At 36.6% G+C, this 118,569-nt stretch overlaps 1 protein-coding gene across 1 annotated transcript; it reads left to right on the top strand.

Moving 5' to 3' along the window:
• Positions 1 to 649: 649 nt before the first annotated feature.
• On the top strand, positions 650 to 118,032 carry WDR49 (WD repeat domain 49). Its single transcript, XM_077159374.1, has 17 exons — positions 650 to 801; positions 1,112 to 1,344; positions 22,880 to 23,320; positions 27,440 to 27,616; positions 28,461 to 28,641; positions 42,170 to 42,337; positions 44,038 to 44,186; positions 56,886 to 57,119; positions 68,871 to 69,035; positions 72,366 to 72,481; positions 80,464 to 80,594; positions 88,507 to 88,694; positions 89,406 to 89,603; positions 95,179 to 95,360; positions 103,991 to 104,100; positions 106,385 to 106,531; positions 117,733 to 118,032. Exons 2-17 carry the CDS (start codon positions 1,180 to 1,182, stop codon positions 117,861 to 117,863), a joined length of 2,883 nt encoding a protein of 960 aa, XP_077015489.1. The 5' UTR covers positions 650 to 801; positions 1,112 to 1,179; the 3' UTR covers positions 117,864 to 118,032.
• Positions 118,033 to 118,569: the final 537 nt, after the last annotated feature.

Raw genomic sequence — 118,569 nt, 5'->3', positions numbered from 1 at the left:
ATTGCCATTCTCTTTTCTTTAGCTAACCACATTATTTCATAATATATAACGTACTTCATAGAAAATACATTCATAAAAATTGTCTTGAAATAGTACAAAGATGAAGTTTAATTAAAAAATTAATGGGTTAACTGGTATTTTAGTATTCTTTCATCAACAGTAACAACTTTACTACCACTAATACTATGGATCAACAATGAGGGGGGAATAAGGGGTATGGGAGGATTTGTATTTTATTTTTTATTCTTATCTCTGTTCTGGAGTAATGAAAATGTTCTAAAATGCCCAACTATGTGATGATACTGTAAGCAAGTGATTGTATACTTTGGATAGTTTTGTGATGTGTGAATGTATATATCAATAAAACTGAAAAAAAAATGCTATTAAAAATTAATGGCCTGGGCGGTGCAATGGAGGCTCATTGGCAGAGTTCTCGCCTGACATGCCCGAGACCCGGGTTTGCTTCCCAGTGCCTGCCCATGCCCTCCCCCCGCCCCCCCAAAAAATTAATGGCCTGAATATTTATTTAAACAAAAACAACATTTATATCATCTATTCAAACCTTTAGTTAAGTCATTAGTTGGAGAGGGGGAGGGAAAGGAAAAGTTTTTTCAGTTGGCTTTATGTTGGTTGCCAGGAAACATACAAAGGCATCAGAAGAGATGAAACAAACAACTCTAAGCTGCTGGGAAGTTGCTCTCAGAGGAAAGCACTTTATTAGGAGGGAAGCTTTGTAGCTGTCTCACCTAACATCTCCAGACGAGTAAATGGAGTTTAATGCGACATGTTAACGGAACCAAGGTTAGCCAAAGAGATTCTGAAAAGTTACTTTTCTAATGCATTTAAAATTGAGGAATAGAAGCTGCATTCTGTGTCAGTTACTATAAACAAGGGGGGAGCTTTATGCATTGTAATCAAGCCAGTTTAAACAGAGTATTAGGGTGGGGGTGGGGTGCAGCCTTTATTCAAATGTGGATTTTGAAAATAAACTGAAACTGGGAGGGGTGGGGGGGTGAGGAATTTCCTTCCTCTCAGCTTGACTATTTTGCTTCCTAACTGAATGCTTTGAAATTTTGGAATTCTATTGCTAAATTGGATTTCTTTCCAAAAGCACCTGTTGGGGGAAAAAAATCCCACATTAGATACAGTTGAAGACTGTTGATAAAAGGTGAAGCCATCATGAGTAACCAGAACGCTGCCCTGGAGTTCAATATGGGGTCGGGACCCGGGCCAGAAAGACCTGGGAGAAGGGAAGGTGCAACCGCGGGTGGGGCCGCTGCCCCGGGACTGCTGGAAGAGCACCTCAGCGTGGCGGACTTCGTGAAAATACAGCGCGCCTTCGAGGTAAGCGTTCACCTTACTGAGGGGACAGCTGGAGCTGCTTCTGAGGAAAACTGGTATGAAACAGAACGCCTTTCCTTTTAAACAGCTTTCGTGCATTTAATAGTCAAAGCAGGGAACTGGAAAGCGTTGGTCAGGCCTGGATCTCGTACCATGTACTTGATAACTTTGTTCCTTGGAATAAAGTTGCCAAGCACATGCTAACTTTAAAATGCTGTCCTTGGATATCATTACCGTCAAAGATGGAAGAGATGTTCTTGGACAACATTTTTCTTAGAGATCAGCATATTTTGGGGGAAACCAAAACTTAACGTTTGTGAGTGGGGAAAGCCAGATCTCTAAGGTGACTCTGGTCATAACATCCTCACCTGTAATGGGGAAGCAGAACTCTGGAAGTTCAGGTAGGCACATCCGGTTTGTGGAAATTCCTCCCGCCTCACCCTCAGTGGCACAGCTTCTGCTCCAAAAGGATTTTCCCACGTCATTGTCTCAAGATCCTATGTGGTGGGTTAGTCTCCCACTCTTTTTGTAAATATTGGGGCAATGCCAATAAGGACAAGATTAGTTTTCATTTTGATTCTACATAGAAGATGAAACTTGAGGAATTTAGTGATAAACAGAGATTTTCGGTCTCTCAATTAACTTGGAATTCTGCATCTGTGCATTATGAATAGCATACATCAAAATGATTTTTCATTTCATAGGGGGATAGGAAGAAGTGCTCTTCAGTATCCTGGAATTTAGCTAGACATGAGCCTTCATTCTTTCTATTTCATTATGTTTGCTAAAATATATTCTCAGGGCTTCAGAAGGTCCTTCAGGGGTGCTTAGGAGTATCAGTTTTAATTTGAAAGAGACACACAATATTTTGGAAGACCATCTTGAAATTAATAAAAGCTTATTAGCCTGCAGTTGGCAGAACATTTAATCTCCAACTATCCAAAGTGGAATTGCTAATCACTAAAAAAAAACTGCTATACTTTACTTTGTAAAGCAAGTTAGACTCTTCCTGCATTGATAAATTAATATACTAATAACAGCAATCATTTTGATAATGGCAAAACCATGCTCTGTTCTATACTTTTCTCATTTTAGTAATTATATATTTAGTCTTCATCCAACCTCATTTGTCTAAAAAAAATTAGTGCCACTCATGCCCAATGCCCCAAATGAGTTTGGCATATTTTGATAGACATAGCAAACATTTCGACAGAGCAACATAACAGCAGATTATGACAGCTTTAACTCTGGAATGAACAAAAATGCAGCAGTTTTGTCCTGGTGCTATGAACACGAAACATTTGAATGCTAGGTTCTATCAGGAGAATCAACGTTATAAAGTTAGCGATTAAAACTGATACAGGAGGGTAGCTGCTCTTTTCAAATAAAGTACAGCTTAGTCTTGAGTGAACTCCAGTAAAACTGGATTATTCGGTCTCAAGACTTTTTTTTTTAATCTAAACATTTAAAAAACTATGCCACTCATTTTGAATTCACCAGTTGATCAGGTACTGATAAGCCAAAGGGGTGAAGAGATTTCAGTTCAGATCCTGCATAAACATAGAGAACCTATGACAGTTTTTAAAAAACAATTTGGGCTTTGCACGTTTCCTTTAAAGAAGATGAAGTCCTCAACTTCTGTGTGAGACAAAAGGGAGAGATGATTATTTGGTGCAAAATTTATATTTTGGGTAGTGCATTTCCTAATTTAACTTATATGGTCGGTTTAGTTGAACACCATCAATAAAGGAAATTTTAAATAGGACATAAGATTTTGTTGGTGTGTCCAGGTTAGTGTGATGCCCCAATAAATCCCAGAGGGATTTGGACAATGAATAAAGAAATATTTGCAAAGTCCCCTTAGGGGAACTGGGAGACAGGGGGAAAGATTCATCTTCCTCATTTGGAAAATTTCTGATACTCTCTCAAGCAGTGGGGACAACCAAGTCAATAGGCTGAGCCCTCCTTCTTGGGGTTCATCCCTATGAATCTTATTCCTGCAAAGGATAGGCTAAATCTTCTTAAAATTAGGCCTAAGGGTCACCCCCAGAAGACCTCTTTTGTTGCTTAGATGTGGCCTCTTTCTCTAAGCCAACACAGCAACACGGCAAGTGAACCCACTGCCCTCCCCCCACTACATGGGACATGACTGCCAGGGATGTAAATCTCCCTGACAATGTGGGACAGAAATCCCAGTATGAGCTTGGACCTGGCGTCACAGGCCTGAGAAAACCTTCTTGACCAAAAGGGGGAAGAGAGAAATGAGAAAAAAATAAAGTGCCAGTGGTTGAGAGATTTCAAAGTCAAGAGGCTATCCTGGAGGTTATTCTTATGCTTTATATAGCTATCCCTTTTTAGTTTATGGTGTATTTGAGTGGCTAAAGGGAAATACCTTAAACTATAGAGCTGTATTCCAGTAGCCTTGTTCCTTGAAGATGATTTTATAACTATATAGCTTTTACAATGTGACTATGTGATTGTGAAACCTTTGTCTGATGCTCCCTTTATCTAGGGTATAGATAAAGATGGATGAGTAAAAAATATGGATAAAAATAAATAAATAATAGGGGAAACAAAGGTTAAAATAAATAGGGTAGATGGAAATACTAGTGGTCAATGAGAGAGAGGGGCAAGGGCTATGGTACGTATGAGTTTTTTCCTTTTTATTTCTTTGTCCGGAGTGATGCAAATATTCTAAAAAATGATCATGGTGATGAAGTCACAGCTATGTGATGATTTTGTGAGCCATTGATTGTACACCATGCATGGAAAATTTGTATGTTAACAATGTTTGTGTTTGTATGATGTTTTATCAATAAAAATATCTACAAAGAAAGAAAAGAAAGCGAAGTCCATACATTTTTAACAGACTCAATAGTCACAGCACTGCACAATCCAATGGCAAATGTGCAACCAGTTAAAAATTAGTCTCTTGAGTCAACACAATTTCCGGATATAGCATGGACATCCAGAAAAGAATGGTGTGCTACATGATTCCAGTGGAGTCCAGGCCTTCTGTAATGAGTGTCAACTCACAGGACATAGGTGTAGATTATTTTGAAAGGAAAAATGATCCTCAGCAGGCATCCTGTAACACAGAAATCTAAAGGTAGTGGTTTGTGGTCCAGTCATTAAATATAGGTTCTTGCAAATGCCAATATTCTCACACTAGATCCTTTTCTCTCTTATTTTGGCATTTTACAAAGATTGCTTATTTGGGGCTGAATACTTTCAGCTATTAGGCAAACTCCATCTCCTTAAATAGCTCTCTTGAATAGCAGCAAGTTGGGTCATTGAATTGGATAGTGAATGTTTCACATATATTTCTGAATGAAATTCAGAAAGCTTAGTCATAACATTTAGGAATAAAGCAAGTAATGCTTCCATTCACTGTATGGAATTCATTCACTTATGCTCAGCATAAGTGAGCAAGACTCAATTAGTGTTTGAAAACCAGGACTCAGACTTCCTGGATTTGTGTCTCAGTCTTCTCATTTGCTATGTGAATTTGAGCAAATCAATTAAACATTGTAAGCCTCGGTTTCCTTATTTCTGACAAGGAAATAGTACCTGCCTCATAGGGTTGTTATAATGGTTAAATGAGGTATCATCTGGAAAGCACTTGGAGGAATACCTGCAGAGAGTATTTGCTCAGTTAACATTAGGGATTATATTTATATTCAGTGAGTAGGGGTTGAAACACCATAACGTCTAACATTCTCTTGAATCTAATTCATGCATTTCCTAAAAGAAATTACACTTCCAATGGCATTGCTGTGCTTCTGTATTTTTGTGTGTGTGTGATAGGAAGTGGTAGCAACAAGAGTTGCAAAGGCATAAATTCACATAGAAAAGTAAAAAAACATGATCCTTCCATCTCCTACTTCATTTTATTAATATGAAAAATATCTTAATTGATGTCTTGATCCTCTTCTTTGGAACAAAGGTGTACCTGGTTAGGAGGGCCAGAAAAGAAACTTGTGAATTTCATTTTGTCTCAAGTGCTGGTAAAAAAAAAACAATGAAAAACAGAGAAGCCATATATCAGCTTGAGGGGAGTGGAATTATAGGTGAAACTTGTGTTCTTCATAGCATTGTAAAGTGACTGTTACTCACACTTTCCCCTTTAGCACTTGTAGTATTTACGGAAATGACACCATCTCTGGATAGTTATATTGTTTTGATGACAACTGTATTTTGCATCTTCTTAGAAACTTTATGCATCACCTATTATTTGAAGAAGAGTGGCTCTGGTTTGCTAATTTCATGGGAATGTTGAAAAATAGGAATTATTTTTCATTCCTACTTCCAAGGAAAATGGAATTTTGAGAAACCCCCATTGGAACTGGTGTCGGAGTATTTCCTTCTTGAAATTATCCATTGTTGACTTTTGCATGGTAGGACATCACATCCTTGATCCTGGGATTCCCTTCTGCCTCTTTGGACTGGAACCATAGTTTACCCTGTGCTCAGAATTCATTGGGCTGGGGCCGGAACTGCCTCTGAAAGCAACTGCATTTGTATCTTCTCCTGGAGCATCAGGTCAGGCCAGGTTGGAGATCTGGAGCCATGCAGTCATTTGCCCAAGTCCCAATAAATTGTTAGATTCAACTACAGCTAAAAATGAAATGTCCTGTATAAAACATGAGGCATTAATGCTCAGAGCAGAAGGGCTGAGACAGTTTTAGGATGAGAAAGAAGTAGTAACAATCCTAGCAGGAAGTTCTGGCCTTCAGGAACTGTCCAGTGAGGGTTCCTGTGTCAGGGTCCAGTGACATGGGAGTGGATGGAATCTAAATCCAATGCACTAGTACTAATTTAATTTCAAGAGACTTGAGAAATTCAGGAGGCCATGCATAGGTCCTAAAATTGTGCTAAGAGTAATAAAATAATTGAATCCACAGAATTCATGATAACCTCACATTTGATTATCTTCATAAATCCCCAAAATGCCTGTAGGCAGATTCTATAGCCGGGCCAAGGGGCAATCTTCCTTGCTCTGATGGGACAAAGCTGAGGGTCATCATACCCTGTCAGTCAGGATAGGATTTAGGTGAATCCAGAAAGTCTCATTTGGATCTTTCCTACCTTTCCTTTATTTGTCCTTCTTCCCCAGTTGTCAGGCTTCATCTCTGTTCAGAAGACCCAGTCTCATCTTAGCCTTCTCGTTGCTGATTTTGCCTTCTCCGGTAAGGTACCCAAATGGACAAGCAGATAAAACAAAACAGGCATGCCTCCTGCTCCAGAGCTATTCTTTACTCTTGTTTATTTCCTTTCTACCCCAGTTCCACCATCCCAACCAGTTCAACAAAACCATCCATGTTTTTTTTCAGTCCCTTCTCCCAGAACCTTTAAATGTTGCTTTTCTCTTAAAAAATTTGAGATGGTCCATATAGAGTATTTAAAATTTTTTCTTAGGTAAAACCAACTGTTATTACATTAGAGAAAAATTTTCCAAATTGGAAAATCTCTGTTGTTTATAGGGTAGGCAAACTCTACCATGACTCAATTATGATAGAGATTTATTTCTTGTCCATAAAAGAGAAAATGGGCATTTCTAACTGGCTAACTGTTCCAAGCAGGGATTCAGATAACCAGGGTTCTTCCATCTTTTAACTTTGCAGTGTTGATGTGCATCAAGTAATGGTAGTAGGGGAAAGATGCAGGAGCATTTGGGGAAGGTTTTGTGGGCCAGGCTCACATTTTTTTGGTTAGAACACAGTCACATGGCAAGAACCAACAGCAGGGGCCTCGAAGTGTAGGTCATTTATGTGCCCAGGAAATCAATCTCACCTATGATCCTCTAATAGCTGATGGTAGGAAAACTCCTCTAATGAACCAATGTGCTTCATTTTGTAAATTAGGGCTAGTCATGTACCTAGTTATGTTTTGTGTTTTGCCTCAACTACCAGGAAGTTCAATGCTAATTTAGCTTTAAAGTGATACAGCTAGCTTGATGTTTGCTTTTCTGGAACACTGATCTACAGTTTTCATTATGTGACTCTTGTGCTTTTATCTTGGCTTTAATGGCCCTGCCTTCTGTTGTAACTGAACAAGAACTGTTTCTGGAAATCAGCGGAGGCAAGAACGATGAATAAAAATTTAATACCTTTCAAGTGTGGCAAGATTTGATAAAGCACTTCTGTAGGTCTTGTTTTATTTGATCCTTTCCCTAGCCTGAAACATAGGCAGGCAGACACTTTAATTTCCCACTTACACATAAAGAGAATGAGGTTCAAAATATTTTATTGAATTCCCGATGGGGCAGAGCCAGGGCTCAGGAATAGATTGTCAACTTCCTGGCTTCAAGTGTGGCCTGCCTCCCACAGGCCACAAGGCAACCCCCCTTTAGGGTGTTATGCTAAGGAACAGGAATCCAATAGGATAAAGACTTCTGTAACCAAACAACATGCTATGGTATTAGCACACAGGCTCTGCACCCTGGAAACTGCAAGTTAATACACAATCAGCTGATAATCAACGACTTCTACAATAAAATCAATGTAGAGAATGGGTTGAAGAATAAAAGGAAAAGATAAGAATAACCCGTTGCTTTATTTATTTATTATTTTTTTCCTTTCTAACAACATCTCAGTGGAAGTTTTTGAGTATGTAAAGAGGTCAGTTTAATCTATGACTCTGTTATATAGTAAATGCATTCAGCGGCCTCAGTTCATCACCTGCTGAACAAAGACAGCAGGTTAGTGCATTTCTTGCCCCACCTCCCTTCGTGGAATGAAAAAAAGCCCCTGTTTTTGATGGCAGCAGAAAAATCAGTGAAGCTGTTCATGTCCCCCTCCTCAACCTTAAGGTAATAGCATGAAGACAAACCCAATACTGCTCTATCTGACATAGAGGAATTCTTTGCTGGTTTTTGTCTGACTTGCTTGATTAAGCAAATGATGTAATTACCAGAACACATGCAAGTGAAGTTGTATGTTAACACCAATGAAAATTTTGCGGCTGTGTTTTTGCTGAATTTGTGAATAGTAGTAACAACTTCATATCTTTTCCGATTTCTCTATGTACTTTTGTAAAAGGTGTTTATAAAAATTTGGATCAGAGGGAGTGATGAAGAGTGCTTTTGGTGAACAAACATTTTAACCTTGAGCTCTGGCCAGCAACCCAGAAGAAGCCTATTTATAAGGGTGGGGGGATTTAAGAGAAACAAAGGTGACTATTGCTAGCCACTTGTGGGGCAGCAACTTAGTTAGTCCTGCAAATCAAGGGCACAGACAGCATTTCAAATTTCATGAGACTTCAAAGAGAGAAATGAAAAAAACCGGCAATGCAAGAACGACAATTTTGCCATTTGACTTCATATTTGCCACATTTTTTTAAACAACAGGTATAATGCTCCTAATGATGACAGTAGATCCTAGGAGCTCTGTTGCTAGAAATAGGATGCCCTTTGATTTGGGCATGGGGATTGCCCTGGGGATTTCTGAGCTTATTTCAAGGCTCTGCCTCACACTTTCTCAGGCACAAGGTCCCTTGGGGTCTTTCATCTCCTCATGTCCTATCCCCATTTTATGGATATGACTCTGATGAAATCCTGGTTCCGTGTGCACCTACATTCTCTGCTGAGGATTACCAGGGGCTCTGTTTTCCTCTGTTCTGCCTCCCACATGGGCTCACACTCTTCCCTAATTCTGTCAACACACCTGAGGCAAGATTGTCACCACGTCCGGGCTCTAGACCTGCAGTGTTCAATATGGCCGCCACAAGCCGCATGTGGCTATTTACATGTAAATTATTTTTAAATTTAATACAAAATTCAGTTCCTCACAAACACCAATCACTTTTCCTGTACTCAGTATTCACATTTGGCTAGTGGCTACCGGTCTTTCTAATCCTGAAAATGATTAGAGAACATTTTCATCATGGCAAAAGTTCTACTGGACAGTGCTCCCTTATATCCTTCTCACAGTTTCCATCGACTTGTTCTGTTTCCTCATTTTTGGCCCCATTTTTTTTTTTTTTACCAGGAGCTGGGGCTTTAAGTCAGAATCATATCAAGAGGGGCTTTCAGAGCCACGTTAAAGAGACTGACATTTATTGGGGGTGGGGGGCAGTGAAAAGCCATTGAAATGTTTTAATCATGGAACTGATGTAAAGAGACTGGTATTTTGGAAATGACCATGAAGACTGTAGTTATCGAGAATAGTACGGCGGGGGGAGTTAAGTGGTGGTGGGAGGTGGGAAAAAGGGGGCTGGGAAGCTACTTAGAAGGCTGGTCTGTCAATACATGGACAGCTAGTGGGGAGATTCAAGTGATATTCAGGGACTATACTGCACTAAACTTGTTGACCGATTGGCTGTATGGAATAAGGAAGTAAAATATTGAGCGAGGAAAAATGGGAGAGGAGGAATAAGGTTTATCCTGCTCCCCTAAACATTTTATTTTTTTAAATTTCAAAGTTTCAGAAAAGTTGAATGTGGAAAGAATGGTACAATGAAATATTCAAAGAATATACCATCCACCTAGATTCAAGGATTGTCAATATTTAGCCGTATTAGTTTTACCTTTCTCTCTGCACATATACATGTTGTATCTCAATTACTTTAATTTTTTTTTTTTTTGCATGGGTAGGTATCTCAATTACTTTAAAGTTAGTTGCAAGTTTCATGGTATTTCACCTCTGAATAGCTCAACAAATACCTCCTAGGAACAGGGTATGGTCTTTTATAACCATATTGCCATTGTCACACCAAGAAATTTAACTTTGTCTATGACACAATGTATTATCTAATAAAAAGGTCCATGTTAAAATGTCCCCATTTGTCCCAAAATGTATTTTATAGCTTTTTTCTTTAAAAAAAAAAAAAAGACCCAAACTATGGTCACACATTGTCTTTGATTTGTCTTTCATTTCCTTTAATCAGAAAAATTCCTCCATCTTTTCTTATCTTTCATGGCATGGGCATTATTTAAAAGTCTACGTCAGTTATTTAAAATATTCCACAGTGTGGGTTTTCTGCTTGCTTCTTCTTTCTTAGATTCAGGTTTACCATTTTTGACCAGAGTAAGAGATGCTATGTCCTTCTTGTATGACATCAGAAGGGACATAATGTCATTTTTTGCCCCATTATTGGTGATGCTATAAGTTGGATCCCTTGACAGAATTAGGTTTGCTTGAGTTCTCCACCATTGTAAAGGTACCTGTGGGCTGACACTTTGATACTATTTCATGACTATTGGTCAACAAACTTTCACCCATTGGTTTGAGCATTGATTGATGATCTTTGACTGAAACAATTATTATATCCAAGGGTGGAAAATGATGATCCTTTATTATTGGTGGCCTCTGTAAGAAAGAGGCTTCTTCTTCCTCACTCACACACACCTCTTTATCACTCACCTCTCTCTCTCACTTTCTCTCTGTATCTCTGTCTCTATCTCTATCTCCATCTCAATCTCTATCTCTCTCCCTCTCACACACTTAATTGTTTTCTCTCTCCTCTCAAGTGTTAGTACAGGCTGGGGGATTCATTTATTTTCTTTAATGTATTATTATCTGTTACTGTCATTCTCCTTAACTACATCAATATATTTACTCATATGGCATATTCTAAAATAAATACAAAATAGTTTTATATTTACTACACCAATACAACTCTAAAGAAAAAAGTCAGATGCAAAATTTCTTTGCAGTTTTCTTATCCTTTTATTTTATTTTACTAAGGGTACATGGTCAGAAAGCTGTGTTTAAAAGTTACTGGAATTAATTCCTTTAATTGTGTGGTTTTGTTACCAGCTGGTTAAACAGTTAGGCTAGTATGTATTAAATTTTAGTTACTTTTTAAAGACCCTTATTTAATTTCGTTGTTGACTGTTCAAAAGTCAAAACTGCATGGAAAAGTATACACAGAAAAGGTTTACTCCATCCCTATTCTTTTAACCTCATTCCTTGCTCTACTCCATCCAAATAACCATTTCCATTTTCTGAATTTTCTTTATTGTGGTTTTCTTTTTGAAATACATATTACACATGTGTATTTGTGTGTTTTTTAACTTCCTCATATTTCTCACATAGAAGGTGGCATACTTTTATTCTTTCTTGCACACTACTTTTATTCCCTTATCACTCTATTTCCATGTCAGTTAAGGGAGCATTTCTTCATTCATTTTTATAGCTGATTTATCCTCAGTTGTTTGAATGTACCATAGTATATTCAACCACTGCTCTGTGCATGGACTTATAGGCTTCTGTTTTGCCTCCACATTTTTTTCAAGAAAGATAAATGGAGGTTTAAATATTTTGATTTGAGTTGCCTAGAATAGATTATCTAGGTTGGGATATCTAGTAGGCAATTGGACATAAATGTCTGGTGCGCCAAAGGGAAACTAGATAAAGGCATCCATTGAGCATCTTCAGCAATTAGACTAAGGTAGAGACCTTAAGATAGGTTTATATGAACTGGTAGGGTATGTGAAGTAAGAAGAGAAGAGGTCATGGGGCAGAAAGCTAAGGAAAACCAACTTTTAAGGGACATGCAGAAAAAGCGGTGTCCATAAAGGGGACTGAAAAGTAATGTAAAATAAATGTCAAGGGAAAAACCAAGAAACGCAGCAGTTACAGAAGCCAAGAAAGCAGGCATTCTAAGAAGAATGGTAAATTCTGCAGAGAGGTATATTTAAATAAAAGTAATTTATATCTCATGGGCTGGGGTCTTCAAAACTTGGAGATGTAGAAATATTGGTTCAGATGTCCTGTGCCCTTGTTACTGGATATCCAGAACCCTTCCTAAATTTATGCAAATTTAGTCACCTCTGCATTCCCTCCATGCAGTTGCCATCTCAATCCCTATCACTTTAGCACATGCCATGTTCCGCCTCTCCCCTCTGTTTAATCAAACAATAAACCATATCAATGAAAACAAATACCAAATTCTTCTTCTCTCCTCCAGAGCAACTTGACCCTTGTTCTTTTTTTTCTTAACCAACAAATATTTATTGAACTCTTACCTACTTACCAGGTAAAAATGAAGAGAGATCACTGAGGAGTCAGTTGAAAATTGTTCTTCCTTTGGTTTTAACCCTGTTCTTAAAACTGAGAGCTATAGTCCTTTGTTACCAAAATCACCACCCCTTTTTTGTTTGATTGGGTTTTCTTTACATTGTGAGATATAACATATATACAAGAAAGCAATAAATTTCCAAGTCATTTAAACAAATAGTTATAGAATAGATTTTAAAGTTTGGTATGTATTACAGTTCCACTATTTATTGTTTTTTCTTCTAGGTATTCCAAGACACTGGAGACCAAAAGAAATATCAGTATAAGGATTCAGCAGTCCTACTCATTTGTTCAATCCTATCTTCTCTGTTATACTCTTCCTTCTCTCTTTTTTTTTTTGTGAAAAATATATATATACAAAAAAGCAATAAATTTCAAAGTACACCACAGCAGTTAGTTGTAGAACAGATTTCAGAGTTTCATATGGGTTACAATTCCACAATTTCAGCTTTTGTACTTTAGCTGCTCTAAGGTACTGGAGACTAAAAGAATATCAATATAATGATTGCACAATTATATTCATTTGTTAAACCTTACCTTCTCTGTGTAACTCCACCATCACCTTTGATCTGTCTCCTACTGTTTTTTTCACTGGAAGAACTGGAAAGAATCCATTAAATGTTTAGCCACAAGGTTTTTAGTCTTCTTGGTAAGTGCAGCTTCATTGAAAGAGAAGGGAAAGCAGCTAAATTACAGTAAATTAAGTTGGAGGTAAAAAAAATTGAGGCAATGTGTGAACAAGATTCTTTCAAGTTGGCTACTTGAAAGAGATAGGAAGGATGGGGTGTGTCTTAGTTTTCCAGCTGCAATTACAAATGCCATAAAATGATTTGGCTTAAACAATGGGAATTTATTGGCTTACAGTTTTGAGGTGAGGAGGAGTCTTTTTCCCTGAATATTGTGGTGTTTGTGGATGGCTACCAGCTTTCCTTGGGTCCTTGGCTTTTCTGTCACATGTAATGCACATGATGGTGTCACTGCTTTCTCCTCCAGATTCTGTTGACTTCCGGTTTCATCCCAAAGCTTTCTTTCTCTACGTCTGAATTTCATTCTGCTTATAAAGGACCCCAGCCATCCTTGTTAAAGCCCAATTTGATTTGGTTGACCATACCCTCACTAAAATACCATCTCCAAAAGGTCTTATTTTTAATGGGTTCACACTCACAGGAATGGAATAAGAGAAAGAGCATGTTTTTCTGGGGTATATAATTCAACATAGTACATGAAAGTTGCTAAAAGCAGGTGGTAATATTAAGGGACTATCTCTAACAGTTCATGTGACTTGATTATATTTAAATGCTGCTGAAAAGGTACCAATAGAGAACAAGAGGATGATGATGGAAGACATTCTCTGAGGTGGTGGCAGAAGGACAGATCCAGAATACAGGAGAAATTCTGTGGTCATAGGAAGGGAGAAGATGATGTTGATATATGTCACTCTATAGTGAAGGTGGTGGAAAGTTGAGGAAATTCCCATCTGATTTGTGTCTCCTCCCCCTTGTCCTCTTCCTTCTCCTTTTTTTTTTTTTCTGTGAATTAGTAGTCAGCTTTCTCTATTAGGAACGGACGAGTTAATGATGAGGCAGGAGTTTGAAGAAAGTAAAGAATAAGAATGAACTCACAGCAAGGAAATATGGAAGGGCTCCTGGCAGTATAGAGAGATCTTTGGAGGTTGGGGATCACATATTTTACCGCAGTGGCATGGTTCTGCTGATTTGCTGATTTTGTCCATCAGTATTTAGCTTCCTAGGTATGACATGAAGAAGATCTTTTCCAGTGCAAGTGTTTTGCCAGATACTTGGTATGGTAGATCAAAGGAATGGATAATGGTCAGAGATTAGTCCAAATATTGGATCATTGGTTTGAGATAGATGCAAGAGTAGGAAGGATTTGACAATATGATGAGGGATTTCCCCTAGAATCTGAATTAGCATTGGTCTTTTCTGATTTTTCAATAATTTCTGGTTTACTTTATTCATTCAAAGTTCATTTGTTAAATATTAATATATCATTATAAAGAGTTAAGATTTTAAATAAATAGTTTTTATCATAACATACAAGATCATTTGGGTATCCATATGCCAATCTCATATTTTTTAGGTTTGTTGATGAATGTGTTATCCTAGGGAGAATCAGGCTTGGTTGAAGTAAATGTATTTGTGGTGTGGTAAAAAGAGATTTAAAAATATAAAATCCTTGGTTCCAGGCTTATCTTTACCAAGAGTGAACTATGTGACCTCAGAGAAGGCATTTAACTCTCTGGGCCTCTGTTTCTTTTTTTAAAATAAAGGGTTTTCTTTAAATTCTCTAAACTTCCTTCTAGCTCTAACATGCCATTAATCTGTGACCAATAGATAGATGACATTTTCCTGCTCAATCTTTTGATTTCCAATGAAGAGACAACAGCAATTTTTAAAGTATATTTTTATCTATATTATAATGAGATTTCCAAAGAAAGGCCAATTAAGTTCATCTTGTTGGTCAGTCTTGGGCCCAAATTTCTAGCTTAGGCAAAACTGAAGGCAGTAATAAACATCTTCTTAGGTTTATAGCAGAGAATTGGAGACATGAGGGAAAATGATATGGATAATTACATTCTCGGAGTTTATGATTTTTTATATAAAAGAAGAAGGTTAATATATTTTCTTCTCTCCTACAGCTCCAATTCACTTCTAATTCAACTAGCTGGGTAAGAAATTTAACCGTTGAATTTTTGGTTCGGGAGAGTTTGGCTCCCAACTTAAATTCAGTATAAGGATTTCAGTTCTGTGTCCTGGCTATTCACAAAACTTACCAATTCCATTCAAATTGGTGACCTTTTGAGCAACTGACATCCAATGAAATCCAATGAAGCAGGGAAAAAAAGGAGCGATATGAACCTTGGCTAGCAGACTAGCCTCTTCTGGTGTTCAATCTCTCATGAATGTTCATTGGTAGGTGAAAATTGCAGTGGTGAAATAGACTGAGGCATCTGTTTTGAAATAGCATATCTAATCTTCTGCTCCAGAAGATATTCACAGGGTTTGACAGCAAGCCCTTATACATATTCATAACCAATATACTTTGTAACCAAGGGAAATTGAGGCAAGTACAACAGAATGAAGCATGAGAAAGCAGCATGTTAATTTTAAATTTAATTATAGAGATAGGGGGAAAGGATGAATTTTTATAGTGTATACTCATTCATCTGTCACAGCACATTACCCAAAAATCATGCTGAATATTTGACAGAAGAAGTATTATTTTGGGTGTAGTGCTTGATAAAACTAGCAGGTTCTGGAGAAAACAAGATTCTGAGATCCTTTTAGAAACTATTTTTCAGGTAGGGAAGAAAAAGCACTGAAGAATTCTAATGATCTGAGGTAAAAGCAAATAGAAGGCTTTTCAAAGCAAGAAGCCTGGTCCAACAAAATTTCTGTTCATGACATGTTTAGATATGTCAAAAGACTTGATTCAGTTTAGAATTAGGAAAAATAATTATTAGTGTGATGCTTTTAGTCACCTAGGACTGTGCGTCATTTGTTGTGACCAACACATCTAGTCTCCCCAACAAAGTGTGAGTAATTGAAGAACAAAGATCTCGTCTGTTTTGTTCAAAGGTGATGCTGAGTGCTTACAACTCTATTTGGCATGGAGCAGGCACTTAATAAACATTTATGGAATGGATGAATATATAAACCTAGCACCTGTCTCAGGCCATTTATTAGTGAACAGATAGATAAACAGATGGATGAAAATATTTCTGCATGTGACTTAAATTCACCATTTGACATTAATCTCTAGGACCTGAAGCAAATACTTGCCAATGGATGAGGGCAGTGAACCTGGGCCAGTGGCAGTCTAAACCAATGCCAGGCTTTGACAGGAGACAATTCCTGAATTTCTGATCAGGTCAGATTAGGTTCTCGCCATAGCTTAAAGTAGGGCATGTATTCATGTGAGGGAAAAGGAGTCCTTATTTACAGAATAGGAGAAAAGAAGAAAGCTTTTCTTCCCTTGTTTCATTCTTAAATACAGCTACATGAAAGAGGGGAGAAAACATCATAAACACTTCTAAGGGTTGGCAGATTTTAAAAGAAGGAATTAAATGTCTGCTGTGAGGAATACACTGTCTTTTTTTTTTTTTCCAGGAAAAAATATGTAGATGTCTATGCATGCTAAAATGATTTCTTAGCAAGCAATTGGTAAGTCTTGAGAAGAAAGAGAGTACCCAGCTTGATGAGAGTCTGAGTTATGGGCATTCTCCTACTTTGGCTGATGGGAAATAAATTGGTACAACCTTCCAGAGGATGGAGTTGACAAAATATGTTTTAAAACTTTAAGAGTTTGCAATTCTGCTTCCAGGAAATTTCTCACAGGAAGTAATTGGACAAATGAGCAAAGATGTATGTGAAGGGATATTTGTCACAGGGTTGTTTATATAAAGCAGCAAATCTTTGGGAATCGTTGAAATTTTTAATAATAGGGGATTATGAACAATTGTATATACTCTGCAGAGAATATTGTTTAGCCATTATGTAATGTAATAGGCATATCTTCATGGTATGAAGTGAAATGGAAAAAAACAGCATGCAAAAGATGTATGTTGTGGCAGCATGTAGTAAATAATACAGTTATATTTATTTCTGCCTTGAAAAAAAAGTCTGAAAGGTTGATATTAGGAAGAATTTTAATTTTGACTTATCTGTATTTTGTTTTTCATAATAAATGTGGTTGTTATGTACAAAAATAGATAATTTTTAAAGTGTGTTGGCACACATATTTTGCCAATAGAAAGCCCATTCTACCTCTTCTTAATGACTGAAAAGCTGTCAGCTTTCTTACAGAGGGTATATTTTAGGAATTTTTCAATTTAGCTTTAGTTCTGCATTTTCATATAAATTACAGTGAAATCTGAATATGACAAAGTTGAGAGGCTGAAGGAAATTTTACAGAGCTCATACTTTTTTTTAAAAAAAAGGTGCTCACTAAAACTGTATTGCAGAAAAAGGCTTTCTAGGCAAAAGGAAATGGTTTTTAGAATATTCTTTGTATGGGATTCAGGAACACAAAGATTTTATGAAAGCCTAAAGTTGTGTATGGGATAATCAACCAGACATTCTAAGTATATTAGCTTTCTGATTCTTGCTAAAACAGTTGAAGGCAAGAATTGATTATTTTCTTAACCAACAGTTCAAATAGAAATAACAAAATACATTTACAAACCTTTTTTAAGGAAGGTTCTAACGAGGCTTTGTTTCCTAATGGCCTATGCATTTCTCACCTTTATTATATAAGAGCAGATCTAGGAAAGACAGTGTGACTGATTTTTACTTCAAAAAGTCTAGGCAAAAATCTTGACTAGCAGGAATAAAAGGACACACCTTAAAAAAAAAAACAATATTGGATGGCTTTTATGTGGAAGGCCTATATTCATATTGGGACAGTTTGTCCATTGGGTCAAAGGTTTTATTAAAATAGTAATTAAAATTTCAGTGGAAGTAATTGAGAATTAATTGTTTCATGCTCTATATTTTACAATGAAATCAAACTTCCTGATATTTCCCTATTGACACTAAATATATACTTGTAAATTTAGCTTGATGAGACTGTGTCCTCAACAGGAATTAACTAATATGTGGATAGAGTCATTTAATGTACAGATGGCATTTTATACGAATTCTTTTACTGGGTCTCACATAACCCCTGAGAGAGGTTATAACGAGAATTAAGGTCACACAGATTTTATGTGGCAAAATCAGGCATAAACTTCAGATGCTAACTAAGTTATTATTAACTAAAATATCTGTCTGTCTGTGTGTCTGTCTATCTCTCCAAAGATGGCTCAAACATAAATAATTTGGGAATTTAGTGCTAAATCTAAAATAGACTGAGTTTGTAACAAGTACATCATGGTATATGAAAGTTCACTTTTAGATTGAAGAATTATCTTAACTTCCTTTCTGTGGAGTTACCGTCTACTTAGAAATCCAGCATGGAGACTTCAGGTCCAACTAATATCCCCAAAGTGGGGTCCGAAAGTGGCTCAGGCCAAGACAGAGTTATCATTCCCTTGATGTCATGTGGGCCTTGTCTATATGCAACAGTCTTGGAGTCTGGAAATAGGTCAACTTTCCTTTTAGCAGTCTCCAGACAGTTTTCTGTGTGTGCCTCTGATGAAGAATAGCTGAAATAGTGTTACAGCTACTGTCTCATTTAAGCTGAGGATTTTCTGCCACAATAGCTATGATCATAGAAACTGAGGGGAATCAGATAATCCTGTAGGAAGATTACCCTACACGCATTCTTCTGACTCTCTCTCTGAGAAGTTTCTAAAACACAAAACTATTGAATTAGCAACTAGCCATCCAAGATAGGTAAGATCAATTTACTAAAATTGATAATTATGTATACCTCCAAAGCACGCCCCCTCTCCCCCATGCAACACGTGCAGGTGAATTGGGCTAAGCCCTCAGAAGACAGTCATTGCCTGTTGATTTCTTTACTAGTCCTTCTTGTCTTTAAATCCTTACCCAGGGAATTAGCATTTATGAATAGAAATGTACCATTTACACATTAAATTATCAATGAATTCTGATAACTAGTAGTTAGATATTATTCCCATTTAGAAGTGATTTAACTGAGGCTGAGGCTTAGAGCTCCAGCTGTACACAATCTCCTTACCACTGGGTGTGATGTGTATAGTAGGATGGAACAAATGAACTATTCTTAGTTCCAGAGAGTAAGTGGGAAACATTGATACAAAGAATTAGTTGTGTGGTAAAAGTTTGTATACTAGATCATGTACTTTGTGTGTATAACTAATTTATGCAAGCTGGCATGTAACAGAATTTATAAACATAAGCCACATATTGATCAAGGCACAATACTTCTAGAATTGAGCGAGGATTTTTTAGTAAAGGCAAGACTAGCGTATTTTAATAGATGATATGGCAAAAACAGTGTTTTGTTTTTAAATATAAATCAAGAAAAGGTAATGGATGATCAATATGAAATGGAACTGTCAGGTATCATTGCACTTGTCTGTCAAGTTCTATGAATCGGGTGGATTCTGCTGGTGTATATTGGCATTATTGATATGCTGAAAAAACTCTTTGTAGTTGATTGTTTGTTACTTTGAAGAAAAATTTTTGTTATTTAAGATCTGTTTGCAATCCTGTGTTCTTGGATGTAGAAGAAAAAATACCTTCTTTATATTTGTTAGAAAATTTCTTGTTCTTAAAAATAGAAATATATGGGATGAATCCTGCCCTGGCACCATGGGATCAACAATTCCATCCTGACCAAAAGGAGGAAAAGAAGGGTAACAAATAAGGTATCAGTGGCTGAGAGAGTTCAGAGACAAGAGGCTACTCTGGAGGTCATGCTTACACAAGCTTCAGGTAGACACTGCTACCTATCATAATCTGCCAACCCCCAACCAGGACCATTCCAGCCAATCCTAAAGAACACCTAGGGCAACATATAAGATTCCACAAGGGTTCCATGCACTACAGTAACTTTCCAGAAACCTACAACCTCCAGATGGGTCCCTGATTCAGATAAATCCTAAAACCTGGAGGGGCCAAGCCTCTCTAGAACATCAGATAGTTCCATCTCCCTACTCCATATTAGTGACAGGCCCTTCCAATATGAAAAACGTAGAATTGCCATAGCCCAGACACCCCTAAAGAGAGGGATGGAGAGATCAAAGGTGATGGTGGAGTCATACATTGAAGATAGGATTTAACAAATGAATATGAATGCTGAATCATTAAAATTGATATCTCTTTTAGTCTCTAGTATCTTAGAACAACTAGAAGTAAAAACCTAAAATTATGGAATTGTAACCCATGTCAAAGTCTGAAATATGTTCTACAAATAATTGTGGTGCTGTGCTTTGAAATTTATAGCTTTTTTGATATATGCTATTTTTCATGAAAATGAAGGAAAAAATGTCGATTGTGACCATAAAAATATTTAAGCCTTCCAGCCTCCTATATTTTGGAGTAGCTAGAAGGAAATATCTGAGAGGATCGTATAGTAGCCTGTACTGGTTTGAAAGGATGTATTACCCTAGAAAAGTCATGTTTTAATCAAAATCCCATTTCGTAGAGGCAGAATAATCCCTATTCAATACTGTATGTAATTAGATCATCTCCCTGGAGATGTCTCCCAATCAAGAGTGGTTGTTAACCTGGATTAGGGGAGATGTGTCTCCACCCATTTGGGTGGGTCTTTATTAGTTACTGGAGTCCTATAAAAGAGGAAACATTTAGGAGAATGAGAGATTGAGAGAGAGCAGAGAATGCTGCAGCACCACGAAGCAGGAAGTTCACCAGCCAGCGACCTTTGGAGATGAGGAAGGAAAACACCTCCCAGGGAGCTTCATGAAACAGGAAGCCAGGAGAGGAAGCTAGTAGATGACGCCGTGTTCGCCATGTGCCCTTCCAGATGAGAGAGAAGCCCTGTCTGTGTTCGCCATGTGCCTTCTCACTTAAGAGAGAGAAACCCTGAATGTCATCGGCCTTCTTGAACCAAGGTTCAAGACTGGGCAATTCTACAGATTTGTTTTAATTGGACATTGTCTCAGCCTTAGAACTGTAAACTAGCAACTTATTAAATTCCCCTTTTTAAAAGCCGTTCCGTTTCTGGTATATTGCATTTCGGCAGCTAGCAAACTAGAACATAGCCCATGACAAACTCTGTGATCTGTTCTGTAAGTACTTGTTGAAGAGTGGTTTGAAAGCTATTGCTTTGAGTATGTTATAGTATATAATAAAAAAGTTTAAAAAATATATATGACTATGACATATGAAGAAAATATCCAAGGTTCTACTTTAAAATACTGTCTTATTAATAGGATGATAATATAGATATAAAAAATTGACAGATGTCATATGTATAATAGTTTGAATAATAGATCAATATCAACTTAATTATCAGAAAGACTGCAGTTTTGGTTCAGATGGAATGTTTTTAGGAGGAGATTTCTCTACACTGAAAATATAGGTCAATGAAAAATTTCCACTTATCTAAGCTTTCAGACTGAAAATAATTGAACAAAGATAAGAATAATGAAATTTCTGAGCAAGTCAAAGGGCTAGATGCCAATTACTTCTTATGAAGTTAATCTAATTAGTTAAATGCAGGTATTAACCTCTATTAAATGTCTGGTTACTGAATTCTTGTGTATGTGATAGCTCAATTAATCATTGTAACAATCTTCCTATGAATGATATTAATACACCCATTATACAGATAAGGAAATTGAGCCTCAGAGATGAAGTAACTTGCCAATAGTTCCCACAACCACTGGTGGAACCCAGATTAAATCTACGTTTGATTAAAGACCTTTTATTTCCTCTACAACATGTTGCCTCGGGGTATGTGTACTGTCAACCCTGATTTCCTGAGTCTTTGGCTCTGAAATTCTAGAAAAATTAGATTGTCTCCTCATGAATCTCACCGAACTAAACTGCCTTTCTCCATTAAGTTCTATACTTACTTAAAATATACTGTTTAATATTCTTTGTAATGGTATATTTATAGAAGTGGTGTATGTGAAGAAGTGGACTTCTTGCCCTTGGATTATTGTTTCTTTGTGGTAGAATTTTATCCTCTATGCAAACCATCTTCAGGCTTTCGCCCATTTTCTGTTGATTGTTGTATTAGTTTCCTGTTCCTGCTGTAACATATTATCACAAAACTTGTAGCCTAAAATTGACTGTCTTGCAATTCTGGAGATCAAATATCTGAAATGCGTCTTACAGTGTTAAAATCAAGGTGCTGGCAGGATTGTGCTCTTTTTGGGGGCCCCAAGGAGAAATCTGTTTTCTTGCCTTTTATTTATAGCTTCAAGAGGGTGCCTGCTTGTAAGCCTGCATCACTCAGACCTTCGCTTCCATCATTACATCTTCTCTCTGTCGCTCCTGCTCCCTCTTTTATTTATAAAGACCCTTGTGATAGCATTGGGACTTCTTGATAATCCAGGAGACTCTTCCCCATCTCAAGCTCCTTAATCACATCAGCACAGTCTCTTTTGCCATGTAAGGTAACATGTCCACAGAGTCTGAGAATTAGCATGTGGACATCTCTGAGGAGAAATGATTTTGCCTACCATAAGCACCATGGACATGATGGGATTCTTCGAGTACAATACTCTCTGGGGGACCAGCTGGGGTACCTCTATGGTTTTGAAAGGTTGGGTTTTATGCCCTACTTGGAGAATTATTTTGTTTATGAGTGATAAAAATTGAGGATGTTGCCTTCTAGCCCTGCCAATTTTACTTGCACCCCAGCCCAGATTCATATAAATATACTACTGGTAGGCAGAGTTCTCGCCTGCCATGCCAGAGACCCAGGTTCAATTCCTGGTGCCTGCACATGCAAAAAAAAAAAAAAAAAAAAAAAAAAGAGATTCTGTTCTTTGCCTCTGGATGAATAACTGATTAAAGCCACCTTTGGGAGTAGCACAAGTCTCTTGGGCATGTGATGCTTTCACTGTTGTCTAATTTGTTTTTTATTTTTGTTTGAAGTCCCCAGAGCCAAGGCAAACCATCTCCATGTCCAGAGAAGAGTTTGTACAGAGAATGGCAGACATTGTTGGTTGGGGCACAAAGGAAGAATATCAAGAGCTGTTTGACAAAGTGGATGTGGCCCGAGATGGCTTTATTAATTGGGACAAGCTGACCTCATTTATACTGTTAGCACTCTATGAGAAAGATGGACGAGCTAGGGCAGCTGAGGTTCCCCAGTGGAAGGACCTTGAATTCCTCCCAGCGAAACACAAGGACACCCTTCAAAAAGTAATTTTCTTAAAGAGTTCAAGTCGTTACCTGACTATCAGTAAAGAAGGTTTACTGGGAATCTGGGGAGAGAATTTAAAGCTGCAAGAAACACTTCCCATCACTTCAGATGCCACCAAGCTCAAACACCTGTGGGTCACAAGTCTGGTTTCTCTGGAAAATGTAAACAAGGTACAAGATCTTCACAGATAGAAGGACTGCTTGTAAAATGTGATGAAATGGGGGGAGAGGACTCCTGATCAGTATACAAGTATAACACCAGCAGTAACAGAAAGCTGCATTATTTTTGGTGCCTCTCATTTGGCCTAAAGGAAAAGGAAGTGGAGCAAATTGAGCTAATCGAATCCTCAAGGTGTTCCCTTGGGAGTCTCTAAATGTCAATTTTGATAATGACTCACATATTTGGCTCTGTCCCAAAGGTGACCATGCTGCATTGCTAGCTGATAAGACCTTTACTCCTCTCCAGTTTGCAGCATGATCACGGATCTTATGCAGAGCTAAGAGGATGTTACAGTGCAAGCACAGTTTGATGCAATTAAGGGGAACTGCTTATTTGATTTATTATTAATCAAACTTAACTGCTTATTAAAATAACTGCTTTTATCATATTATTATTATTTATTATTAATAGGAAGCACTCAAGTTAAATATCTTTGTATAACCATACCTATGAGAGAAATAACATACAGAAAGGAAAATAATTTTGTGGGTGAAGGTTGCAACTTAAAGGATCCATATTGTTGACATTTCGTTTTAAGAAAATGGCAAATTTTACTATGAAAAATTTCAAATGCTTATGAAAGCAGAGAGAATAGTATTAAGAACCTGATTTATCCAATATTCACTCTTAACCATTTTCAAGTCATGGCCAATCTTATTTCACCTATACCCTGCCCCCCCATTAAAATACCAAATGTCAAATCATTTCATCAGTAAATATTTCAGTATTTCCAAAAGAAACCTTTGTTATATAACCTCATTATTATCACACTTATTAAGTAGCAATAATTTCTTGATGTTGTCAAATGTCCAACCATTTTCATATTCCCCTGATTGTCTTATAATTTTTACATTTGTTTGAATCAGGATCTGATAAGATCCGAATATTGTGAAGTTAAGTCTCTTGAGCTGCATGTTTTGTCATTTCTTCTTCATTCTTACTTTTGTTGTTGTTGCTGTTGATACTGAAGAAACTGGGTTTTTGTCCTCTAAAGTTTCCCAAGGTCAAGACATTTCATGTACGTGAGGCTAACATGCCTGTTTGTCCCTGCATTTCCTGTCATTTGGTAGTCAAATCTAAAGCCTTGATCAGATTCCAGTTTGATTTTTTTTTTGAAAAATAGGTTTTTCAATAGGTTGTTATGTGTTCTTCAATCAGGATGTTTAAAATGCTTGCTTCTTTCTCTTTTTGAGATGTTGGAGGTTATTGTTCATTATTCCTAAATCCATTAATTTATTAAGGGATACAAGATTATGACATTCTAATTTCCTCATCCTCTCTTCCTTCATCATCTGGAATACCTCTATAAAAAAAACTTCTCCTTGAGTAATTATTTAATTATTTTGAGGCACAAATTATACAAGAAAGGCAATGTAAGTGTTAAAAATCTTTATTTAATGGTCTTCAAAATAATGAGCTGGTGCTCTAATATCATCTAATATCTGAAGATGAACAGTGCACAGAGAGACTATTCTTATCATTATCATCATCATTACAGACCCATGTATTTAAATATGTTTGATTTGTTTTAATCCACTGTGTCATTTTCCCATCCCAAGAATTGTCCTATCTTTAGCTGATGAGAAATTACTCACGTTGGCTTCTGAATCTTTTTGACACCATCCTAACAGTCTTAGAAAGCTTCTTGGAAATTATCTTGTATGACAAGAAGATCCAGAATCATCCTGTATATTTCCTATGCTACTCTGGAATCAGCTATTTTTCCAAAGTAGCAGTTTATTTGTGGGTAGCGGTGGGGGTGGGGATGATATGTTCTACTGCTTGGAGTCATAAAGAATAATATTCATTGCCCTTAGCTTCCTATGTGGCAGGCTCTGATCCTTTCAATATCACCATAAAGTAGATATTATTCCTGCTTTAAGAATGAAGAGATGGCAAGGAGAGATGGCACACTTTTCCCTGGGTCAGAGGGGGTGTAACCAACGGTGCAAAAATCTTGTAAATTGAGGGAGCTTGATGTCTGAAAATGTGCTTCAGAGTTTTGTTGCCTCCACAGTAGCTGCTGACATCACATCCCATTCCTTCTTGCTGGAGATCTGGTGCTAACACATATATTGTGTTATGTTTAAAAGAATGCGTTTTGTATGGGTAATGTTTTTGTTTTTTGTTTGCCCTGTGCTGTAATTATCATGTGATGTTGCATTACTGTTATTATGTGATGTTTTTGTGCTGTATGTTTTTTCTTTCCAGGACAGATACGTAAGTCTTAGCTTTTCCTTTGTACTTACTCAACCTAGAATTTTAAAGAATGTTGCCTTCTTTTTTCTTTTTAAATAGCTTTATTAAGGCATTATTGACACAGAATACATTGTACATATTAAAATAGAGCAATTTGATAGATTTGGGTACATATATAGACCTGTGAAAACCCATCAGCACAATCAAGATAATGGAAATATTCATCACTCTCAAAAAAGTTCACCTGTACCCTTTGGTAATTCCTTCCTCCTGCTGCCATACCTTATCATCCCTTCTCAAACAACCACTGATATGCTCTCTGCCACTACACATGAGTTTGAATTTTATGAAGTTTTCTATAACTGGCATCCTATGGTACATATCCCATTTTCATCTGGCCCTTTCCATTTAGCATAATTGTTTGAGATGTATCCATGTTGGGTAAATCAGTAGTTCGTTTAAAACACTTGCTGTGTAGTTTTCCATTATGTGTATTTAGCACAGCCTCATCAACACGTGGTGTGATCAGTTCTTTCTCTCTTAGCTTTGCCCATTTTAATAGGTGTGTATTGATATCTTATTGTAGTTTTAATTTGCATTTCCCTAGTGACTAAGAATGTTGAGTATCACTTTTAGTATATCTTATATATCTTAACTCTTAAGATATATCTTAGTATATATGTATATCTTCTCTGGTAAAGTGATTTTTCCACTTTTTGCCCATTTCTATTGGGTTTGTTTTCTTATTATTCAGTTTTGAGAATTGTTTGTATATTCTGGGTATATAAATTTATCATATGGCTTCTTTACAAATATATTTTCCCAGTCTGAACTTTGTCTTTTTATTCTCCTAAGAGTGTCTGTTGTATTTTCATTTCATATTGTTCATTGCTATTGTATAGAAATACAATAGGTTATTTTGTATAATGATCTTCTCTCCTGCAACCTAACTGAATACTTTTATTAGTTTTAATAGTTTTGGGGTGTTTATTTTAATATTCTTGAATTCCTTTTTCTTTATATTTGCCTCCATATCTTTATATATGTATATAGATATGTAGTTTATATGTAAATAATATCATACTATATACATATATCTCAGTAACATGTTTTTTCACGTAATACTCTTAGAAATACTGTATATGTGTCAGTTTCATTCTTTTTTACCTTTTACTTTTTTAGCTTTATAAAATTTAATCATAGCAAAGGAATTCTATTGTAAAACTTCTTATGAATTTAATAGTTTTTGATATATGCACATTTTGGTTATTAGCTTTTTTCCTTGCTATTAATAACACTGATGAAATGAGTATCCTTGTCGCATATGTCTTTCCTTTAATTTGCCCATTAGTTGCTTCTGGGATTTGTATCTTACTTAGGAAAACTACTTACAGGATTTTTATTAACTGATGTCTGTGAAAACCTTTGCTTATTTCAGCATGCTTTTAAAAGTTTCTGTTGTGACTGTGTAATTCTGTAGCTCTCTGTGTCTTTACCTTCCTATGTGGTTAGTCTTCCAGTCTCCAAAGGATGGAGGAGGTTAGTGGGTATGTGGAATGGGGATAAGGAGAAAATGTATTCAAATGCCTTGAATAGGATCTTAGAATCAAGTACAGCCGTGCCATCCTGTTGCATTTCTGTAATAATGTGAAGGATGCGTAGGGACCCAAGCTCTAAACAGTGTGTTTAATGCCTTCATGGCCTGCATTATGTGTATTTCCATAACCTGCTCGCCCACCCCCTCCCAGGGAAGAAAGAGCTAAGCCTGAAGCAATGCCCGACTTGGTGATAAGTTTCACATTTCTACTCTGCATTTTGGTTTCACGAAATCCATCAGAAATGCTTTTTAATTTTTTCTTCTGCAACTTTAGATAGCTGTGGCTTTCACCAGCAAAGAGATTTGCTTCTATGAGCTGCTGTCCAAGGAAGAATTTCCTTGTCAATATAAACTCCAAGGTCTGAAAGGAACCCCGTTTTGCATGGATTATTGGTATGACCCTCTTGATGCCAATGAATCGATTCTTTCTTTTGGGGACATAACTGGAAAGGTAAGTGGGGAAAGCATAACATTGATCACTGTGGACAGTAGCTCAAAATAGATATTAAAATGCAATGTGTGCCCTCTTCATTGAACTACATTATAGATTATAAAGTCAAACATTTTTGATGTGGAAGAGATGGATTAGGTCACAGCTCCTCTTATTGCTTATTAAAACCAGTGCTCGCTGTAGTTTTCTCATGTATGTATACTATCATTTTCTTCACTTAGAAACAAGATTTTTGTCAACCTTTTTCACCATAGGGTCCCTAACCAATTGAATTCCAATATTAATAAACTTTAATATGAAATGTTTATATTTCTCTCTTGCAATGCTCTTGTATTAATTGGTCTGATTTTCATTTATAAGGCTGCAGTCTTCTCAAAACCAGTCTCCCAGTGAGTGAGCATGTCCTATACCATGTAACAAAGGGATGAATGAATGAGAGAGGGTAGCTAGGAAATGAAATTGCTGCCTTCCTGTCAAATTCCACCCAGACCTACAGAAAATTATAACTTCCTGAATGAACCAGAATACACCTGTGACCTCTGAAATAGTTTAATTTGAACAATTTCCTTTCGTATTTGTGAAAGCTTTTCATTTTTACCAATTTTAATGACAAATGCATCTTGAAAGAAAACAATAAACTGCTCTTGGTAACTGCTTTACCATCCTCATAGCCTTGTATGTCTTTTAATATGTTCAGTGTTAATATTATTATTCTTTTAATAATGTTGAAAGGAATCCTATTAATTCACTATCTATTCATTATTAATATTAATATTAATTTTAATCTTCCAACAAAAATTACCTTGCCTGTGTTTGTTTTTCTTTCAATGACATTCTGTCGCAGGTTCAAGCAATTTATTTCACAGCAGCCTTGATTTCCCTGTTTGAGCGGCCTGCTAGTGCCTGTGAAGATGGCGCTGCTACCACTACTGTCACCATTAACTGGACAGAACTGCTTTCTGGCCATCACAAATGTTGCCTTATATTAGGGCACAAGCTTCATCACAGAGACTGGGTCAGGCAAGGTACTGAATTTGAACAGTAATGAAAGAAAAAGTTCACTCTTGGCTTCTACAATTATATTCTTTGATGAAAATGTTTTGCACAGAAGGTTTAAGTTGAGAAACCAGTGTTAATTGGTTCCCTGGAAGTTTTGCCCTGGACTCTCTGCTATCCCTTGAACACTGGTAGGAATTCTTTCTTTCTTTCAAAAATGTATTCATTATGCAACTGGTTCAGGTGAAATGTGCATTCACGAAATCCTAAGAGAAGGAAGCAAATTGTCATTAAATCCTTTTAGCCCCAAACAACTGCCCCTAATAATCTCATCAAGTCACAATCAGGGCTACTTAATAAAAGCATCTGAAAAGTTCTTCTCAAGCCACTTCTTTGTTTTCTTTATGTTCTCAGGGGAAATATATTCATTTGAATGACTTTAAAATAGAATTTTTTTTTGACATAATAATTGAGTTTCATTAATTTAGGGTACTTGAAAAGAATTCTCTATGTGATGGGATATGTCATTTAGCAGCATCTACAGAAAGCCAGGACTTTCTCGAAAATCTAGTCACCAATGAATTGCTTTCATTACATCCCTAATTTTTACAAAACGCGTATCTGAGGGTTCAAGATCCAAAGGTGCAATGTCTGCATTGATAATTCCTTTGGTCCAGGCACTAAGGACTCTAGTAATTTTTCTCACTTCTAAATTGCTACATTTAAAAGAGCCCACTGAAGAGGATGGAAATGAATAACGTTTTTGACTCTTAGTAGACTTTGAAGAAGGGACACTCGAAATGGACGTAACTGTTGGTTTTCATGGCAGTGAAACCTCTTTTGGTCTCAATAAGTTGGGAACGATTCTTTAATGTACAATCAACAATAATATTATCATTTTATTATAATATTATAATACATAAGGACCTAAAGGAGCTGCATTTTTTTCTTCAATATAAATCATACCCTGTTTTTGGCACATTCTATCCATCCCTTTCTACTGTCTTAATATCTTAATTGTGCAGGGAAAAAGGATGATATTTTTTGGTCATTCACTATGAGTGACAGACATAAAATCATGTCTTCATAATATTGAAACACGAATCATAGTCCTAGAAACAGACTGAAGGAAGCCATTGCAACTACTTCCTTCATGCTCCAACAGCCTAATATTCTGATACATAAACCAGAAACTGTAGTAATAAAGTAATAGTTCTTCACATGTAGTTGCAGTAAGAAGCAATATTTTAGAGTTTTGTGTATTATTTGAGTTCCATGATCTTAAATTAATATGGATAAATACAGAGAAGTGCCCAATAAAATGCATTTATTGAAAAAGTTGATATAAAAAACTAAAGTTTTAAAATTTAGATTTTTTTTTTCTCAAGATGAGTCAGATCTAAATATACTCTTTGTACTCAGGAAGAGAATAAACAATCTTCACTCTTTTAGAACTTGCTGCAATTTCCTTTAAGTCTCTGAATATCAAGCCCTATTAGTTGAAATAACCTGTTGATGAGCATTTGTCTCTTAATTGGAGATTTTTCTTTAGATCAGTGTGAATTTGCTGCTCATCGTATCTTCACCATAACATTCTGATTTAGGGTCCAACTTCATTCTTTTGCAAGATGCTATATTTTCCCAGCACAATTCGTTGAAGACACTATTGTAACATGTGGCAGATTAAATTGTGTACTCCAGTTTAGACATGTTCTTAATCGTACTCTGCATTTCTTTGTGAATGAACCCGTTATAAATAAGACCTCTTGAAGATGTTATTTTGATTAAGGTGTGGCCCAACTGAATGGGGATGGGTCTTAATCTGAACTACCAGAGGCCTTATAAAGAGCCAGAAGCCCAAAGTCAAAAGCAAAAACAAAATGGAAGAGCAGAACAAAGGGGAGGATATTGTCATATGATGGGAAAGCCAAGGAGCTGGCAGCCAAGCACCAGAATGCTACAGCCTGGGGTGAAAGCAAGCCTTGCCAATGTCTTCATGTTGGACTCTGGCCTCTGAAACTGTTTAAGTCAACCCATTTTGTGTATTTGTGATAGCAGCTTAGGCAAACTAATATAAATGGTCTTGACACCTTTGCCAAAAATCAATTGTCAAGGCTGCATGGTTGGTTCAGTGGTAGAATGTTCACCTTCCTAGTGGGAGGCCTGGGTTTGGTTCCCAGACCATGCACCTCCCCCTGCCAAAAAAAAAATCACTTGCCCATAAATGTATGGGTTTATTTCTGAACTTTCAGTTCTATTCCATTGGTCTCTATATCTGTCCTTATCTGGACAGTTAGAAGGATTTTGATCATGTGAAAATTGAAATGATCAGGAAAGGAGAAAACAAGCAGCCATCTGAAGCAAGAATCTTCAGAACTTAATGACTGAAAACGGGGAATGAATGAATCATTTTAGAATGTCCTACAAAAACTTCAGTTTCCAGATGAGGAAGGTTCTATTTGCAAGTGACACATCCATTCTGAATCTCAATGCTCAGACTCTTCCCAGCTAACCTCAACTCATACTACCTCTGGAGATTCTTTATTCTGAAATACTCTCTAAGAAAAGCTTCTCTTGTCATTGTTCCTGAAATTTCCCTCACCTCTTGCCACTTCACCTCATGTCACAATACTCATGCTTCCTCTTCATTCATCTACTTCAGATGTACCATTTGTTGCATGATTTTCAAGGTTCTCAATTCTAGCTTTGTTTTGGGTTCTTCTTTAAGGTCTTGGTTTCAGATGCTACTCAAACTGTGAACCATCCCTACCAGTTTTTGTAACCACATTAGCATCTAAGTCTTGCCTGTTATTATCCTTCCAATCCGAGAAAGATATTTAGATGCTTCACACCAAATGTAATTGTGTATTACATTTATACATAATCCCCAAATTAAAGCAACCTTCTGGAGGCAGGCAATGTATCTTTATTCTCTCTAGTGTTAAGTATGGTTGAATTGTTTATTTAATTTCCCCTTTATATTTGATTTTAAGCAATTTGATTATGCTGTGTCTTAGTCTGCCTGGTGTGTGTGTGTGTGTGTGTACACTTTAGTTTAGAATTCATTGAGGTTCTTGAATTTGTGAGTCTGTAATTTGAATTGAATTTAGAAATTTTTGTTACTTTTCAAAAGTTTCTGCCCACCTTTTTTCTGGCTCTCTAATTATGCTTATATAGAGCTTTGGTATTGTCCTACCTGTTTTGGATGTTCCATTCATTTTTAATGTCTTCTTTATTTCTAGGCTTCAGTTTACTTTGATTTTTTTGTCTTCCAGTTCCTGCATCTTTTCTTCTGAGCTGCTTATCTGCTGTTATACCAGCCAATGAACTTTTCATTTCGGATATTGCCCTTTTAGTTCCTATAAATTCAGTTTGATTCTTTTTAAATATTCTCTATTTTTCTCCTCACTGTCATGTCTTCCTTTATATACATGAATATAATTTTATAACTACAAAGCTATTTTAACATCTTAATTCCATTTGTTTTTTGTCATTTTTGGGTTTCTATTGACTGATTTTTCTTGATTATGGGTCATATTTTCCTGTTTTTTTTTTTTTGGCGCATCTAGTAATTTTTTATTTGAAGATGGACATTTTGAATGATATGTTGTTGAGTGTCTGGATGTTGCTGTCTAATAGCCTCCTACTAGTGCATGATCCCTCTGCTAGCTACATCAAATGCCCATGTGACCTCCATTAACTCTTCACTCTGGCCCATCATAGCTTTAGTATTTCTCTGCCTTATGAGAGCACTGGGAATTTTTCAGTTTACATCTTCCTCATTGCTCTTTGTCTGGCTTTATGGAGTTTTATTTTTATTTATTTGTTTATTTTTGCATGGACAAGCATTGGGAATCGAACCCACATCTCCAGCATGGCAGGCGAGAACTCTGCCTGCTGAGACACCATGGCCTGCCCTGGAGTTTTATTTTATACCTGCATGGCCAGTACTCAGCAATGACTCAAGAAAACCCATGTGTAGATTTCTGGAGCTCTTTTTCCTCTTTCACAGAGCTCTGCCCTACAATTCTACTTCAATATCCATCTTTTCAGTGCAGCAAGGTTGCCAGTTTTTGTGTTAGTTCCTCTTCACTATATCCGTAGTTTGTTAGTTACCACCAAGAAGACTGCTGGGATGAGTGTAGGGCTCACCACATTTTATTCTCAGAGTTCACAGATTTTCATCACCTACAATAAAATGTCTATTTTATTTAAGAGTAAAACAATATTGGTCCAGTTTTCTAGTTGTTTATAGGGGGAGGTTAAATTCCATCCTTATTACTTCATCATGCATGGAAGCAGAAATCCAGAACATGCTTTTTAAAATGATGAAATATTTTTAAATATTTAAATAAATTATTTAAAACTAATAAAACAAATATTAGTTAATCAGTTAGCCTCTATCCTTTGTTGTTCTTTTAGTCACTTTAACAATCCTCCAGCTAATGTTATTAACTCAGAAGTGTTCAAGCACCTACTATATAATAGGCATGGTACCAAGCACTTATAGAGTTCTATTCTGTTTTCTAGATAAGTCCTTTGAAACTTACCTTCTAATACTCTGACTAAGGACATTTTTTACTATTGCTTCAGTGTTTACTTATTATCATGGTTACCCTGAAGCACTCAAAACACAGCAGCCAAGCAGCAACCTTTGCTGAGTGTCCATCTGCACAGACATTGTGTAGTAGGAATTTTGTGATGATTATTTTTTGGAACAATGAGCAATTAATTTGCCAAAAGATGCTGAAATGAGTGAGTGACCTGTTGAGAATGGTTTAGGGAAGAGAAGAACGAGCAGCTTACCTATTTGTGCTGAACTTCTGAGCTGTGTTTTATCAGTGGGAAGTACTAATATAGTGAATAGCTGAACTTGTATAACAGCGTTAAATATACTTTTCCTTTTTCTTTTAAAATTAACTTTTTATTTTTTTAAAAAAGTTGTATTTGTGTCTGCAATTAATAACTCCCATGAACACCTCTATGAGATTTTAGATTTTGATTGTGAAAAAAAGTTCCAATTAACTTTGAAGGTCTTAGATAGGTTATTGGGTGAATGTTATTGAAAAATATTTCAAAAGAAAAGAAAATACCATGAGAAAGATCGCTAAATATTTGAACAATTCCTTTTTTAAAAAGTAGAGGGATCTTTCTGGTTAAAAAATGATGATTGGAGTAAAGATATTTACAAATAATGTTTAGGGTTCAATGCTGTACAAGTAGATGTTGAAAAATAAGTAGAATAGTAGAACAATAGAAAAGGAAAATATTAAAGAGTTTTGAAATATAAAAAATCTATATGATTGTCTATCATTTTAAGTTTTAATTTTGAAGTTTGAATATATATAAAAAGGAGAGCTACTTCTTCTAAGCAATAAATGTTGCCTTCTCCAAGATTTAGCAATAGAAATTGGAAGCTTAACGACAACTTTGTGTGTGTATGTGCACACACAATATGAGGAAGGTTGAAATTAGGAGGAAGGATTAAAGGGAAGATAGGATGTAGACATAAGTAGGATAGAGGAATTGTAATGCTTTTTTGTCCATAGTCTTTTCACCCTAGCAACATGCACTGGTATTCTTAGAATTCTTCAATAAATATTTTTGCTGGTTTTCTTCTCAGTGTGAGGAGGGGATGTACAATTGAGGAAAGAAAGAAATACATGAATCCATATGGTAAATTTTCACTGAAACTAAGGATGAAATATCTGTATAACTGAAAGGTCAAAGAAAAATTCAGTTTCAGACATAGGAGTATTATCTTACTGCTTTAAGATAACGTTCATACTTCTTTAAACTTTAAAGAAGAAATTATTTTCATCTTGTCTGAGTGGTTTTGTGTCAATTCTTTTTTCTTCTTTTTCTCTCAGTGTGTCAAATTTTAATGGAAAAAATAATTAACTTTTGAAATGCTTATGCAGTAAGTGGGGAGCTTCAAGGTAATGCTGGCAAGATATAAATGCCTTGAATCTCAGAGAATCTTTTAGTTGTGTCCCAAATAATTGCCTCCTCATCTAGACAATATCATTGGCGACCTTGGAAACTGTCAACTGAAAATGCAGTTTTCAAAAACAGTCAGCCCTAAATTGCCAACCATAAAAAAACCATTGTTTTTTTATTATGTTGAAAAGTTTGCTTTTGCCCTCTGTTTGATCGTGGCGAGGAGCAGGTACAAAACAGTTTTGACTGGTACAAAGTCACCAGTTGCCGTGCCAATTAACAAAGAGGTTTCAGAGAATTTAGAATATAGACACCAGGTTCTGTTTCTTTGGGGTGCTTTCATAATTGATAGAGAGAAATTTGGAAGAGCAGCCAGATTTAGTGTCTTGCTTGTGGGTTGCATCTGAATGAGTCCTCCAAACAAATGGTGATGCACCACTGAGTTAGCTCGACCATGCTGCCTTCCTGCCAGTTCTCTCTCTGTGTTTAAAGCAGTTGAAAAAACCAGGAGCCAGCAGCTTAGCTTCAAAGGTGATCTTTTCCTGCAGCTTGTTCCATAGCACTGGGGACTGTGACATTCACCTGTATTATGGATGTTGTACAATAGGTGTTTTGAAAAGTCATTAAATTGCACTGTTATTCTAAAATGTGGTTAACAGTGCTGAATTAAATGCATTTTAGTTTTTTTAAAAATGGAACAGTTCTGGTTATTCTCTCTCATCTTTCATCCTTCTTCTTTGAAATGGTGGCTGCTCAGAATGTAGGGAGCGTGTTGGCCGTCTCAGAGAACGGCACTTCCATTCAGACTAAGAAAAATGCAGTTGAAAATAAACTCCCTCCAACAAGAGACCATAAAAGAAAGTGCAAGGTAGGGTGGTTTTTAAAGTCATGTGACCTTAAAGAAAAAACCTGATAATAAGAATTCCCAGTTTGAAATGGCCCAATTTTCTAGCCTGATAAAGCCTCTATGTGTTGGCAAATATGAGCATGTCCTTATTCTATCCTACTCTAAGTGCACTTAGTAGCATGGCTTACTTAGTTTTGAGGTAGCACTTTTCATTTTCAAATTACTTTTCCCACATTAACTAATTACTGCGATACTGGGTCATTCTGACAGCACATAAAAAGACAGCAATCGATCGCAGGTTCCCTCAATTTCTTTTTTTACAACTTTGTGACAAGACAGTGGAAGGTTGATCATAATAGGCAGAAATGATCAAGTTGGTTTTTCTTTTTAAAGAAAATATTTCCAGCAAAATATTATCCAAACAAGTTAAAATTTATTGTCCTGCACAACCCCCAAACTCACTGAGAATATTAAAAACAAATAATTTCTTTTACCAGCTTCTCCTATTTCCTAGCTTGATAATTTAAAATTTTCTTCCATCATAACCTGTCGTTTCCTTTCCTCTGTTCAAGAAGTGAAGAAAAATTTTCATTTATCAGATAGTTTGATTTTAAGAAAATGGCTTTACTCTCACCTTTTACTTAGGCATTCTCTGCAGCTTTGGCATTCTACAATTTAATCAGAAACAAGTTATATCTTGGCTTAGAAGTAAAGTGTGAATTATTGAGCCTCCAAAATGTGACATTGCAGGAACCCATAGATGTCACTTGGTAACCTGGAGACTCAAATCTTAAAGCAATGCTTTGAAGACCAGAGCAGATGCACTTCTATGTCCTTCTTTATAGTCTCAAAACTAACGGTGATATTTTGATACAATCTGGGAACACATAACAAGGTAATTTTGTGGGCATAAATATTTTATTTTGATTGTACTGCAATTATATTATGGGATGTCCATGGATTTGAAGATATAATTATAGTGCTGTGTTGTATACTTTAGAAGTTTTAATATTGCTTCACTGAGTTGAGCTATAATAACTCTTGTCATTTTCTGTAAACAAAGGGACTATTTTCGGTGAGATTGCTTCCTGAATGAGAACACTTGCCTTCAGCTTTTATGCTGTTGGTACTTCTAGTAAACAACAGTAGCAGCATTAACAGGTAATAAGGAGCCTCTTGGCTGGAAGTTAATTGCTTCCTAATGAAACTCAAAGGAGTCCCCTTTAAAGGAATTGATTAGTGCTTAAATCCCTGCCTTTTTTCTTTTCCTTTTTTAAAAAAATTTTTTGAAAAAAGGAAAAGAAAAGACAGTAGATGAGAGAAAAAAATGGAGAGAAAGCAAAGGAAACATAGGAATACTACCCTATGGGGATAAGTGGCTATAGGAAAGTGAAGATATCAGGAAAGGGAAGACTGAAGAGGAAGTAGGGTACGGGGGACTGAAATGTAATTGGTAATAGAAATGACAAAATCGGACCTGGCATGCATGTAACTGTACTTGCTTAGTGGAAGTACAGTTGTACAAAAATGGAGAGTTCACAGCCAAACAGTATTCCATTAAATCTAATCTCCACCTCTAATTAGCTGCGTGCCCTTAAGCAAGTTGGCTTCTAATTCCTCACCCAGTAAATCTGTGACAATCTATCCCCTGAAGATTATTGTAGCATCCAAGCACCAGTATGATGCCAGACACATGAGTGGGATTAAATAAATATTATAAGTAATCAATAGCTGAGGGTAGATTTGCAAAAGGGTGATGATCAAGAAGCACACCTTCCAGACAAATTCTAGGCAGAGAAAAGAAGTAGACCATTATGGTCTTGGGCAGCACTTCTTTATTGCATGACAGGATTCACTGATCTCTTTCTGGAAGTCTCCTTGGCATCCTAAGCATCCCTTTTTTCCCTCTTGTAAATTTGGTTCTTGCATTGTCTAGAAGAATCTCAACATCAAAGGCCAATTTACATTAAGGACTTAAAAGCTGAAAGGAGAAACCCAAAGTGGGCATGGATTAACACAAAGGGCATATAGTACAAGTAATAGAAATTTTAAGAATCACTTGGGAAAGTAGGACGAGAAGGATGGTAGAAGTGTTTCCCAGTCCCAAATTATTGTGTAACCTGAAGTTCATTCCTCAGATCTGTCATGGGCTTCTTGAGTAGAGGTGGGGCATTCTGAAAATCCTGAGAACTTGTACAAAAATATGTATATATGCAAATCTATAGGTTTCATCGATTCCTTAAGTGGTGTTTGGGCTACCAATTTAAGACTACTGATTAAATCTCTAGAGTATAAAATGATGGCAGCACTGTTTTGAACAATTCTTTATACAGAGAGTTAGAAGCAGCAAGGGAAGATGAACCAGAGATGTATGCAAGAGAACCACAGAGATGCTAGAGTGGTTTGACGATGTGATAAAAATCCCTAATATATGTTTTTCTTATGGAGAGGTGGGTTTGTAAAAAAATCACACACAAAATACAGGTTTCCCATATTCTACCCATATTGTTAACACCTTGCTTTGGTGTGGTACATTTGTTACAATTGATGAGAGCACATTTTTATTGTATTGTTAACAGTAGTCCATGATTTATCTTAGGGTTCACTGTGCTGTATAGCCCAATGAATTTTTTTTTAATTTTATTCTAGTAGCATATAAACAACTTAACATTTCCCCTTTTAACCACATATAAATATATAACTCAGTGCTGTTAATTACATTCACACTGTAGTGCTACCATCACCCCAATCCATTACCAAACTATTCCATCATTACAGATAGAAACTCTGTACATCATAAACATGAACTCCCTATTCCAGACCCCTACTCTATCTTCTGGTAACCTATATTCTATATTCTGACTCTATGAGTTTGCTTATTCTAATTATTTCATGTCAGTGAGATCATTCAACATTTGTATTTTGTGTCTGGCTTATTTTGCTTAAAACAATATCTTCAAGTTCATCCATGCTGTTGCATATATGAGAACTTCATTCTTTTTTATGACTGACTAATATTCCATTAGGTGTATATACCACATTTTGCTTAACCATTTATTGGTTGATGGACACTTGGGCTGCCTTTTTCTTTTGGCAATTGTGAATAATGCAGCTATGACTATGTGTGTGCAAATATCTCTTTAAGACCAAAATTCTTTTCGATATATGTGTAGAAGTGGTATTGCCAGATTTTTTGGTAATTCTATATTTAACTTTGTTAAATACAGAACTGCCAAACTGTCTTCTACAGTGACTGCATCATTTTACATTCCAAATAAAAATGAACGAGCGTTCCTATTTCTCCACATCTTTTCCAACAGATGTAATTTTCTGTTTTTCTAGTAGCAGTATTCTAGTGGGTATGAAATGGTATCTTGTTGTGGTTTTGATTTGTATTTCCTTGATCACTAATGATGTTGAGCATCTTTTCATGAACTTTTTGGCCAGGGCTTGTGCTAGCTAGTGGCCTTAGTAGTTCCTCTATTTATAGGAATTTGAATGCCCCCTCTACTCCTCAGAAAATAGACCTTTTATCTCCTCAGGTTGTTCAGCAGCCAGCACAGTTCATACCCATAAAAAGAACGGTTAAAAGAGAAACAATTAACTGCTTATACTTTCCCCTGAAGCCTCTGTGAGAAATATTTTAATTTTCAAGGGGAAACTGTTTTGTTAGGTGAAGCAAGCTGCCTTGTTCCCACACAGTGTATGGAAAGCTTATTTTGATACTTTCACAGTCAGTGCCCCACAGACTTTGGTCAGTTGTATGACAACAACACCAGCTTTGGCTGTAAAATCCAGGCACATCTACATATGAAAATGGGCCAGCATGATTGTATGATACCTCTTCAAGTTTCCCCTGGCTTCCAGGGAGTTGGAAACAAGTAGATGGCCAAGTGGCTAAAGACTTCTTAGTACACAAGGTGGGATGAGTTGGGGGAAATGGTGGGATGGTCCCCTGGGAAGTCAGCATGCAGGTACTTAGTGGTCAAACTCAGATTCCTTGTTAATATGAATTGCGTTTCTATTCTTACTTGCCCTTGACTAAAGCTGTTAGGTAACTGGCTTGTTTTTATCATGTGACAGGTCAAAATTGTCACGGAGCAGGTGGGTCTAGAGATGTGAATGTCGGCTGCTCTAGTGAGCTGTTCTGCTGGCACACGTGCTGTCGGGGAGAGGGGAAGAGACCATCACTGAGTTCCTCAGGACCAGCCTCATCTTGTGGCTCAGGCTAGTAGCAGTGTTGGTATCTCTAAGTGTGCCTAATCTAGGTAACATGTAGCCATTTATTGTCATGGGAGATTAAAGCTCCTCAATGTAAGATCCTCCCATTGCATGCAAAAAATATTCATGAAATAACAAAAGGGTTGAATTTGATAAATTAGAAAACAGAGGAGAATGTAGATTTTCGTGATGTTTCTTTCACTCCTTTAACCCACAACTAAAAGCAAAGTTAATAGGCAGTGACATATGGGTGGGGTGTTCTAGAACCAACCTTAGCCACAGTCACTGACCCAGTCTTGGTTGAATCCCAATGTGGCTGCTTTGGTGTCCTCACCTATGACTCAGGTAGCCACCAAAAAGTCCTTTTGTGGAAAACCATCTGCTTGCTTAACCTATATTGCCCATATCACAAAATACCCATATCAGCGCTCAAATGGATAAATCCTAGTTGTTTGAGTGCACCTAACCCAATCTAATAGGTCTGAGGAAAAGGCAAATACCTAGCTATCCCTCTATCTTGAAGAATTTCTGTGCCTTTAATACTTATTTGTAATTGTAGAAAAGCAAATCAAGTTATTTGCCAAAGTAGGAAAACTGTATTTGAGTTTGAATTGACTGTATTTGAGGGATACTTTATTTTTCACTGGGTACATTTTCTGCTCTCTTAAAAAAAGAATTTGCAATTCTGTATAGGTGCCTCTTACAAACCATGAGGGGTATGAGATTTTATGCTATTAACAAGTTAGTTTACCATTTCTAGGACAACAACAGTACAAATAATCTAGCGCTGACTTTGAGACAGAAATAGAAAAAGCATCTTAAAGTAACAGAAGATAGGAGACTCCTGTGTCAGAGACAAAGGACTTATTACTCACAGCACAGCAAGCAGTATCAGCATATTCATTTCAGTTCCCTTTTACCCCCAAATTCCATGGGGACAGTGTGGATGGGCCTAGATGGAAGCCTGCTCACCCAGTGGGTTGTGCTATGGGAGAGGGACCTTGAGCTTAGAGAATTCAAATCTTCTTTAGTAGGAAGATGTTATCTTTATAATTTTGAGCAGTAAGCATGTCTGAATTTTGCTTCAGAGAAGACACTAACCATTTCTATAAGATTATTTACTATATGAGCAGTTTACCAGGCTCCTATGAAAAACATCATGCAATGGGTTGGCTTAAAAATGGAAATTTATTGTTTTAAGGTTTTGGAGGTAGAAGGCTTGATTCCTCCTGAGATTGGTAGCATCCCAGTGCTCGCCTGCCACAATCCTTGTACTTTTTTTTGGCTTAAATCACTTTTTCTTGCACATAGTAATGTCCTCTTTTTCTTTTCTGAGGTTCTGCCTACTTCTTGCTTCTGGCTTCTCCCTGTGTCTTTCTCTTACTACCTTCACTCAGTTAGGTCACACCTTCATTAAAAGTAACATCTTCAAGAGGCCCTGTTTACAAAGGGTTCACACCCACAATAAGGCAGATTAAAATTAAGACCCTTTCTAAATTGGTGCACATAATTCAACCTACCACACTATGAAAAGCATTCTTGAAAGATGGTCTGGAGCAAAGGGCATTTAGCTTCATGAGAAGTGAAGACAGACGAGATCCACTGAGAATTGTCTCTCAAGACTGCCACCTTTGAGTTTATATAATAAGCAGGTCAAAAATACTTCTAAGAGCTATTCTCTTAAAACAAATTTCCTTAAGTTGTATGAAGTTACAACATCCTTTTTTGTGTGAAGCAGGAAGCTGGTCTTGAGGTCAAATCAGAACTCTTTCAACTTTGGGGCATAATGCTTGTCTGAGCAAAATGCGAAAGAGAACTTCCACCTAACCATGGAGAACAGAGTTGTTTGAAGTTGGAGAAAACAGCAGCTAGGGCTATTTGCCTTTTGAAGCCTATGAATCTGAGAGCAGTGGAAATTTCCCGCTGAAAAAAATGTAGCAGATGCATTATCTTTGCTTGGGAAGAGGGATTTTGCTCCACAATACCTGGCATTTGGCTATTTGGAATGTAGGAACAGGCATTTCAAGCAGAGCTTTCCAGTGCCTTTATGAAACTTGGCAGGGGTACACATAAACATCCTAGACAAGTCAAGATTTTCATAAATGAAAACTGTGGTTTGGGCATGAACTGGACCTTTGGGGAATAGCATATGGGTATTAAGCTGTTTGCCTCTACCAGGCCCAAGATTTGGCAATTTTGTCAATTACTCATTTTATATACTAGAATCCCATATTATTATTATTATTATTATATTATATTATAATATTATCATGGTTAATATTGTTTCCTGCCATGTGTTCCAATTTAAAAAAATTAACAGTATTCCTATAGTGGAAGAAAAGTCTGAATGCTCAATTTGCTGTAACTTTTCTTTAGAGAGTCTTGGGTGTGTGGTGGGGGAAGAGGTTAGAGAAGTATTTTAAGTGTTGGGTTGTATCATCATAATCTGAGTTTAATTTTTAATTTTAAATATTGAAATGATTCTATTATTCTAATATCTCATGAGAAATCAACTAAAGATTATTTTCCTCTTTTTAATTTTTTATCAGTTACTTACAATGCATCTTTAGATGCTATCATTTCCAGTACAACCAGTAATGTAAAGACTGTGGTGCTGGCTTGGAGAGAGAAATCAAAAAAACATCTTAAAATGACATCCTTCAACATTGCCCAGGGCATTCACGCTTTTGATTACCACTCTCAGCTCAATTTAATTGGTATGTAAAATGAATCATGATAACTATGAGGGCCTCATAAATAGTCTGAAATGCATATTTGTATGCATGAAACCTCTCCACCTTGTTGCTTTATTGCCAGAGAGAGCAACTTGAGCAGCTCACATTTTATCACCTGAGAATGTCTGATAATGGTGCATTATGATGTGTGGTGTAAAGGAACGACACTGGGGTGAAAATATGAGAAAGTGCCCCAATGCTTTAATGAGTCTTTTTATTAGGATTGTTGGGAGGTGTAAAATGATGTAGAGACGGAGGACAGTTTGTGCAGCATCTGTCATTCTGCCATCTTCCTAACACCACCAAATGCTTGACCCAAACAAATACTTCATTTTTATTGCTCATATATATGTATACACACACACACACACACATACATATATATATTTAGAGACATGCGCGTATATACATACACACAGGCACAAATGCACGCACACACATGCTAAGAGAACTGCAAAATGTAGAATGTTTTTTGCTGACCTCTCAGAGTGTATCCTGTAATGCTTTTTGGACAATTTCAGATAACTCTAGCTTTAGTTTACTAAATGAGAATCCTTCCTTTGATGTAAAAGGGCATATTTTAGCTGAAGAAATATAAGGGTTTGTAAGCATTAACTTTGTAAACAAAATATTTAGACATTTTAGAAAACTGATGTCGATATATAGGATATTGTTTTTGAAATATTAATAGAGACATAATTAGCCTACAGAATGGGCCATATTAACAACAATTTGATAATTGTCATTCAAACAGTATCAAATATCAGCTAGAGGTCTGAGTCAATGACATTTCCAACAATGATAGCGGACAATCACGGTAAAAGATGCTTTGAATATGGACTCAGAAATATGCCAACATCAAACTTTTAATGAGTATTGTCGATTTATTAGAGAATGCTGGAGTTTTGTGAAGCAAGTTGGCAAAGACTCAGGTGTCAACCATTTCATCCATTGATTGATTAGTTTCTTCTACCCCTGTATGCTTTGTGCCTGCCACAGTGCTGGAAAAATAAGGCTGAAGAAGCTCAGTTCCACAGTCTGCCCCAAATCAAGGAACACAAACACTATACTGAGTGTCCACAGACCCGAATAACCTCTCTATTATCTGCTCTTGAAGCATTGCTTGGATAAAGCCAATTAGTGTTCCCAAAAGACTTTATTCTGTAAATAAAGCAGGTCAAAAGGGTATTCTTTGCTGCTGGATTGTTAATACTTGGTTATTCACATGGCAGTGAAAATCATTTGTTTCGCCATACGTTTCTATTTATGCAGGAACTTTATTATTTTAGTTCTTTCTCCCTCCTGGGATAACTTTAACACTGTCTACATTCCGAGGCTGTGCTGGTTAGAGAGGGAAAATAGAGGGACTAGGAGGAGGATTGTGTCCCTCCTGGCTGGGCTGCTCATTGGTTCCTGGAAGTGTCTCTGTCCTTCCTTCCACCTCATGCATGCCCCGTCTTCCCTATTCCCTCCATTTCTACTATTCCCAGCGACAGACCCATGCCCTATTATCCTAAGCCAGCTGGGCAATGGCAAGACTTTCTACTGTTCTAGTCAGGGGGTGGTAATGCTCATCAGAATTGATCAATCTACAGCTCCATGATAAACTTATTTCAAAGGGAAAATGCCATGGACCATTCATGTTATTAAAACACATTTCTTTTCTTTCGAATTCTGATTAGCAACTGCTGGCATTAACAATAAAGTTTGCCTTTGGAATCCCTACGTTGTCTCTAAGCCAGTTGGTGTCCTTTGGGGCCATTCTGCTAGTGTAATAGCCGTCCAATTCTTTGCTGACAGAAAACAACTTTTCAGCTTCTCCACAGACAAAGTAAGTAACATTGTGCACTTAATTCATTTAGTTCTGCCCTCAATTCCTTCCCAAATCAACTCTCGGTCCTGAATTTTTGTGAGAGGAGATGTAGGTTTTAAGAATATTCCGGGTCATTGTTATGTATTTGGTAATCTATATTAAGGTGTTGATTGATGGTTGTTTAACAGTAGTCTTGGGCAAATGGACAAAATATTTCATTAAAAACTTTTTTTCAAATCGTGCATTCTTTTTTTTTCATATTGCTGTGCATTTATCATCACAATCGACTTTTTTTTTCTTTTTTTTGTGAAAAATAACATGTGCCAAAAAGTGATAAATTTCAAAGCACATCACAACAATTAGTTGTAGAACAGATTTCAGAGTTCGGTATGGGTTACAATTCCACAATTTTAGGTTTTTACTTCCAGCTGCTCTAAGATAATGGAGACTAAAAGAACTATCAATATAATGATTCAGCAATCACACTCGTTTGTTAAACCCGACCTTCTCTGTGTAACTCCACCATCACCTTTGATCTTTCTCTGCACTCTTTAGGGGTATTTGGGTTATGCCCATTCTAACTTTTTCGTGTTGGAAGGGGCTGTCAATAATATGTTCTGGAGAGGCTGGCCCCTCCTGCTTTCAGGACTTTCCTGGTCCAGGGACCCATCAGGACAAACCATGCATTCTTGAAATTAATCCTTAATATTGGGCATTCAGTAGGTCACATCCCGACAGTTTCTAAAACTCTCACTAATTCAGTAGAAAGAACAGAGATAGAGATGAGGAACTACACACACAGCCAGTTAGCTATTGGTGCTTTGATTTTGAATAGACTCAGTTAATTAGAAATCAAAATTAATCTGAAGAATACCAAATCCATTAAGAACATTGCAAATAAGTATATCAGTCTATTGCTAATTGGAAATATTGATGGGGTATTCCAAATACGGTGGAAAGAACATGGAATTAGAGCCAGATAGACCAGTTTGAACCCTTACCACACTATTTACTACTTATGTCCCCTTAGGCAGAGTTCTTAATTTCTAAGACTCTTGTCCTTTGTAAAATGTAAAATTTCTCCAAAATTTTACAAAAGAACAAGAGTGTTTTAAGGACTGCTGTGAGGACTGATGAGATGATTCATAAATAGTATCTTATATAATGTTGGCTCATATATAATTAGCATAGGAGACTGGATTTTGAGAGGCTTCCTTCTGAAGACAAGAAGGATAGAGAATAAGCGTCTTAGGGACAGTACCTGAGACTCTTTCAGTGAACCTGACAGTTCTATGTATATATGTAAATAGTGAATAGGAATTCATTTTCTCCTTAGCCCTGCCTAGTCATAAGTCCTGACAAATTTGCTCAGTGTACTATACTATATTACATATCACATAAACCTCTTCCTTTTCCCTTAGACTTCATCAGTCAACTGCCAATTCCTGTTGATTATATCATCAAAATATGTTTATCATCCTCACCTCCTATCTCAGCTGCCACTGCCCTTATTAAAAAAAAAAAAAACTCTTCTTTTTTCCCAAAATACTGCAAAGGTTTTCTAACATGTCTCCCAATCTACCCTTCATTCTGCTAATAAAGAGGCTTGTTAGAAAAATTCTCTAATCTCTCGTCTCTGCTCTCGGTTTAAAATATCCTTGAACTTTTATTCAAAGCCCTCCCCCATCTACCAGTCCCTGTTCACTTCCTGCTTTTCTCCTCCATTCATTCAATGCTCCATCTATGCCAAAAGATTGGCATCCTTTTCAGCCATGCCGTCTCATGACTTTGCAACATGCTCTTCCTTCCACCTTCAATTCCCTTTTCTTCATGGGCAGCTGGCCAATGCCTAGTTATCCTTCACGTCTCAGACTTTTGTGACTTCTCATGCAGGCCCATGACAAACACCTGTTTGTCCCTCATGAAAGCAAGTACTGTGTTATACTATCCTAAGTGTCTGTCACAGTGCTTGGTCCTCAGAATGTTTATTCAAGGAATAGTTGTTGACAGCTCAGAGTGAATACGCTTTACTGTGAATCTTCAGCAGGTTTTTGGTAGTCCAGAAAAAAATGGTTTCATAAATGTATGAAATAAGCTCAGAGTAAAACTTATATGGTACCCTATTTAGATCTAGTTGCTTTTTTTTTTTTTTTTTAGCTCTTTTAGCATATTATTCTAACTTCTTTTATTGAATTTATCACAATCTGACTTGTATACTAGAGAATTGTAAATGTACACTGTTTATTTTGTTAGCTGCCTGAATGCAATATAGAAATGGAGTGGCTTTTAAGAAGGGAAATTTAATAAATTGCTAGTGTACAGTTCGAAGGCCATGAAAATGTCCCAATTAAAGCAAGTCTATAGAAATGTCCAATCTAAGGCATCCAGGTATAGATACCTTGATTCAAGAAGGCTAATGAAGTTCAGGGTTTCTCTATGAAGTGGAAAGCACATGGTGAACACAGTCAGGATTTTTTTCTTGGCTGGAAGGGCACATGGCGAGCATGGTGTCATCTGCTAGCTTTCTCTCCAGCTCCCAGGAGGCATTTTCCTTCTTCATTTCCAAAGGTTTCTGGCTGGTGGGCTGCTTTGTGGTGCTGCGGCATTCTCTGCTCTCTCAGATTCTTCCACTTTCTCCAAAATTTCCTCTTTTATAGGATTCCAGTAAAGTTATCATGACCCACCTAGAATGGGTGGAGACACATCTCTGCCTAATCCTGTGACTCACTCTTGATTGAGTTACATCTCCAGGGAGATAATCTAATTAAAGTGTCCAACACACAACACTGAATAGGGATTAGAAGAAACCATTGCCTTTACAAAATGAGATTAGGATTAAAACATGGCTTTTCTATGGTACATACATCCTTGCAGACCAGCACATACATTGCTGCTAGATTGTATGCTTAAAGACAAGGATTATTTGTTTAAAACTTCCCTGAGTCCCCCAGGACTTAGCACATATTAATATATATTAAATGCTTATTGAGTATAATATACAAAGTTGTATAGCTATCAAATAAATGATAGGATTCATGAGGTTAGGTATTATGTCTTTCTTGGGTAGTGCCATGCCCATATTTAAATGAATAGTTAAATTAATGAATATATCAAATATAAACATAGAACAAATATTAAATATTTATCAGAAGAGTTTCCCTGAAAGGTTTAGGTTAAAAGCAAGAGAAAGACCTTAGAGCCAGAGCTGATTGTGTGCAGCTATCATCAATGTTATGATTACCTAACTTCTTCCAAGGGCAGTTTTCTCATTCTATTTTTGCTTTGAATTCTAAAGCATTTCATTATAAGAAGTTTGTCATGCTCTCCTTCACATTAGTCTATTTCACTTTGAATGCATGACTATCTCAGTCTTTATATGTTCACAACAAACAAGTGAATTCTCTGATACCAGGTTAAGCTTCTGGTTTATTGCCATAAAATTCTTTCAGATTTTTTTTTTTTTAGGACTTGTGCTAAGATAGAGAAGAGAAAATAAATAAAAGCATTCCTTCTTCAAAGGGCCTTTGATTGAACCATGTTTGGCAATGAGTTGCTAAGTTAGAATATTTGCCACAGAAGCAATTTACATCTACACAACTTCCTCCAAAAATGATCTGTGACTTCAGTTCTGTTTCCACTGTTCTATTGTCATTTTTCGGTGATGACTAAATAAGAAATTTATACCTATAGAATTTGATACCATACCAGACAATATTCCAATTGCATTTTGCTTTGGACATCTAAAAAAAAGTATTTCTCATAAGATGGCAGTCACTGGTGGCAAAGTCCAACTGAGTCCCAGTGACTTGGTCATTTGGAGGGAGAACTACCAAGGTAAATAAAAAGATTTTCAAAGCCTAGGGAAAATCTTTTTGACATTCCAACCAAGAGGCCTGAATAGGCTTTTCTGTTGCTCCTAACTCTTCTCTCCTGCGTTACTAATTTTGATTTGGCCACCAGCATCAGATTAGTATTTCTAATTTTATTCTTATCTGTTTGAGGTTCTGATTTTTCCCAAGAGCTGGCATCTATATAGTAGATGCAAGATTGGTAAGGAAAATACAAAGTTAATTTTTTTTTAGAGCTAGTTTTTTGTGTTGGGGAATATATATTACCTGTTTGTCTTCCTTCTCTCTTCTCCACACCTACAATCATCAACTTCCATCAGCCACTGTGAAATGCAGTATTTTCATTTTGTTTAAATATACACAAATATGGGTTAATGCGCTCCCATGAAAATTTAAAATGATAGGGAAGCATGTAGAACAAAAAGTATTTCTCTAGTTCACTCCCCATCAAATCACATTCCTCTTCCAAGAAATAACAATTATAAATTTTTTATGTGTTATCATATTAATTAATTATATACTTATATTAATTATATAGTACATTCTTACAACATATTGCTATTATATTATCCTACGTTGATGTACAAATACAGATTGTTATCATTAGTCATTTTATGTAAGTGGAATCACACTCTACATATTTTTAAGCAATTTGTTTTTTCCCTAAACAATATCTCCTAGAGATCTTTCTCTGTGCGTATACATAGACCGGCTTCAAAATAATTCATTGCATGTGGTGTGGATGGTTATAATTTATTTATTCAATCACTTATTGATCAGAAGAGATATTATTTATAGTTTTTTACTATTATAAACCATTAAACACACAAATACACATGCACAATCTTGAATACTCATCAGATCATTTCTTTATAATGATTTCCTAGAAGTGATGATCTTTGGTCAATAGGCATGCTTTTCTTTAAGGATTTTCATAAATAATGCCTATTTCTATCAAAAAATGATGTACTACCTGGTTCACTTATCAGAGATGTATAAATGTATCTATTCCCCCACACTTGTCAATATTGGATACCATCAACGTTTTGTTTTTTTTCCCCCTGAATTTGATGGACAAAAAAATTAGTGTGAACTTCTTTTCCAAATATTTGTTGGCTATTTACATTTCTTGTTTTGTTCACTGTCTGATCATGCCTTACTCTTGTTATTTTTACTGCATTCTGTCTTTTTCTTAATGATTTGTAGTAGTTTGAAAACATTCTGGGTATCGTTTGTTCATTATTTATTTTGTAAATAGTTTACCCTTTTCTAGCATACCTCTTTCAGTTTTAGATTATTTTTCTCATTCAAAAGTTTTTAATGTTTATGAAGCTTGAGTATATAAAATGATTTTCTTTTTGGCCTCTAAATGTTTTGTGCCTAGCTTAGGGAATGTCTTCATACCTCATGTTTTATCAAAATATTCTCATTGTCAGCTAAGATTTTTTTTCTGTTGTTGAATGTTATTTTATTGCATTTAGCTTTGCAATTTATTTTTATGTGAAGTTATTTTCACCTAAAAATGGATGTCCAATTTCCTTTTTTGAATATTTAGTCTCTCCCATTGGTTTGAAGTGCTTTGTCATCATAATCTGAATTACCTTGTAGGCATTATTTTTTTTTCTAGTAGGCTTTATTCTTTGTTACTCTACTTATCTTTTCTACACTAATATACCACTGTTTAACCACCATAGTTTTATTGTATATTTTGACACCTGGTACGGAAAGTCCTACAGATTGTTTTTAGTTTTCAATACATATATATTTTTTTTTACTATTCTTTGGCATTTTTATCCTTCCGAGTTGAATTTGAGAATATTGCGTTCTTTAAAATATTGAAAAATCATCCCCAGTGTTTCCCTATTTACTCAATCTTTCAGTCGTCTTTCAGAAAAACCTTACAGATTTCTTTCACATTCCCTATTCAGATTTCCCCTCCATATTTTAGGAAGCACTCATATTTCTGATGGTGTTTCTAGTGAGGATATGCCTACTTTTTGTATGAGTCATACATTTGAGTTTTTAAGTTTAATGATATTGGTTGTTTTTTTTTTCTTTTTTTAATTTATTTTTAACTGACTGATAATTTTGGATATTCTTTTGTTGCTTACTCATTTTTGGATTCTGTCTTCTAGTTCTTAAATGCTTTCATGCTTAATTACATTACATTTTTTCTCTTTTTTTTCTTTTTCTGTTTTTTAAAGTACATCACATTTTTGTCTGATAATTACAATAGCTGGAGTCCTTGGTGATCTAAATCTGATATTCCCTTTGCTGTCAATTCTCCCTCATGATAACTCATTTTTTTTATGTCTGGTTATCTTTAATTGCTACCTCCTATTTTGTTGCCGACAGTCTGCAGGCATTCTGAGAATCTACTTTGACGATGCTTTCCTCCAGAAAAGATTTGCATTTGTTTTTGCAGGATGGGGATGAGGAAAACTACTGTCCTGAGGCTACCATATTCTCCTCCCATTTGTCTAGTTTAATTTAAGTGTCTCCCATCAGGGCTCAGGCCTTGCTGCTGGATCTCATCTCAGTCTCCTAGTGAGACCTCCTTCATTTGTGCCTACTGTTTACTGTCCTCATTTAAGTTTATGTTTCTTTTTTTTCTCTCTTCCTTCTTTTGGACCTTTGGAGTTTGTTCCCCATCCCTGAAGGCCTAGCAGGGCTCCATAAATTATGTTTCATTCAGAGTTGTGGTTTTTTTTTAACTTGCATGGGCAGGCACCGGGAATTGAACCCGGGTCCCCGGCGTGGCAGGTGAGAACTCTGCCACTGACCCACCATGACCTGCCCCAGAGTTGTGTTTCTTTGAAGCAGGAGGGCCCCCTACAAAAATCTACTCTGCAATGATATTCGAACCACAGTTCCCTCCTTCTATCAGCTTTTAATTTATTTCATTCAAAGCTATGTTGTTAGTGTAAATATTCAGTGAGTAAAAAATTGAAGAAATTTAAGGTGTTTAAATTTACTTTGTAAATTAATAGAGGAAAGTAATTGTTTTTGGTACGTGAAAGTTGGAAAACTTTTTTAAAGACTGGGGAAAATTCTGTTATGATTTTCAATGTTATATGAATAATGGTAATGGCAAAGGATCAATTTAATTGAAATTTAAAAATTCCTAAAAATGAACTTTTGTCAAGAAAAAAGAAAGCACCTGGAATAAAATGTTAACATTAGTTAAAGTTAATGTCACATTTGAACTGGGAAATAGATGAGATTTCTGCAGAACAAATCGTAGTGTTTGGAAATGTTTCAGCTTTTTCAAGGTTAATGACAGAATCCACAAACAGACACTTAGAGATATGAGTCTAAGATATTCCTTCCTCATTTCTGTTGACAAGAACTGAAAAGAAAATGGAGATAATGGTTATAGTAACAATGGAGTGAAGAGTAACACAAAAATGTATTTTAATTTTAGATTAGTATTTTAAGTTTGATTTCAGTCCTGGGGACAAATGGTACAGGTATTTCTTAGAGGAAGAACAGATGTGTGATTCTAAGATAAAAACATTAGCCATGGTATTCAGTGAAATACTCCTCCCAGCATATATCATGTCAAACCACACTGACTCTAAGCATCTACTGATTGTGGATTCTAAAAAGGCTTAAATTCTAAATAAATGTAGAATTTATTTATAATTATCTCCAAATAGAAGATCCGTTTGTTTGTGAATTGCCCATGGGAAGCTCTGTTGCTACACTGCTTTCCTCAAAATGCTCAGGTGATGCCCAAACAGACCCCTGTTTTTTCTTATTGTTATATCTGTCCCCCTACAGGACATCAGGAGGTAATAATTTGATGAAACCAAGCAAGTTTCATTTCAATAATTAGAAATTATGTTTCTGAGTCTGTTTTCTACTTCTTCCTCACATTTATACCATTATTAGGAAATTGTGGATATATTTATTTTCTTCCTGACTACATACTAGTGGACATGTTGCCAATAAGTAAATAACACTGACTGGAGTTTAGCAAGTACATTGAAAACAGATTATCCTTCCATTCATCTATCCATGCACCTCCCTATCCAAAAAGTGACAAATTTATAAACATAGTATTTGTGGTACAAATGAAGAGAATGAATTTGTAGTTTTATTATTTCTATGGAAATAATTCTGTCTGTCTCTAGCAGGAAGAAATTTTCAGCAAAGTGAGAGTGAAAACGTGGTGAATTCCTACCTTTCTATTCAATCCGTGCAATACACCTTCTTGGATTTGTTTGAATTGTTGTTATTTTGTAATATTTAGATAATGGATTGGACAATTTAACTACATTCTAGACAAAACAGACAAAATTTCAGATCCAGCAGGGATTCCTTGTGCAGAAAGAGGAGAAAATGAAGAGAGAAATCACATGCCTAAGCCAAAAAACTGAGTAATAATAAAACTAGAATCTAGGTGTCTGGAATTCTCAATCCACTTTTTTTCTAGTTCTGGTATATAAGGATAATCCAGTGTTTGCTTAAAATTTTGTGTTATTAAAAGATTACCAGTTGAAATAAGATAAAGAATTAAGCAGGAAAAAGTCAACTCTATCATGTGAAAAGCAAAATGTTCTCTTGATATAAAATCATAAGCTTATCTACTTAGTTCTGCTAATATAAAACAGAGATGGGATAGAGAACATCCTTCCCCCACAGTGCTATTTTGAGAACTTGATTTAGTAAGCCTGAGTTTGGACAGATATCACAAGTTTCTCAGATATTGTGATATACATAGGAAACACAATAGTTTGGATGAAGATTAAAATGTGTGGAAAATATAAATAAAAAAGCATTAAATATTCAGTTGTAATTATTAGGTTTAGTTGATTCAATGTATTTATTTTTCTCACTAAGAATAAAGCAACCATCTCTAGCATCTCTGGAATAAAAATTAATATTAAGTACCCCTTTTTGCACAGTGGCCTAATTCTATTCTAGAAGTAAACTTGAAAGGAAAGAAGGGGTAACCCAAGATAGGTCCTTAGGTAATAATTAGATATTTAAGTGGCTGTTTGTTAAAGGACTTGGTTAATAAAACTGAATTAATGTGAGATATTTTTCAAGATTTAAAGGATATAACCTGATTAGGAAAGAAAGAGAGCAGGCTTATCTGGTTTAAAGCCAAGTCATGATATTTTTTGATTAAGCTGAGTGGAAGATTTCTAGTTCAAGGACATTATTGTTGTCTTTAAAACCATGAGAAGTTGAGCAGTTACAGTAAAGTACAAAGGAAATATCTGGGAAAATGAAAAAAATACAACTAATATTACTAATATTCAAGCTCCATTCTGAGAGATTCTGATACATTTGGCCTTGGAAAATGACCCAGGCATAGATAATTTCTGAAAGCACCATAGATATTTCTAATGCAATGTTTAAAACCCTTGGTATAGGATATAGCAGTATAGGGAGAATTGCAAATCTTCTGGCAGGTCATGCACCAGCATATAATTTCTAGAAGCATGCTGGGACACTATTTTAATGCATTGATGGCAGTTATGTCAATGTCATTGCTTTGTTTCCTAACAGAGAAAAATTAGAGAATTAAACCTAGAAGATAGACTTACTGGGGTTATTAATTGTGGGAGTTTAGGGATTTAATCAGAAAGAATTGAAAGTATAACATGAAAATTAATTTTAAGAAAATTAATGAATATACACATTCTGATCATTAAAATATCTAGTTTTACTTATTAATAGCATGAAGTAACCTGTTGGAAACTAGAGAGGTTATGGTTTATCTATTTTTAATTTTTAATTTAATTTATATGACTAAATGCTAGTGAATTAATAAAGCCAACCTAAGTTGCTCGAGCAGTGCAACGGAAAATGATTCTGGTGAGATTATAGTCCATTAATATTGTTGAGTTACTGTTAATTTGAATTCAACTATGCCCTGGATTGTGATTCTGGCACGAAGTTAGTTTCTGCTTCTTAGATGTAGGTCCTTACTGAATAAATTGCGGTTTTGAACAATGAAGGTATGTATAGTTATTATAAATATCACGAGTGTTTGAGAATGATCTAGATGTGTCTAATTTTATGGCTTAAAATTCGGAACAATGAGTTATCAATTCTAGTTACATTTAAAACACATTGAAATATGCTTGCATATCTTGGTTCTTACAGAATTTATATTTCCGAAGATAAACATTTCCTAGAGAACTGGCAGATTTTTAAAATTAAAATAATTTTGTAAACCTTAAGAACAGGAATGAGATGAGTTATTTTAATAAAAATTCTTCCCAAGAAAAGTCAGTTTATTTAATAAATGGGTATTTTTGCAGTTACAGTGATTAGCAATGCTATTTATATGGCAGGGATTAACTAGGTTAGTTCAAGCTAATTTATAAGGGTTGGTAAATGGAGAGGTTACTCTATAGATCAAATGTAATTATTTCTACAAAATGTTTGAAAAAAGTCTCATAAAATATTATTGTGGACTAGGTGAGATATGTAGTTGGGGGAAATAACTATACAGAAGAAGCAAAGCAGTTTCTTTGTTGGGGCGCTGTATCCTTGGGCTGGTCTTATCTAATCTGTTCATTTATGGGCTGGAAAAAGACACAAGTTATTAGGCAGACCAGAACATTCAACAAGTTAAAAAAATGTTTGAGTATCCACAATGTCCCATGGCATGCATGGACAAACCAAGGAAGAATTTTCCATTTATTTGAGTTCTGATTCAATATGAAATTTCCTCATTGGAACTCTGAATCAAAACTAGGGAACACAAAGCAATAGTTTTAAATAAAGATCTTAATCTTAGCTTAAAGCATCAGGTTTTTAAAAGTAGGATGGTAGAGATCTACTTGACCATTTGTTCACGGGAGTAGGATTTAGGGTTTTACTTGATCAGAACCTCAGGATGGGCGAAACCATAATGGACTGGCTTAATAGTCTTTTTCAAATAAATCAGAGGAGTGGGTCAATATATGTACAGTTAATATGTACTGAAATATATAATGATATTATTTAGTGCTATAGAGAAAGCCGTAACCCAGGAAGGAATACAGGCAGCCATCTCCTAGAAGTGGCACTCGGGTTGAGAGAAATGAGTTGGGAAAAAAGCCTTTGGTGCTATTCTATTTTATACCACATCTTCAGACTACTATGATTTTTAAAATGTAAAATGAGGCCTGGATGCTAACTCTCCCCTGGAGAGAAAGTGTAAACCGTGACACAGTGACAGGGTTTCAGGAGGCTGCAGTGTGGACTGTGAACCCTGAGGTCCCAATGGCTGAAGTAAGTGGGATCATTTATCCCGAAGAAGAGAAACTTCAGAGGAGACTTATCTAAATGTGGGAAAGGAGGGTAGGATAAATCAAATGGTAGATGAGGAGGTCTTTGTCTGAACTTAGGAATTCCTGTCCTGTTGATAGACATGGGAGCGGAGAGTGTATTTATGAACCCAAAGAAATGACATGTAAAATTGTTATGTCTTTGTGGGTACTTGTATGTGGTGGGATAGAGCCATCATTTTCAACAATTTTTTTTCCCAAAGGAGTTTACGATTTAAAGTATGTTAAGAATGAGGTTAAGAACTACTCAACTACAGGCCACCTACCTTATGGGGTAATAAGCACTCATTTAAACAGAGACCATCTCTTAGAAACAATTTAGAATAATTCTCACATTGCATTGAGTAGTTTATTAGAAAAGAACCTTTCTGCTTTTAGGTTCTAGTATTTATACAATGAAGAAATAACAAAAGAACATTTATTACATGCTGGTCATCATGCTAAATGTTTGACATCGATTCTCTTACTTAATCCTCACAACATCTGGATGGAGTAGGTACTGCATTAACAACTTGGAGAGTCAAGGAAACTTGCCAGAAGTTACCGTCCTGTTCAGGATTAAAACCCAGGAAGTCTGGCTCTAGAACTTGCCCACTAGCCCCTCTGGAGAGGATTTTTACCGTTTTATTGTAACCCTCTTTTGCCCACTAGCCTGTGTTAATTCTGCACCCAGCAACACTTGTACCTGCCAAACTACTCTTTCTGTTTACTTCCTGGGAATCTTACTGTGGCCCACATTAGAAGGAAGGGAGTGAACAGGGGAAGGAGGACCAAGAAATACAATCTTTTAATGTCTGTTGAACCTGAACCAATCTTTCTATTGAGTAAGGAGTTAATGTTTGTGCTTGTTATCCATGGATAAATGCATGCCCATTTGTGTGTCTTAATTGTCTGTGTTTGAATAAGAATCTATTTTCTTGCAGTCTCTTTGCAGTTGATTATATTTCATACCACTGCTTTTATTTTGTGCACATGTGCACACACACACACACACACACACACACACTACAACTCTTCTACCTTCTAGAATTCCTCATCTGAATTCCTTGGCTGGTGGCCTCCTTCCTGCATCTTCAAAGCCAGCAACAGTGGGTAGAGTTCCTTCACTTTGATTTCCTTTTCTGCCTCCCTCTTCCACTTTGAAAGACCCTTGTGTATTCATTGGACCCATTCAATTAATACAGAATAATCTCTCCCTCTGAAGACCCTTAATTTAATCGCATCTGTGAAACCCCTCTTGCCATGTAACGTGACATAGTCACAACTTCTGAGGATTAGGACGTGGACATCTTTGAGGGGCCAATTTTCTGCTGACTACAATCACCTACTAAATATCAGGCTCTATTCTAGACTCTGTGATAAAATGCAATCCCTTCCCTAGGGGAGTTAATAATTTAAGAGATTTCTAAACAGATCATTGTAGTACCAAATGATATATAAAATAATAGCACTGTGACCGAAGTGTGATCCAAGTATAGCAACTTTCGGATTGGGCTGAAGATAAGCTAGAAATATTTTTGGCTAAAAAATTAGAATTGTTCTTGACTTGATGGATGACTTTATCTCTTTTCACCCAGGTTTTGAGACTCTGGGATATTCAACACCAGCTGTCCGTCCAGAGGATAGCCTGCCCTTTCCCCAAAAGTCAGGACTTCAGATGTCTTTTCCACTTTGATGAAGCCCATGGAAGACTTTTCATCTCATTGAATAACCAGCTAGCAGTGCTGGCCATGAAAAGGGAAGCAGGCAAGAGAGTGAAAAGCCATGAGAAAGCAGTCACTTGTGTTCTTTACAGCTCCACCTTGAAGCAGGTAACGATGCTGTTTTGCCAGTCTCCTAACTCATCTCCAAGCACTTTGTCACCAGAGGCTCATTTCCCTAATTCAATTTAAAGTAAAATTGAAGGCACATATAGAGGCAAACAAATGTGGGAAAGAAATGATTTAATAGCCATGGGCTTTTCTGCACTGATGTATGTTCAGGTGGGTCTGATGAGTGATTTCTTTTCAAGCAGCACTGCCCTTAGCAGCCCTGATAGAGTTTTAAGGAACTACAGTAATTCCAGCTAAAACAAACACAACATGCCGTGGAACTGCACTTTTCTTTGTTGCACCAGCTAGTTTGGGTCTTGATGCCAAATGCAAGTGAACCTGATTGTAAAACTCCCTTTTATGAACACCATCTTCCTGTATCCCCTGTGGAAAGTCCTGAAATATGCATGAGGCGTAATTACCAGAGATCCATTTTGCCAGCATATTTTACACCAGTGGCTCACAGTGGCAGCACAGAATGTGCTCCTAATAAAATGATTCAGTTAAATGCGATGCCACTTGGTATGCAGCACGAGTGTTGTTTGTCTCCCTACCACTTTAATGACGCTCTGCAGCCTTTGCGTATGGGAGTGCTACCTGCATCTCAATGAAGAGCACGGCTGCTCTGGAACAGAGATGCTGCACAAGCCAAGTCTACCTTAGAGGACAGGGAGGTCCAGCAAGGGAAGCAGCAAGAGCGAGGTGTGGGGCAGCCCGTGGGGGGCATGGGGGGAGCAGGTACTGTCACAGTTTACACAGCTGTGCTGATCAGGTCTGATGGTAACAGCCCAGCAGGAACCCAGCAGAAACCAAGTATCCAGCTTGCGGCCAATTAAACAATAATTCCAGCCCATTCTTTCTTTCGCCTTCTGCAGAAGCTCCTGCATTCGTGCAGAAATGAGCAGTTCAGACTTTGTGCAAGGGGTGGGAAGCCCTTTGTTAGTAATGAGTGGTGTGTCATGTCACACTTCAAACACTCTGTGTTCTGGTTATTCTAGGAGATAAAAGTCCCTTACAAAACAATCCATTTTGAGTTCCATCTGCGGAGAAACATTTTCTCGTAAATGTGTTACTGAACTTTATGAAGGCATCCGGTGGATTCGGCTCCCTGGTGGCCACCGAGAGATGTACATGTTTCCAGGAGAACATTTTGCTAGTTGAGATCTGCAGAGTTAAGAAGTTAGGCTTGCACTTAGATGCTAAGAACCCACGTTGCCTAGTCATGAGATAAGGATATTTCCCATGAGGAGTTTAGGGAATGTGACACAAAGAAGATCTGGAATCTTCTATTTGGGATTTGAAGATAAAGTCAAAGGTATTGGAAAACTATGCAAATTTTAAGCAACAATAGAATATATGATGTAGAAAGAATCACTGTACAATTGACTAGGTATTCACATCTCTAATTTTCGTGGTTGTTAGTAGATAAAGTGTTTTATATATTTATGTATCAAAACATAGAGTTTTTCATCCCACACGTAAGTATCCTACGTATTGGCTGCTAAGCTACAGAGAAACATTTTACCATCCTATTATATTTATAATTACAAAAAAATAATGCAGAAAACTACAAAGAAAAATATCTGCAGTCCCATCACCAGAGATAACTTTTATCATTTCAAAGCAATGAGCAAAAGCAAATAAAATAGTTTAGAACAACTATGAGGGGTGAGGAATGAGGCTATCTATAGAAAGTGATTAACTCTGCCTGGGCTGGGCTGAGCATCATTTCAGCAGAAGCCTGAGAACTTGAGTGGGGTTCTCTGAAAGGGAGAAGAAAGTAATTCCAGGCAGAAGACACAACAAGAGTAAAAAGAAGGAGGCCTGAGGCCTCACAGTCATTTAGGGAAAGAGCATTTATTTTGGTGTAGCTAGGTTGGAGAGTATTTAACAAACATTGTAGGACTTGAGTCCATTAATGAAGGTTAAAGCCAGATGGTAAAGGTTATTCACTGAATACACAACAGTCTGGTCTTGGAAAAATAAAGCATAGACTTGGTGTTAAAACAGCAGTTTCATAGTGTGATCTGGGACCCCTCAGGAGATTCAGATCCTATGAGGGGGTCTGTGATATCAAAACTAGTTTCCTTATTATACTAGCCTGTTTGCCTTGTCCCGTTCATTCTCTCACAAGAGTACCAAGGAATTTTCTAGAGGTTACACATGTGTGATGACACTTGTTCTGACTGCAGATGGAAAGTGTGCTTGTGAATTCTTGTATTTTAGTAATTTCTCAGTTTTAATCTCCAGTATGGTATGTGTGTGTGTAACATAAATAAAAGGTCCCTGGATTTCTCAATAATTTTTAAGAGTGTAAAAGGATCCTGAAACCAAAAATTTTGAGAACCACTGGATTAGAGAAATTGGGGTTCAAGTATTGGGCAGATTATTTGACCTCACTGTGCTTCAGTTTACTGAGGCTAAAAATATAAGTGCCTGTGTAGGGGGCTAGTGGGATTATTATATATGAATAATAATAATAACAGGAACCTCTCCAGCATCGCTTGACTAGGACTGGTGCCTGGGAAGCTGTCCTCCTGCCTCTTAGGCTGGAAATCAGCAACCCCATACTTCTTGGGCTGAATGTTGCTGCTTTATGACAGCTACTTTTCCCATCAACTTCTTGGCATTCCTTGTTCTTTATTTTAACCAGGTGTCATGTTGGAACTGATATTAGGAAGAATTCTGGAGAGGAAAGCCTGAATTGGGTTTTATCACTAGACCAGCTCCTCCTAGGGTGTCCCTCGAGGTGGAAAAGATATTCTATCCGCCTCCTTCTCTCCCACACACCTCCTATGTTTTTGGCGTAAGGAAAGGATCCTTGTCTCTTTTTCTTTCTTGGGTGCATGGTCTGGGACTCGAGCCTGGGTCTCCGGCATGTAAGGTAAGCATTCTACCACTGAGCCACCCGTGCACCCATCATCCTTGTCTCTTACTTTGATATCTTCCCACTGCTCCTAACAAATGGCTCTTTAATTGCCAAATTTAGTCCATTACATCATTTCACCATTTTGAATTCAAAAAGTAACCCATGCTTTTTCAGTCGGCTAGTTCTTGCTCTTTAGTTATCTGGTTTGGTATCTTTCTTGTAGGATTTGTCTGAATTTAACTCCTCTTCTGCTGTTGTCATTTCCACATGTAGCCTACAACTTCATTATTCTTTCATTCTGTTTTAACTTCAGTGGAGACTTAACAAATCCCACATAAAAGCAACTGAGCACATTTCTGGCCTTCTTTTCTTTTTAATCTTCCTACTTTTTGATACTGTCACATTCTAATTTAAGAAAGCAATGTTAGGCCACTCAAGGCCTTTGAAAAGGAACCACATGATTTCTTTCACCTGGCAAAGCTTCCCATCACAGCTAGTGGCAGAACAAGTCGGGCCCAGATAAGGGAGGGAATCCCTGGGATGCAAAATTTTGAAAGAATTAAAGTAACTCGAGTATGCTAGAAGCAGTTCAAATGAACTGTCTTTGCACTGAGTTCCTAAATAAGGCTTTTCTTAATAGCCAGTGAATGTTAAAAATGTATTTCTCGGTTGCATATAAACTGGAAGAGATAAAATTTCTGAATTATCATCATGGCCTTCATTCTAATGATATAGGTTTCTGTGTTTTTGTAAGATGGGTAATGTTTCAGTTTGTCTCGCATCTTGGGCACATTTATAGTCTTGCTTGTTATTTAAGAGTCATCAAATTTTGACAGACTAAATGGTATTTACTATTTTATTGTTGAAATAGTTTCATTATTTTAGTAAAATGTTACAGGTGAGCTATTACATGCTTATTGTAAGAAATTAAAACAATGCAGTAAAGCTCAAATAAAGAGCTAAATATTGCTAAAAATATCATATTCTAAACATTTTTCTGTGCATTGACTATTTGACATAAAAATGATTTTCTTACCTACTTTTTTATGCAATAATATATTGTAATATATTTCCTTGTACCAAAATGGAGATCTGCTTCATCATTTTTAAAGGTTGCACAGTATGTTATTGCAGGGTATATCATAATTTACTGATCCATTTCCCTTGATGGCAATTTTGCTATTAGAAATATTTTTGTGCATGAATATATTCATACTCATGACTTTATCTCTTAGAGTAAATTCTAGGGAATGGATTTCTAGGTTAAAGATATGCATATTAGATAATTTAATACACATTTCCAAATTGTCTCCTAGAATCTTTCCATTTTACCCATCTCTAAGAATAAACATGTTGAACACATGTACGGTTACCGTGGGGATTGAATCATGTCCCTCAGAAAAGGCATATGAGTGCAAATCCATTTGTAAATAGGACCTTTGAAGATTATTAGTAAAGGTTGCCCAAACTGAATGGGTGCAGGCTTTAATCCAACATGGCTGAAGTCCTTATAAGCAAAAGAAATTGGACATAGAAAGAGAGAAGCCACAGGGAACAGCCAGAAGCTGGAAATCAGGAGGAAAGGAGAAGACACCACCAAGTACATTGCCATGTGACAGAATAGCCAAGGAAAGCCAATGATGGCTGGCCAGCCAGAAGATATGGACCTCAAAGGAAACAAGCGTTTTAACCTTTGAAACTAAGGCTTCTAGCCTCTGAAACTGGGAGTCAATATATTCTTGTTATTAAGCCAACTCATTTTAAGGCATTTATTTGGGCAGGCAGAAGCTAAAATGGTTTATGTATATTGAGACCTGCCAGAGAGCGGCTGCCTGGTTTTCTCTGGCCAGGCTACAGGGGGCTCGGTGTGGTTGTCATACTCCAGTCAGGGTGGTTAGCTTTGCAGATTTGAGGAGACCTTCTTCAGTTCATCCAGAGCCATGCTGTTTCTTGAAAACCAACTCATGCTCTCATAGGAAACTTAAAGCCAAATCATTCATTAAAAACAGAAGCCTGAGCACAATTTTCTAGTGATAGTATATTGCCTGTCGTCTTTTTTGAGCACCTTTTTTTGTTTGCTTGTTTGCTTGTTAGATTTGATATATTTAAGAATCCAAACAATGCAATTGATAGTTCCCTTTGTAGTTGGAGAGTCTGAGCAAAGAGTAGACAGACTAGAGGGAAATTTCTCTCTTTCTTTTGAACAGAGCTGGATGAATACTATTGAAAACTTTCTCTTTGCTTGTTTTAATGCTCAACTCCAAGTAACCTCCTCTTTTCTGTTAATGTGGCTTTTCTTCACTGGTCAGCCTAAAACTCTAATTGGTTATATGTCAAGCTTGAGGCTCTGTGCTCTGGTCACTTGATGGAAACAGGGGGAATAACCTTTGTAGGCTACAACAATACACACACACATGCTTATTTATTTAAATGTGATTAGTTTGGAAGGAATAACACATTCGTATGTTACAAAATTCAAAAGTACAGAAGGGTATAAAATGAAAATTTTCTCTTATTCCTGTCTAGAATAATTCAGCGTCTTTCCTGGGAGGCAATCATTTTTAGGGGTTCCATAAGTACATTTAATGGCCATTGTATTCATATACAAATGATGTCATATTTATGTTTATATATAATTTTAAATGCTTTTTACACAAATTGTAGCTTATTATATGCATGGACATATTTTTCTGTATGTTGATTTTTTTACCCAACAATACAGCCTAAAGATCATTTAATCCATTACCTAAAGAGTAAAGTCATTACGTCGTCTTCCATTCTATAAGAATACAGCTTTTATGTACCAGCTTCTTATGGGCTTTAGATTGATTCCAATATTTTTCTGTTACAAACAATGTACAATGTAGTGGTTTTTAACTCCGCACACAGGTCTTTCAACTCCAGCGAGAAACTATCCATAGGATAAATTCTAAAACTGGAATTGTTGGGTCGGAGAGTACTTACATCTATAATTCTGATAGACATTGCCAAATGGTCTTCAGAAACACTGTACTGAATCCATCAACAGAATAGGAGAAGGTCCTTTCTCCAGATTCTCTCAGTGTCACAATATCTATTGTTTTTAGGAGCAGATTTTTCATAACTGTTTTATAGGGGGCAAGTGGTGAGGTTCTGGAGGCAAGGAGAGTTCTCAATGTTTTACTTTGAGTGAGTCACTTAATTTCTCTGAGCTTCAGCTTTCTTCTCTGTAAAATGGGAATGATAATACGGTGCCAGTTTGAAAGGATTACGTACCCTAGGAAAGCCATGTTTCAATCCTGATCCGTCTTGTGGAGGCAGATGTTTCTTTTAATCTCTATTCAGCACTGTAGGTTGGAAATTTGATCAGATTATCTCTGTGGAGATACGGCTCGCTCAATTGTGAGACTTTGATTAGAGGGAGATGTGACCCCACCCATTCCAGGTGGGTCTTGATTAGTTTACTGGAATCCTTTAAAAGAGGAAACATTTGGAAAAAGCTTCAAAGCAATGAGAGAACCCAGGCTTCGTGAAATAAGGAGCCTGGAAAGAAAGCTAGCGGACGTCATCATGTTCACCGTGTGCCTTTCCAGCTGAGAGAGAAGCCCTGAACTTCATCGGCCTTTCTTGAGTGACCGTAACCTCTTATTGATGCCTTAATTTGGACATTTTTATAGACTTACTTTAATAGGGACATTTTCACAGACCTAGAACTGTAAACTTGCAACTTATTTTTAAATTCCCTTTTTTAAAAGCCATTCCATTCCATACATTGCAATGTATATTGTATTCCAGCAGCTAGTAAATTAGAACACCTACCTTTGTAGATTTTTTGAAAAGGACGAAAGATGCCATCTTCAAGATGCACAGCATTACACATATGTGTGTGTTTAAACATTTTTTTTTTAACCATTTTTTGCTTATCTGGTTGCATCACTCTGCCCTGCCAAAAGAAGAAAAAATGAGTAAGGACAGAAATTTTTTTCACTGTTGTGTCCCCAGTACCTGTAATGGTAGCTAACTATGTCTAGAATGAATACAAAGTGTGAATTTGAAGGAATTAATTATAAATTAATGTAAGAAGAGGTGGAATGTGATACGCAAATTTATAAATGGAGAATGGCTGCCTTGAAATATTTGAATGCCTTATACTCAGGCTCTAAGATATCATTTTCCTCATCTCCCTACTTACTGAGCTCTAGCTTCTAAGAATTTGATACAAAATGGAAATGAAGGAGGTAACTTGCTTTATATTATGGACTGTAAAGAGCATTGACAATAAATAAATAAACAAAAAAATAAAAACAGTGATTAAATCAAATATCCTGACTTCTTGGACATTGCTGCTGCTACTTTTTATTCCCATTTGTGCCTAGATCTGGAACTAGGGATGCATCCAAACAACAATGAAAATGCCTACCATCATTGGAGTAAGAAGACAATTAAGTGACGTGGATACAGCCTCGCATCTCTTAGAATTGTCTCCTTGGCTGTGACATCTTCAGATGAGCAAAACAAAATGGACCCATTTATCCCTAAACAGTTATTAACTTGGGGCCATAAGGTGGAGCCTGCTCCCTTACAGTGAGCATTTGAACTGGCGGGCAGTTGCTTGGACAGAGCCATTTCTACTCTGCAGCCTGCCATGCTCTGTCTTTGACAGTGAAGGGCTAATAAGAGACAAGCCAGGAATAAACTGCAAATTTACAGGGATTCGGTATCCTCAAAAATGTGGCATATACATGTGAGGTCAAAACATATTCCTGGGCTTTATCACTGATAGAAACAGCTTGCTAAAAATAAAGTTCCACAGACCTGTAGTCCAGCCACTTCCTTCTCCAAATGATGTTAAATGCATTTCTGTCTTATTAAACTCTGAAAAGTCTTTTCACCCGCATATCATTCTTGAATTCCAATTTTTTTCATAGTGAGAATAGATGGTGCTTAATGCTGTTTGCATGCTTATATAGTCAATCCTTGTTGTTTTCCCGAAGACTGTACCTTAAGGCGTATTGTCATAAAATGAAATCAGACTAGCTCTACACTGCTGTCATTATTGATTCACATTACCTGAGAAGTTGTGAAATGAGCAGAGAAAGGTGATGGAAACTGATGAATAGGTATTTTAGGGCACAGTCAGGTGGGCAGAAAAAAAGCAACCACAAGGAACTGTTACTAATTCTTGATCAAATGTGTGCTTTAGATAAAACTGGCGGGCAGATGGCTACCATCCTCTGTAATGCGGGTGAGACCAGACTTTAAACAAATAAGTGTGACTTTTCTTTAACACAGCCTTATGTTATTTTGCTCATTTTGTTTCTATTAGGGAATGACCATCTTTTAGTATAGAAAATGCCCAGCACATAGTGGGTGCTCAATAAATGCTTTTTTGAATTGAAATAGGAAAATTCTTTACATGCTTTAACCTTTTCATCAAGGACCACTGTGAGAATTTTCACACATGCTTACAAAATTATGTTTTTTATGACTTTGTCTTTAATGAATATGACCTAAATTCCTAAGCAATTATATGAGAGAGTCACAATGTACATCTAAAAATCTGGTTTCTAAAATTTCAATTGTCTACAGTCACCATCATGGTTGGATGAAGGCAGGATATTAAACCATTTTCTTAAATTGCTTTGGATATGCAAAGTGATATGAGCCCAAATAAAAAGGTTAGGCAGATGAAGCTTAGGGAGAATAGTAATACCAGCTAACTTTTATGCCTTACTTATCTTATGCCATGGACAGTACCACGGGCTTTACAAATATTAGCTTATGTATACCTCCTAACAACAATTCAAGGCAGTAACTATGATTCTCACTGGTTTACAGGTGAGGAGGCTGAGGCTGAGAGAGTGTTGGGGATTAAATTATAAACCCTACATGGTCAAATCTTAATCCATACTCCTGTGGGAGTGAACCCATTTGTCAACAGGACCCTTGAAGATGTTCTTATTAATTAAGGTGTGGCCAAGTTGGATCAGAGTAGCTCTTGATCTATGTGAATGGATGCCTTGTAAAGAGAGGAAGTTCAGAGGCAATCTGTAAAAGCCAGAAGTCAGAAGAAGTTGGAAGAGGAAAAAACCAGAAGTCAGAAGAAGCCAGAGAGGAGCGAGAAAGAAAGATGAGCACATGGTGGAAGGCTACCATTCCCAGAAGGCAAGTCACTCTGGGAGAAAACACCACCTTGCTCAAATCTTGATTTGGAATGTCCAGCTTTCAAAACTATGTGACAAGCAAGGTTTGTGGTTTGAACCAACCCACATATGGTATTTGTCATGGCAGCACTGATGAGCAAAGACAGAGAAGTGAAGTATTGTGCCCACACAGTCACACAACCAGTATGTGGGCAGCTGACATTCAAACTCAAGCATCCGATTCCAGACCCAAGCGCTTTTAACCGCTTTGCATATTTTCCAAACAAAATAAAATAAAATCGCGAGTCAGGCATGTGGAGTGATAAAGTGCTGGGTCACGTTATTTCAAAGAGGCAGGGTCATTTGTCCTAGAAAATAGAATACAGTTTAACAATGGTAATTGAAGTTTAAGCCACTTTTGATATCACTGCGAGAAAATAAATAACATAAATATAGTTTTACATCATTTAAGAAATTGTCGATTCAGGATTGTGACTTCAGGAAAAGAAGGCTAAAAGAAATCGTAATGCTTACAAGCAAATTTTTGCTGAGATGTAAATGTTGCTGAATGGTGGCCCTTTTTTCAATCCGTGCTCTCCTTTTTACCCCCTTAAGTACTGCCTTAGGCGGGCTTCTCTCACCTGGACTATTACCGCAGCCTCCAAATGGTCTTTCCACAGTTCCTGTTTGTCTGCCACGTTGCTGCCAGGGGTATATTCACAACCAAACAAAACATGCTGTTACTCTCCCGCTTATTAAAAACAGTAAGATTGTTTTTAATCTTATTTGTGATCACAGACCCCACTGATGATCCAGGGAAAGCTACGGTTCTTCTCCTAGAAAATACACTTTATACACATTATTAATCATTCTCTGTCATTGCTTACAAGGGTTTTCAAAAATCTGTTTTCAACTTATCTCCTCATTTGATGTCCCACAACTTAACCCATCAAATACACTGCACCCCAGCTCCATTAAACTTCTTATTGTTTCTCATGCTTGGAATATTCTCTAGATCCTCTTCTCTTCTTAGCAAACTCTTAATCATCGGTTGTATTAGGCTGGGATAGAGGAAACCCATACAATGTGGCTGGTATAGACAGCCAAGGATTCAAACCTAGTAATATAGGCTTCAGAATGCTCTTTAGTTGATAAGAATCTCAGCTTCATCACCACTGAAATGAGGATGTTAACGTTATTTATTTTGCTGCGTTTTTGTAAAGCTCAAACAAGATAATGAGTGCAAAGGGCTTGGCACTCAATAAATACATGTTTTCATTTTCAATCCCAGATCATCTATGACCATTTCTGTGACTCCTGACTTGACCTCCCGCTTCCCATCCACCGCCACCTCCCAGCCCAGGGAGAGAATTTCAGGTTTTCCTCTCTGTTTCCCACGACACCCCGGAACAATACCTGGTGTTTCAATACCTCTCAACTTGTAGTGTTGTTCGGTATTTATCTATTTCTCCGTCTAGATCAGTAGTTCCTAACCCAGGGTGCACGTTTGAATAATCTGTATTGCTTTTAAAAGAAACCTTTCCTTAAAAAAAACAACAAACTCCTGCTTGGCCCAATTTTATCAGCCTCTGTTCTGGTAGACAGTGGTGGTTTTAAAGCTCTCCGGGTGAATTTAATGAACAGGTCCACACTGCAGGCTTTGTGAGCAGGGATTCATCAGTGGAGCCCCTCTGCCACTGTGGATCCCGGCACAGAGTGGATGTGCAATAACTGCCTGAAGAATGAATGAACAGCACCAGCTCTCTAGGACTTTGGAATATTCACTTAATAAACCTCAGCCCTTTGATTATGATAATGTGACATTCAAACTTAGCATTTTCTTATTGATTATGCAATGGTAATCAATAGTTAAGCAGAAATGCTTTCTGTTTTTTAAAAATCTAGGTATTGTTTCAGGTAACCTCCTATCTATACGTTTATGAGTTGAGTTGTTTTTTCCTTTCATTCTTTGGGTCCCGAAGTCATTTTAGTTATGTGGTTTTAAAGTATAAGTCTCTGAAAAGATGCCTAAATAGTTAAAGCTGAAATTATCAGTCTACTTGTCTCTTAAAAATTTCTTGTCGTTGGACTCCTTCCTCTTCTAGTTTTTATTGTATTGCCTACCTCTTGACATTATCTGCACAGAGTTATATTTAACCATCTGGTATTTTCTTTAGTGACCCATCAATAATTGTATTTTACTGTAAAAGGTATACACAGCACCTCAAGAGAAGAGAAACCAAGGAACTAATGGCATGAAAGGAATAGCTCAAGCAAATTGTTGAAATAATTTTTTTCCCGTAACGGCTGATATTGCTTCTTTTTGGAATTCTTAAGGAAGCTTATATATATATATATATATATATATATATATATATACATCAAATGTTTGTTTTCACACAGTAAATAGTGTCAGCGCACCATGATTGATAAAGTCCGCTTTCTCCTCTAAATGAAAATGAGGCATTAGTTTATTTTCAATCAGATTTGATTTCAGGATGGCCTCTAGACATTAAGTTGTGGGGAAGCCGGTTCCTGTTTTCTCTGAGAAAGAGAATCATGGCTTTGTTAGCTTGGTTCTGGTCTAGAGATTGAAATGGTACCAGTTTAACAAAAAGAAAGAAAATACATTACTCAGGTGTCTCATAACTGTTGAGGGACTTCAGGAGTGAAAATACACAGGCCGTGTATTTTTATGGAAATAAAAACGGTTGGTTGTGGGACTCTATTTAATTTCGCTACAATGCTATTTTCTCCTAGGTAATCAGCTCTGATACTGGGTCTACGGTTTCCTTCTGGATGATAGACACTGGGCAGAAAATCAAACAGTTTACTGGTTGCCATGGCAATGCAGAAATCAGCACCATGGCCCTAGATGCAAATGAGACACGGCTTTTGACTGGCAGCGCAGATGGAACCATAAAGGTGCGAACACAGAGAGGCTTTTCTATCCAGAGATGAGGGGACGAAAATATTGTGTTATTTTAGCTTTACTTGTTTTTGCCTTTTTTGGCCTTGCAAAAGAGAGACGAGACAAGATAAGAAATTCGAAATAACCCAAATCATCTAATAGCAAAGCTGTTAGGAAAATAAATGGCTGTGGAAAAGTGAATAAATGATTTCACTGAATAAATTATTTAGACTAAAAGCACAATCTGGCATACTTATTTCAGAAAGCTTTTCCAGTGTGTTGGATAGAGGACTACTTTGGGGAATAAGAACTCAGAATACTTTTCATCTACTTCAGCTAATGTTTCTATTATTACGTTTCACAGTTTATAAAATGAGAAGGCCAGGCGACTACATAAACTTTGAAAAATGTCATAAATACAAGTTTTTCAAAAAAATGAATATTTTATAATCAGCCTATTTTGTGATTTGCAGTTATGCTCTTCGAGGGTAAGGGAGGCAATGAAGAAGGAAAGTAAGACAAACTATAATGATTTTATTTGTTATCCATCCTAAACTAAAACTGTTTTTAAAGTCCACACTTTATTTGGACTTTGCTAGCTTTCCCCTGGTGTCATTTTTTTATTATTAGAGCAGTTGTACATTTACAGAAAAGTGATACAGAAGGTATAGAGTTCCCATCTATACCCCTCTCACACAGAGTTTTCCCTATTAAACTAAAACCATTTTCGGTTTTCTTATTTGGTACTATTAATTTCTTCTTAGAGGAAGGTGTTCTTTTAGTTTACAAAAATGATCAAAATTTCATATCTGAAATCATGCTTACCAGTGAATCTCCTCTGCTACCTTCAACTTTGGTAGTAAAGAGAGTCTTTCATTGGAGATGGCTTGGGATATTTTGAGGCAATATAAGGCAGTTTCCTGAATAAGCTTTGAATAGCTATGGAACTCCTGCTTTATTTCAGGGGTCTGAAAGGTGCTAGATCTGCCTTCCATGATGGGGCATATATTGCATTCAGGTAGGCTGCAGGGGAGAGTAATGGTTAATAGAAAGCTATCTGTTCAGATTGGTGGAAATCCTGGAAGTTGGAAATAAGTAGTCAAGGGGTTCCAGCCTGGCCATGGACAATGTGAGGGAGTGCTCCAGCGGGCCACAGTGCGAGTCTCTGAAAAGCAATAGGATTCCGAGCTCCTTTGAGAAAGTTAACTGCACACATATGAACTGGGATAGGGATAGTGGGTTTAAATTTAGTTCATGGGAGAACTGGCAAGATGTATGAAGGTATTGGCAGTCCTAATCCTAGTAGTCAAGGCAGAATAAAACAGGAATAACTGGAATTGGAGTATTTGAACTTGGTTTAGGCAAACGAACAGCCAGTAGCTACTTATCAGGTCTGGGTTGAGAGACTGAACTGAACAATGAAGCAAGTGGATTAGGTTCCCTTTACTCCATCTTAGAAAATAACTGGTTATTGAGCTCAGGGTAGGGCAGAATCTGTGGGTAGTTGCTAAAATGATCCTAGTTAAGGGAATTAGTAGGATGTGGGGGCAGTCAGACCTTTACAATTATCTATTTGAGGGCACTGTTTTAGGTAGACTTGGTAAAACCCACGTTTGGAAAATAAAGTGACATAGGTGAAGAGGATATGCCTCTCAGCATCCCAGCTTAGGCTTTGACATCTTAGAATTTAATGTGAATTTAGTAGTATAATCACTGATTTGAAGGTGCATTTATCTTTATCACAATAGCCCAAAAGGATTCTGCAATCTGGCAACCTCTGCCTGGAACACATAAATTAGTGTTGAGCTGCTCTGGCCATATTCAATGAAAAAACAAGAATGACATTTTCCAGCTCATTTATAATTTAGAATCCAGGATTAGTACATATGTAATCAAAGATTTAAAATTATTGCCCAATTTTTCATAGTTTTGAAGGATCTGCTTTAAAATTAGTTTTGAATAATTAATGCATACAGTACGATACATGCATCCTATACAAATTTTGAAAGATGAAAGAGACCATGAAAAAAGTCTCTCTACTGACCCTGTTCACAGCTCCTCTGCAGATGCTATCACTGTTACTGTTTCTTGTGGCTTATTCTAGAGTTGTCTAGGAGGACAGTTTCTTTTTTAACGGCAGCCCGTCTTACATGCTATTCTGAATTTTACATTTTCCTGTCATAGACTTTGATTCATGTCAGTGCATCCAGTGATTATAATGGCAGCTAACTTTTATTGCACGCTTACTAGGAACCAGGCACTGTTCTAAGCACTTCAAACACGCACGCACACACATACACACACACACACACACACTTATTATCACAGTTTTACAGATAAGGAAACTGAAGCCCAGTGAAGCAAAGCAACTAGCAACTGGCTCAACATTCCATAACTGGTCCAATTTTCGTAGAGTCTAGAGACATGAAATGCCTTATTTTTTTAGTGGCTCCATTACATTCTGCTTTATAGATATGCCGTATTGGGTTTAATCGGTCCCTTCTAAATGAGCCTTTAGATTTTCAATCATTTAGCTTTTATAAACAATGCTGCAAAAGCATCCTTTAATATCTGTCATTTTATATATATCTGTATCTGTGGAAAAGCTTGCTAGAAATTGAAGTTTTGAGTCAAAGGTTATGTGTGTTTTTGACTTGATGGATAATGCCAATGCATCCTCCACACATGATCCATTAACGGGCTTCATAGTAGGGTTAGTTTAGTTAAGTGACCTAATGATGCTGTCTTGCGAAGTAGACCCACTGGGCTATCTACGCCTCCCACTGCCTGAATAGGAAAACTGCAACTCCTCGTGCCCTCGTGGGACTGGATCTGGCACCCACTACCAACAGGAAGTTTGATAGGGACACGATGAGAAACCTAGTACATGATTTCTGTGTTTGGGCTTTGTATTAGATGCTTAATCCTCTAAGCAGAGGATTGGAGTTGTTAGTGATGAGAAGCAATGATCCTGTGCCAAAATGAGGCATGGAAATTTAGAGAGATTAAGTAAATACTCTAGTGCCACACAGAGAAAGAACTAGGATTTCAACACACTCCAAATGGATTTTATATCGCCTTTCCCTTAAAAATGTACACAAATTTATAGCTGTGAACCAACTATTACTATAACAGATGGACAGAGTTACAAGCAGAGTAATAAATAAATAATGGTAAAACTTAAACAGAAAGGGGACTTTAATTATTATATATGTACATGAATCAACCTTAGCTCAGAATGTAAACACACAAGTTTAATATAATCCTATAGAAGGGTGTTGTGTTACTTATTAAAGAGACTTTTTTTTTCATTTCAAACGTAATTTTAATTTTTTTGCACCAAGGTATGGGACTTCAGTGGATATTGTCACCACACACTGAATGTTGGGCAAGAAGGAGTTGTGGATATTTCACAGATATTAGTTCTTACGAAGACAATACTGGTTACAGGCTGGCAGAGGTATGATATGGTTCGTGTAAAATGTGGAAGGTAAAAGAAGAAATTTTTTATTTGAATCAAAAGCTAGAAGGAAAAAGAACCTAGACATCTGGACTGATTCTGAGCCATTAATCTGCTGGCAAACTAGGTGAATGAAGTTCTAGCTGGAATTGACTGAATAAACGATTGTAAGGTCGCATGTCACAAGGGCCTTTGAGAAGTGTTGTAGTTGCTCCTGGTTCTGGAAATTTGTCACTTTTCCTTTCACCATTCCAAGTAGGGGCAAAATGCCACTTTCTGAGTTTTAATTCCAAAAAAAGATTTCCAAATTTTATAGTTCACAATGTGTGAATTTCATTTCTCCCACTGTAAACTCTTCCCTTCTCTTCTTGTTTCTAATTTTAAATTGCTGCACAAGAGCGAAACAATCCACTGGATTCTGTGTTTGCACTTCCTTCATGTCAGTTCAGAGAAGGGCCTTTCACAGCCCATTTAAGTGTTCTCAAGGGGCAGCTTTTGCAGCTTATTGTAAAGTTACTCTGTCTTCCCTTTTTCCTGAGAGAACCGAGGGATTGTAGACAGGGTCTTTTTTCTATGGCATTGTATAGCACCAGGAAAATTACAGTGTGATATGTTTGGAAAATATGTTGTCAGTAGATTCAACAGTTCACAAAATATTGCTTTAATAGGTAATTGGCCCCATCAAGGGTTCTTACAGATTTTTTTTTTTTTTTGCATGGGCAGGCAACAGAAATCAAACCTGGGTCTCCGTGGCATGGCAGGCGGGAACTCTGCCTGCTGAGCCACTGTGGCCCACCCCGTTCTTACAGAATTTTGATCTTAATGGTTTGAAACTAGGATTAAATTTGATTTTACATCTAGAACACTGGCAGTATATTTGGGGGGATTTTTATCAATCATAAAACAGACTTTTCTTCAAATGCAAATGTGCATATACAGACTAGTAAACATCGTGTCACTCAGCTTAGTTTTCATGGATAGCTTGAGTAAAAGGAAAGAAAAGACAGCCCAAATTATTCTCCTAGATATTAAGAGCTAATTCTATCGCCCATGCCTTTGAAAGACAAGACTTCTTCACATCCCTGGGAGCAACTGTGATTAACACTAATAACCACTTCAATAGTCTATGGCCTAATGATTTCTGTAATTAGGCTGTGGCAATGAATAAGTTTAGTTCTCAAATATCAAGGCAGGTTAGAAATCTAGCATCCAGCTGATCCAATTCAAATTTGGGGCATAACAGAGACAAATTTTGAAAATTATTCAGTGTAAGTCAAAAGGTGGCGATACCATTTTCTTAAGTATTTTTTAGACATCCATGGTTAGAATTTAGCATGAAATACAAACATTTTTTTGCTTATTTAAAAGGGAAAACTTTAAAGACTAGATATATATTCTAAAAATGTTTTGAAGGAACAGCAAACCAGACTTTCTCATCTGTATTGGTGGGTAGTCATTTTCTTAAAGTCTTGGAGAAGCAGCTCTCGGACGACTGGAAGAAGTGTCAGAAAAGTTATTATTTCTTCCATCCTCCCCCACTATTTCCAACTTCCACAAGGTTGTCAGGACACAGATCCCTTAGTTGGGACCAAAAGTTGAATTAACACTTTCTTAGTTATAGAACTAAGAGAATGTATTAATACATTCTCAATTATATTGTTTTACTTTTATAATTGTGAATGCAAAAATTATATTTTCCAAGTCAGAGGTTTAAGTAAGAATGGGTTTGGCAGGATTTAAGTCAGGATTTTTTTTTTTACCAGGTGTCGTTTAACAAAAAGGCAAGAGGGCAGACTAACCTTGGTTATATTTGGGGAAGGAAGAAGCATTAAGCTGACTCCTGAGTAGTTTGGTGATTAGGGAAGAAATAACTGGAAGATTGACAGTCAGTTTATTAAGCTTTCTTTAAAATCCAGCATGAGGCTGCTGCTTTTGCTAACTTAAGCTGTGGCTTTAACTTCAGGCTCCATCTACATGAAGAGATTGGTTTGATAATTTTGCCCAGGATAGCACAGATACTACATTTATTGAGTGGGATACCTCAATATACCCTCTGATTTATATTTATTAGAAAGAGCTGGCATTTGTAGTGCTGTGGACCGTTAAGCACTTTACATACCTTATCTAACTTAATCCTTCCCTTCATCTTGGAAGGTAGGAAGTATTTTACAGCTACGTCAAATCTCTATCTTTGGCTCTTATCTCTCTGCTAAGCTTACTATCCATTTGCCTGCTAGGTGTGTCTGACTGTAATACCAATTCCACATCCTCAAACAGAATTCATTAACTACTCATCCACAAAATCTGCTTCTCTTAGAATCAGATCCTAAAGTAACATCCAGAGATGTGAACATCCGTCTCAGTTCTCCCTTCTCACTCAACTTCACAACCAAGTAGTCACTTAAACCCTATTTATTTTATTTCCTAGATATGATCAAACCTGTTTTAATTGCTACTATAACTGTACTGTTCAGAGCATATATAGTACAAAGTACTGTAACTGTGCTACTACCTGGACCAATGCAATGGCCTCCTAATTTGTCCTTTTGTCTAGTAGTGCCCATCCCTCACCCTTAAAATAGATTCTGTTTACTTTAACTAAAGTGGTTTCTTTCTAATCAGTCTATCTATGTCACTTCCTTGTTTAGAACTTTTCAAGAATATCTACAAAAGAAATCTAAGCTCTCTCTGTTCTGAACCTATAGTCTAGTCTCATTTTCATTCATTTTTTTTCTATAGAATTCTAAATTCTATCATAAGTGACCTGCTGTCAGGATGTTTAAAAACCACACTATTTGACATCTTCTGACTTTCTTCATGCATTCTCTTTAACTCGAAATCCTTCTCCAAACTTTGTTTATCTGGCTAACATTTATTCCAATTTCAAGACTCATTCAGTCTCTCTCTTTTTTTAATTTTTTATCTTTTATTTTTTTAAACATCACAACATACAAACATGAACATTCTTACCATATGATCATTTCATTGTTGGTATATAATCAAAAACTCGCAATATCATCACCATGATCATTTCTTAGAACATTTGCATCAATTCAGAAAAAGAAATAAAAAGAAAACAGAAAAAAACTCATACTACCATACCCCCTACCCCTCCTTCTCATTGATTGCTAGTATTTCCACCTATCCAATGTATTTTAGCCTTTGTTTCCAATATAAAAATATAAAATATATAAAAATATAAAAATATAAAAAAATATAAAATAATATTTTTTTCTATGCCCTTACCACTCCCTTTCACTGATCACTAGCATTTCAGTCTACTGTCATTCAGTCTCTTTTAACACACAGGGTGAAAATATGCCTTTTTTTTTGTCTTTGCTCTGTCCTTGCACCCTGCACTCATATTTGATTTAGCCCTAACTGTATAGCTGGTATCTAATGCTTATTAGATGCTCAGTGATATTTGTTGAATGAATTAGTTAGTATTTGTTGAATAGGCAAGGAAATAGGATTAGAGAGATTAATTATCCATGCCAACATTCCCAGTAGGAAGCAAGCAGAGTAGATATTCATTTTTTTTTTTTATTAGAAAGATAAGTATTAACAGTCTTAATTTACAAGGGAGAAACCAAGGCTTGTAAAGGTTGAGTACTTGGCCAAGGTGCCAAAGTTAGAAAGCAGGTGAGCTAGGAGTGCATGCCAAAGACCATGCTCTTTCCACCACTCCTGAGGTGACTAGTTACAAATGGACTCATTAAATCACGAGAGCACAGTTATACTTTTTACACCAGTAATTTGACTGAATGGGTTTTCATTCCAATCAAAACCTATTGAATCAGTTTTGTGCATATAAAAAAAAACACACAAAAGCTGCATTTTCAAGTTAACAATGCCTCGAAATTTTAGCTTACCATTATTTTTCTCTTTTTCTTCAACAAATATTTTTAAGCTGCAACTATGCGGAAAGCAATGAGTTAGAGACTGTGGCAGGCTGAATGTACATAATCATGATTCTTGCTCTCAAAAGCATCACATTTATAAGGTCAACATAGATAAAGCAGGATATGGTGAAAATCTCTGTAAAATGGTTCTAAGCAATTAGGAATTTGAGAAACTCTGTTGGTTGTTTAGTAATATGGTCATTCTTACTAGAGAATCCTTCTGTCAGTAAAAAAAAGAACACAAATTCAGTACTGTTGGAAGCATGTTTCTTATTATTTTTAAGCAAAATATACTTAGTGGCAATGTGGGGAATTGACATAGGCTCAATTCAAAAATACCTGGTGGAATAGAACTAACATAATTCAACTTTTTTTCCCTTCAAAAATGGGGCAAGTCTTTGGTCATATTTCATGGGTAAAGTTAAGTGCATAGATGATCATTTTTCATTTGTTTAAAGTAGGCATAAATTATGTGTACTTCTGATAAACTAAAAGTAAATATTCACAATGGTTTGTTTGAGATTTTATCCTTCCTTAAAATTCTATGATTCTAGACTAGATTTTCAACTCTATATAAAAATAGACTCAGACTGTTGGTCTCTCCTTCTTAATTTCTCTCTGTTCTGATTCTCATTGGTTTATGAAGTTCTTATCACTCAAAAAAATCTAAACATATACAAAATATGAAAAAATAAACTTTCATATAATTAGAAATAAATCTGAAAATATTTTTGGCAGTATCATTTTCAGGTGCTTTGTATAAAAGGCATTCAATAAATGGTTATTAATATAATTTGACTTTTAAAATTATTTTTTATGAAATCAAAAAGACTTTTGAAATTCAATTTTGGCTAAGAAATAATAGGAGCAATGGAGGACTGACATCTTCCTTACCAGTCCCACTCCACACGCTCCATCCACACAGTATAATCTCTTCAATCAAATTTACCAATGATAAAGAGAAAATTTAAAAATAGATACAGACAAAGCTATCGTGAGATTGAACTGCAATTTCAGAACTGCAAATTGCCATGTTTATATTATTTTACTGGGTCAGCTTCAACTAATAATATTATTAAAATAACTAATATTAAAATTCATGATAAAGTTTTTGGAAATTGAATAATTCACACATTCATTTAGTAAATATATCTTAAATACCTTTTATGTATTGAGTGTTATTTAGCAATGGAGATAAAGGAAGGAAGAAAATAAATTTCCTGCTCTCCTAGAACTTACTTTATGGTAGGAGAGACAGATCAGAAACAAACAAATGATACAGAATACAATGTTATGTAGCAATAAGCATTGTAAATAAAAATAAAGTAGGGTGAGGGATGAGAGATTGAAGAAGACTCTTTTTAAATAAGGTGGTCAGGGAAGACTTACTTGAGGAGGTGGTGTTTGAGTAGAGAATTTCGCATTAATTCAATTGACAAACATTTATTAAGTATTCAATATATGTAGGTCACTGCTTGCTGCTGGAGGGTTACAGAATAAGACAAGATCTTGGTTTCTAAGAACTTACAATGTAGTAGAATAGCAGCGACAATCTTATACTAAAGATTATAAATAAAATTGAACAATGTAAGAGGTCAGAAGAAGGAAACATTTTTTCTACTCCAGTTATTGAAGAAGTCTACCAGAACAAGAAAGACCTGGGAGAATGGGTGTGTGAATGGATAGATCTGGATCTGTGTATGAAACAATATCCGTAGAAGGATAAAAGAGTACACCATGAGTGAAAAGAAAATGGCTAGAAATGTAAGGGGTGCTTAGAGAGGAATATGAATATTTTGGGGTTGGGTGGTGCTTCTGAAATAGACTCTGAATATCCCTACCAGCTCAAAACAGCTCTTGCAAGCAAGAAATTTACTAAACCTTGTATGCTCCATTTAAAATTCAAGTGAATTTTGCATTCTTTGCATTAAGACATCTATCTTTACTTTAATATAACAATATTTCCCACAGACTCTTTGAGCAAAATTCACACTTAAATGCATCATAGATACCCTGCAGCTGCAAGTACTCCCACAAGGATTTGGTTGAACACCTATACCTTGGTTTTAAAAGCAAGGATGGGAGAATAGCAAGAAGTAAATCTGTAAAAGTAGGTTGGACTCATATCTTATTGGTTTTGAATAACAAGCCCAAAGATTTTAATTTTGTCATACAGGAATAGGAAAACTAGTAAATATTATTTTTGGTTTTGTTTTTGCTTTGATAAGGCATGAACCTTATCTTTGGTCAGGCTGTTTCCGCTGCCTGGAGTGCAACTTCTATTCCAAATCCCGCTTCTCTTTTATGGTCCCACTCAAATATCACACTTTCAACTCAGCCCTCTGTGATTTCTACATCTGGACTTCCATGGCAATTGATGGGGAGTTCCTTGGACCTACCACTTTTTACCTTCAGTTTTAGTCATGTTATGTTCATGGCTCCATCCCTTGTAGCACCAGGAACAGGAACTTGAAAATAGACAAGAAATGCTTGTGGAATGAATAACTGTTCAGAACCTCAGGTAGGAGAATTACTTTAGTGGCAGGATGAAGAATGTGCCAGTTGGAGTTCTATTAGAGGCAGCAAAATTGGTTAGGAGACTGTTAAAATTGTTCAACCACAAGATAGAAAGCTCTGAACCAGGAATTTGCAATTGGTTAAGGAAAGAACGGTTGTGCAACGTATTGTAGAAGTAGAATCAAACATTTATGGTTTGACTAAGGAAGAGAAAGCCATGTGGGAGTCTGGAATGCTGTTCTACCAACAAATTAGGGAATTCAGGATGGAGGGCTGTTGTGGAGGGAAGATGATGAATTTGTAATTTGGATATAAGAATTGTTGCTGATGGAAGCATTATTGGGAACCATAAACTAGCCAGTAGAAACTATCTGACACTGGAAATGGTTATGAAAGAAGAAGAAATTCAAGAGCCATTTGAAGGGAAGTGAGAGTGGAACTCATGGTGGTATGTGGGATGTCTGAGTGAGCCCGTTTGAGTAGAGAGAGAGAGGAGTGGAGCACGATAATAAGGACTGTTCATGTTAAAGGGGTGAGAGATAAGGGGGCAGGAAGATAGAGAATAGGGAATGAGAGATCTGGGAAACAGAAGAGAACCAAGACACCCTGGAGACGAAAGAAGAGCTTCAAGGAGGAAAGGACAGCATCTGCATCAGAGACTGAGGAGGAATAACAGTGAGAGGGCACTTAGAATGATCAGGAAAAAAGCAAGACATCAGGGAGGTAAGGAGAGAATGCAAGTGAAAATGTGAAACCTGTGGTTACTAATTGCTCATTTGAGATGGATGTGGCTTTAAAAGGAGGGAGAGGCTTAGCACAGGCTGGCAGCCAGAGCTTGAACATCAAGTGAAAACAGGGTGGCATTGATGCCCACACAATTTCCCTTTAGACTCCTCCCTTCCACACCAGGAACCAGGCATTTCGTTCTCTGTCCTACCTGGCCCATCCCCAAATTCACCAGCAGTGCTCCTAGCATACTGACCTCTTTAAAAGTATTCTTTCTGTTCAAAACATTATCTGTCCTATGTCCCTTTCCTTTGAAGTGACATTTTCCAAGTGTGTTCCAGTAAAAAGTAATTTTGAAAGATGGTGCATGAGAAAGGATTCTGTGGTCAAGTACTGGGAATTTAAATGTTCCGAGAAGCTCTGATGACAAAAAATCTTATTAATTTTGTTTAAATTATCAAACATTATTTGTATCTCAGAACCCCTTTTTAATCATGAAACTCTTAGTGATTCCATGGTACCCCTATGGAGAAACTTTAGGATCTTGGTGATGGATAATTAATCTGATAGATGAATGCATGTTTGGTCTTAATGGTCTTGAAAGGATAATTAACCTTCTGATTAATTAAGTATTCACAATTTACCAAAATTCAAGTTGTGAATCCAAAGGAAATCTCAGTGTGGGAGTTTCAGGTAATATAGATGACACATGGGGATAAAAGTAGGCAGTATGGTCTTTCAGACCTAGCAAACCACACCACCCAAGTGGATGATGGCTACTCAATATATATATATCCCTCTCAGACCCACAGTTATATCCTATATCCTTTTTACTAGGGCTGTTACTGTGTTTCGATCCCAGAACTTCAATCAATTTCTCATCCAGCCTGAGGAATGGAAAGGAGGAGTACAGCATTATGATGACATCTTGTGTGCTGCTTTTTCACCTCCACAAACTCTTGTAACAGGTTAATTGAACATTCACTTGATAATCAGTGTTGAAAAGTTGCATTCTTTGGGGTCATTCACCACACACAATTAAAGAAAAAAAAAACTTTTGTCATCTGCAAAATGTATCAATTTTCTGAAAAACAGTCCTTGCGCTTGAATATACTGTTACTTATTTCTAGGGTAATACCTTAATTGTTATGACCAGTTCTAGAGCCTGTTTACATGGCTTCAGAGCCTGGTTTCATCACCTGCCACTGCATCATTAATTGAGCAAGTTATTTCAACTCTAAGTCATAGCTGGTTAATTCTCTCTGTCAATGTCTTTTTCTGCCTCTCTACCTCTCTATCTTGATTTATACTAAATACTAACAAGGTAATCTGCATAAGAGATTAACGTAATGCCTAACACACAATAAGTTCATCAATAAATATTAACTTAAAAAAAATTTATTGACCATTTCCAGGTACAGCATTAAGGCTGTTAGGTAGGAATCACTCTCTTGTGACACTCAAGAGATCTCCTAAGGGAAACATATCAACATTTTGACACAATTTAGTCCAGTTAATGTTGGTTAAAGATTTGCCTCATAAAATGTCTACAAATCCAAGCTCTTAAAAGGGTTCATGGTTGTGCTCTGTTGTGAGATATTAAAGAGGACCAGAAATTGTATCATTTCCTGCCAAAGAAAGCAATTTATAAAGAGAGTCTGCAATTATATAGACTCAAAAAAAAGTCATCAATTATGAGGAAGAAAAACTTACAGGAAAGAGACAAGATATCTCTGAAGTATTACAATATGAAGTTTACTGACCTACCTACATTTAAAATTTCACTCTCTCCAGGACTTACCTAATTACAGGGCCAACTTTGCAGTTGAATTTGATACAGGTTTATCAAATAATAACAGGAACTTTGCCACAGAAGAATAATTTTAGACCATGATAGCAGTGTAAGACACTCCAGAGAGCCGTTCCCACCCAGAATCTTTTTTTTTTTTTTTTTCCCCACCCAGAATCTTTTAACAACTAGCAAAAGCTGGCAGGATTATCCTACTCAAAAACTATGGAAAACAGTTAAAGGGTTTCAGTAACTGGGCAAGTGCTGAAACAAGAAAATATAAATTTAAAGATGGTAGGAGTGGCTTGTGGTATACTAGATGCCCCTGTGCCATCCCTCCTGGGCATGGTCTGGAGACAAGCCATGTTCCCATTGTGGGTTCTTTGTATTGTTCTGGAGGTAAAAGTTTAATCTCTATGAGCATACTGGTATGCTTGTATGTGGCAGCCTGAAAACTGAACCAAGACATTCATCTTTGGCTTACTCTCCCAGACCTAGCCATGCAGAGAGAAGCAGTTAAAAGACAATTAAAGTAGTATAAGGAACAATTAAGTTAAAGTGGTGTGGGGAAAAGGAGTGCCTACTTTAGGTGATACATTAGAACACCCAGGCAGGGGAGAAAGTCTATTTCATAAGGACTAGACAGAACATTTGAATTCCTATAAACAGGGCAGTTACTAAAGCCATGAGCAAGCCTAGACCCAAGACAAGACTCAGACTCAAAAAAGACAGAAAGGACCCTGCACTTTGCACTTGCCTCAGGCTAATCTTGATAGAAGGGCTAAACTGTGAAGGAGAGCATCAGCCAAAGCAGAGCCAATTTGTAAAGACTGTGAAAGGTGTTTTTTTGCATTGGCTTGTGTGTTTCTGTAAGCTTCTGGCATTTAAGAATCTCTGTCATATCACTATCTGGATACAAACTTAAGGGACCAACTGCTTAGGGACCAAATTCCAGAGTTAACATTTAAAAAAATATTTAAGCATATAGTATGCAACAAAAAAATCACAAGAGAAACAAAGGATCATCATATGATGGCCAATCTAAAGGAACAAGATAAAAATCCAGAAACCAGCAACAAAAAAGACCGGATTTTGGACATATTGGGCAAAGCCTTTTAAAAAAAACCACAATATGCTTAAGGAGATAAGGGAAAGCACATAAAAAGGACTAAAATATGTGAGGAAAACAGTGAATGAACAATATGATAATCTTAAAAAAGAGAAATTTTGAAAAGGAAAGCGAGGAAGATTGCTGGAGGAGAAGACAAAATTAATTGAAATGAAAAATTCATTAGAGGATTTCAGTAGCAAATTGGAGCTGGAATAAGAAATTATAAATGAAGTCGAAGACAGAATACTTTAAATGATTCAGACTGATAAGGAGAAAAAAAAAGAATTTCAAAAAGAGAACAGAGCCTAAGAGTCCTCTGGGACACTTCAAATATACCAATGTATACATTATGGGAGTTCCAGAAGGAGAAGAAAGGGGAGAAAGGAGTACGCAAAGAAATAATGGGAGAATTTTTCCCAAGTTTAATAAAAGCCATGAATAGACACATTTAAGCAGCCCAGTGAACTGCAAACACAACAAATGGGAAAAGAACAATGCTCAGACATAATAATCAAACTGTCAAATGCCAAAGACAAGTAGAGAGCTCTGAGAGCTTTAAGAGAAAAGCAACATGTGATTTAGAAAGGAATCACAATAAAAATTAAGTGCTGATTCCTCATCAGAAATCTTGGAGGCAAAAAAGACAGAAGGATGAAATATTTAAAGTGCTGAAAGAAAGCAGTTGTCAACCAAGAATTTTCTAACCGATGAAGCTGTCTTTTAAAAAGAGGGAGAGTAAAGATACTCTTGGATAAAAAAAAAGCTGAGGGAGTGACAACCACTAGACTCATTCTACAAGCAATGCTGAAGGGAGTTTTTCAGATTGAAAGGAAAGAATAGAAGCGAATTGAAGCAGCATAAAATAATAAAGACCTTTGGTAAAGGTTACCAAATGAGTACTTATAAATGCCAGTATTATTTTAATGTACATTTTGGTATGTAATTCCACATTTTACTTCATATAAGTTCCAAAATACAAATGCATAAAAAGTAATGATAAATCTATGGGTTTGGATATACAGAATAAAGATATAATTTACAGGAAGTACAATAAACAGGTGTAGAGGGATATAGAAAGTGTATATGTATATTATTGAAGGTAAGTTGGTATCAAAATTAAATGTAATCATTAGAGATTTAAGATGTTAAATTTAAGCCCCATAATGGTAACTACACACAAACAATATGAATAATTGATAAAGGACTCAAAATGGCATAATAAAAACTCAAATAAATCTATAGATAGGCATAAGTGGAAGAATTGAGGAACAAATAGGCATTAATTTAAGAACTGATGGACAAAGAAGATGTAAGACTTACAAAGACAAAGAAGAAAATGTAGAAGAAATTTCTAAATTATTAAGAGTTACTTTAAATGTAAATGCCTTAAATTCTCCATTCAAGTGGCAGAGATTGGCAGGATGGATTTAAAAAGCATGACTCAAAACTATGCTCTTTGCAAGAGACTCATATTCAATTCAAAGGCACAAGTATGTTGAAAGTGAAAGGATGGGAAAAATATGCCAGGCAAATGATAACCAAAGGGCTGGGGTAACCATATTAGTATTAGATAAAATAGACTACGTCAAAAACTGTTACAAGGGTCAGAGAGATAACACCATACAGATAAAGGAGTCAATTCAACAAGAAGACATAATTATAAATGTGTATGCACTAACAGCAGAACCTTAAAATATATGAAGTAAATAAGGACAGACTTGAATGGAGAAATACATGGCTCTATATTAAAAGTAGGAGATTTTAATGTGCCATTTTCAATAATGGGCAGATTATCTAGACAGAAGATCTATAAGGAGATAGAAGACTTGAACAATTCTGTAAACCAAATAGACCTACAGTCGTATACCACAAACTTCACATAACAGCAGCAGATCACACATTCTTCTCTAATGCATGTTGATCCTTCTCCCCTTCTCCAGGATAGGCCAGATTTTAGGTCATAAAACAACACTCAATACATTTTAAAACTCATACAATGTGTCTTCTCCGCCACAGTGGAATGAAGCTAGAAACAAATGACAGAGGCAGAAGTGGAAAATTCAACAGGGCACTCTTAAACAGCCAATGGGATAAAGAAATCATAAGAGAAAGAGGAAAACTTTTGAAGCAAATGAAAATGAAAAGACAACAAAGCAAAGAAAAGACATCTGACAAAACTGAGCACCCCTTCTTGATAAAAACACACAGGAATAGATGTAAACTTCCTCCACAAGATAAAGGACATGTAAACAAGTCCACAGCTAACATCCTACTTAATAGTGAAAGAATGAAAGCTTTCCCTCTCAGATCAGAAAGAAGATAAGGATGCTACTATCACCGCTATTATTCAGTATTGTGCTTGAATTTCTAGCCAGATCAATTATACAAGAAAAAGAAATAAAAGGCATCCAAATTGGAAAGGAAGAACTAAAGCATTCTCTATTTGCACATGACATGCTCTTACATAGAGAAAATTCTGAAAACCCACAACCAAGCTACCAGAACTCATACACAAATTCAGCAAAGTGGCAGGGTACAACAGCAACATGCAAAAATCAATTGTGTTTCTATACACTAGTAATAAGCACTTCTGAAGAAGAAATCAAGAGAAAAAACATGTTTACAATAGCAACTAAAAGAATCAAATGCCTAGTAATAAATTTATCCAAGCATGTAAAGGACTTATACATAGAAAACTATAATATATTGCTAAAAGACATAAAAGAAGATCTAAATAAATGAAAGGAAATTCACTGTCCACAGATTGGAAGATTACATAGTTAAGATGTCAGTTCTACCCAAAGCATTCACAGTTTCAACACAATCCCAATAAAAATTCCAACAGTCTTCTTTCAGAAATATAGAAGTCAATCATCAAATTTATATGGGAGTGTAAGGGGGCCTGAAAAGGCAAAATCATCTTGAAAAAGATCAAAGTTGGAGGGCTTATACTTCCTGGTTTTTAAAACTAATTACAAAACAAATTTATAGAAATTATCAGCATGGTACTGGCACAAGGACAGACATGTAGCCAAAGAGTAAAAACGAGAGTTCAGAAATAAACCCTCACATCCAAAGCCAATTGATTTTTGACAAGAGTGTCAAGTCCACTCAATTAGGAAAAAATAATCTCTTCAAAAATGTTGTTGGAGAAACTGGACAGCCATGAGCAAAAGAATGAAAGTGGACCCCCATCTCACACAATATATGAAAATCAACTCAAAATATATCACACACCTAAATATAAGAACTAGAACTATAAAAATCTTAGAAGAAATCTTAAGTCTAACATCAGGACTTTGTGTTAGGCAAAAACATTTTCTTAAGACTTTTTACCAAAAGCAGACGCAACAAAAGAAAAAATGATAAATGTAACTTCATCAAAATGAACATAAACTGCACATCAAAGGACTTCATCATGAAAATCAAAAGAATAACTATGCAATTAGAGAAAATAATCATAAACCACACATCCAGTAAGAGTTTAAGAAATCCTCCAACTCAGCACAAAAAGACAAATGACCCAATTAAGAAACGGGCAAAAGACTTGAATAGACATTTCTCCAGAGAAATACAAATGGCTAAAAAAGATGTATAAAAAGATACTCAACATCATTAACCACTAGGGAAATGCAAATCAAAATCACAATAAATTATCATTTCTCACCCAGTAGAATGGCTACTATTTACAAAAATCAGAAAATAAAAAGTGTTGGAGAGGATGCAGAGAACTAGGAGTACTAGTTCATTGTTGTTTGTGATGTAAAATGATGCAGGGGCTGTGGAAAACAATTTGTTGGTTCCTCAGAAAGATAAGTATAGAATTACCATATAACCAGCAATCCCACTTCCAGGTATATGCCTAATAGAATTGAAAGCAGATATTGGAGTAGCTATTTGTACACTGATGATTGTAGCAACATTATCCCTAATTGCCAAGAGATGGAAGCGACTCAAATGTCTATCAACTAATGAATAAATAAACAAAATATAGTATACACATACAATGGAGTATTATTCAGTCATGAAAAGATATGAAATTCTGACACATGCACAATAATGTATGAATCTTGAAGACACAATGACGAGTGAAATAAACAGGCACACCAGGACAAATACTGTAAGATCTCACTGAAATTAAATAATTAGAATAAGCAGATTCATAGAGTTGGAAGCTAAAATATAGCTTACCAGGGATTTGGGTTAGGGTAGGCAAGTAGTTAATGTTTAATTGGTACAGAATTTCTGTGTTTGGTAATGGGAAAGTTTTGGTACTGGATAGCATGATGGTGGCACGACATTGTGAATGTAGTTAGCACTACTGAATTATATATTTGAAAGTGGTTAAAAGAGGAAATTTTAGGTTTTATATATGTTACTCAAAAAAACCCCACATAAACCCATACAACCTGTGCTGGTTTGAAATGATGTATGGACCCTAGAAAAGCCATGTTTTAATCCTAATCCCATTTTGTAAAGGCAGCCACTTCATCTACTCCCTATTCGGCTTTGTATGTTTGAAACGTAATTAGATCGTCTCCCTGGAGATGTGATTTAATCAAGAGCAGTTGCTAAACTGGATTAGGTAGAGGTGTGTCACCACCCATTTCGGTGGGTTTTGAGTAGTCTCTGGAGTCCTATAAAAAAGGAAACATTTTGGAGAATGACAGAGATTCAGAGAGAGCAGAGCAGAACGACATAGCCACAAAGAGCAGAGAGTCCACAAGCCAGCGACCTTTGGAGATGAAGAAGGAAAACGCCTCCCAGGGAGCTTCATGAAACCAGAAGCCAGGAGAGAAAGCTAGCAGATGATGCTGTGTTCGCCATGTGCCCTTCCAGATGAGAGAGAACCCTGACCATGTTCACCATGTGCCTTCTCACTTGAGAGAGAAACCCTGAACTTCATCGGCCTTCTTGAACCAAGGTATCTTTCCCTGGAAGGATGCCTTTGATTGGACATTTCTATAGACTTGCTTTAATTGGGACAGTTTTATGACCTGAGAACTGTAAACTAGCAACTTACTGAACTCCCCTTTTAAAAAGCCATTCTATTCCTGGTATATTGCGTTCCGGCAGCTAGCAAACTAGAACACAACCCAAACAGTAAACCCTAATGTAAACTATGGACCGTAGTTAATAGGACAATAATAATAATATTATACGATTATTGTTATATATTATAATATATAATATAATATGATATATTCTCTCATCAGTTATAACAAAGGTACCCCGCTAATTCAAAGTTTTAATAAAGGAGAGGTATATGAGAACTGTATTTTCTGCATGCCTTTTCTGTAAACTTACTTCTCTAATAAAAAATGAAGGAAAGAATAATTTAGATAAAGTACTTCCACAATGCATATAAAATTTAAAATGAAAATGTTAATTCTAGGCCTATGAACAGAAACAAGAGTTCCACAAGGGCTTACAATAAATTCTTGATGAAAACTTTTAAAACAACCTCGTGAATACAATTCCAAGCCATCTGCTAAATAGAGAAATCACTATCTATGGTGCTATAACTACATATATGTATCCAAATTTTAGCATGAGGAGATTTATTCCTTCAGTGTATGTTTCCAACAGGTTAAGGAGGATGGGTTTTATGTAACTTGAATATTATCATAATGTCAAAATTAATATTTTTAAAGTTTATTAAAAGTAACAAATCAATTCCATCGAATTTTAAAAGCCCAATGATATCAGAGTAATGAATGAAGGAAAGGGAAAGAAGTTAGGTTTAACAGAACACCTTACATATTCTGTGTCATTTAATTTTCAGCACAACCCAGTAAAGTCATCATAGGGTTATCTCCATTTAACATATGAGAGAATTGAAAGGACTCTGCTAGGTAGTGACCCCAGTTCTTCCCATCTCTCCAATGTCCTTATATTTCTCATAGGGCAAACCTCGGAGGAAGTTGCTTCTGGTATTTGTTCCAACAGTTTTTTAATTAGGTTTTTCCTTACATATTAGGAGGCGCTAACCTGGTATCATGTGGAGGATCTGGTTATGTCAGATTCTGGAATACTGTTAAGAAGGAACTTATGGCTGAATTTTTAGCTCACAGTGGTGTTGGATCCATTATTATGTCTATTGATAAGTTGAGTCGCTACCTTGTCACAGGCGATCTTGATGGATGGTTGAAAATCTGGAATATAGAGGTAAACAGAAAAATGTCTCCCATTGTGTTTATTATTTTTGATTGCATTTTGTTGCAGGGAGCTATGAGTCAGGTCTTGTCTGTTTCCTAGATCAAGGATGAAATGTTCAGTCTAAATATTTTTTTAAAAATATTTAAAAAATTTACATGCAATGAAAAGAAACTCCTTTTAAATAATTTATGGAGAAAAATGCATGGATTTTTCTCAGTATTGAAAATCTTCTGTTAATATATGGTTAAGTCAATCACCCAGGTAAGAAACGCAGCATTATTTGAACATAAGTAATTAAGATATGCCTTATTTGAAATGAAGAATTCAGGATTTTTTGAGTCACTCATTACCAGCCCAAATATCTAATAATATAAAATTGTTCAATACGTAACTGTGTGTACACGGTAAAGTTTATCTCTATGAACTATCTGACTTTGTTGGTTTTTTCTACTTCCCCTCTCTCTTCCCCTTCTCTTTTCACTTCTCAAGTCAGTCAAACCATTTCAAAAACTTTTTTTGACTGTTGAGACTGCTTTTATCTCTGTTATCATGAACTTATCTTCTGCTTTTGGCTCTCAGAATATTGTTTCCAAATTTACCTTTTTCTCATTTCCGTATCAGAACCTTTTTGAAACAAAACAAAACAAAACAAAATAAAAAGCAGTCACTGTGATCTTTTACTTTCTGTGTTTTGGAATTCTGGCATATCTTTCCATCCAGGAGTACTGCCTTCATTCCACCAACAGCCAAGTCACTCAGGCCCCAGCTCTGCTGAGGTCGTTCCGCCCCCACGAGGACCGGGTCAGTTCCCTGGCGCTGTGCGAGCTGGGCGGCCGCTCGCTGGCGGTCTCATCCTCCGCAGACTGCAGCATCGCGCTGGCCGACGTCTGCGGGACTTCGGTTTGGATCTTCGGTCAGGTAGAAACATTGCTTCCTTATTATTGTAGTGTATGCTTGGTATTTCGCACGAATGTTGGCTGATTGTCTATTTGAATGGCTGTTCAATGTGCATCCTCAGGAGAGCGCCGACTGGCATTTCTGAGGCTGTAGCTCCGATCCTCTCTCGGACGGTGGGCTACTGACCACGGCGGTTCCAGCAAGAGCAGGACACTGGTGACACGGAAGGATGGGGGCGCCGCGCAGCCCCAAATATCCCAGGATTTCTGGGAAAGATTCCTCCTCTAAAACAAATGCATTCCTTCCATTTCAAAATGTAGTAAAACTGTGGTATTGATAGAAATTACCACGTTATCATTAAACAGATGAGGATGACTGTAATAATCAAATGTAAAAATATTTCAGAACACAGTGTGCAAGGGTAGTTCAGTGGTAGAATTCTCGCCTGCCATGCGGGAGACCCGGGTTCGGTTACCGGTCCATGCACTTCCCAAAAAACAAAGAAGCAAGCAAACAAACGAAAAACCAACTAAACAAAAGTTCAGCAAGTGAAGCTGCAATAGGGGATACTCACTTGGAAAAAGAATGAAATGTAACCCCGCGCAATACAGCATACAAACAAATTCAGAACAAACAAGCCTTTCTCATTCATCGTCTGGTCCACTCCTACCAAAACAATAGCAAACAATCCCTGACTTTTTCTTGTGGGCATGTAAGGTCTTGATATGAATTACCTCATTTAATCTTCACAATTGCCCCCACAAAAGAGAAGCTCCTATCATTCTCAGAGGCACGGAGAATTAGGGCAAATTGCCTGAGCTACTAGAGGATTTTGACTTTTAACTCAGGCTGGCTGACTTTAGATCTAATGCTTTTAACCTCTTCGTCCCATGAAACTAACCCTGAGTTATGCACTTGTATCATAGAGATATGAAATGGAAGCAACGGGCATTGGAAAAAAGAAATAGTTATTGTCTCACATTTCTATTCTTTTTTTCTTTTGCTTTCATGGGATCTCTGACCCTGCTCTCTTTGTGCTATGGAGACAAAATACATCCCCTCACTTTTAGGACTGTTCCAAGCATGGTATGAGGTGAAGGCTGGAGCCTCAATTTCTGCCTGGCCCACTGACTTGGTTCTACTTAGTAGCCTCAGGTGCCTCTCTCACCTGGTGAAAGTACAACTCCTGCCTGAGCATTGGAAGACAAGGTCCGTTGCTGTATTTGTGAAGTCAGATGATGTTAACCTGAGCTGAAAGAATTCGAGGCAGGCTTTCAGGATATAGAGGGTGCTGGTAAATCAGAAAAAAACCTGGGGAGGTTGGCCCCTGTTTAACTAGTCAACCCACAAATCTCCATATAACATTCAAGAGCTATATCAGTCACGTCTACCCTGTAAATAACTCAGCTGCTAGACTTTTCTCAGTCAGAAAAGCAACAGCTGAGTAGGGACTCAAGTGGATGTGTGGGTAATCGTGGGTGCGTCAGACAGGCTGGGACAGGGCTGGCATTCTCAACGGAAAAAGACTTGAAAAGTCTACATCTGGCAATTGAAGAAGCTGATGCAATGCCAACATTTCTATAAGGGCAGGGAGCTCTGGAGAGATGAAGAGGAGGTTTGGATCACAGGTAAAGAAAGAAAGCATCATCATGCAGGTGATGTCTGGAATAAAAGTCCCTTTGAATAGGTTTGAAGCAAGAAATAAGGCCATTCTAGGTGTGGGTGCCATCTTATCTGTGTCTCCCAAACAAAATCTGTGGTAAAGTTTAAGGAGTTTGTGATAGTGAAATTATTCACTTTTATGTTTTTGTTATTTTGTATTTTTTTAATTCTTCATTTTTTGAAGGACTTCAGCCCCAATAAGTCTGTATGAGAACAGGCATGTATGCATGTGTGTATTTGTGGTTTTTCCTTCTGTTCAAGACAGGAAAACAGTCTCTAGAATTGTGGCAGTTTTGGAAAATAAAAGTTGGGCAAAACTGGAGAGAGCTGAAATTTCTAGTCTGTTTTGGTTGAGCTTTTTTTTTTTTTTAAGTATTTACTTTTATCAAGCTGTCTTGAAATGGGAACTACTAGTCCTAATCGGTATTAGGGAAGAGAAAGAAGGGAGGGAAAGGAAAGGGAAGGGAGGGGAAGGGAGATAAAAAATTAGAAGACACTGGAAAATAGCAGAGAAGTGAATGTGCTTTTCATGGTGTGTGAGGCACCCTTTTACAGAATGAACTGGAAGTTATGGAGAACAGATGGAAATACGCAGATAAGGAGAAAGGTCTCTATGGGTAAATATAACAAGTTTTATTGAACATATTTGAGTTGAACGGGGAAATGACTTGTCCTACATTTCAATGTTATCTTTTAGTTACAATAATACTGCTCTAGCAGTTATAAAAACAGGGTGGGAAAACATTAGAAATAGCATCAATGTATGTTAATTTCGTAAGAAATTGCCTGCAGTCTGTTTAAAATACTTCAAATTTAGTGTAATGTGATTCTATTGGGAAATCACAAACACATGTAGTCCATACATGGTGCTCACGATATCATCACAGTTGTGTATGCATTACCATGACCATTTTAGAGTATTTGTATCACTCCAGAAAAAGAAATAAAAGAAAAAAGAAAAAAACTGATATCCCATACTCCTTATCTCTCCCTTTCATAGACCACTAATATTTCCATCTATCCATTTTTTTACCTTCTATCTCCCCTATTATTTATTTATTTATTATCCTTATGTTTTTATTTATCTGTCCCTACCCTGGAAAAATGGAGCACCCGACACAAGGTTCTCACAATCATATGGTCACATTATAAAAGCTGTATCATTATACAATTGTCTTCAAGAATCAAGGCTACTGGAACACAGCTCAACAGTTTCAGGTACTTCCCTCCAGCCGCTCCAATACACCATAAGCTAAAAAGGGATATCTATACAATGCATAAGAATAACCTCCATGATAGCCTCTTGACTCTGTTTGAAATCTCTCAGCCGCTGCCACTTTATTTTGTCTCGTTTCTCTCTTCTCCCTTTTAGTCAAGAGGGGTTTCTCAATCCCATGATGCTAGGTCCTGGCTTATCCTGGGAGTTCTGTCCCATGTTTCCAAGGAGATTTACACCCGTGGGAGTCATGTCCCACGTAGTGGGGAGGGCAGTGAGTTCCCCTGCCTAGCTGGCTTACAGAGAGGCCACATCTGGGCAACAAAAGAGGTTCTCTGGGGATGACTCTTAGGCATAATTATAAGTAGGCTTAGCTTTTCCTTTGCAGGAATTAAAGGCTCAGCCTATTGATTTGGTTGGCACTACTGCTTACAAGAATGTCAGAAATTCACTGAATGCAGAAGTTGAATATTTCCTCCTTTCTCCCCAGTCTCCCAAGGGGACTTTGCAAATACTTCTTTATTCACTGCTCAGATTACTCTCGGATATATCAGGGCATCACACTAACTTGGACAAACCAACAAGATCTCATGCCCTATTCAAGATTCCATGTACTTTTGGTGTTCAACTAACCTGAACATACAAGTTAAATTAGATAATGTACTACCCAAAATATAAATTTTTCACCAAATAAACATCTCTCCCTTTGGTCTCACACAGAAGTTGAAGTTTTAAAATATGGACCATATCATCCTTTACCCTGTATTCTGATTTACCTTAGCCCTATCCAGATCAGCTTCTTTCATCTCTCTAGTTAAAGTCTGGTCCCTTTTTCACCTTTTTAAACAGTTGCCGTATGGCGTACTGCTGACTTTCATAGCTTCAGAATTCTAACTCTGAGTCTCAGATGTCACCAAAATACTCGAAGTTTCTGGGAATGACCAGGTTATAAACAAACAGCTCAATATCTCAGAATTTAGAAATAACAGTTACAATTCCTGAATATATGTGACTGCTGTAAGAGCTTACAATCTAGAACCCTTACAAGAGGCCCCAAACTGATAACCCATGCTCTCAACTTCAATTCTCCAAGTTTGTACATTATAGTTAACCCATATGAGAGAGGCATGATAATATGTTTTGTTTGTTTGTTTGTTTGTTTCTGGCATTTCATTCAACTTACTGTCCTTAAGTTTCATTCGCATAGTTCAGGTCTCAAACTTTATTCTTGTAGCCGCTCAGAAGTCCGTTGTATGTAATGATTCTATAAATTTCTTGAGAGAAGTTTTGCTTTTTTAAAGAACTGTGAATCACTTTTACAACATAGCTATTGATCTTAGTTGGGTTTCAGCTTAGATTTTTAAAAGGAAGAGGTTTGGTATGTTTATTTCTAGAGCTGGGGAAATAGAGGTGGTTTGGTTATCCATAGATACACATTTATTTCAGGAAACAGTTGTGGGATTAAAAATAAATCAGCTGAAGCCTGTGCTATCTGACCCCTCTTTAAGCACTAATCACCACTGTGCCAAGCAGAGTTTATGTACTGCCACCCCCCTTTATTACGTTGATTTTATAGTTGGTGCTTTTGACTGTGCCTATTCACCCAATTAAAAAAATTTGATTAAGCTTTCCACATTTAAACATCGAGAGAGTTCATTTAAAGATCCAGATTTCTGGCTTCTCTTGAAAAAGAATGTAGACCATCACTTAGAGTAACTATACCTGACTTTATGTAAACTAGGTTCTCTCATTCGCTGCAGTCCTCATCCCTTTCCTTTTTGCCTGGAAATACCTGAGGCTACATTTCATTTGCTTTTTGTCATTTTATATGACTCAGTTCATTCACTTACTACCTGCCTGGTCTTCTTAAGCATTTTACTTTACAAACCCTGATAAAAAACGCTGAATACTGTCATCAAATACTCTTGGGGTACCTGATGTCCCCCTCATATCACACAGGCTGTGTTCTCTGGTACACTTCTCTGTGGGTGGTGTGAATTGATATGAGACAAGGAAATGGGCTCTGTATTTAAAATATAAAATTGGTTGTCATTGGTGAGCTTGTGTTAGATGAATGCATATTGACAATTGTAGCCAAGATCTGTGAAAATAATCATATGACATATATATCTTCTGAGAAAAATAAATTCTCAATATTTGGCCTGGGTTTTAAAGAATGACTTTCTTTTGGAATTTTAGAAGTTAAGATGCAAAGAAAATAGCTGGAGGAGCAATTAATGCTGGCAGTTCTTCAACAAAAGCTTAATTTTTCCTTTTTAGCAATTATAAATCTTGCTATTTAGAATTTTTTATTGGAGAGGGCAGTTTGTTTATTTTTTTCATCATTCTTTATTACTCCTTCAGAGAATTTTTGTGTTTTTCTTATGGCCCTTATCACAAATTGCATGTCAAAGCCTCATCTCCTCTGTAAGGGTTGCAAGCTCCCTGAGGACAGGAACCACGTTATAGTCATTTTTAGTCTTCTTTTTTTTTTTACATGGGCAGGCATCGGGAATCAAACCCGGGTCCTCTGGCATGGCAGGCGAGCATTCTTCCCTGCTGAGCCACCATGGCCCATCCCATTTTTAGTCATTTTTTGAGTTGCCTGGATTTGCTAGTGTGCTGTACATGGTAGACACTCAATATATATTTGACAATGATAATTTTTATAAAATAAAATCTTTTATTTTATAAAAGCTATTTTTTTTTTTTTTTTAGGCAAAGCACTGGCAACTTGAAAGCAGCCTTTTCCTTCCAAAAAGAGATGCTAATTTAATGGAAAATGAGATTCGAGAGGAAGGTACAAGGGTGATACCTATACTTTCTAAGGAAGAATCGTGCTCAGATCCAGCAGAACAATCTCTACTTGATGAGAAAATTAAAGAAGAACTAACAAATAAGTAAGTAATTTTAAGTGTTCCCCAGATGTTAGCAGGAGTCCTTCTGGTCTGTGAGATCTCCACCAGATTGGCGTCAGTGCCCTTCTGTGCTCTGTGGAGTGCCCAGTGACTACAGGGGACATTTCAATCAAATGTTTAAGGATTGGTATTGTGTGTATGTGTGTTGGAGAAGGGGGCCTATTTCTCAGGATCATATCTAGTTCTTATTTCTTGCCTACACTGAATTCTTGATTTCTATTCAATGCCTTCTAGTCTTGAGTTCTGCTCCATTGTTAATCTAATTGTGGAAATTAGCCCCTTTCTTAAAATATGTGAAGATTTCATTCCCGGTTTTGGTAAGGTGAACAAGAGTTTATACATGCAGAATTTCAAATAATTTAGTTTTGAATGTTTGATATCACTCTCCATTAAGGCGCCTAGCTATCCCTCCATGGTGTTCAGCCATTTCTTCTCTATGTAGCTAATCTGCTAGGCCCCTTACGTTCATCTCACCTCCCTAATACTAGGAAGTGTATTTCTTTTGTTTCCTTCACTCCTGCTCTCATAATCTCATAATCTCACCTTTCACCCTAAATAATTTTTCAATGCTTTTAAAAAGATTCGCTCCTCACAAGATATATCCACTATTATAAAGCAGAATTTCTTGTAGACATATTTTAGCCTACTACCTAAAAAAGTAGGAAAAGTATTTTAGTACTTTGATTTTTTGTCTATTCCAAGTAAGTAAAGAAATAGGGCTTACTGAGAACTGACAAGAAAATAGTTTTACGTAATTCCCACCATGCTTAAATTCAATGCTACATTCATCTCTTTTATTGAATAGATGGAACTATATAGAGGACATTCATACCCCAACTTTATTCTTGCTCCATTCTTGATGGCCTTTCACACCCACCCTGAGGGACTGACCTCCACTGCCCTTTTCAAGAAAACTTAGTTCCCATGGCTTTTCTCAACTCCTCACATGACTCTGATGGATGTCATCAAAATTCAAGGGTGGCAAGTGGTGGTGGTGATGGATTTTTAAAAATTTCTCCTCTGACTCCACCTTACTCTTTTTCTTCTTCCTTTTAGCTCACTAGCCCACAGTTTTCTACCCCTTGAAGATTGAATAAGGGATGGAAATGGAGAAGGAAAGGGCTGGCATTTTTCTGCCAGTATGGCAGATGTTCAAACTTACTCTATTTCAGGGGATACAATTGAGGTTCTTTAATGGCCTCTATCAGAGACCTCTGCACTGCGTGTTTCTGGAAACATGCACTCTTTGGCTAATCTCTTTGGCTCAGCCTCCCAATCCCCCCCGCCCCCAGCTCGTGCCTCTGACAATACACCCCACTGTCCTTTTCTGAAACTGGCAGCCCTCCCACCTTGGTCAACTCCCTCTGGGTTAACTTCTGCTTTGCGCATGGGAAACTCACTGGTCCTTGCCACACCAACTGTTCCCCTGTCATGCCCTCTCTCCTGCCCTACTGGGTAGTCCAGCCATAACTTTTGTTTGTAGACCTCTTCAGGTGTTAATGAGAAACTGGTTCACTGTGTCTCTCTAATTGTTACCCCAGGAGAAACATGATTAAGTCTTTGGCGAATCTCTGTAAATCCAGGCTTGAAATGAGAAGAAAGTTTCCTTCTCCTCCCAGGCATTGGGTGGGAGTGGAACTCAATGCACACCTCACCTACTACTCTTTCCAGTACTGGACTCTCTTCTGGTTTTTGCATACTTGTTCTCCTTATACCCTAGAGTGGTGGGTGAACTAAAGATCATGAGGTCAGTTTTGGAGCTGTCATCTTGGCAAAAGCAGACCTGCGAAAGGAGTATAACACTTCACTTTGGAATATGGGAAATGTTTTTACTTTTTAATTAATTCATTTGCTTTTAGACTTTTCAGACCTCTGCTGACAGGGAGACAAAAAGAAATTCCCCTTTAAACATCCTGTTATAGACACAATGCTTTGGTATTTGCTTTTCTGTTTCCTGGAATTATGGCTTGCTGAATGTCAAGTGGCATTTTACTTTCAGGCAGAAGGATCCTTTCGAATTAAGAAATAAAGCATGATCAGTCCCTTGTAATCAGAGAATGCTGGGAATGGAAAGATTTTACATATGATAAAATCCCCCTCCCCCAAGCCCAACTCAGTTTTACAGATGAGGAAATAAAGTCTGCAGTGTTCCTCTCCCTAGGGTAATGTAGATGGATAAGGGATGGTCTTCCTGTCACACTCCTAGAAGAGTGACGACAAGTGTAGAGTCCTGCTTAAGAGTACTTCAGCCAATGTATTGATTCCCTGTTCCTTATGACAACCTTGGTGACCGCCCCCACTTTGTGTTTTTTGTCTTCTTTTTTTTTGTATGCTGTATGGCAGAGGTCACATTTCATTCTTTTCCCCTTGTGAATATCCCCTTATTGTAGCACCATTTGTTGAGTTTTTGTTTTTTATTTGTTTGCTTGTTTTTTGTATTGGGAAGTGCATGGACTGGGAATTGAACCTGGGTCTCCCACATGGCTGACAAGAATTCTACCACTGAACCCCTCTTGCACTGCGCCTCCCACCCCTTGTATTCTTTTATCAGCCTTTCTTTAGACTTAAAAACTTGACCATTTTTACTCAGTTTTACTTCTTTCTTGGCTTCTATCTCATCTTATTTCATTTCCTAATGTTACTTGACAGATTTTATTACTACAATTAGTGCTGATATGGAGGTTCTCTACGTTCAGGTATTTCTCTGAAAACCGGAGCTTGCAGCCTACAAAATTAAGTATAAACACAGCAGAGTGATCTCACCTTGGATATAAGTTTCAGTGGGTCTTGGGCGAGTTCCAGGGGTAAAAATACACATAGTTATCTCTTTTATACAGCATTTTCAATGACAAAATAATACATCAAAAAGTATCTGTGATCTTTAAAATGCCTGCTTTTATCAACTAGAGATGCCTGGATTAAAATAATTTTAAGATTTGTAGAAATGAGATAGTGTAGAATGAATGCCGTTTAAGAACTGTTGAGCTAATTGAAAGAAAATGGCTAAAAATATATCCTCAGAATTGGCTTGTCAGGTACATCTGTCACTTCTCTCAGGAATGTGACCAGGAATCCTCTGTGGAAAACACACAAGCCCAATAAAATTGTCAGCTGTAAAATGTCCTTCATGGCTTCCAACCAATACTGAGGAGGTTAAAAATCATTTTCTCCCTAGAAAATATAGTTCTAAAAAAATGTGCCCCTGTAGTTAATCAGATTAGTAAATCCAAGGAAAGAATCCTACATTTTTTGCCCATATGAAAAATATATAATAAAAGTAAAGGTGTGGAAGAGACTGAAGGTGAAAAGGCAAGTTTTGGTGTGTATATACAGGTGGGATATATTGACATGGAGGGTGAAAACATATTAGGAAAGACAGAAAAGCAGAAAGAAAAGGCAATAGAAAATAGAAGAAGCAGGAATAATGAAGGAACACAAGAAATGATTTAAACACTGTTCTCTTTTTAACTCCAAAAATTCTTTTCTGGATAACAATCTTGGTGAATATTGTCTTCTGATTTATGCATAAAATCCTGGTTTCCATAGTGCTTAAGATATTTTATAATATTACGTGTGAGAAGTAGGAAGGTGGTAAAGAGTTATCTTCACGTTAAGTCCTGAGGAAATGAAGATGAATATAGGATTTAAGAGACTAGTAGGAAATCCAAATGCTAAGTTAACAACAGGTAGAGAGAAATGGATTTTTCTCTTCTTTAGATTCTATAAAAATTATACTACCATTAGAAGATGAAAAAAACCTGAAGCAATAAATGAAAGGACAAGATAAGGAACAAAAACCAGAGCAGACATGCATTTTTCTTAATAGACATCAATATTTGGCCCCTGGATTCCCATAAACTTATTCTAATCTAGAAAAATTAGAGGTAAGAGGAATAATTTGGATAATATAATCCTGAATATTTCTTCATCACAAAAATAATAAATGTTCATTATGGGAAATTTTGGAAGCATAAAGAAGCAAGAAGAAAAGAATGAAAATAAATCAGCTGTAGCACAACCATTACTAACATTTAGACATTTCATTCTCTATGTCTTGTTCTGGAAATACACATATATACATTTTATTCAAATGGGAACTTAGCAGACACAGTTTATAAGTTGTTTTATTCTTATTCAAAAACATACAGTGAGGGCAGGCCATGATGGCTCAGCAGGCAGAGTTCTCGCCTGCCATGTCAGAGACCCGGGTTCGATTCCCAGTGCCTGCCCATGCAAATAAAATAAAAATAAAAATAAAAACAATACAGTAAGCACATTTGCCGCTAAATCAGCATGAGTGTCCAGGAACATCAACATTTATAATAGCTCCCTAGGAATTCACTGTTGCACTCTTCTTTTTGAACATTTAGACTATTTGTAAATTTTAACCTGGAGGATATTTCCTAAAATACCTTTATGTGCACATGTGAGAGTACATGACAGAATGCAGCATTAGAATAAATTCCTTGATGTGCAATTGTTGACTCAAAGGGCTTAAAGGCATTTGGGTTTTCTTACTAATTTGAGGTCCCCAGTGTGTTCTCTCCCACTGTATGAAAATGGCTCTTTCCTGACTCTGAACCAATAGTGTATTTTATCGTTGTCTTAGAAGTATTGCCATTATAAGTTCTCATTGTTTTAAATTGTGTATTTTTATTATTTGTGAGCATATATTTTGTTCATGTTTAGTAATGTTTAATATTTCTAGTGAGCTACGTAATTGCAATAATGAAGTTAAAAGAGATACTAGGGTCTGTTATACAGCTGTATAACATATAAGGTCTGTTATATCTGATTTAAAGTCTGTTATATGCTGTAGAGTTCTCTTCTACAGCAGCCTTAAGAGAAATACATTCTAGTCTGTTCTGTTTTTTATTTTTTTTGCATGGGCAGGCACTGGGAATCGAACCCGGGTCTCTGGCATGGCAGGTGAGAACTCTGCCACTGCCCCACCATCACCTGCCATCTAGCCTGTTCTTGAGTAATTCCTGTGTGACAATACCTTAACACCTTCCATGTAGCTTCTCTCTTGCTGAACCACTCTTTATTACAGATTGGCTCTAACATTAAATCAAAATCTGTCCAGTTTTAAAACTCTCACCATTTGATCTTCATTTTTATTCTAAGACAACAAAGAGCTGACCTAGTCCCCTTATTACCTGACATATTTTCCTTTGGGCTATCATTACAAATAATTGTTTATGGGGGTATTTTATCCTATTCGTTATTAGAAACCAGAATAAAATAATCATATGAGAAATGAAACAGAAGTTTCCATTAATTTTCCAGTAAGTTTATAGAAGGTAGAAAGCGCACTTCAAGTTGATGCTCCTTAAGATATATGAAATAATTACAATGTTCTAAACTCCATATTATTGTTAGAAGAGAACTGACATTATTATTTTTATGCCATCAATTACCTAATGATTTTACCAGCAGATCTCATGAGACGTTAAATTAGAAAATTGATGGACAGCTATGAGAAAAAAACACACAAAACTTTAAAATCCCATTTTAAATCAGAATTTATATGATATAAATTATTTGGAGGATTAACAAAATAATTTCACCAAAAATGTGTGGTAATACCCCATGTATGACAAATTTAAGTACATTTAATTAAAAAAAATTGTCTTAAAATACCAGTGCAGCAAATTATTGTTTTTGAGAGTGCTACATTTCTTTTTTTTTTTTTGTTCCATCATTCTGATAGTTCCCAGTATGAGAACTGGCTCTACTAGGAAGTTGAAACTCCCTGCTTTGAGTGAGAATTTTTTCTTGCTTTAGGTGTTAGTAGCTAACACTTTACTAAGTTTTTACTATATTCCAGGCACTGTTCTTAAAGCTGTCTGTGAATTGACTCATTTACTTCTCATTACAACTCTATGAGTTAGCTACTATTATTACCCCCATTTCACAGCTGAGGAAACTGAGGCAGAGAGAAGTTAAATGACTCACCCAAGGTCAGTCAGACAGCAAGGGGTGAACCTGGGATCCAGGCAGTCTGGCACCAGAGTCAGTATACTTTGTCACCACTCTATGCTGCCTGCCCAGTTAGGAAGTGCCCTGTGAATATATAAAAAGAAGTAATTGGTCTCTGAATCAAGTTATTGAATATTTGTCAAGTATTTGCTATAGGTAAGCACCTTTGACCTTCCTTTTTATTTCTACTAGATAAGAGGACTTATCACAGACACCAGTTCTCCCTTCTATAGCCAGAGCTGAGGGATGGGAGACCACTTAGAGACTTTCCTTCTGATAGAATTTGAGGCTGAGGTTACTGGATGCCATAATAACCCTACTTCCTGCATCATCATGAGACATCCTTGTAAATAGTTGTTAAACACCTTACATTACCTTCTGTCACAACTTAGAAACCAATAGTACATTATTATTCACTAAACTCCATATTACTCAGATTTTACTATTTTTTTCCTAATGTCCTTTTTCTGCCCCAGGATCCACTCAGAATATCGCATTATATTTAGTCACCAGGTCTCCTTAAGCCTCCTCTGGAGTCTGACAATTTCTTGGATTTTTCCTTGTTTTCCGTATCCTTGGTGGCTTTGGGGAGTACTGGTCATGTATTTTGTAGAATTTCCCTCAATTTGGGTTTGTCTGTTGTTTTTCTCATGATTAGCCTGAGGTGATGGGTTATTGGGAGAAAGACAGAAGAGATAAATTGCCATGCTCATTTTACCCCCTCAAAAGTAACTGCTAACAGGTGGGCCACGGTGGCTCAGTGGCAGAGCTCTCGCCTGCCATCCTGGAGACCCAGGTTCAATTCCTGGTGCCTGCCCATGTAAAGGAAATAAAAAAAAAGTAACTGCTACCAAACTGACTTATCACTGTTGATTTTAAACCTCCTCAACTGGCCAAGTTTGTGCCCCCCAAGGTTCTCCACTATAGGTTACTTTCCCGCTCCTTTCTATTCTCTAGTCTCCAGAAGCAAGTAAGAAGAGCCTTCCACACTTAAGTTAAGCTTCACACCCTCCGGGGTGGGAGTACCTACTACACTATTTGGAATTACAGATTGCTCTCTCTGTCTCTCTCTCTCTCTTAGTTAGGGGAGCTTTGCCATCCAAAAGACGTAGGGCAGATGGGTAGTTTTCAAATTAAGTTTGAGTGCTCTCCATCACAATATGCCATTTTAAAGAGCATATTCTTTAGTAACTAATTGCTTTGAAGATAAGAATGAGGTGTCCTGAGAAAGTCCTTTCATGATAATCAGGGAATCTGTAACCATAATAGATTGCTGGTGGGTATTATAAGATTAGGCCTTATAACTATTGGGTTAAAAATACATTTTTTTCCCCAGAGAAAGTACTGTTGCTATACACTGAGGTACAAAACATTGAGAGAGTCCTAGAAGGAAGGTAATGTAAGATGTTAACGATAGGGATAATTGGGTGAGCAATGGGTGGGGACTCTGTACTATGCTCATAACTTTTCTGTAAATCTAAAGAAGTCTAAAATAGAATGTTTCTTTAAACATAAAAAAGCAGCTAGTAAAACACTACTTAAAGCTATGTAAGTAACACCCAATATTAACTTTAAGAGAGATAAATCATGTAATGTCACTTGCATTAATATTTTATATATTTTTTGAGTTTGGACGATTCTGTTAAAAAGAGGCAAAGGAAGGCAATAAATTAACATTTATTGAATAGTATGACTTGTGAGGGGCTTCACTGAACTGTCATCTGTTATGTCCTTTAAAACACCAAGAATCTATTTTATAGAGGGGGAAATTGAGGCTGAGAGTTTAGGAAACATCAACATCCCCCAGTTTCTAAATACATAGCAGAATTGGGGATAAAAATTAGAGGACGGGGAGTGGTAACTGTGGAGAGCTAATGAATGCGAGGAAGAGAGGCAGAATGGGGAGGGCTGCCCAAGAGCCCTGCAACACTCATATTTTGCTAAAAATGGGAGTGTTTTCTGGCATGATGCTCTCAAGAGACTAACAATTAATTTTGGCAGCATGACTTGCAACTAATAATGTTAAGGTCTGTGACAGTGAATGTTGAATGCATCGGAGACCATTCTCTGGTTTCTGACTGGAATTATACTTGGTTACGTAATGATTTCACTCCCTTGGTTTGATTGACACAAGCCTTTTCTGTGGAACCATGTTAACTTGACGTTTTCTCATAGATTTATATGACGCATCTCAAAAGCATGGAACTTTCTTGCATTTTGGATACCATAAGTAAAGATCCAAGGCAATGTCAGGCAATAAGTACATACCCCGATGCCCAATTTCACAGTCACCTATGTAGTTTACACACATGGCAAGGACAGCGTGCACGTGTTTCTGTGCAATTTTTCTTCCATATAGTTTTTCGTTAACCTTCCACTTATAGGAATGGGGTCTTTGCTTAAGCAGCTCTCAGACTCTCACCCTTTTCTATGTTATCAACTGACTATTTGGCATTTTATTCAAAGACATGGCTTGACTATTGTAAAAAAATGTCACTACTGAGGTACACAGAAAAATAAATGTTTGTTTGCTTTGTTTTGTCAAAGTCAGGTGTGCGCTTATAGCCAGAGAATGTCTGTTCATTCTATGTGGTTAATATTTTATTCCATCATGAATTATTTTCTTCCAGTGTCATATCATCAGAAGATATAAATTTGGATATGAAGTACAAAGAAATAACTATCCATAAGAAAAAAACACGTAAACTTTCCAATAGTGACATTATCCAAAAATCAACCAGTAAGTAATCATTGTTGCTGTATTTTTTTATGATGTTATTTTTAAACATACTTTAGTATGAAATATAACATATATATAAAAAAGCAATAAATTTCAAAGCACACTGCAACAATTAGTTGTAGAACAGATTTCAAAGTTTGGTATGGGTTACAGTTCCATAATTTCACGTTTTTCCCTCTAGCTGCTCCAAGACACTGGAGACTGAAATAAATGTCAATATTCAGCAATCATACTCATTTGTTAAATCCTATCTTCTCCTCTGATTCTTCTCCCAATCTTTATGGGTAACTGGGCTATGGTCATTCTAACTTTTTCATATTGGAAAGTAGTGTCAACAATATGGGATAGGAGTATAGAAATGGTTGATGTTCTTGGAACATTCTTGGTGAAACTTTTGTAGAATCTCATATAGAGCCCTGGGTTTTCTTTAAGGTTAATAGGAATGGTTTTGGTTGGGGTTTGGCAAACCAGGGCATATAATGTTTTTTTTATAGGTTGATATAATTAAGACAAATAGTCTATATGCTATGCTATTTTTTTAACAAACTGATGTAAAGGTTCATGATCTCCATTTTACAAAAGCTCAGAGACATTAAGTGATTGGTCCAGGTCTGCACAGCACAAACCTGTCCAAGGCTGCACAGCAAAAGCTGCCATACAGAAATATAAGGTCTAAGCCAGAAAATATATTCGAAGTGCTTACTGTAGTTTCCCCCCAAATATTTGGCACCACAATGTTAATTTTTTCCCCTAACTGTTTAAGAGAAGAGGATGAATAAAAATTGTCTTTGCTCTTAGGAAGCCTAAAACCATTTGGAAAAAATGCATTGGTCTAGTTTTTGGTGGACCAGAAAAGAACCATGAAAAATGTAATTGAAACAAAGGATTCACTATCACAATGAAGTGAATCATTTACAAACTTGTGTGAGAATCATTTTCAAATTTCCATCATATCATGAGACTTTTTTACTCTTTTTCACCTTATATCCAAGGGGAAACTGTGCTCCCATAGAGCAGATATGCTGATTATAGAATTTCTGGAAAAACTTAGCTATCAAAAGGTACATAATTATTTGCTACCAGTCAGTATACATTTATAATCTCATATATTCCATAGTGTTCCTGAGCTATTATATGTATTTTGAACAGTGCCTGCCACATTGTAGACCCTTAATATGATTATCATTATTATTATTATGTACCTTGGTGCACAACCTTTGGAGTTAAACATTTTTGAGGTTAAATCCCTGATCTGCCCTTTACCTTATTATAGACTCAGACAAATCACTGAAGCATTCAGAGCCTCTGCTTCCTTATCTGCCAGGTACATATGATGACATCATACAGGGTGTAGTGATTCCTTCTTTGACCAATATAGCACATTGACTCAAAGCATGGTCCCTGGTCTAGCAGCATCAGCAACACCTGGAACTTGTTAGAAATGTATATTCTGGTGCTCTACTCCAGCCAAACTAAGAAAAAACTGGAATCTAGGTTTCCATAGGCTCTCCATGGGATTCTTTTGCTGATTAAAGTTTGAGAATCACTGACATAGCACATCACTAGTCCTTAGCAGGTGTGGAATATGTATACTTCCTTTTCCTAGGTAATGAGACCATTGCAATGGCAACAGGACAGTTCTTGCCTTCACAAAGCCAACAACCCAACATAGATATTAAACCAAACCTTGAATTAAGCTTTTGTTGATTTCCATTTCCATTTATCACATGAAGCAAAATGAAAACTTTTTTTTTTTCATTTTATCCAGGACTTTGCTCTTAGGAATGTGGTTAAAATAGCTTCCCACCATCTCATTGTGCACAGAAATACAATAACCCAGCTCTGGTTTACATTTTAGCAAGATGAAAAAGCACCTGAAAATTCAAAATTGTAGATGTTTTGTTGAATTAAACATTAGAAACGTAGATTCCGTTTCACAAAGGACACAATTTTCTTGTCGATGGAAGAGAGACTGGAGCTTTTCCAAAACTTCAGAATACTCATTTTCAAGTGAAAATAGCAAAAGAATACAAGATAAAAATAAATAAATAAATAAATGTGAAGCCTAGAATTCTTTTGGTTACTTTGGATAGAAAGGACCATGTGGATTTCTCTTGAGCAGCTGTGTTGATAGCGTTTGCTGATCATTGCAGCTGTACCAGCTGAGTAAGAGGAAGGATAAATTTTAAAACATTAACTTTGCTGAGAAGTGTGCTAGCTTCTTCCGAGGAATTACTGATACTGTATTTTTCTCCCATCCTCCCCTGAAACCTGCTTTGAGAAGGCGCATTTAGGTCATTAAACATCAGAGCCCTGAAGGAACTTCCCGAAGTGAATAAACCTGCTTTTCTTCTTGACCCTGAGAAATACTTTAAGGAAGAGCCAGACGAGGAAAACCCCCAAATTCCAGAGCTTCCATCACTTTCCGAAAGTAAGTCCTCAGCCATCATAAACCTTCATCGTCTCCCCCCATGAAACTCAACTCATTTAAAAATAAAGTAGAAAAGCATGAAAGTAGAAAGCGTTGTGTTGTGAGGTTGCAGGGAAATGAAGTGTGGCATGACTGTTAAGATTTATTGCTCGGTTGCAGATCTGCGCTTTCAGAAAGGATAGCCAATGGGCTGGAACACATGAAAGGTCTTTTTATTTTGTAGCTTTTCTGAAGTCAGAATGTCATGAGCATGTATCATGAATCTGCCGTGGATGAGAAACCCTGCCCCCAAATAACCTTAATTTTTGAAACTGATGCCGGAGAAAGAAACATCATAAGACTGCCTTGGAACAGAATCTCTGACAAACTTAATTTGTTCTTTTCATGTGAAACACTAAAAATAGAGGCTACTTAAAGTGTATTGTCTTGGAGGCTTCCAGCTGCAATGCTAAGTTAATATGATGATAGGACAGAGAAGGAAGTTTAAGTTAGACAATATAAGTGAATGATCTCTGGAGATTTGGAAACAAGATGTGCAGAAGGGATGCTTTATTTTTCAGACCATTATAGGAATCTGAGTTTCTGTGAATTTGGAGAATAATGTCTGGACAAAAATCCTCCCAGCAAATGGGGGCCTTATGGGATTTGCAACTCCTTGTGGGAGCACAAGGCACAACCTGATTCTCAGCGAAGCACTCAGCTCGCATATGGATACTGCAGGGAAACTCATTAAAATAATTAATGAAAAATTCCTGTGACCGTGAAAAGATCAGAAATGCACTTGAGTCATCTCAAATTTATAGTCTCTGAAATTTTCAAATCCTCTGAGAAAGAAGTTCAGTATCATCCCTGAGGAATATTAATTGGTGCAGTAGGGAGGTATTTATTTCCTTATGGAGATGATGGAATTTTGCCTTCCATCCATTGCATGTGTCCCCTGGGGAAAAGGGGTGTGCTGTTTGGAAGCAAAGGTCTGGAGAATGGGAGGGGATCATAACACATTCTGCTTAACATCATATACTCTTTGCCTAGAAGATTCTGAACTAGCGTTTGCCCATTTATGTATTCAGCCTTTCCCTAATTAGATATTGAATGCTCACTCTGGCCAGTGCCTGTGCAGGATGCTGGAGATTCAGAGAGAGTGGATGGGCCCAGTCTTCAGAGATCTCGTAGTATAGTTGGGGAAATAGACAGAGAAGGAAACAAATAATTTTTTGCAATAAGATCTATGATGAAAATAAGCAGTGAGTATTGTAGGGGTACATGGAGATTTAGAAATGGTTTTTTGAGGGCAGCTAAATTATGTCTAAGCTGGATATTAAAAGTCAAGTTGATATTAGCTAGGCAAGAAAAGAGGGGAGTGATGTTTTTGGCAAAGGTGTAACGCATATGCAAGTGTAAGGTGGCATGAGTAACGTGGTATGTGAAGGGTTCTATTGTAGCTCCAGCAGGTTGGGGTCTATTAGAAGCAGGGTGAGAATGAAGGCTAGCCAGGGAGATGGAGGCCAGCTCATGGAGCACTTGCAAACTGCTGAGAAGTTTGGTGAGGTCGTCTCTGTTCAAATCGTGTTCCCTCTGCAGCCTGTTCTCGTGCTGCTTTCTAAAACCAGCCATTTTACAATATTACTCATTTTTATCACTTTCCTTTCAAATTGTTCATCTCCTTTTCAGGAGAATGCTGCTGAATTTTAAAATTGTTATTATAAAAGAGCACTTTTTTTCAGTGCTGTTACTTTGAAGACTTGGTGAAAGATCTTTGTTCTTGCTTTCCTATTTTTCTTCTCCAGGAACCACTGTTGAGCACCATTCATCCTAACTACTGCGCTTTGAGTACTTTTTTTTTTTCCGCAGCTGAGACTCGATATATGTGTATGTTTGCTCTTTATTCATGCTATGGTATATAACACTTACCAGAGTCAGTTGCTGATAAATAAAAAATAATAAAACTAAGTGAATCACACATTTGAATGTGGTTAAAAGGGGGTGAATGTTAGATTGTATATATGGTAGTAAGAATAGAAAAAAAAAATCCATAGAACTGCACACTGCAGTATAACCTAAGTTAACCCATGGTCTAAAGTTAACAGTACAATGATAAAAATGCACTTTCACCAATTTTAACAAATTGTACCATAACAATGCACGGTATTAGTTATAGATTGTATATGGGAATCCTGTATTTTATGCATGATTGTTCTGTAAACCCAAATACCAATATATTACTCAATTACCAATATATTCCCCATCTAAGCAATCATTAGAGAGTCTACCTTAAGTCTGCACTGCCTTTTATACACATTCTTGCAATCTCCATAATTAAGTATGTCAAAGGTCATTGGCAATTGTACGATGAGAGGCAATTTTCCAGACTTACTTTCAAGGTTTTAAAGTATCACTTTGGAATTTGGCACAGTTTTCAAACACTTCATAATCCGTAAGTGACTTTTTAGTCCTACCTACTGGGTTTTTAATGTCCTTTTGTATTCTTTTTCTTTTCCATTTAACTTGAAACTCTCTCTTTGCTTCCAAGTTGTTCCCAATGGGTTCCCAAACAGCTTGAAACTCCTGTTTGATATGCCTTATTAAAAAAACTGAAAATGGCTTAGAACTAGCTCTGGGTCAGGTTTTGCCAATAAATTCCCCAGAATCCATTCACGTTGTATCTATAAAATCTTTAAAACTTCGAGGCTAGAGAATATGCTGCATTAATGATACTATGGCTGAACTGTTGTTGTTGTTGTTGTCGTTTGGCTCTTTCAAAAGCAAAATGCATCATACAATTAAGAAGATTATTTTAGTCTGCTGTTGCGTAGGGAGAGCATCATTAATGAGGAACATCTCAAAGAAAAGGAATGATCCAAACTTTTAAGGGGGCAGGTGCACAAATGTCATCCTCAAGTCTTCTAGACCACCTAAGGAAAAACAGAGAGGGTCTTATCTTAAAATATGTGAGAATAGAGAGGTCCTCTGTGGTTAGCTGCTTCCAGAATCTGAAAGGGTGGGGGGATTTCTTCATTGGCTCAGCTTTCCCAGAGCACAGGGCTCAGGTAAGGTTCAATAGTGTCAGTATCCCCCTTTTTTCAAAACAAATGAATGTCTTTCACCTCTGAACCACTCAGAGTCAATCACATGCCTCCTGGTCTTGAGGAAGCTGGGTCTAAGAAACCATCTTTTGGGGATTCTTATTGGTATTGCAAAATCAGACAAACCTAGGCTGAGAGGTGGTGGCAAGGGTCAGTTGTAGAGTCCACCCAGTTATGGATCTCCACAGTCAGGTTTTAGTTCTTGGTTACAGTGTCCCCAAGTTCTAGGGAGAAAAACTAGAAAAGTTTGTAGGGTTATATCTAGAAATTGAAGGAAACCAAAATAATCGAAAATTTGGTAAGGGTTGACTATTTGTGTAAGGTAACAAGTTTCAGTCCAGTTTGCAGATAGGTATCCCAAATGGTTTCCCTACAAAGGGTGAGAAGTCAATTCACACTCTACCAGACAAGAGAGTGTGCATATTTGTCAGTACACTGCAATTTAAGAAAAGGAACAATGTAGTTCAGAAGCGGTGAACTCAACTAGAATCTGACAATCCAGAAGGATGTGCTAGAGACAATGCATGGTTTTCCATTTTTTCCCCACAGTTCTGAAACTATGGGGTTTTAATAAGATCAGTTTAGTATGTTTTTGCTTTAGAATATAGCCTTAAATTTAGTACTAGTAAAGAAAAAAAATTGCTGATATTATGTAAAAATGCTTAGTTGAACAAATAATTAAAATGCAGGAAGAAAGCATCTATGATGCATTCCTTTCAAGTAAGAAATGAGAGATTGCTCTACATGGCATGCATCAGAAAATTTTAGATAATTAAAGATCTAGAATGATTACCAAACTCAGAGGCATTTTAGGGTAGAAATCCTTCCTTTTATTCCATTTCTTTTTATTTTTTACCAATATATCACCAAGTCATCCTGAAAATCACACATACATACATACACATTCAAAATTTGGGAAGTAGTTAATGTAAGAATAAAATTAAGTTTTGCTTTCACGCAAGATGGTGCAGGAAAGGGGCTACAGGAAAGCTCAAATTGGTCTTATAGGCAAGGAAGGAGAGAACCTCTGATGTAAGTCTAGAACTGGTGCCAAATTGGAAGAAACAAATTTAAATCAGTAAAGGCCAAGGTCACTGAAATGTAAAGCGTAGTCAAAAGTGGGAACCTTCGGTGGGAAATTTGAATTTGACCATCTAGATAGGTTGTAACCTCTGGAGCGTCCAGTCAGCAGATAAACAGGGGAGGGGCCTGCATGCTAGGCGTAGGATATAAAAACCTATGGCATTCAGTTGCTTGGCATGCCAGCCACCATTTTTAGGCTGGGCGCCCATTTGTACAAGACCATGAATAAGTTCTTTTCTTCTCCACAATTGGGTGAATGTTTATTCTCTTTCAGGTTGGCTTTCTAACAGTTAATATATATAAAACACATTTTTAGAAGTTTCAACAGGTCCCAAACCACCATCACTTATGAATCATATGAACACTATTCAAGTATTTTGACCAATCCTCACCCCTTTCTCACCAACTTGCTATCTTTATTACCTGATTCTTTGTGGCTGAAAACCAATGACCGATCAGCAATGCCAATCTAGACTTTAGATTTAGTAATTAGAGTTTTGACATCAAAATATAATCAGTGGCTAATACCGTGGCCATCACACGGGAGTCTGATAGAAATGCAACCTTCTCTGCCCCCTCCCCCCCACTTCTAGACCTACTGGATCAATACCTGAATTTTAATATGATTCTCAGATGATTCTTACAGATGTTAAACTTTAAAAAGCGCTGGTCCAGATAACTTAGAATAGGATGGAGGATGAGAACCAGAAAGCAGTTTTTTTTTTTTTGAAAACTGTTCAGTCAAAGACTAACAGCTGGTCATTGCGATGCTATATTTAAATAAAGTAGCTGACAAGTACCTTCTTGCCGGGCTAGCATTGTGAATGTTGCTCTATTGTTCATCCGACTTAGTTGCCAATCAGGGTGCAAGGGAAGGATCAGAAGACGAAAGATTAACTGACTCTGCTGTATTAAAATCACAATATCAGTGTACTTAGAGAAAGTGTGTTGGATTGCTTTAATGACCACCACTTAATTCACTTTCCTTGCTTTTAAAACACCTTTGTGGTTATCATTATAACAAATCTTGTCAGGCAACCGACCATAAAGTGAAGTGATGACTGTTTAAATGTCATGCTTTCCCAGGTAGAAAATAGTGCATGTAAATGGTTACCAATAACACTGGGTGCTTGATTTTTAAGAGCTGGGGTTGGGGGAAGGAGTGTAGTCTCTGACAAAAGACAGCAGGGACTACCCCTTTTCCTCCACTGTAGAGCCCTGAGGTCTGTGGAATGCAGAAATTCCAAACTCAAGGAGTGACTTGTCCCTTAGTATGCCTGGAGGTTCCTTCATTCATTCCACAAACATATTTTTCAGCACCTTTCATGTACCAGACCCAATGCTAGATGGTATGAGTATATAGTGTGCAAGAGTAGGCAAGGTCTTTGCTCTCAGTAAACTCATTACCTAGGGGAACAGAGAGAGACAATAAATAGTTAATAAGTAAAAGAACAAGATAAGTTTTGATAGCAATATTAATACTGAAGAACTGAAGAAAATAAAGCAAGATGATGTGATAGAGTGTGATTAAGGGGTTATGTCAGTGAAGAGCTCTCTGTAATTTGAACTGAATCCTGAAATGAAAGATGCAGTCCCACAAAGACTTTAGGGCAGATTATTCCAGGGAGAGGGAACAAAAGTGTAAAGCCACTGAAGTGGGAGCAAGGCTGTGGTGTTCCAGGGACAGAAAGGTCAGAGAGCAGATTGGTATGAAATGAGGTTGGAGGGGAGAAAGAGTCACATCCTGTGGGGCCATAGAGCCTTGCAAGGAATTTGGATTTATTCTAACTGTTAAAGGAAGTCTTTGGGTACCAGAGACCTGGGTTCAATTCCCAGTTCCTACTTATGCAAAAAAAAAAAAAAAAAGGAAGTCTCTGTAGAGTTTTAAGAAGAGATGCGATTACATGAGTCAAATCAGTCTGATTGTCCTAATAAGAACACATCACCCTTGTGGATTATTTTGGGGTCAACAGTGTACTTCCTGTCAAGTGGTTCAGTCAGGGTTCAACCAGGAAAGAAGGACATATAGTACACATGGTAAGAACTTTATTATAAGAATTTGGCTTATGTGATTGCTTATGCTTGCTGCCTCATCATGTCCAAAATCTGTAGGCAGTCAGGAAGGGAGGTCATAAGATAGCATATAGGCACAGGCAGAAGCTGTTATCCATAGGTGGAATTGCTTCTTATTCTGAGGGAAGCCACAGCCTAGCTTTTAAGGTCTTCCAATATTAATTAAGTCTGACCCACCAAGATTACCCAGGATAAATAATCTCCCTTATTGAAAGTAAGCTATTAGAGGCTTTCCTTACACCTGCAAATTTCCTTCAGTCCTTTCAACTGCAATACCTAGATTAGTTTTTGATGGAAATAACTGAGCACCATAGTCAACCTAAGTTAATACGTCCAAAAAGGCAGCATGTCAGAGTTACAGATGTTCTTTTATGTTCTTTGCAAATTTCAATACATGGTTAATGCTTCCTTATGTGTATAATAATCCATGGCAGATGCACTTCCATCATCATATGAAAACTTTATGCCATTTATCCAAGAGAAGTTTCTATAAATAGTGAGAGGGATTGATTACCATTATCCATTTAGAAAGTGTTAAGCTAATGACATAGGTTTTGCCCCAAGAATAGGACGTAAGATGAAGTCAGTGAAGGTTAAGTTTTACATCCTCTTACCTGCAAAACTGTTAGGAATTGCTCAGAGTTGTTAGAGCTGTAGCTGAGGAGGGAAAGTCAGGTTGCAAGCAAAAATCATTTCCGTGCAAACATTTTGGGCGCTTTTCCTAAACAAGTTCTCAGAAGGAAAAAACTTGGCCCCAGCGATTTGCTGAGATTCATTTCCTCATTCTAAGTGGATAGTCACTTTTTTGTATATATGTATTTTAAAACTAATATTGTATTTATAGCTTAACATTCTTTTTCAAGAGAGCTCCCCACATTATAAGCTGCAGACAAGGACCCACTGGTGCCTATGTGAACTTTAAAATACCTGGTTTTAACTCAAAAGCAATCAGCCATCCTCTAGACATAGTCACTCTCTAGCTCTTACAAGAACCTGTCAGTTACTTACTGGTTTAATTGCCCTGAAACCTAATCAATTACAGTGAAAATTCCCCCTTGAGTTGAGAAACAAATCTCAGTAAAACAGCTAGAGTTTTTTTTCAAAAATAACATTCTGGCTTCTGGAGTCTATCTCTGGAGAATTTTAAGCATTTGAAATTCCTTCTGATTATGATATGCTAATCTGCAGTCCTATGAGACAGGAGCCAATGCTAATGTACAGAAATCCACATTGTCTTATATGGCTGGTTTAAGGCAAATGGAAAGTAGTAGCTTTTCATTTATACTTCATTTATGAGCTAGCTCCAGGTTTATTAATTTTTTGTCTTATTGCTAATGTAGAGAAAATATTCAACCAGGCCAAATATTAGAATATATATATGAAATGTTTTTCCATTAGAAGTTTCTCTCCCTCCCATGTCTCTCCTTTGCCCAATTCCACTCTCAACCATTTCTGGTAACCACTCTTACTGGCCTCTGGTATGTAGTTTCAAGGTTTTTACGTGTGTTTATGACTTTAGATTGTGACCCCCTGCTTTCTTTTGGTTTTCATTTGTCCAGTGTCTTTTTCCCATCATTTTATTTCAAATTACTGAAATCACTTTTTTATAGATGTTTTTTGTTTTCGCTTTTTGATCCATTTAAAACCTTGTTTTTTTTTAAATCAAGAAATTTGAGCACATTTAAATTTATAGATATGGTAGACAGATATATCTGGTTTTGCACTCATACTATTTTATGCAATTTTTCTGTGTGTGTGCATGAGATAGATATGTGTGTGTATATGTTTTCACTGTCTGGTCTGCTTTTTCTCCTTTTTGTTTTTTTTTAATTTGGTGTGGTGTTGGTGGTAGTTATATGGTTAGCTCAGTGGTTACCTTTATCATCAAATGTTTATATGACTTCCCAAATCCTTTATTTCTTTAAGACAATGAATGTTAGATTGATGCCATGAGTGATAAAATTAAAATGTTTCTCATTTCTCCTCTCTTTTTCCACCCCACAGTTTTACTCAATAATGCTATCGTGTGCTGACTGTTATGTAGTTAAATTGCTTTTGCTGGTATTACTTGACCTTTGTCTCTTGGCTATTCATTTGAATTGACTCATCTCAAAAGAAGCTTCTTTTTCCCATCCCCTCCCAATTTTTGTTGACTGCCAGTCATGTAGCATTTACTTTTTATTTTATTATCCTGAACTCTACATTGTTTTTATCTTGGTTCTGTATTTAAATATATTCTGTGCACACCACCAGGTCTTTTCCAAATTTTCCTCCCTCGTTTCTCAGTTTATCTTTTAGTAATTTCCTCGCAAAGGGCCATGCTTGGGACCATGGTCCCTGAATTCCCTGCATATTTGAAACTATTTGTAGTTGTCAGATTTGAGGGACAGTTGGAATATACATAATATTCTTGACTCAAATGTTCTATACTTGATTATCTCATGGTTGTTGATCAATTGTCTTCTGGTATTCATCATTTCTATGATGGTATCTAATGGCAAGAAAGATATTTTTCTCCTTTTGAATGACTTGATCATTTTGTCTGGCTGCCAGATTATTTTCTTTACCTCTAAAGTCTAATCACTTTGCTAGAACATGCCTGGGTTTTGACTATTCTGAGTAATATATCGTTGGCATAGATTGTGTCCTTTCAGTAAGCGTCCAGTATCTTTCATCTGAGGAAAGTTGTATTAAATGATATCTTTAAGTATTTGTTCCGCTTTGATTTTCTTTCTTAAGGACTCATTCCAATTTTGAGTTTCTTGGATCTATTATTTTCTGTCTTCAATGTCTAGCCTTTCTCTCTAATGCTTTCTTTTTTAAATTTTCATCTTATTATATTTGTTTTTTTTTTCATTTCTATACTGTTTTCTCTTGTGCACAGTCTATTCTCCCTTGTAACATTTTTTTTTCCATTTTTTTCCCTTAGTTCAGCCAGTTCACATTTTCTCACACTTTTGTATCTACCTCTCTTCACCGAGTTCTTTCAATTCTGCTTTGGGATCTGCCTTCAGATCTTCCTTCCTTCAATTGCCTTTTTAAGTTTTTCTCTAATTTATGGCAGAATGCTTGGTAACATTGATATATCCAATGGCAACATTCTTCTCTTGGTATTTCCATCATTTGAATAATCTTGCTGTGCTTATCCATTGTTTTGTTTTCATTTCGTTTTGCTTATATTTGTAACCATGCAGTGCCTCTTCCTTTAATTCCTCTTTTAATTAACTGGTTTTAAGGAATTGTGTTTCCTTAGATCTAAAATTTGCAATAAAATCCTGTGTGAGAGCTGGGGATGTGGGATCAGGGTTCCTTTCAATATTTTACAACACACAGCAACAGACTGCTTTTTGCAAAGACACTTTGTGTATACAATTATTTATATAGCCCTGCTTCAGCTGTTTCTCTGAAACAAACCGAGGTCAAGGACAGTTTCTACTTCTAGCCCTGTTCCCCTAAATTTAGTATCCAGAGCTAAAATCTAATGATACAGCAATGTGTGGCAGAGTAAGCCCCCCACTTTTAATAAGTGTCAGTTTGCTAGCACTCTCTGAGAGGCTCCCATGGCTGGCCTTTACCCTCTCTATACTTAATTTTTGATGTGTAGCCTCTGCACATTCTCTGCAGTTTATCTGTCCTTCATATTTTGAGACTGCAGATTACAACATTTTTGTGTACTGCTCAAGGTAGAATCTGGTTGCAGGGATATTTCCCCAAATGCTTCTGGTCGTTTTTGTATAATTTCCAGGTGCAAGGAGGGAAGGATGTTTTGACTTATGCAGTCATGTTTGTCCTGAAGGTGGAGAGTTCTGTTTTGTTTTGTTTTTAATAAAAATTCACAAAGATACCACTGAACTGTGAAATCATTCAGTGTTTAAGTGTCTTTGTTTCACATTCCCTTACAAGTTACAGTCCTCCTCAGTGCAGCTCCAATCTTAAATTCCACTTTATTCTTAATATAGTTCTTAATATATATCCTTAATATATTTTATGCTTCTGTAGCTTTTGTTTCTTAATACTTTCATTTGTTTCGTTCCTTCTACTTGACATTTCTTTTTCTCTTTGCCAACTTTTCCCAACCTCCATGATCTTTATTACCAATTAGAATTCTAGCTGGACATCAAGGACTATATCACATAGAGTCTAATTTTTAAAGCTTTTCTTCTGATACCTGAATATTTGCATAATCTCTTTATATGTTTAAGCAGAGTTTATATTGCTCAGATTCTTTTAGAACTGTATCATACTATATATTTTATTTCAGTTACTTGGGTACTGTTCCTACTTTCTACCAGTTGGAAGAAAGCCTGTGATTTAGTCATATTTATGTTCCATTTATTCCTGAGCACAGAACATTGTGCATAATGTACATTCAATAAACATTTGTTGAAATGTTAAAATTAAGCAAAAGGCCAAGATGATCTTGAATGCATAGTATAATTTCCCTCTGCTTCTCACTGATGCACAATATAATCACCCATGAAGATGATTTGGCTTTTTTTTTTTCCTGAAGTCACAGATCCCTGTAGATCAAAATATCTTATATAAGGATGTGATTGCAGATGCTCTTGTTTAGTCATGCAGATAGTCACTCTGTGTTTTGATTATTTTAATTGTCTTATTTCAATGCAGAATATATATTTTTGGCTCTTTATGGGTTCTTGATAGCTGTTAAGTAGATTAAAGAATAAAAATAGAAACCCAAGCTCCTTTAGTCCTCTGCTTTTAAATGGAGAATCTCTGTTGTAATAATTAATAAAATGGACTCTATTACAATTTAGTTTTTAAATTCAAATGGAAGTAAAAGCAATGGCAGAAGCATAAACACCATTTCCCCAAACACACGCTTATTTTTAGAAATATATAGACTTTTAAGGTAAAACATCAGAATTTTCCCCACTATTTGATTTAATAGAGTCTCTTACCAAATATAACTTTCATGCCATTTTATTAATCATTTTGTAGCTTTGAAAGCTGTATTTGATGAGAAAATCCTGTTCCCCAAAGAGATTCTGGATCGTGAACGAAGAGCCAAGCAATTATGTCAAGAAACGAGTAGTGAAGGGAAGATAAAAAGAAATAAGAAGCAATTATAATTGAAGGACAAATATTTCATTGTCATAAAACTGCAGATATAAAAGTAAGAAAAATAAAGGATTTTGCCCCTTTCTTTTCTATACTTCTAGTATTTTTAATGATTTAATTGTAAAATTGGCAATTAGACTTGCCGATAGCAGCCTTTTCTGTTAAGGTTTATTGTCTTAGATCTGTTCTACATACTTATTGGGAAATTATGGATATGTGTCACTTCTATTCTTTGATATATACTTTAAAATAGAGAGAAATGGAATAACTAAAGAGATAATATCCTTGAAAAAAATTCGAAGGGCCTGAGGCTAAAAAAGGACATACTCAAAGTGGAAGGTCAAGTAGGAAACAATGGGTTCTGAAATTCACTGCCTTGCTTTTTTGACCCATTTTCTTTATAAACATCACCATCCATCAGGTAATCAATATTTTTATGCTACTTTATTTACTGTGTCTTATAGAAGACATTTCATAAGTTCACTTGCATATTTTAGTTACTGTATATTTAAATTTTAATGTATTTTCAAGAATATCTGTATTTTAATGAGAATTTTAAAACAATATATGCTGTCAGTGGAGGAACTGACAATATATAGGGGCATCCTTTCTCTCGAGACTGTGAAATTTCATCTTGTTGAAATCTCACAATAGCCATATGAGGTGGATATCATTTTATCTATTTTAAGTTTAAAATCTGATATTTGGGTTCAATAG

The sequence above is a fragment of the Tamandua tetradactyla genome, chromosome 5 (assembly GCF_023851605.1).
Source record: "Tamandua tetradactyla isolate mTamTet1 chromosome 5, mTamTet1.pri, whole genome shotgun sequence".
NCBI lineage: Eukaryota > Metazoa > Chordata > Mammalia > Pilosa > Myrmecophagidae > Tamandua > Tamandua tetradactyla.
Note: the sequence above shows the minus strand (reverse complement) of the source record. Positions and strands in the feature narration are given on the sequence as shown.

Coding starts and splice junctions, on each gene's coding strand:
- WDR49 (XM_077159374.1), top strand. CDS start 1,180: ATGAGTAACCAGAACGCTGCCCTGGAGTTCAATATGGGGTCGGGACCC. Junction 1,345..22,879: donor AAATACAGCGCGCCTTCGAG/GTAAGCGTTCAC, acceptor TTTTGTTTGAAG/TCCCCAGAGCCAAGGCAAAC. Junction 72,482..80,463: donor CTGGTTACAGGCTGGCAGAG/GTATGATATGGT, acceptor CCTTTTTACTAG/GGCTGTTACTGTGTTTCGAT.